Genomic DNA, 116,801 nt, shown 5'->3' on the forward strand with positions numbered 1-116,801 from the left:
GAGAGAGAGGAGAGAGAGGAGAGAGAGAGAGGAGGCGAGAGAGAGGAGAGACGAGGAGGAGAGAGAGAGAGGAGTGGAGGAGATGGAGCATGAGAGAGAGGAGAGAGAGACCGAGAGGAGAGATGAGAGGAGGAGTGGAGAGAGAGAGAGATAAGGCGAGAGAGGAGAGAGAGAGGATGAGAGAGAGAGCGAGAGATATATATATATATATATATATATTATATATATATATCTATATATATACACACACCACACACCACACACATATATATATATATATATATATATATATATATATATATATATATATATATATATATATATATATATATATATATATGTGTGTGTGTGTGTGTGTTACAATGGAGTTTCAAAAATGAGATGAGATGGCTGTCCAATACAAAAGTATGAGAACTATCCCCCAAATACGCCAGCAAACTGGTTTCTTCCCGCATCTGGCGCACTTTCTTTTCGGAGTTGTGCGACTGGAGACTAAACCTTTGGTATACATATACCTCATCTCAATCTTTATTTCTCATCAACCCGATAGGTGTTTCGCTTGAACGCGTCATGCCAGTCCACCGATTCCAGCACTCAATCAACGGCACAGAGAAAAGCTTACGCCGGTGTCGCCTGGTCTTCAGACTGATTTTGGCGAGCTTCTTGGGCAGGGAGGGCCAGTCGAAGGCTCCGCCGACCCGGTCTGTGCGGTCCAGCGGTCTGGTGAGATGCGGATGGCCCGGCTGCAACAGCAGCACTGTCAGACCCTGGTCGCCCGACCGGCGGCGCTGCACGGCCACGCTGTCCCCGTCCGCGTCGTCCACCCCTCCCCCCCCCCCCTCCCGCGCACACACATGACACATGGCGGCGGTAGATTGCAGTTGGTAGGAGAGCGGGCAAAGTCGCCAGGTTTTGATGGGACCAACAGACGATCTGGGGACAGAATGATGCTTTCGATGTCCAATCGATTGTTCTGTTGGCTAAATTGTGGAAGCAGTAGGATCATCGCAGCCGCCAGAGGATGGAGTGCAACAGCACGGGGATGGCCCCGTGCGATCCCAATTGTCCCCCGCGCCATCTTCAATGCTTCTGGACAGGAACGACGGGAAGCTGCTGTTGAGCTTCGGCAAACATTTAACATCGGTTCTTGATTTGTATAAAAAATTCCAAGTCGCGCTGCAGACACGCATCAACACACTCACGGAAAGGGCCGCCACCACTGCCTCAATTCATGGTCACAGGCCTTCAACTCGTCCACGGGCTCGATAGCCGAAAGGCGTACAGCGATGTCTTGTGCTTTCGAGTGTTGTGGGGACAGCAACTTTCCCGCAGTCTTGGACCTTTTTTTCGTAGTAGGTGATGATGCCAACGTTCTGTGGCGTAACGAGACACTGCTTCCCCAGTGCTAATATTTGTTGGGATTTTCTTTGAATGGTTGCAGTTGGACCATAACCAATCGGTCTTCCACTACAAACATGCGATGATTACGTTTTTATTATCAGTGTCAAAATTTGTAGCGCGTGGGTCCGGCCGGTTCTTGCAAACAGGTGTGCAATGATTTTTTATTAGCGGTGTCAAAATTTGTACGCGCTTTGACTCGGCCCAGTTGTTTCGCTGATTTGAGTACCGAAGGCTGTCCCCACGTCGCACCGGTAACCACAGGTCCCACTGTGGATGCGATGCCCATTGAAGGCTGTCCCCACGTCGCACCGGTAACCACAGGTCCCACTGTGGATGCTATGCCCATTGCTGCTCCTGAAGGGGAACATCCAACGCTCTTAAAGGGGGTGAGGGAATGTACCACAGTTGAAGATATTGCAGGAAGCATCAAATGTGATGAAACAATCTCATTTTTAATTATTGACATGCCTTTTAAGTGCAAAAACTGCTCTAGACAGTATAATTCTCTGCTTAGTAAGTATGGTCCCCAATGCGTTATTGTTTGATTACGTCATCGTACGTTGTACAACAGCGATTGAGAGCCTAATGACGGCCGTTTTATCTGGAAATCCTGCTCACAAACGCCAGATATGAACGACTCGACCATTATATATAGTACTGGCCTTGATCGTCGCATGGCTCATGGAAGGGCAGGATTGTAATAAAGTTATTATGACGCCCTGAATGCCAAGGGGCCTTGAAATACTCTCCCAAAATTGTCTCCTCGTCTTCGCAGCCGTGTAGCTCAGAAAGTAAAGGGGTTCAGGTCTTAAGAAGGACGGGGCTGTGAACTGCACCAAATAATGTTCGAGGAGGTTATTTCAGTTAAGAACCCGATGGAAATGTGAAGCACTACCTTTGAAGGGAATGTTTCACATTTGTGAGCGGTTTTGAGCTGAGACAGCCATATTGAAGATCAGGCTGGGCAGTTGACAGCCGTGCCCTTCTTGAGACTAGTTTCTGACAAAGCTAGTTTAAGATTAGTTCCTTCTAGTTTCTGAGCTAGACACCAAAAAAACTGTGCAAACCATTTCGTGGGCAGAATGTTTCAATGTCACCTAGACATGCATGACACATTGGAATCGTTACTTAAATGCTACCACCCCCATGGCTATGCGGCGTTCAGGGCGCAGACAAATATGATCATCGAGTTAATCGCATCTGAAGTCCGTGAGCACGATTTCTGAAGCCAACAGACTTCGATCGACTCTTAACTGATGTCATGCATTCAGAGCGCGTATCACAAACATCACGTTCTCTGCTACATAATGCAGCCGTGTTCGATTGGGGTACTGGCTGTAACGGAAATAGGACTTGTAATGAAATCGGTTGGCGTGATGACCGAGTATGTGATGCAGGTAAACAATGTAAATTCCGAATTAATATGAAAGAAGACCTCTGGAAAGGTCTAACCCATTAATTATCACGACTTCTCTGGCGAGGAACTACAAGTGAGTCAGCCCGTCCGCTAGGGTGGCAATTTCACGCGGCCAGTTTGGTAGTCACCCTGACGTCATACAAACGGTCCATGATGCAACCAAATGATAACGTGCTGAGGAGTGTATTTATTAAATAGTGAAACTGTGTTGTCTACAGCAGTCTTTTGTGCTTAAAAACATGCCAATAGCCACAAATGAGCTTATCTTACAACATCTGATGCTTGCCTCAATATCCTCAAATGTGGATCATTCCTGTTAAGAGCCGCCATAACGTTCCTAGATGGTAAACTGACAAACTGTGGGTACTAGTGGTAGCTCCTGGTGTTCGCTGTGACGACCGCACCAAAGCGTTTGTACAACGCACTAAGCATTTGCAGTTTAAAACCATTTGTGTGGAAAGCAGCAGAACTAACGTTAAAAGCAGTTCAAACTTACTCGTATGGTATCGCTTACAGTTCCGTAAGGTTGCATTGTAGCTTTTTCGTATTGCGTGTGTTTTAAGTAGTTTTACACATCTTCGTGCGAAAACTAGTTCAGAACGAAAGCTCTCCTAACACAGTGAAAATTCAAGCGCATTCTTCTCACCTCATCAAGTTCCGCACAGTCGTTCGCAAACCAAGCCCAGCCGCTGGCACAGTCAGTCTTGAGGGAGCTGTCAGCCAGTTGCGTCAAGTTTCCATGTCCTGGAAGATAGCAAGTTCTGCTTTTTCTAACAGTGGATCCAGGGGAACGAACGTACGTTGTCAGGGGAAGGGAGGGGAACGCAAGCGGAAAAACACAAGTTTAACTTTGCTCATTTCCATGAAACGTCACAGGGATGCCAAAGTTTCCAAAGGTGGGTCACCCTGCAACCTGCCCCTAATAGGTCACCATTGGGTTCTGTTCACCGTTTTCAGAAAGACAGAGATGTTGAAAGGCTAACACAGATGCAAAATGCAAAGAAGCACTTACTTTTGACGACTGGCCGAACATATAGCTTGTACAGCGGGCGGAAAGCACAGCGCCATTTAAGCCATTTAGTCATCTAGCGATAAGCACATTAGAAGCAGTTTAAACATGCGTATCATTGAGTTTTTGACATGTTGCTGGTAGAAATCTACTTTCCATCTGCCACGTTGCCATGACACAAAGTTTCAAACAATCATACGGTGCGTTGCATAAACCTTCTTGACCAATTAGTGTGCTACGAACATAACTAAAAATGAACATTTTTCACTTTTAGTAAAAAGTACAAGACATGTGGTGTATTCCCCGTCAGCATTGCGTTAAGATAATTGACGATTTGCCTGGGCACGTAGAATAAAAAGCGGTCATGGGGAAACCTAAGCATAAGCAGCCACAAATGCTCACAAATGTTCACCGTAGCCGTCTTCGGGTGGTGGAAAGAGTTGGTTTAGGGGGGGGGGGGGAGGACGAACTAACTCAAAATACCAAAGAGGAAAGAGGCCGCGCCTTTTTCTACATTTGAGCGGGAGTTTCTTACTTTGAGTGCTGAGTTTCTTTGAGTGCTGAGTCTCTTACCCGCTTCAGCGCTTTGTGGAGGCTTGCTTTTTATTCTCCATTGACCAAAATTTGCCTTCCAGCTAAAGAATCCATCATTTGTCTTCGCCGCTTCGTTCCTATGTCTACGTCGGCCATCCATCATACGCTGGGGTTAATAGTCATTCTGAACTGAACTGCTCGCTTGATTGATGTTCACTAGTTCACCACGTGTGTGGATATATTCGATATTCAGCAGTTCGATATTCACATGCAACAAAAAACGATAACCCCTTCCACTTTCCAAAAGCTTGCATCACAGATTGCCCAACGTGCGCTGAGTCATACGTAACGGCTTTTTGTTGGGCATCCAGCCGGTTTGACCTCCAGAGGTCATAACGGATCAGCCGATATATGTCAACAAACAAAATGCATCTTTCACTCTCTTCGATGTGGAATATTACACAGATTTCATAGAGACCCTTAAAAAATCCTCAACTAAATTGATCGTAAAAAGTGCTGATTTTCTTACAAACTAACAAGTTTTTGGCACAATGCATTACATCGCATTGGCGTCAGCCCGAGATCCAACAAACTGAAACATTCCGAACTCTAAAAGTGTGGGATATCGCGGAAAACGAGGGTATTTCTCAGACTTTTGCGATGTTTTAAAATGCATGACTTCTGGACGTCACCGGATCTCTGATCGATCTTCTTCATATAGTAATTATAACGCGAGATGACGAATAAACAACGGTAACCTAACATGTTGGAACCGATATAAGTGAGGTTTAGTTGAATGCACACGCAAAGTGAATCAAAGTTTGTATATAAAAAGGCGACTGAACTGGAGCTCAGGTTGTGTTAGGCCAAGTGATGACCTTCCATAAACAAAGCTAAATGACACGTTTTCAGACAGTAAGCGTGATGCCCAGGCGAATAGTCCCGCTTGATCGAATGAAGCTTAGTTCACAAGATAAAGTCGTACATGTCTGGAATAAACAGCTTCTCGCGGATGCATCATTTCTTGTTGACTTTGACATTGGAGTCCATCACCTCGAAAACTCCGACCTCTTTGATCAAAAAAGCGCTTCGAGTGAGAAATAACCGAGCTGAGGGCGCATCTTGGCTTTCCACGGGGCATCAAAGACTGTGACCGCTAGACGCCACCGCACGTCAATGACTGAACCTTGCACTGGGGCTTATCCTACTGCCACTCTCGGGCGACATCTTGCAAAATGTTGAAACAATTTTCATCGAAAATGTTGACAAGTATAGTTTATTAAACGAGATAAATGCTTCTATTTGCTCCTTAGTAATGCTTTCATGAGGACTGAGTTCTGCTATGATTTTGCTCAACGTTACTAAAGAATTATCGACACACCGTCGACGTTCCCAACCACGCTCACAAAATATGCTGCTGGGAGTGGATACTCATTGGCTCTGTACTTTTTTGGTGGATTTAGCGCATCAGGTATCAGCTGGTACCGCTGGTGCCGGACTTGATCTCGCAGCTGTCATGTTGTTGCCGTATCATAAGAGGTGCTGCGACGGGCGGCATACATCAACGTTGCGCGAAGCCCTCCGAATACCCTCGGGTTACACATGCTTATAGATCAGACACGACTTGATACTGTGTCTGGTGGATGTAGCGCATCCGGTATCCACTGGTATCGAATTGTAGAGGAATAAGAGTGCATGAATAAGAGTCGCATGACAATTCGTAGAAAAACTTCCCATTTCGGCAACGTCCGAATGCCAAAATGGGAGAAAAGAGCCATGTCTAGGGCCATGGGAGCGTCATTTAGACACTTGTACCCTCAGATATGATTTTTGTCTTGGAAAAAACAATATGCGATAGGCATTACTTGCAGAATAAAAAGTCAAGAACAGCGATCATGTAAAAGTAGAAACGATGAACTTTGACCTGTGTCATGATATCCCTTTTACTCCAAATTGATCTTGGTATATGCTGTTTAAGTTGCATTTAATGAATTTTCACAATCTTGAAAATCCATACAACGATGATATTGCGTGTTTATATGATTGTTTGGGCGCTGAGAGGCTACCAATGTCAACTGAAGTTATGAGATCGCCTCGGGGCACAGCTCGTGACCCATAAGTCAGAGGGACCCGATGTTGAGCCAGGTGGATTCTTCACATAACATAACCTCTGAAACCAATTTTCAGTAAAATCCAAAATATGAAAGTGTCGGTTGTGCTGCGCTGGGTGGGAGACCACACCAGTTTCCATTCACGCAGCGGAGCATGCGTCACGATTTTGGGCACTTTCCATGGCTGTAATTCTGTGGGAAACTTGCTTTCAACACGTTGGACCGGGCAACGCAAGTGTTTAGAATAGTCTGCTGGTCAAACACCCAGTGCAGCATGATTCAGCCACGAGAAGTGGTCCTTCATTGTTCTCATGAAGCTTTGTTATAACTGTTTGTTGAAGGATCGCCAGTTGGTATTCAGATGGCCAAAAAAGTCACTATTTGCTCCTGAGTATCAGTGTGGTATTTTAATCCGAAACTCAAGTTTAGAATATCTGAAGAAATTTGAGACATATCGATATCACTGAAAATGAATTGTACTGCTATCTTATCACCATCTCACCTGCTTACGCCGTGTTGACTAGCATCCGACTATCTCCGAAGGATCTTACACGAGTGGTAAATGCGTGGTCCAGCTTATATCAGGGTTGTATCGGTAGTTATCGGTACCATACCCAGACGACCTCGACGATGCGTGTACGATGCCGGTGTAATGCTCAGCCGGTAAGATTATCATGCGATGGTGATCCTAGCCATGGTCCTGGATTCTATGCCTTCTATTATCCTTCACAAGTCGCGTTCCCGGCAGGATGTCTATTTCCGCCATTCACCTGGCCCAACCGGCCAACGATGCAATGTTCAGACACAGTGAGCGCGCAGATCACCTTTGATACGTGTCACGTCAACAGATGACCAGTTACAAATGCTTACAACCTTTATACACTTGCTATTTGGGCAGAAGTGCATCAGGCACAAATGGGCTCAACAAATGCGGTGACCCAAAAACCTTAGTTGTTGTGGAACCTCGCATGCTCATTATGGTCGACTGAGCGTTGAGCTTCATTTCCAGTGCCATAGAGCTGTTGAAGAACGCCAATTTGTAACCAACAAAAGTGGCAAAATTTCCTGTAAGTGTACATATTCAAGAAGTGGTCATATGGGATGCGATTTTAGCATAAGAGTGGGCTGTGAATGTGTGGTAAATGCTGCATTGTGAAATGGCGCCTATGGCGTTATTGGCTCGTCACAACAGAGCGCTCTTTATCTTGCGGAGCCCTCTTCAGGGTTGGCATCTCTTTTTGGAGCGTTAAGGTTCCGTTTTGGGTTTCTAAAAGCCGTACAGGCGCCTCAGAACAGCCAAGCACTTCAGGATCCTCCGCACCTCCGGAGGTGGGGGGGGGGGGGGGGGGGGGGGCATGGTCCTAAAAGTATGTGGCTATGCCAATGGCAGTTACTAAGAGTTAAGTTATTGTCGCACTTTGAAATGTAGGCCGTTCCCCAGGCCACCAAAAGCGCCATGTTTGCGCCATCTCTGCTTCATTTTGGTGACGTTGACTCAAAATTTGTGAATCCATTAAACAGACTTTGGCCCCCGCCACGTCCCAGTGTTGTACCCATCCTGGCTAATTAAGAGTTGCGCCGGTCCAGCTAATATTCTCTCAGGTCCGCGAAATATATGCCAGCAAGACGAACGGAATATTAGAACCACTTGTTCTTCGGCTTCCAGAACCTCACCTGCAGTTCCCATCACATAGGGTCCAACCTTGAATCCTGCACCGACAAAGTCGTGAAAAATTGAGAAGTACGAGATGCCGTCGACATCTTCTAGTTCCACGAGCAGCTCGGCTTCGGAGGTTTCCAGCACTCGATCGAGCTTAGTTGTTCCTAAAAGTCATCAGAACATGTTAATCCATCTCCACCATTATTGCTGCTGTTTCAATGCTACCCCGGATGCAGTAATGTCGGTTTTTAGATATTTTTATGCACGTTTGAAGAACATAAAAATGTCCGAAAGAGGATAGCTTATGTTCTTTTAGTAGCTTCTTCTATTCATCATTATGATGATGTCGCTAGCGAAGACAAGTACGCAATGATGACGCATACCTCACCGCATGGTGGACATCAGCCAAAATATCGATGGCACGTGTTGCGCGCGTTTGCTGCGTGGGCCTCAGCAGTGTTTGGCCCACCAGGGAGACACGATAAGGCCCTGAGAGTTAAGCGATATCTTCGAAGGGGGGGGGGACCATTGAAACGTTAAGATCACCATTGCTGCCACGGGCGCGCAATGACCAGAACATGCATTCCTATCCACCTTCCCTCCGTCCCCCTCTGTGTCACATTGGTCCTTTCTCTGGTTGTATGTACTTTGGGACTATACGTGACCTCAATAGAAACTACCATATTTCTCTCAACTCTTGTGAAATCAAATCCGATTCTGAACGAATTCTATTGTAACTAGGAATCAGATTCGGGCTTGGTTCGCTCCTTTATTTATTGCAGTCTAATTCAGAATTGTTTCCCTTAGTTTGCGCCGGGGTAGAGTACAAAATCTGTTAAACGTCACTTTGAAAACACTATACTTAAAGAGCGCTTCAGTCACAATCTCTAGGGCACGTACAAAGTTGATTTAGGTTTAATTTTTGATCGATAGGTTGAAAATTTTGTTATATATATATAAATATATATATATATATATATATATATATATATATATATGCTTGAACTTTGAGAGCAGATTCTCTTTTAAGCAAAAGTTGTTGCAACTGCCAGCATATTTGTTGCGCAAGATCTTCTTAGCGACAGAAATGGGAAACTCTAACTGAGCAGGTAACTTGTGATAGATAACACTACCATCCTCGCCCGTTCTCTTGGCAGGCGAAAGCTCCTAGTGCTGGAAGTATTACTCCTCGACGACGATCCAGGGATCAACCACCAGGTGAGCGCGAGAGGCACACTCGCTTGTTTAAGGGCCTACCACTCGCAACCAGAATGCCACGAGTTTCCGTGCAAAGGGTTTCTTCGAAAATTTTGAACGAGTTCCTTATAATTTTGTCCGAACACAATTATTCGTTCATGGCCAACTTTCTCTGCGATCAATCTTTACCGAATTAATGCTACATGGTGATTTCTCTGAGGATTGTGTGAATCAACCATTTTGTAGTAGTATTCAAATACTATGCTTTTTGTAATCTCCTGATGATATCCCATGTCGGACGAAACGCTGCAAGCATTTGGAGCTTTAATGCATCTCATGTAATCATAAAAGAGAAAGTGTGTTTGAACGATCGATAATTTAAAGGAGAAGATATTGCACAACAAATATGCTCCTATTTACAACAGGCTTTTCATTTATGCATATGCATATATACATACATATATATATATATATATATATATATATATATATATATATATATATATATATATGCGTGTATTGGCCATACATAAGTCAAAAACTTATGCAAACTCGGAACGCGATGCCAAGTTAAATTTGTCAATTATTGCTAAGCTGCGGTCAAATTTGGATTAAATCCCAATAATCAACGGTTGCTTTGATTCGTATTCGAAATCGAGTCCACCTAAGTGGAATTAAGCTCAAGTCTGATAAAGCCAAAACCCTTGTCACCATATTCTTACCAACGAAAAACTCGCTGTTTAGATCTCCGAGCTGGGCGCCTGGCGCGATTTGATTGAACCGATCGTTTTCAAATGACAGTTCTTCTCCGGCTACGATTGGGTCGCCTTGGGCGTCGCTGCCGCGGCGCAGCAGCACGGTCCAGCGGCCACCCGTCATATCGCAGTACACCTGCAGTTCATGGCGAGGGTGAGGGTATCTGCAGCGCACGGCACGGGTCAGAAGAGCACCTGCCAGCCCTCGGTACGGGTCAGTAGAGCACCTGCCAGCCCTCGGCACGGGTCATCAGAGCATCTGTCAGCCCTCGGTACGGGTCAGCACAGCACCTGTCAGCCCTCGGTGCGGGTCAGTAGAGCACCTGCCAGCCCTCGGCACGGGTCATCAGAGCACCTGTCAGCCCTCGGTGCGGGTCAGCAGAGCACCTGTCAGCTCACGGCACGGGTCAGCAGAGCACCTGTCAGCCCTCGGTGCGGGTCAGCAGAGCATCTGTCAGCCCACGGCACGGGTCAGCACAGCACCTGTCAGTCCTCGCCACGGGTAAGAAGAGCACCTGTCAGCCCTCGGTGCGGGTCAGCAGAGCGCCTGTCAGCCCTCGGTGCGGGTCAGCACAGCACCTGTCAGCCCTCGGCACGGGTCAGCAGAGCATCTGTCAGCCCTCGGTGCGGGTCAGCAGAGCATCTGTCAGCCCACGGCACGGGTCAGCACAGCACCTGTCAGCCCTCGGCACGGGTCAGCAGAGCACCTGTCAGCCCTCGGCACGGGTCAGGACACCCATAGCCAACAGCACAGGTCAGAACACCTGTAAGCACGCGGCGCAAATAAGAACACATGCCGACACGCGGCACGGGTTAGAACACCTATCAGCGCGCGACACGGGTGAGAACATCGAGGGCCCTCGGCATGGTCCAAAACCGGAGCCTTAGCCGTAAAATGACCGTAGCGAGCGGCAGGATTTCACCACAGCAGCCTGACAGTGGCACTTCAACCCCCCAGCAACATCTCAACAGCTCCTCTTTCGCCTGGGGGAGCGACTGACAAACCGCCGTTTCCTCACCTCTTGCACTGTGCTATCCGACTGGAGGAGGTGGTAAATGCCGTTATTGCGGAACTGGTGTGGCAGCCCGCTGCAGAAGAGGCCATCGTGTCCGACGCTACTGTAGGGACAGGCATCCAGCGGGTAGAGATGCACCTCAGTCTGCGCGACTGCCAAGCTGGACCACCCCACTGCAAGACCATGCGTGCTGCTGCTGTCTCGGTTCACCTTGGTCAGCACACTGCGTACATCGTAAACACGAATGCGGAAGCAGTGGCACCTGCGATTTTGAAGCACGGACATTCTCGGCACATTTTCCCTGAAATTCGGTTTACCAACATCCCCGCCTGTAGCAGTCTGAGCGGCATTTAACAGAAGCACTATCTGTGCGTACGTTCGCGCTGCGCCGACCGGTAGGCGCCTCAGCGCAGCTGAGCATGCACTAGCGCACAACACGTTATGCACGCTTTTCCATGATTAGTGATCTTGGGTATTTGCCGGTCAATCAGATCATTGCATCCTCAATTTTTTTCGAGGCTTGATTCACGTACCCGAAGCCCAAAAAACGGGTACACTGTTCTTCACTTCAGGGGGTGTCAGTGTGAAACAAAACAGAAAAGCGCCCACGTATCCAGACCAACAGTTCAGGTGTATTTTGTTGGGCACCGCTTTCACTCACGTGCCACTACGCACCCGTGCAGGACAGGCGTGAAAGACAAGCTAGTGCAGCTCCGCTGAAATAAATAATTATGGTGCGCAGTGAAAGGTCCGGCGCTATTCATAACCCGGGAAACAGCATCAAGGAGGGAAATTTTGAATCCTGCATCCAGTGCACAAGTGCATCATCACCGAAAGCTTATAAAATGTACGACATAAAAAGTGAAGAGCACGCACGAAACGGTCATGGAGTGTCTGCTGTGCAGCCCCAGGAACGCAGCCTCCAGCCCGCACAGCGCTTGTGGTGGTGGAGCCAAGAGCTCGGCTACAGATCACATCCCAGAGGTTGGCAAGAATTGACGGAAAACTCTCCCTGACAAACATCCGTCTACCACACAGTGACAGAGGCTGATCAACAGGCACACACGTTTTACAGCGAGGTGGTTAGATTTTGAGGAGGTGCGAGACATAGCCTGCATTTGTGCATCACATCTGGCCCAGTGATGATGCCATTTCCATCTTGACAGGCAACTTGATGTCCAGAACTACGTATTTTGTTTCATCAAACGGCCTGACGTATTCACTGAAGCCCTCTTACTAGTGGCGGATCCAGATGGAGAGGCCATGGGGCCATCGCAGCCCCCTTCGGTCGAACGGACACCTATATCTGACGGTGAATGGGCGCCAAAATTATCATTTCGAATCCACATAACTCTTATTTTCATGAGGCACCAAATTCCAGGGGCATCACAAATGGCCTCACATATTAATTTTCGAGAGGCACCGAAGTCTAGGGGCACCACAATGGGCCACAAATCGCCATCCTTAAGTAGCACCAAATTCCAGGGACACAACACTACTGTGCCTCCTACGCTCGTGAAATCCTGCATTGACCTATTGGGCTACGGCGCACCAAAAACTTTATTTGGAGACACCAGCACTTTTACATTAAAGGGACCCTTTATCCAAGTGTGCCATTCAAGGATCCCAAAACTTTGATTTGAAACAGAGACCAAAATTCAGTCACCACAATTTCTGCGCCCTTTACCCTGACAACATTCTGATCGAGCCGTTCCACAAAGGATACCAAAAATCTTCATTCCGCATCGTAATCTTTATTTTACGGACATACACAATGCCAGGGGCACCAAGGAGCACAGGTGGATCCAGAGGGGAGCGGGAGGGGGGGGGGGGCTTTACATGAGGTCACGTCCCTCACTCTTGGAGCCCATAAGCTTTCGGTGCCCCGAAGAGGCCCAAAAATCTTATGATAAAAGGGCACGAAAACTTTAATTACGGGACCATATAACTTGCACTTTCAGAGACACCAAATGCCAGTGGCACCTCAAAAGAGCCCAAAATTTTCGATTTTGAGCGATCAGATTCCGGGGACAACATGATTCTGTGTCGTGTCCCTTGACAAAAGTTTTAGATGGGCCTATTCAGCAAGGAAACATCAAATCCATCATCTCGGAGGACCATAACATTTATTTTTAAGAGGAGCACAATTCCAGGGGCACCAAAAGGAACCACAAAGCCTTAATGTTCAGGAAACAACACATTCCAACGGACACCACGATGCCCGTGCCCTTCACAGACGAACGAAATCCTGGATCGGCCCCTTCGGTGACTTCGACGACTTCTTTGCCAAAGAACTTCCTTTCGGGGCAGCATAGCCTTTATTTTCAAGAAGCACCCAATGACAAGGGACCACGACGAATGGTCCCAAACCTTCATTTTAAAGTGATGTTAAATTACAGGGGCACTTACAATTACAACGTCCTCAAAATTCACAAGTTACCGAATTCTAAGGGCGTCACCATAACGGCGCAGGTACCGGGGGACGGAAGTATTTACCCCGCCCCTTAGGTCCCGAGGTTCCCGAAAGGCCTTTGGGCCGTTGGGACGACGATCAAGGGCCCAGTTGGAGGGACCTTAAGGACAGACCGTAGCCCCTACGTAGCCCCGGGTCCCTACTAAAGACCGTAGCCCGAAGGCCGAACTTCCAAATGTCAGAAGACTTTTTGCATCGAACGGAGGCACCCTGGGACAGTGAATGCCTCTATTTCAGTCAGCTGACTAAGATTATTAATACCAAGCAGTCGGTTCGGTGCTAGTGTGCGCCCTAGTGAACCTCTTTCCCAAGCAGAGGTATTGCCGGGCCTGCAAATGCCGATCAGAAGGCTGCCTACATTGATCAGGGCCCTGTGCTGGTTAGGGTCCACAGTGTCTTACAGACGACCATGTGTCAGCAATGAGCTCAAGGTCGACCAAAGGCGCATTTGCTGAATATCGACAGGGGCCCCGAATGTCAAAGGGCCTCTAGAGCTGGCCCTCTTGACAATGAAAGAAGATTTGGGAAATGACGATGCAAGTATTCGCGTTCACAATGAGACGGTGGAAAGGCCCTGTGGCCCTATGTGAAAGGCCCGTGCCAGAGACCCAGGTACCGAAGTGGTGTCCTCCGCGCCGCTTCAGCCAGGATTTGATAAGATGACTTGGTGTCTCGGCACCAACCACTGAACTCCCCACGCTGTGGTGTATGCCTCTGAGGGTCTCTGTACCTACCAGGAGGCCACTGTCTCCGTATTACCTGAATGGCAGCCGCTAGGAGCACGGGGATGGGACAGAATGCCCTTCAGCTCCTAACCAGAGCATTTTCTCCGTGCCAACTCAACTTTGATTCTCTGAACAGAATTAGCAGTCACAACAACACGAGCGAGAGAGATCATGCCATTGTGTGAGGAGTTCGTGGTGCCGTGCGTGGTCCCCAATATCAATCTGACAATCGCACGGGTGAAACTGACGACACGGATTGCCTTCTACACGTACATAAACTGATTTCATAAAGCTTTGGAAAGTATCGCTTTCCAACACGTGGTCATTTTTGCCAACCATTTGACCACCGCCAGATACAGCCGCGGGGCCGACGCCGCGCGACGCGTGGAGGCTGCAGTGTCATGCGTCGGTGCTCTTGTTCCTAGACGACCAACGCACGTTCTTCACGCTATTTTGAAATGTTTTTCGCTGATGGATCCTAAGCAAAGAACAAACTTCCTCAAGCAAACAAAGGTTGAATGTATCAATGCAAAATTTCGAACCTTGTCTTGACCCACGCTGTCTTTTAATCCACGAGCTCCTCCACAGGTTTTGAAAATCCCGAGGAAATCGGGCAACGCCCCGAATTGTTATTGTATCGTAAAAAGACTTAAATGGAACATTGTTGTGTATAAAACGCCCACTGTTCTTTTGATACAGGGAATTAACTCCCTCATAATTTCGTTTAATTTCCTTCTAAATGCATAAGTCGCATTACCTAACGACCATTCCGGGGGAAAAAAGTTTGCCGATTAAAAAATACTTTTCTTAATTGTGGTTGGGGGAACCAAGCTTCAGGGAATGGGGGGACCACAATGAAGTGTGGCCCCTCCCTTGAGAAAATCCTGGACACGCCGCTGCCCCTTACTGGTGCGTCATGAACGGCAAGAGCATGGTGGGATCTCGTTGATTCAAGAATCAGAATAGCACGCTAGTGACAGCCAACACCAAACGGTTCCTGTATGTGCTCACAAAGTTCCGGAGGGGTCTGCAGCGCAGGACTGGCGGCAACATTGACAGCTGGACCAGTAGTAGTCGCCCCCAGGTGGAGCCACAGCCCACACAGCCGGCACGGCCAGAGAGGCGGGCTCCAAAAGCGCTTCGAAGAACGCCTTGTTTCCTTCACTGAAGTACAAGACCGGCTTGCTCACTCGGCTCACATGAATCCCTTAGAATTTTTCCCTTTAGGTGCCAGCAAGCCTCAGGTCAACAGACCAAACCCCCAGCGTCACTGGGCAACTGAGGAGGGCTGCGGAAGATTCATGGCATGCGGCTGTGCAAGCGGCGCCGCACCACGCTTCGGTGTGTCCCAATCACAGCGCCGACTACATACACGCTTCGGTGTGTCCCAATCACAGCGCCGACTACATACACGCTTCGGTGTGTCCCAGTCACAGCGCCGACTACATACACGCTTCGGTGTGTCCCAATCACAGCGCCGACTACATACACGCTTCGGTGTGTCCCAGTCACAGCGCCGACTACATACACGCTTCGGTGTGTCCCAACCACAGCGCCGACTACATACACGCTTCGGTGTGTCCCAGTCTTTATTATCTATGTGTCCCAGTCTGTATTATGTATTCACATGAAATGCCACCCGCTAAATATTAACACGTTATCACAAATTAAACGCTGTTCAGAAGAGGCATCGGTCAAAGACTAAGTGCCAACAGCACAACCCTGAACCACCTCAGTAAGAGATCATCTCGACAGGTATCACTGTCTCCTCTCAACAAGCGTCTCTCTCAGATACCCGACGGGCCAGGGACGGGTGTCAGCCTGTGTCAACGCGCCCCCACACGGTGCGTGACACAGACGGCGGGCTCCGACACGGCGCGTGGTCCCGCCGGCGGGCCGGCCTGCTTACCGAGGGCGAGCAGCACCACCCAGTGGTGTGCCATGGTGGCTGGCGGCGACTGCGAGGGGTCCGACCGGCGCGCGGCCGCGGCCACCCTCCGCCTGTTGACCCGTCGCTCCGGCGACCAGCCGTGGGCGGACGAAAGGTCAGGACTGGAGAGGGCCGGCAGTCACGCCAGCCGGACTCCTGCGGGAGGACTGAAGAGGGCCGGCAGTCACGTCAGTCGGACTCCAGCAGGAGGACAGGGAGGACCAACAGCCACGCTTACGCCTCTTAAATATTTTGTGAAAGAAATTTGACACAATATACCTTTTAATAAATGCGAAAACGAGCTATTCTTATTGGTCACTCTACTAGCCTACCTGAAAACATGCTTGACAAACAAACACCAAGGGTGAGGGTGGGAGACACCTTTCTTCGACGAAGACCATGGGTTCTGGCTACCCCTGGGGATCGGTCCTTGCAACCTTGTTGGCCCCAAGACAGGCTTCTTGATAGGCTTTCTTACAAAGCGACCTATGCCATACTCCTTAACACCGATGACACTTCTCGTTACTAATGCCATACTCTTTTACGCCGAGGACACCTCTCATTTCGCCTCTCTTAACCAGACGATATTGGCGTGGTTCAAGGCTCTCTTTAACGCCGATGACACTTCTCGTTACGCCTCTCTCACACCAGACGATGTCGATGTGTTGCAGGGTTCTCTTTGACGCGACTTGGATACTTTTGACGAGTACTGCAGACAGTGGACAGGAAACTCAATACCTCTAAAACGATACAATTGACTTTAAGCCACAAAACGCAATACACATAACTTATGCTAGAATTCTCAGATCAATATATTCACCCTAGCACCGAAGCACACAAACACCTAAGACTTACTCTAGCTGCAAACTTAAAATATCATACACAGAAAGCCAAAATCATCAAAAGGGCGAGCATGGCCCTAAGCCCGCTGAACCGCCTTGCCAAGCACATACATCGCAGTACACTGGGTAGCATATGAAAAACCTACATACGACCTCATTTTGACAATTGTGACATTTTTTCGACGCATGCATTAAGGCAGAGAACGAACAACGATTAGGAAAAGCACGAAACCGAGCGGCGGGACTGGTGGCAGGAACATCACTCAGGACATCGACTGATGAGCTAAGACAAGACTTGAGGTGGGACGCACTCGTGACACGTCGAAGGTTGCACCCGCTGTCATTTCGTCACATGCTGATAAACACAAAACATCAACAACCCTACTATATTAGACAGGTACTCACTCCCCCACACGCGCAGCGCAAACACTGGCGGAACACTCCGAAACACCTGAACCGAGAAGCTACCCGAGAACAGAACTACATCTTTTCAAAGATCACTTAAACCAAACACAACTCGCATGTGGAAGAAATTACCCGAAGCACTTCGCACACAAACATCACGCAAAACATTACAAAATGTGTAGCATATCTGATCGGCACCGACAAACCTCCTCCATACTTATCATACGGGTCAAAATCGGAAATATCTACCACATCCAAATAAGGACCAGGAGCCTCCATTTTAGCGCACATCTTTGTCAGATTCGAAGGCCTCCTGGTCCTCATTGTGTCTGTGGCTATAGGAGTGAAACAATAATAATTTCAGCCCGTTTTACTCACTTTTTCGACACCTCAGACGTAACCTTTCCCAGCATGTCACACTTTGTTTGAACCAAGTTTCGAGCACCGACACCATGTACGAATTAATGTACGGAATAAACGTGAACAACGAAGCCAGCCGGGTGGCCGCCGCGTGCTTCCAGGGCTACACTATTAGAGCGTTATAACTGTGGCACGAGGCGGAAGCGGTGGCGATGGCGGCGGCTGGCGCTGTGGCGGAGCTTCGGTATTAGAATTTCATGTCCACCGTCTAATTTTGCTTTGTTCTTCTTTTGGGAGAGTTACCCAGACTTGAATCTTGTCTTCTGCGCCAATCCTTTGTTTATATTTATATCATCATGCAATTTGTCGCATCTTAAATACAATAAAACACAAAACAAACAAAACAAAAGCCAGCCTGACCCCTACAGAAGGACTGGAAGGGACCAGTAGTCACGCGTCGTTAGCCCGCTCCAGGAGCACTGGGGAACGGTGGGTAAGAGCATTGCCTTTTATCGCCAGATTCAAGACGTACGGCTCACGATACCCTCAACACTGCAGGCAGCGGCTTATCTTCACTGCAAGTCCCGTTGCGCCCATGGACACTTGTGTTGAACTACTGCTTTCTTCTTCAACATCTCTGTCTGCTAAGACGACACAAAAAAAAAAAAACAGAAAAAAACACTGGGTTCCACTGCCACGATATTGGCCGCGTGCCGCGTGCGGGCATGGAATTAGCATGCAGGCCTCGTTGGCGCCGGAGCCGTGACGAAATTCAGCATTTCGCGTGGCAATGCTCCACATCCTGGATCTAGGAAGGCTACCTTTGCCTCTGCAGGGCGTAGAAACACGACAAGCGGCGCTGTACCCGGTGAAACACAGCCGTGCGGAGGTACGGCTGTACTAAGGGCGAGCGACCATCAACATTTCACTGAGCGCATTCTAAGCGTGAGGCAAACGGTGCCACCGTCCTCCAGTATGCTGGAGAAGCTCATCAACCCGTTCGCCCTTTTTACCGCGTGCACCAGCCACCCACACAGGAAGACAGGGCCCCCAGCGATGCGCCAACGACCATGGTCGCTCTGTGCACAGTGCACCACGACGAGCTGACAAAGTAAGCAAGGCGATGCTGGAACGGCAGAAAAATTTCTCTGTAACGCTGTAACATCACGTAACGTGCGCCTGGAAGGGGGAGGGGAAACGTTCTCGTGTAATGTGTGTGTGTGGGGGGGGGGGGGCTGTTAGCGTACCATGTTTTCAGACGGCTGTACCAGTGGCTAGAAATGTGTGTGTGGGGGGGATGGGCTGTTAGCGTAGCATGTTTTTAGATGGCTGTACCAGCGGCTAGTAATGTGTGTGTGTGCGTGTGGGGGGGGGGGGGGGATGGGCTGTTAGCGTAGCATGTTTTTAGACGGCTGTACCAGCGGCTAGTAATGAATCGACGCTTGAATCTAATTTACCCTCGATAAATGATCGGCGACGGCCGTTTTTCCTTCATGCAGTATGGTTGATGAAGTGAATCTACGATGGGACAGTGCTCGTGCATTGTAATGTACGGTAATCATCAAAGAGAATTAAGATAAACTCCTAGCAATGATTCATGCCAATATTGTAAGATCATCTTGCTCTTGGATGTTACTTTACGAATATCACGCATGTGATTATGGTAAGGAGGTCATTGTAATTCGCTTTAATATGTTCGTGCGAGCTGTGCCACAGATTAGGTAACCAACTAAAGGCTTGCTTTGCAACATTGGTGCATTTCGGGGTCCAGCCTGACCAACAAAGAGGTCTAGATTTTTGATCGGTGGATAATGTTTGCGTGTACGTGAATGCACATAATCTGTTTAGTACAGCACGAGCAGAAAATCGAGAAATACTTAAAAGATATGACTTTACACTCCCACCGCAAACGTTGTTTATACAGTCCTTCATACAACAAACCGTTGTTCGTGCCACAAACCGTGTTCATATCACAAACTATGCTCATACCGTCGTTCATAACACAAACCGTGCTCATACTGCTGTTTATACCACAAACCGTGTCCATCTTCGGCCGTGAGGAGTGCCGGGCCAACGGGCCGCCGTCATGGCTGCTAGAACCCGACCGTGGCGGGGCGTCATGGTCACGTGGGGCCGTACGACATCCGCCGTGAGTATCGCCGCCGTCATGACTGCTGGACCCCGACCGTGGCGGGGCGTCATGGTCACGTGGGGCCGTACGACATCCGCCGCGAGTACCGCCGCCGTCATGACTGCTGGACCCCGACCGTGGCGGGGCGTCATGGTCACGTGGGGCCGTACGACATCCGCCGTGAGTATCGCCGCCGTCATGACTGCTGGACCCCGACCGTGGCGGGGCGTCATGGTCACGTGGGGCCGTACGACATCCGCCGCGAGTACCGCCGCCGTCATGACTGCTGGACCCCGACCGTGGCGGGGCGTCATGGTCACGTGGGGCCGTACGACATCCGCCGTGAGTATCGCCGCCGTCATGACTGCTGGACCCAGATTGTGATACCGTAGACGCTTACTGACAGAACTACAGCTACAGCACGTTTCATATAACCCTGGCTTAGTTCTTGAAAAGGTGAACGTAGGCATGGGTCCAATGCCAGCCGCTTTTATGGAGCTGGATTCATCGGTCTGAAGTCAAATTCCGACATGCACATTGCTGCTTCTGCGTATTTTCTGCGGAATGGACAGACACAATGTTCCTCATCTCTAGGATGTCAGCAATGCAGCTCATCTGTAGCGTCCTACAAGACCTGTACTATCTTGATAGAGGGTCAGCATTACAACATGAGCGATTTATTTGCAGATACAGATTTTGGAGAATGTCACGTTCACAACTTCTCACATGAGCTTCTGAATACACTCGTGTGCTCTAATTGCGGAAAATTGTGGCGTGAACTCTACACAGCTTACTATCTGTACTAGCTTACCTACCGTAATTGTATTGTTAGTCATACTGCTCGAGTTTCAGAGAGTCAATTACGGCCCGTACTGCACTAGCCCATGCGTGTATTGAGCTTAAAAGCAAGGAGCCACCCGCACACCAAACCGGACATGCGCACAGATGCGGCCACATGCTCGGTGGCGGTGCTTTGGTTCGTGTCTTTATGGCCTAGGGATGTCAGATGTTCCATGGAGACGCGCCTAAAAGATGCGCATCATGGATATGCGATGCAAATGATGCAAGACAAGATTGACCAATCCAGCTAGTGCGGTCGATAGCGCATGGCCAGCTACGTACCAGAGCGGCCATGAGCACCAGTGTCATGATGTGGTTATTCAAGTCTTACGTGTTCTATCTGCCCAGACCAGACACGAGCGCTGCGAGACGGCAACTGTATTAACCGGCGAGGCGAGCAGGCGGCGCCGACCCCGGCGGGCGGCGCCCCAGGCAGTACACTGCCGGTCGGGGCAGCGGCGTACCAAGGTGCAGCAGCACTGGCGGCGCGAGCAGGGGCGGCCCCAGGCGCACGCCAGTAACATCACGATACAATGGTCTAGATTCAGCAGCGTCGTTTTCGTCACGTTTAGCTGCGATCTCTTTACCTTTGTTCCGCCCCGACGGGACTAGTCATATCCGGGGCTGGGAATTGGCATTCTGCCTTAAGGCCATAGAAAACGCTCTTTTAGCTTGCTTTTGTTATCTGGCACACGGACAGGACTATCCTTAAGCAACGTCTTGCTAACCTGTCTAAGGCTGCCCGGCAGCAATGCGAGAAATGCGCCCGGAGTCCTTTAATTCGGCGATTCTCATGCGGTGGCAAACGCAGAGCAAACACGAAAGGCATGCACATTTGACTCATCACGAGCAGTGCACTTGAATGGCAGGATGGCACGATCACATATTCTCGGCAGGGTTAGCCCGCAGCGCACCCGGTTCCGCGGCCGGCTCTGCTGGAGACTGGAGTCGGCTTACTCCTCGATCGTAAAGGGGAAGCAGCCCGGCAACACTCTGTCGTGTTGTGCAAATGCAGCTGGAGAGTGTTCTGACCAGAAAACAAATGCTTAGGTTCTCAAGCCTACGGAGCATCCAGCACAGTTTTTCCGAATCGTGCTTGGAAAGCCCTTCTTGGTAAAATAAAGAACAGTACGTTTCTTGTCAACTTGTGAGTTGTGATATAGAAAAATCTCTTGGCGATGAGGAAAACCAGCACGCTCGTATTTATGCTGGAAAATGCCCTGTAATATTGAGTATTCGATTCTAATTATAGAGCCGTGTTTCGTGTAGATAGTCGAAGAGGTGCGTCCGTAGTTCCGCATGTGAATCACCGTGAGCGTGAATGAGAGCCTGTGTCGTGTGTATGCTCGTGTACTGGGCCAGTTGCGTGCGCGTCTGTGTGAAGCAGGTGAGGACACCATACACCTCGTCCAGTTGGCGTGTGGTTGCGACAGCAGTGTCAAAACGAAGGGATGTGCGTTCGAAAAGTTATTGGTGTGTGTGAGCTTGGTGTGGCGCACGAGCAACATGCATTGCGGGGTGGACGTCCCTCATGCATGCGCTTTGGTTGGATGGCGGCCGGTGATAAGGTGTCGTTTTGATGCGGTGCACGCCACAACTCGTGCCGCACCGCCCTCGCTCGGCCTCCCCGTCCACCTCCGGCCCCGGTAGCTCAAGACAGCGTGAGTTTTATTTCAACTACCAGCCTGTCACGTTTCCATCCATTCGGTGCTCGTGCTACACTCCGGGGCCGGCGGCGGGTCAGGGCTAGGAAAACACGGGTCACGTAGCAACCGTCGCCGGCCACACGTGGCCACGCCAGGCCAGTGCCGGTAACCATGCAGCCAGGCACCGCGCTGTAACCAGCCCCTGGCTACACTCGTGTGGTGCGCCCTGTTGCAGTTGACGTTGGAGGAGGGATTTACGTGATCTATCACATACACGTAGAAATGCAAAAAGGCTATTTTCAATAAGCCTGTTTGCATTGAACGGGGTCTTACGGGATAATCGTCTTTCATTCCTCAACCTTTGTAAGACATTGGTGCTTTCGGGCCTTGGGCAATTCTGTGAAGACAAATCCAGGTACTCATTGGGAAAACCTAAGGCAACTTTTAAAGAAATGAAATACAATTTAAGATAACCATTCCCCTGATGCAACGACAGTAGATAACATCAGAGGTTTTACATTTCAGCCGCAAACAAATAATGCAAACCGTTTTTTTTTCGCTCATTGCCCGAGCCAACTGCTCTTTTTCCTGATCTATGCATTTCATCTCACAATTCGACATACAATCGCTACCGATACCCCAACGTGTATTAAAAGTTTGCCGCTGGTCGTTCTTAAAAAGCAAATACCCTCCTCAGTCTTACTGCTCCCCCAGTTCTCCAGTTCGGGCAATGTGTAATGCAGGGCGCGATAGCAGGCTTCAGGTCAGGTCATAACACATGAACACGCATGCCTTATCTGGCTTAGATGACGCGATGTGCCATATGCGACGCTGCTGCATCGATGCCGAAATGTGAAATAATTATGCATATGATCAAGATGCGCGGTGACGGTTACAAGATAAAAAGTGACAAAACAAAAAATCAAGGGACAAAAGGTGAGGAAACAAAACGTCAAGAAATAAAAAGTCAAATGGCCAAAGGCAAATGGCGAAAAGTCAGACAGAGTAAAAGTCAAATGCAAAAAACAAACCTTAAAAGTCAACAAATCAAAAGAACAAAAAGTCACTGGCAAACAGACCAAGGACAAAGTCAAATGTAAAAAATCAAATAGTCCAAGAGTAAAAGCGATAAAAGTAAAAAAGATAAAAGTAAAAAGACAAAAATTCTAACGGGCAAAAAGCCAAACAAATAAAAGTAAGGAGGGATAAAAGTGAAAAGCCAAAAGTCAAATAACAAGAAGGCAAAAGGGATAACCTTAAAATGAATAACGGGAGAACAGGATATAAAAATCCCTTCCCTGGCTTGCACAAGGTTTCAAAACATACTGAGGGCCTTTGGACAGGTGTTCAGGGAAAAGGATAATTGGGGGGAGGAGATGAAGCCTGCCCCGCCCAGCCATTTGGAATAAGCCATTTATCGGCTCTGTGACTGCGCGAAAGAAGCATAGGCCGGGTCCCAACTTTGGGTAAAAGGCCTCTCGCGTGATAGTAAGTGCGGGAGCGTAAGTTCTCAAAATGGGTAACGGGAGGGCTGAACTGTGAAAATGACCCAACTTACCACAAAATATGCCAACACAAATGTCGTTCCCAAATTTGGCCCCCCTCATTCCGAAAGTTTGGGGGACTGAAGCCCCCTTATCAGTAAATAGGAAACCACACTGCTCGGTCAGTGTTTTAACTCACGATTCTCTTTCGCGATATTATACCTTTAAGCTTACCTGCTTTAGATCCATTCAGCCGTGGCAAACCATAACCATAAAAGAACGTTTCAACGACGAGCGGTGCCACAGATTTTGAGCTGAGGAAGAGCTTTTCAAGCGGTTTTAAACCCTCTAGATAAAATGGAGCTTCCTCGCAGAGGAACTTTACAGAGGAAGAGAAAGCAGAAAGGCTCCTGCAGGCATACAAGGGGCCTTGCCGACATTAAAGAAGGCCGAGCCTGAAAATAAATGAGACGCACAGCCTCCTGGCTGTGCAGAGGCCATGGGGGCCCGGTATTTGACCTGAGAGTGCCCCGCGCAATGGTTGAGGGCTTGTGAAGCTTGTTTGCTTCAGGACTCCCGGGCGGCTCTTTATTTTGACTTAAATTTCTTGAACACGTCTTTTCCCTTTTTGCATACAAGTGGGTTAGGTTACAAGGGGAAGAAGTGGACAAATGGGAAGACTGTTATTCACGCGGTCTTTGCCCCTTTTGACTTTCATCTCTGTGACATCTTACATTTGACTTTCATGTTTTGACTTTTTACAGTTGACCTTCATCTTTTGACTTGCTACATTTTGTTTTCATCTTTTGATTTTTTAGCACTCAATTTTGAGCATTTGGTTTGTCTCATTCTGACTTTTCATGTATAACTTTTATCCAGTTGACTTTTATTTGTTTCACTTTTCTTTTGGACTTCTGCCCATTCACTTAAGCTTTGGCCCTGTGTACGTTGACTGGAAATAAACAAGCCAAACGGCTTTCATCTCCTTTTCCTTCCAATAATATGGATACCAAATACGCCAGAACGTTGGCAAGTACGGACCGAGCCCGGTCGGCCCCAAAGACAGATACAGACCGAGCACGGCGGAATGAAGTCAGGCACGAATCGAACACGGCGTCTGTGCGTACAGTCGCGGGCCGAGTACTGCGGTATGTGGATATAAGACACGGCTCGAGCATGGCAGATACGTGGATAGGTACGGAACGAGTACGGTCGGCCCACAGACAGGTACAGACTGAGAGCAGCGGTCTGTGCTGCAGCAGATAACAGACTTGCCACGCTCCAGGCACGCTGTTTGGCTGCAGCAGACAACAGCCTCGCCACGCTGCGGTCAGGGTGCTAACTGCAGCAGACAGCAGACTAGCCACGCTCGCTACTACGCTCAACACCGGCGTTGACACGACCACGGATCGTGCGAGGTCGTATAATATCAAAGAGCAAATGTAATGGCTTGCCGCATAAGGTCGTCACGCACATCATGTACTCGTCGTGTCGTTAAATTCTACGGAATGGACTCACGGTCACATACATCTGCCACTTACAGTTTGCTCGTCATGGGTATGAAGACGTCTCGATGTTCCTGCCACCTTATTACGAAAAAGTCTCTGGAAATATCTTTACTTGTTGTGCTACTGGGTTTTCATAGTTTGCCTCTTAGGCTTGCAAAGGCCATCATCATATTTGCCACGGAATTCTACGTAATCGGCTCGCTGGTCAAATGCATATTCCAATAGCAGCCCTTTTATTATCTGCACGAATATTTCGATATTCTGGTTGCTTCTCAGCATCATGTCCGGCGTCCGCATGAGGCAGCTGCGTATTAAAGCCTTGGCACCAGTGACGTCATGCTAACGTAAAGCAGATGAAGAGAGAATCATCAGGCAGATCTACCTCCCTTGTACCACCTTAATCCTAAGAAGGTGCATTGCGCGGGCCACGGTGTGTAGTTTGGTGGGAGGGTTATGTAAGTATAAAACGGTGTGTTTATGTGTCATAGCTTATTCAAAATATGAATGCAATCAGCAAACCAATAAAATTGCACAACACTCCCTCGAAGAAGTAAGCTACGTGGGGATCGGGTCGCAAGGCGTTGATGGCGGAAATGCATATCTGAAGCCTGTAAAAAATCGGGTAAGATCAGCATGCAGGAGCGCGGGAACTAGAACGACAGGGGACTGAGCCATCCAAGCTTCCTGAAAGTTTAACATGGGCACTACGTGTGTTTAATGGAAGGAGGTCAGGCTTGAACGATAACCCTACGAGCTATATTTGCGAGAATGGCTGTTCGATGTTTTACAGTCTGTAAGGTGTCACGCCCCATGCAATGCGTGATTTCCAAAATATTCCGCAATAGTTGTGACACGACAGTACTTACACGCCCCACGAATCGACGAACTGTCCCTTAGCTTGGCCGATTGCGTCGTCAAAAAACCAACATATGAAGGGAGGGACTTAAGTGCGGGAGGGACTGAACGGCCGGACTAAACGTGTTGACAGCGCTATGCTCCGAGCCTATCGCACCGACTGACATGATATCTTCGCCATTCGATGCCGTTTGGTGGATAACTGATTCTTTCCAGAACATGGTGACCTAGGTCAGGTCAAAGATAACTAAAAGTATAAAAAACGGAGAAATTGGCTTGCAGTCGTCCCAGCTCCGAGCTTAGACACCAATCACGGCGAAACCTTCGCGAATCAATGCTCTATAGTTAATATCCTATCCTTTTCAGAACATGTTGCCCTTGAGTGAGGTCAGAGGTCACCAAAAACGGCCAGATCCACCAAAGTTGGCTGCAGACAACCCCCATGCCTCCCTCACCATGTTTTCAAGGACTCACCAGATTTAAATTGACCGTGCTCTGGAAAGCATAAAGCATCGACTGTGGCGCATCGCTTCGTGAAGGTTTCGTGGTGATCATTGCCATAGGTCCGGAGCGTGGAGTTGTCTGCAGGCAATTTTGGTGGTTTTGGCCGTTTTTAGTGACCTTTGACTTAAGGCCACCGTGTTCTGGGAAGTATGGAGTATCAGCTATGGCGCATCGATTGGTGAAGGTTTCGTGGTTACTGGTGCCACAGGTTCGCAGCATGGGGCTGTCTGCAGCCGCTTTTAGTGGTTTTGACGGTTTTCGGTGACCAGACTCAAGACCACCATGTTCTGAAAAGGTATCGACTATGGCACATTGATTGGTGAAGATTTCATCGTGATTGGTGCCATAGGCTCAGAGCATGGGGTTGTCTGCAAACTTATTTTTCCGTTTTTTGTGCATTTTAGTGACCTTTGGCCTGATCTAAGGTCACCATGTTCTGGACAGGATATGTCATCGACCAGGCGGTATTGAATGGCTGCGGTTTTATGTCAATCGGTGCAATAACCTCGAAGCACGGGACTGTCAACAGGTTTGGTCGGCCGTTTCGTCCCTCCCCATATCAAGCAGACATACTCGTTCTCCAAAAAGGCTCGTCGGATTGCCTTCAAATCTTCACCAACCGATTCCGTGCAAGGAGGTAAGTAATGGGGTGGCAATATCGAGACCTGACCTGGAGCCAAGTGCCTCACAAAAGGTGAAGGGGAAAAATTCATGCCAAAGCAGGCAACTCAGACTTCGGAACCTGCTGTACCGATCGCTGCAAAGCCCTCACCATTGAATACGTCATGCCTGGTTCCCTGGTGAAGCTGCACATTTGCCATGATGCCTTTCCCTCTTGTGTTCAATCCCAAGAAAACGTTTAACTCGTTAAGGCTGGCCTTATGAGGATAGTAATGCTATTTGTTATTCGAATTTATCCTTAACGGATTTGTTCTACTAAAAGCCACTCGGCGCATTGTGCATTGTGTTGCCGCGATTAAAAGAAGGCAGGGTCTAAAAAAGCAGCATATGAAGCAGACAGGTTTGTTTTCCGGAAGGGCTCGTCCGATCGCCTTGAAACCCTCGCCAATCGGTTCCGTGCGGTGAAGTGAGCCATGGGGAGGCATTATCGAGACCTGACATAAGGTCGAACAACTCAGAAACGCGGAGGAAAACTTTGACATGCAAAAGCACATCTCAGATCTGAGCCGATTGCAACGATTGCTGTGAAACTTGCATCATTGAATGCACCATATCTGATCCCTTCTTGCAGGTAGAAATTCGTTTATCCTAGGGCAGGTCAAATGTGGTCATATTTCACAAATTTCAAAATTCTTGCTTGAAGAGAATTCCGTTTTCAGAACCTACCGAACTGACCGCTGCAAAACCGTCACCATTAGATGCGCCATGCCTGATTCCTGCTTGCAGTGGAAGGTTCGGCGACCCTAGGACAGGTCAAAAGTCGTTAAATTTCTCAAATTCCAAAATGCAGTTGCATTGTATGCCACGAAGGGATACGTTATTTTTTGCAGTGCCCAAGTGTGCGGGTCTTTTATATCTATTTTAGGTCAGGTACATTGCAAAAATAACATTTCTACATCTTTTTCGCAAATGCAAATGTGTCGTCTGTTTTTGTCGAGTAAAGACACAAAGTACGCCATTTTTACCACTATTTACTTTTGGGGCTTGTACCTCGGTGACAAGTCAAACACAGAGTACCGAAAGCATGTCCCCAAGAAGGATGCCGGGGTCATGGATCTGTCACAGCAGGACCCTGACCAAACCGGTCCTTTTCGGTGAGGCCCATCGACCTTTCTCACAGCCGGGTACGTCACATCTGCAGCATCCGTCCCGGCCGTGGCCTAGGCTCCGTTCGCTTCTGCCGACTTCTGAACGACTTGGAGCCAGCAACCAACAAATGAATGCTGACGATTCATGTGCGTCATAACGACAGAACCGTATTCGCACACCGCACATGCTGGCTAGTCACGCATCGCTATGTGGGTCATGGTCACGGTTCTGTTAATGGCGGCGGCATCATACACAATTCATTGCGTGGCTTTCAGTACAACACCTCCGCTAATGAGAACTCCAAGTGACAAATGACATCACCAACCTCATGACGTCAGCCGCACCAAGCTGCACGTTTTCTTGTGATTAAACATAAAAGGAAAAGGCATGATTGTTAATGGCACCAGTGCAGTTTCAACAGGAAATCAGAGTACACGGCGTACTGAATGATAAGCTTTCACAGCAATCGGCGTGGTAGGTTTTGAAAACTGAAATGTCTGCCCGCAAGAATTTTGCAAGTTGTCAAATTTCACGACTTTTTACCTGACCTGGGGTCACCGAATTTTCACCCAGACGCGGGAATTAGGTATGGCACATGCAATAGTGAAGGCTTCACAGCAATTGACGCAGTAGACTAAAAGACATGAGTTGTCTGTTTTTGCACGTAAATTTTCCCTTCGCGTTTTTGAGGTGTTGATCTCAGGTCAGGTTTTGATATTTCCTCCCATGACTCATCTCATTGCACGGAACCGATTGGTGAACATTTCAAGGCTGTCGGACGAGCTGTTTCGGAGAACTAGTAGATCTGCTTCATATGTCAGGTTTTTAGACCCTGCCGCTTAGGTAGGGCTGCAAGTGAGGCTGAAAGCCCTAAAAAGAAATCTTCAATCATAAAACCGTATAGCGTTACCCAAAGCAGGCAACCGTTATGCGTATGCGGCACACCGTTGCTCATTTCATATGAGGCAACACGCCCGTTCTTGTTTTTCGCATCTTTGGCCCAATTTGGAGTCAGATGGACCCCAGCTTTTTGGAACGTGGCGTTTAACGCAATGCAACCAGACGGAAGAGGATGTGCACCCGGCGTACTCAGTGCGTAAACAGGAAGAAGGCTTTAAAAATGGCAAAAAACAAGCTTAACGTAACCTATGCACGACCGCTATAGCATTCAGTGATAGGTCAGGCTAACATATCGGCGTTTGGTAAGTTGAGATTCTGTCTTGCCACGGTTTCGATGTCAGGGTCACCATGCGAACTAAACGCAGGGGAGAGGCATGCTGCAATGGCGGTTCTATTGGCCGTTCAGACACCATTGATACCTTGTGTTTTGGACTGCCCTCAAATACTCTGCAAAGATTTGGGACCCTGGTCTTTCGGACATGATCTTGCTGGGTCCTACAACAGCCCTTGCAGAGACTCGCAAGAACCCTGACAGCCTGTGTCATCTCAGTGCACGGCCCTCCTTGTTTATTATTGTTTCGGCTTCACCAGCTATTTCCATGCGCTGGCTATTCAGATGTATGTTATCGTCATCCAGGGTTCCATGGAATATGCCATAAGATTGAACAGTCCGCCGCGGCTCTGTTAATGACGACGGTGGCCTTTGGTCCCTGCCGGATGCGGAGCACTATATCTACAGCCCGTTTGGGGCACGAAAATTCGGGTCGCCTCAAGGTCGTGGCACGCTGCGATAAATCACGCTGCGCGCGTGCTTTAACGTTGCACTGAATCAACACAGCTGCATTTCCCTGGTAGGATGGCAATTAATCACTGACTGCGACCGGCTGCCCCCGAAGCACGTGACTCCGTGATGCAATTCTTGCAAGCGTTGACGTTAGCACTGTTTACATTCTGTCGACCTGGCCCGTCTTGACGCGTGCAGTACGTGCTATGCGCTGCACTATGCTTTGTGTCTGTTGCCAGCAATACGCTGCTGCAAACTGACGTGCGGCGCCGTCAGGTCGAGGCGTGGCTGGGCGCCCTGGCGGAATAAGCGCCGATGGCAATCACAACAGGCGTGTAAAAAACGCGTAATCCAGACATTTAATCACGTCAAAATTAGTTGTGCTCAATATTAAGATTCTCAATGAAAAGGTGCATTCCAACCGATGGTGACTGGGGCGTTCAGTCACACGACACTTGATTGGGAGAGGGTGTTTTTACTCACCTGTATATTTAATGGTTATGTCAATTTGATTTCGTCTACAGAGCATCCCGGTCTGAGCCAGCAAGACTAAGTTGGCCGTTGCCGACCGTTTTTCACATTTTGCGCCATATCTCGGCACCTAGGCCACCTGGAGACGCCAGTCCACTAAAAATGAAAACGCCCTGAGGGTCAGCAGTGCCTAATGTGTGTATTGAGGCTGTCGTCGTTGACGCCTGCATGTAAAAACAAAACATGACGGCCTTGCAGCGGGACGGCGGGCGTGCCAGTGGCCGACCCACAGCTCGGTTTCGGTGCCTACGCAGTGGTTGTTGGTGGCTTTAGAATTAGTGGTCCGCTTATGGAGTAAGCATTCCGAGTTTTTACAACGAACTCAGCCGATATTGTATTTGAAGTCAAGTCATCCCCAGCATAAGGGCGGAAGGTATCACGGTGTGGAGGGACGAGGTTTGAGCCCCTCCCAAAATTTGTGCGAATTTAGCACTAAGCTTATGCCGATGCCTGGGCAGAAACGAACCGAGGCGCTTGTGAGCCCTCCCCCTCCCTATCTTGAACCTCTGCTTGACAGCGATAGAAGCATCTCTTATGATGATGGATAACGGGAATGGGGGTTAAGTGGCGTGGAAATTGCCTAGGCTACAACTGCCTTTACATAAAGGCCAACTGCGTCAACATGAGCAGCAAACAGCTGGAGGTCAAGCTGGCGGAGCGACTTGATGCCAGCAGGCGGGACGGCCGAGTCACATCTGAGGACATCTGGAATCAGACCCCATGCCACGGTCTTATGCGATGCGTCATACCCACTTCACCCAACCATTCGTGGGTGTAATCGCTGCAGGAGGCTGGGGAATGCATTTCCGAAGCCCAATTTTACCCCTAGAATGCACGCTTGTCAAGCGATGTCATGCGATATGTCATTTTGCGGTTAGTCCGTTCTCTCTCAGATTCAACTGTAGCTGCCCAATCCTGACATGTCGCACAATCCAGTGACGTGGCTACTCCCACGCATCCGTTACTAATATTTCCCTGATAAGAACCTGGCGCGAACCAAAGTCGAAACAATGCAGAAGTTAGCCAAAGCCAGGGCGTACAGACGGCGCCAACACCAAGACACTCGCCACTTGTTCGGCGCAGGATGCCCACTTCTTTGCATCTGGATTCCACGGGATGCATGTTACTCTTGTTTAAACATGCTTCATTGGATAGGACCAGAGCAGGACGGAACCAGATAGAACCGAACAGACCCCGCTCCGCCCGGTGCCATCTGGTTTCGTCTGGTCCCGTCTGGTCCCGTCTGGTCCCGTCTAGTTACGTCTGGTCCTGCCTGGTCCCGTCCGGTCCCGTCTGATCCCGGCCGGTCCCGTCTAGTTCCGTCTGGTCCCGTCCGGTCCCGTCTGGTCCCGTCTGGTCCCGTGCGATCCTTTCCGGCCCCATTTGGTCCCGTCCGATCCGCTCTGGTCCGGTCTGGTCCCATCTGGTCCTTTCCGGTCCCGTCTGGTTCCGTCTGATCCCGCGCCTCGCAGCCCGCCAGAGCCGAGGAGCCGGCCATGCTCACACCGGCGCTGGAGTTCGGCGGCCACTGCTGGTTCGCCGAAGGGCGTCGCCGCCGGCGGGAGTGGTTGTCGTCCCTGCTGCTGGCCGTGCCGCCGCCGCCGCCCCCGGCTGCGGCACCACCCACCAGCGCCGGTGACGACGTCAGCAGGTGGGCAGCGCTGGCGCGCGCGCGCGAGCCGCGGCTGCCCTCAGCAGAAATGTACAGTTCAGCGCCACAAAGGCATACTGTCATCAGCTGGTCATGGCTGATGAAGTGCAGCTGTTGGAAGCCGCGCTGCCCGGCTCCTTGCACCGCTGACGTGTCTGTCATAAGCTCCGGGCTGATATGGGGCTGTACTCCGTCGGTGAGCAGCGCCGCTCGCGATTGACTAGGTCACCGGCCGGCGGTACGTTGGCGGTCGGGACGCGGACTCCACCAGGGCGTCTGCATCTAGTGTGCGTGACGTCGCCTGGTGCGCGGTGGAAGTCGCTGCCCTGCCGCGATGCCGCAGCGGTGTGACGGTGCGCGCCCGTCGACAGGCGGCCGTGGCTGTGCGGCCGGCGGCTGGGCTCGGACCTGCGCTCGGAGCTGAGCCGGCTGCGTGCCTCGTGTCCGGCGGAGCCCGCCGCCGCTGCCGATGCCGCCGATGCCGATGCCGCCACCTCACTGGCCGATTGGCTGGAGGAGCCGCCCGGGTGAGTACAGGGTGCGGTCGGCCGTCGGCGCCAGCGTCGCGAGCGCGGAACGGTCCGGTGACCAGCCTACACACGGGCCTGGTGACGCCGAGACGCGGTCCGGTGACCAGCCTACACACGGGCCTGGTGACGCTGAGACGCTGTCGCTGTCGGGACGGCTGCGGATCACCGCCATGGGGTGCCGCTCGCGCTCGCTCTGGTCGTCCAAACAGGCGCTATCGTAGTTTGACGTGCCTCGCCACCAAACCCATGCGGAGTGAGGCCGTTAACTGTGGTGGAACACTGTCAGCAGCTGAACTAGGCTCTCGTAGAAGGCGCATGTGCGTGGCCATAGCAATCATGCATGGAAGCCTCGCAGATTACATCTGCTTCTGATGAAGACACCTGTTTTGTAAGGCGGAAGGGATGCAGTTGCAATTCTCTCTTGCATACTGGAAAATGAAATTGGTGTATAATTTACCACTATGAGAATCATCCGGTGTCCACGGTATACGTGGCTATCATAACTCGTTTATAAGCAGGTTCTCGATTCACCAAGATTTCATCCATAATGCATATGCATCTTAGTGAATGTCATTGCTAACGAATTCATGTAAAATACTGCAAATGTTCATTTCACGCATAAGTTAAAAACATGGTTTTCAACCAATTCGCAAATACACTTAGGCAGATGCCCTCCTGTTGAGAATCCCTTTTCCCCACTTTTCAATAAACACGAAATGCGAGCCAGCTACGCGTTTGGGGGGGCGCTGTTCCAAGCTCCTGTGCCTCTGAAAGGAAAGCAAACCTCAACCGTTTCATTTCGAGCGTGTGAAAAATGACATGCCCGTCATAGCAATGTCATGCGTAATGCAGGTTGATTGCAAAATCGTTGCTAGTTGAGCCAGCTTTTCCGTTATCATGGGATGATATTTACACGCGCATACTCGGTGCTCAATGAGCGTACCGACGCAGGGACGCAGCCAGAGTCTCGGTAACTGTGGAGTGGGACACAGGGTTGACCAAGCCCTCCCGCTGGGGTAAGGCCCCCGCCCCAAAAGAAGAAGCCATCGGATATGGCCCACTTGATTTCATGGGGCCCTCCCCTTCTTAAAAGCCCAGAGTCACCAATAGATGCAATGCTGTTTGTGTTTTAAAGTTGATAAACTGAACACACTGGTGCTATTCATTTTACAATGTTTCAGTGGGCTCTTCCTGATCCGGTAGCACTCAGGGGCTGCATCGGAATTTTTCTGGGGGGAATGAGCTCCAAGCCCCAGACCTGACCCTGGAGTATAATCTGGTGACGAATCTTTTGCAGGTCACGGTCGCTAAGCCATAGTAGTGAGTTTCGCAAAATAGGATTGGTGGGGCCGAGCGGAAAAAAACTGATGCCAAATACACCAAAAAAAGAAGAAGCAAACTCTCAGATCTAACCCAATCTTCTCTCAGTGACGTGACGGAATTGGAGACCCCCTCAAACAGAATAGAAGGCACCATTATAATTTTGGTTAGCGCCGATCGTCGAAACCAGGTTCCGGTAATCGACATAGAGTCGATATTATATGGCTTCAGACGTTGTTGGACGTGTACGGCTTCGGGAGCAAAGAGTGTTAGTTGAGTTGCGCGGCTGATAATGCCTGCCATGGAAATTCCCGCTGATTGCCACAAGGCGGGGTGCAGGCGCATTACTCCCATTAGGTATGATGTTCGATACGGCTAGTGTTAGTTGTCATGGTCGAACGATTACCGCCATCGGTTTGGTCGGCTGGTGTTGATCGTCAGGCTTTTGCAACTGTTTCGTCCAATATTCTTGTTGAAGTGGAGGTCCACACATTTCAGGGGTTCCTCGGAATGCAGACGGCTAATAACTTTATAACGCTTTGTTTTTATTTTCCGATAGGACGTCAAAGAAAAAGAACGCAACTTGCTGCGGTCGGTACAACTTAAATATCGCTGAGTAATGCCAAAACAACCCCACATTAGTACAAAACTAGACTACAGTCAACCTCAGATATAAATCGTGGCTAAAAACATGCAGCATACAGAAGAAAAAAAAGAAGAAAAAACCCGAGTAAACACGAAACGACCGCGGAGCTTTAAAAGTGTGATTGACCCAGTCAGGTGCACTAAACTGGGCATGATAACGCAGTTTTTATTTTCTTTGGTTATTTTGCCTGTGAAACAATTAGTAGAAGCCTTCTTTAAATTTGACGTAATTTCAAGCTCCTATTAATAATGTCGTACATGAACTTGGGCTCCACAAGGTTTGGGAGACTAAACTCGCAGTTGGGGGGGGGGGGGGGGGGGGCAGTGACCCACTCAAAAGAAAACAAATCGACACCCGTGCACCAAGCCAAGTGCAAACCTTAGAAGTTACATAGTTCGGCAATGGTTACCAGTCCAAAGGCAAGTTGAAAACGGACCAGAAGACGGGAAGAACTTACCGATACACATGTGAACGTCGAAAGGTTTCTGTGGCGAGTCATGCAAAAACTTCAAAACCAGAAGGAGTGAACACTAGCAAGCGAATCGGGCTTATCGAAACACATTTGGGACACCGGTCATTACATGGCGTGGGCGGAGGGAAAATTTTAGATGATGAGAAAAGTTGGAGAAACAGAAATATTAAGTAGGGTATTTTAATTTCTAGAACGACACTTGCCAAACTTCTGAGTACAGATGGGGAGGAAGTATCTATGGCGATTGCTTATCGAATTTTGAAATGATAGGCCAAGATAGTAAAACGAGCAATCGGTTTGGGGCAATGCCTAATACGAAACGCGATGGTGGACTTCGAGTCAGGTCAATGGCGCGTGAGTACGTCAACGATATCTGATTTAAGTGCCGCGATGTGCCGTGTGCGCTCTTGTATGGATGCCGAATTGTGGACTAACTATGCACACGTTTAAGGGGTATGCGGGGAGACGCTTAGTTGCCATGTGACATGGTAGCATTCAGAAGAAACGCATTGAAGTCGTATGGAAACCGTCGGTGCATTGCATGTGTTCTTTGTCAAAGGTTTGCATTACTTATCGGCAGCTGAAATGAAGAACCGTTCATCTTTTCTACTTTGTCATCACTATAAGTATCAAGTTAACTTTGCACCATATATTACCCTGTAAAAACCCCAAGCCCCCATAATACGACGAATGTTTTTGTCGTGCCAGCTCCTTCATATCTTAAGCCAGTATGCAGATGTTTTTCTCTGAAATACATCCAATTCTAAGCTTTTCAGAAAATGCAGCTCCATTGAATTGAAATGGAAAGTCACTTATCTGCAGGAAAGCGATTTTGGTTCAACGGAATATCAAAAAGTGTTGTTTATATTTCAGTATCGAGGACGCCAATTCAAGTAACCAAAAGCCGGGGGTGAAGTCGGGTTTTGGGGTACGTCAGGCCAACCTTTTCGGCAGTGCCCTCCCCCAACTTATTTTAGAAAGTGACACCCCTGTTTCCGAGGTGTCAGGTGTGCACCTGGTCATTAAAGTCCGAGCTCTGGATCGGACGGAAGCTTGCGTTCGCACCAGGATGCCGTTGGCACACTATGCACAGCTCAGTTATTGCTCACGCATTCATCGCGACAAGGTCTCTTGTGCTGCGGGAACCTTCGACAACGCATCCAAACGGCTTGCGTCGCACTAAACACGCCTCTTTAGCACATGCCGCTGCCTTTAAGACACCTCTCAGCGTTCCGTATTCTGTAAGCGCGATGCGGGTCGATACGGGTCGAAGCCTTTCATTATTCCTGCTCTGGGATATTGGCAAGAGCCCCCACCCCCACCTCACCTTACTAGCCACCTCCACCACCCTCAGAAACTTCCACAGCTCACTAGACACCTTTCCCAAACACCTGCATAGGCCCCTAGAATTTGCATATCCCCTAGACATCCGCGTAGCCCTCTAGACATTGCATAGCCCGCTAGAAACCGCATGGCCACGTAGACATTTGCACAGGCCCTAGACACCTATGCAGCCCTCTAAACGTCTGAACAGTCCCATAGACGCTCGCAAAGCGCTATCAGAAACGTCAACAACGCCTGGCAGGGCAAGCGGTGAAAGCTGTAGGCTCGATTAATCGCCCTCGCTTTTATTGCGGCCCCGGAATTCAAGCAGCAGGGCTTGCGTGCTCGCAGCCTGCCACCATTTGTGACGGAGCCGGACCGTGCTGGGGGCGTCCCGTTTCCGGGTGGGCCCCGGTGCCCGGGGACAGGCGGCGGCCGTTTCCACGGCGCGACGCGGACCAGTCGATACGCGGCGCGGAAGCCGTGCCGCGGGGTCGGCGACAGCTGCCGCAGGGTGGTCCGTCGGCCTGGCCGTGCCCTGTATAGCAGCTAGCAGCCGCTGTGGACATTGTGGTTGCAACGTGTTCCGAGGGCCTGCGACCGTTGGTGTCCCAATGCACGCGGCTTTTTTCCTAGTAGCGAAATATTTCTGGAGCCTCACTCGCATGTGGGCCATGCGTGGTATACCGATACCGCCTCAGGCACTGCAAATGTGCTGCAAATGCCTCGCTTTGTAAGCATCAGATGTGTTGAGATAAGCTCAATTGTGACTTTTGGTATACTTGTAAGTGGAAAAGACTGCTCAAGGCCAAAAATATATCCATTTTGTAAATATGCTCCTCAATGCGCCATTGCTGGAATTGCGTCATGGAATGTTTGTATAACAGCTCTCACTTGTAGTTTTTCGGTCCCATGAGAGGTCACATACGGCGGTGCTGGGTGTGTGCCGAACCAAATATCGTTAGGTGCTCGTGTTTTGACCATTCGCGGTGTTCTTGCATGTTTTTTTTGCGATTTTGAAGGGAGTGTTCCACATTTATACCGGGTTCTGAGCTGAAATAGCCACCTTGACGACCTTTTGATGCTGTTAACAAGTCTGCCTTTCTTAGCACATAGGACCCTCCAGTTTCTGAGCTACACGCCCGCGAAAATAGGGAAACGTATATCGGGGAGAGCATGTCAAAGTCACTTTGGCAATCATGATGTCATAATGACGTCATTCAAATCCCCCATTTTATAAGCCTTGCGACGATCAAGGCCAAGAAAAATATGATTGTCGAGGCGTATATATCTGGCGTTTGTGAGCGCGATGTCCAGAAATGACGGGCATTAATTGGTTCTCAGTCAATAATGTGCAAGGTACGATGGCACAATGCAGCCATTACTCATTGAGGAACATATTTACTAAACGGAAAATTGTGCTGTCTAGAGCAGTCTTTTCCACTAAAAAGGCATATCAATAGTTAAAAGTGAGCTTGTTTCATCATATCTGATGCTTGCCTTGATATCTTCAAATGTGAAACACCCCCTTTAAGGTGCTTGTTGCATTCACGTATTCGGTTACGGCGTTATTAGTTATTATATATTGGCTACATATTAGCTTTAGTATAGCTATTTGACGAGAAGTCTCATTCCCGTGATAACTAGGAAGAATGTCTAACTTCTTGTGTAGCACAAAACGTAATTCGTGATCTTGCATAGCTTATACAACCTGGATTGAGACTGTAAACTGACAGCCGTTATATCTGGAAATCGTTCTCACGAGTGCCAGATATAAACAGCCCGATAATGATGCTTTTCTTAGCCTTGAACGCCGCATGGCCAGTAGAATGTGGAATGACAGGATTTGAATGGCGTTGAATACCTCCACGAGTGCTTGGGTACCCTTGGAATAGACAAAACGCAATAGATCTTCTAGTTAATCTAGACATATCTTCGTGGGCTCGTAGCTTGGAAACTAGGGAGTTTCAGGTTTTAAGAATGACATGGCTGTGAACTGCACCGAGTAATCTTTAAGATGGATGTTTCGGTTTCAAGTCCCCATACAAACGTGGAGCCCTTCCTTTACCGGTTTAATACATTTATGGGCTACGTGGCAGAACACATCCCCGCTGAATCGGCGTACCCCAATAATGAAGTGGCTTCATGACCAACATCTAATGACCACGTTGAACTCGGAGTAGATCGCACCGACGCATTTCTCGAATGATTCGTGCTCGAAGTCCGATAAACTTTTTGGAGGGAACGGTGAACTATGACTCAGGGTCAGTAGACGCGGAACGCCAGGACTTGTGCTTGGGGTCGTCTTCCGGGGTTCTGGACGCCGAGGACCATGACTTGGTATTGGCAATCGTTCAACTATCCTCCATGTTCTTAGGCTATAATTAGGCCGTAACCTCGCGTTGCCAGAGCGATCGGATTAGATCGGGATATGGAGCACGGAAGTCGGCGGAACATCACGAAAGGGTTCGGTGTGCAGAGCATAAAGGTAGGTATTACGGTGCTCGTTGAGCTTGCTTTGGATCTTTGGGGCTAAATGTGTTTCGCTTTAGATTTGGCTAGATTCACTTGTGAGCTGAGCTGTACAAGATGTAGCGAATGCCTGCACAACTTTGCAAAGGCTGCCGGTGCATGCGACGACAACTTCACACGCGGCACGTGCACATGCTCGGGCGCACGCGTTAACCACCACAGAGCTGTAGGTATGCATGCCTATGCCTTGCTATAGGTAAGCATGCATTCCCACAATCTGACAACGACTCCATTGCCGACTCGGCAAGATAAGGAAGGTGACGGTTGGTGTGGTTGGATGACGTGCAGACTTACCCCGTTACACTGTTTAGGCTTTGCGATCGACACCCCCGAAAGCTTAATATGAAGCTGTCTTTATCTTACGCCAATTCGTAAGACACTGACGGTCTCGGACCCAACGCTACAGGGCCCAGCCACAGACCCAGACCCGATTCGGCTGTGGTCTCTAAGGACCCGGACCCATGAACTGGGAACATGATCGGACTCGGGCTCATGCAACGTCACAAGGGAGGACTCGGGCCTGGGACACCGACTCAATACACCAGGGCTCGGACTCGGGCACAGATCGTTGGGATGGGTCGGACGCTCGCCTGGGGTGCCGGCCTGCCTTCTGCGGGCGTGACGCCGGGCCCCGCAGGAGACAGACGTGCCGTCGCCGCGCCACCAGCGAGCCCGCTCTCGGAGCTGGACGGCCTCAGCGATGCAGCGAGCCGCCGCCGTCCCGTGCTGATGGAGTGGACGCTCGCACGCACGCTCGCCGTCAGCTGCCATCGGGCCGGGCTCTGTAGGAGCCCGCCGGCTTTTGTGACGCTCTGACAGACGCGGATTGAGAGAATTGATGTGGGTGGCTGCAATGTGTTCGGCTGCCGGATGTTGGTCACACACGGTCCGATCAATGAGGTTGACAACGCTCAGAAAGAGTGTCTTGGGTATTGTTTAGACCAGCATGTAGCCGCCGTATGTGCTGCGCTGCAACGGAATGGTGGTATATGGGTGATGTTTTCCTTTACTTGTAGTTACTGCCATGTGCGCGGGACGCACCATAATATGGGGGGGGGGAGGGGTGGGAAAGATATTTCAGAAAATGATAGTAGACCTAAGATGGAGCGTGACCAGCGGCGAATGGAAACGTCAGAGGCTACCGTAATACCAGACGAGCTATCACGTTTATAACCAGCACGCTTCACGGTAACAAATCCTCCAACTACAAAACATGCCCAAACCTCGCATTTCACTGATCTTACCTACTTACGATAGGTAACATCGAAGTTGTTATTTTATTATCGTTACTAATTCCAACGGCTATTAAATACCGCCCTTGGATTATTCTTCTGATGCTATCGGAACCTATTCATATCGGCCGTATGCGCCTAGGCAGATCTGGGTCGGGCCGGGTCGAGCTCTAGTCCGGTCTCACCACCTTTTGTGACCCGAACGTAACTTCACCGGCTCATTTTACAGAAGAATCAGGCTCGGGCTCACACCAATCATGTCATAGGAATACTTGATCTTTAAGATACAAAATTTAAGCGCTTGGTCTTTGCCTCCATGTGTTGGTTGCCTCCGCTGGCTGTCCGGCGCCGTCAGCGCACTGTCAGCCTGTAACCTCGGGCCGGTTGTGCCGCGGCCCCAGGGCGCTGGAGCCGGAGCCGGGCTGCGCGCCGGGGCTGCCGGGCGACGAGCTGCTGGCGGCCGCCGCGCCCGACGGGGACGTGCTGCTCGGCTGCCGGCTGCTGCTGCCGGCGCCGCTGCTGCCCCCGACCGCCCGGCCGTCGCCACCGCTGCCGCCGCCGCAGGGCATGCGTGACCTGCAGGTCAGGGGGAGCGCGACCCCTCGGAAGGGCCGCACCGGCGGCCGGCTCCCGAGTGCCAGGTCTGGAGGGTGATGCGGGCTGGGCTGGGCGACTGGGCGTGGCGCGCTGAACGCTGCACGGTGTCGGCCGTCGGGCCAGGCCGTGCTCCTCGACCCTGTTCGTGACCCTGCGAACGCTGCTGTTGTGAATTCTGTCGCCGGTGTCGACCGCTGCGGTGCGATAGCGTGCGTGGCTGCCGTGACTGCCGATCCATTTTGGCGTCATGCCAATTTTGCCAGTCGTAGTCGTGATTATGTCGCACTCTGGGGAATAGCTGGCCGCCCCAATTAAATGCATTATGTTGTATTGTGTATTCTGGTATCCATGGGCTGATATGCAATCGCGCCGCCGAATGTTCATGTGACTCGTCTAGTAATTTAACCAACTGCACCGTCGTCTCACGGGTGTACGGCGGCACGACCGGACAACGTTGTGCCCCCCCCCCCCCCGAACGGCTCATCTTCCCCCTCACCCTCGTCCGCTCTCGCAGGACCCGTTGCTGAACGAGCATGACGAGCCGCTGCCCGATGACGAGTTCACCGACTGGGAGCCGACGCCGACGGCGGCCAACTCGCCGACGGCGCCCGAGGTCATGGTGCCGGAGCCGGATCTGCGGCCGGTCGAGCTGCCGGCGCCGCTGCGGCCGGTCGAGCTACCGGCGCCGCTGCGGCTCGCCGAGCTGAGCGCGCCTCCAGAGGACGTCGGCCAGCCGCTGGGGACCGGCGCCGCGCGGCGGGGCACGGAGGCGGAGGGCAGGAGCCGGCCGAGAGACCCTGCGGTCCGGCTGGCTGGTAGTCGGTCCCGTGCAGGCGGGCCGAGAGACTCTCCTCCGGTCCAGCTGGCCGATGGTCGGTCCCCTGCAGGCCGGCCGAGAGACCCTGCGGTCCGGCTGGCTGGTGGTCGGGTGCCAGCACCAACGGTCACCACCAGTGGTACTGTGATTGCGGCTGGAGTCGCCACTGCTGCTGATAGGGCCTCGGCACTAGCGACCAGCAAATGTGGTGATACCCCTGCACTGACCGATACCGGTGGTGGTAGGACCACTGCGTTAACTGTCACCGGTGGTGATAGGACCACTGCGTTAACCGTCACCGGTGGTGATAGGACCACCGCGTTAACCGTCACCGGTGGCAGTGGTGGCGAGAGATCTCCACCAGCCAATGCCAGTGGGATCAAAGCCTCCGTTCCAGCCGCACTTTCTGGCCTTGGTCTTTGCGCTGCCGGCAGCTCAGCGTCAGCGCGGATCAATGAGGACCTGCTGTCAGGTCATTCTGCGGGAAGTCAGGTGCCAGCTCCCTCTGGCTCGGCATTTGTCGGAACGGATACGTTTTCGGGCTTCAGCATGGCACCAGCAAGGTCCGAAGGTCCCAGGGGCAGTGGTGGATCTGCAAACCTGACAGCAGCAAGCTCCGCTGACGAAGTCGTTAAACTGGCCAGGTGCGCTGCGGCTACAGCTCCGCCACGCACCTCCACCGACGGAGGAGTCACCCGGGCTGCCGGCCCGTCTGCTGACGATGGCTGTCCGACACCTGTGTCCAGCGAGACTGTCCTCGCCGCTTCCTCTCCGAGTCCCCGCCGTTCCGTTCTCCCGGCCGAGACCGAGATGGTCCTGCCTGCTGCCGCCGCTCCCCCTGCCATCACCGACCCCCGCCAGACCGGCGCGTCCCCTGCGGACGGCCCGGACGAGGAGGCGCTGGATCGTGACCCGGCTGGGGAGGGCCGGCGGGCAGCCGCCGACGGTCGGCAGGAGCAGGGCGGCGCTCGAGACGGGTCGGCGCACCAGCGGCTGATGGGTGGCGAGAACGGCGGCCGCTGGACTGGAGTAGGAAGTGCTCAGGTAGAGCTCGGTGGCGGTTCGTCACCGGAAGGCGACGGCCGCCAGACGACGTTAAACCTTCAGAGGACGCCGGACGGCAGCGATGATGGTCGGTGTGGACATGTCCCGCACGAGATGCAAGCGTTGGGCCCCTCTAGCACCGGACACGTCGGGGGCTGCCCAGACGATCCGCTCCCAGCACATGGCCAACCTCGGCGGCCGGCGTCCGATGAGACTAACTTGGGCCGACCAGGCATGGGTGCGGCCGGCGCACCGACCGCCGTCATGGCAGGGTGTCGAGTGGCGGCTGACATCAGTCGGGGTGCTGTTGTGGAAACAGCGGCAGTCACTGCGATCGCCAGGCGCAGCCCGGTGGCGGCGAGGCAGCTGGACGCGGCGAGGCGACGGCTGGGCTGGAGCGCCCCGCTGGCGGCGGAGGACGTGACGCCGGACGCTCGGCGGGCTCCTGGAGCGAGCCAGTCAGCCGCCGTCGGCGCCGCGGGCACGGCGCTGAGAGCGGCGTCGCCCGCCACGGCAGTCTGCCCGGCAGAGGTGGGATACACTCCATCAGACGTGTTGTCTCCCGGCCCGCCGCTGGCGGAGCGGGCGCAGAGGGCCGACTGGGATCGCCTGACCGTCATCTCGCCGTCTCACGGTGCGCTGCCGCCGCCTCCGCCCGCGCGGCCAGACCGGAGCGCGGCCGGCGCGGCCGGGCCGTCTCCCCGGCTGCTCTGCTCTCGCGGCCCTGCGCCGGAGCTCCCTCCGCGGGGCGAGGCGTCTCCGGGTCAGGCGGCGTGCCGCTCCCGCACGCCGCCGGCGGACCGTTCGTCGCCAAGCGTTGGCATCGAGCCGGACCAAGCAGCGGCGGGGCACGGCCAGCGGCGCCCGACCAGCATCTTCAGCCCCTCGTGCCGGCTGATCTGGGACGGCGGGCCGCTGGCGACGTCCGGGGGAACCTCGTTGCCGCCCACAGAAGGCTCCGGTTGGCCAGCATCACCTGCCGCGCCAGAGGCGTGTTCGCTGCAGGAGGGACCGGCGTCTCGGCGACGGCCGCGCGGAGAGGAGCGCTCAGAGTCGCCGCGACGGGCCCAGGTGAAGAGCGCGGTGGACGACGCTCCGTGTCAGGCCACCCGCCCGCAGCAGCCGCCGCAGCGGCGCGGCTTAGACACGGTACCGCCAGTGGCATTGAGCCCGCCCGCCGAAGCGCAGCAGGTACGGCTGCAGAGTCCAGCAGGCCCCTCGGATGCCAACGCCGGCCTCCGAAAGCATGGTGATCTCGCACCGCCAGAGCTACGGCCCAGTCGGGCAACAGATACATGCGAACTGTCGCTGATGACTGGCATCGAGCCACACTGGCCTGGTCCCCATCAGCTCCCGCCGCCAAGAGCCGAGCGCACGGCGTCTGTGAGCGCTGTTGTCCGGCCTCCCGGCTCATCGCTGCGTCCCGGCCGCCAGCCGGACGCTGCCGGGCCACCTCCGAAGGCTCCTCACCTCTCTTGGTCGCCGCAGCGCCCCGTATTGGCGGGCGACACGGGACGAATGACACTAGAGAGCTCCGCAGGTGATACGGCCACCGCTGACCGGAGCGTCCTAGCCAGCGCCGGTGGACCGGCTCCAGAGCAGTGCGTGCCGGCGTCGACGCCTCAAACCGGCGCTGGCGGCTTCTTGGCGGCGCTGGCCGCCCGGGTGAAAAGCAGGGCCGAGCGTGCGCGGCCGTCGCCGCGGCTGCGCGAGCTGCTGCTGACGGGGCGCGCGGCGCGCCGCGGCCAGCCTCGGACCGCCGGACGCTCCCTGCTGGACCGCGCGCTCAAGGCCGGCCCGGCCGTCGGCGCCGAGCGCGCCCGCACCGCCCTACACGGCGCGCTATCGAGAAGCGCGCCCTGGGAGCGTGGCCGAACTAACTGCGTGCCGGTCGGCGCGGCCGCCGACCACCCGTCGGGGGCGGGCGCCGAGCGAGGTCGCCCAGCACTGGACGCGTCACTCCGCGGTGGCGGACCGGACGGCGGCCGCCAGACCTTCTCCGAGGGCGACCCTCTCGCTGGGTCTGCGGCGGGAGGCGCCAGCCACACGGAGGTGGCCGTCACTCTGGACGGTGAGTGGTCGCGGTCCTCCCCCGTCCGGCAGTGTTCCAATATTCGGCCAACTTGAGTGGCAGGGATGTCATTATTTTTCATGCTATCATACCCCGGATTCGGGCTCACTGCCTGTAGCCCCTCCCTTTGCTCAAAATCGTTCAATCAGCATCGAACCGGGCGGCCGTCAAACCAGGATCTACGAGCCTCAGGGTTGACAAATGGGCTCAGTAGGTCAGATGTCTAGTTCGGAGTGAAAGGGCAACGGATTAGCGCCAACGAATTGCGTGCGGGAACCGCCGGAGAGCCAGGTAGCATGAATTTGTATTTACATCCTGCACACCCTACTGGGTGAACTTTGGAACGCTGCCGTCCGGTTCAGGTCAGGCATGCGGCCTGTGCTTCGAGGTCGTTTGGGTTAGTCGAATACCAGCGCCGGAAGATATGATTTAAGCGCCGCTGAAAATGATATTGAAGCATTCCGTAGTCATTACGACCGAGGCTTTTACAGGTGTCCGGTCGCGCAGAACTTGATGGAGCATTGCATTGGTCGTCAGCGGGATGTGCCTGTTGGTAAGCAGCTGGTAACAGGTAGCGCCAAGTCCTCCATGTTTGCAGCAAACACTACGCGCTGCCTGGCGGTTCTGGTCGATTTCGGAGAGGGGCTGATGGAACCGCTCCAGATGAACCAACGCTTCATCGACGTGATGCCAGACACAACCCGCCTAGTCCTCAAGCAGATGTGCGATGAGGTCAAGGACTCCCTTCCGTCTGCAGGTAACGCCCTCACCCCAGCCTCGAATGTCGGCCGGAGGCTGTCAACAGCAGTCCACTCGGCTGTGATCAGGCCAGCCATGAGTGACCTCTGTTCGTCAGGCACGCCTGAGGGCTGCCGGCGAGACGCACGCGTGGCTCCATCAACCCCGGACGCGCTGTGTTGCCGCCGGTGCGCGTGCGTTTGTGTTCCGCGACTCCTGTGTGCTCGGCAGACAAACCCACCTCCGCGTGTATTGTCTTGATGTGTGCGTGCGGCTTGTGGTCATGGCTGTCTGGTCCGTGCGGTCGCGATGTGGAGCATGTCTCCTTCGGTACATGCTTTGTGCTCATGCAAGGTGTTCCACCTCACTCCGTGCTCTAGTCAGAACCTACCGCTGCAATGGTTCACCAAGGTGGCCATTTAGAGCGTCCCACCGACGTTGCTTTACTAGGAGGCCTCGCCAGGCTGTTCAGCCGGGGTGTCCTCTTTGTGTGACGTGGTCTCGTCAGTTAAGATGACCCGGCACGCGGCCGCCAGAGCGAGCCGGCCTGCTGCGACGGTACCGACACACGCTGGCCGTCCACGGCCTGGCCAAGGCCCGCCAGCTGACTGCCCACCTGTCCGCCGGCGCAGCCGCCGAACAACTGCGACAGTTCTCACGCACACACGCCGACATCCTGCAGGGTAAGCGGACCTCGGCTGCGACAGTTCTCCCGCACACACGCTGTCATGGAGGGTAAGCAGACCCCGGCTGCGACAGTTCTCCCGCACACACGCTGTCATGGAGGGTAAGCAGACCCCGGCTGCGACAGTTCTCCCGCACACACGCCGTCACCCAGCAGGGTAGGCGGCGCCAGGCTACGACAGTTCTCCCGCACACACGTCGTCGTCCAGCAGGGGTTAGCAGACCCCGGCTGCGACAGTTCTCCCGCACACACGCCGTCATCCAGCAGGGTAGGCGGCGCCAGGCTGCAACAGTTCTCCCGCACATACATTAACGTGCTGCATGGTAAGCGACCCCGGCTGCCATTGTTTTTCCTTATCTCAAAGTGGTTAACAGCTTGATGCTTAAGTGCAAATGAATGACCGTTTCGGAGCGACCTGATGTTTGCCGTGCATAAGCAAATACTGGGATTGACGCAAACGTTCTTTCAGATGAAAGCTTTGGTGTGTTGCATCATGGTGGAAAGACAATCCGAATGGTCGAAGTAAATAAAACAATGACTCGCAGAGAAAGGAGTGAATGGGCTCTGATATTTCCAAATGACAATGGCTTTGTTTTCGGCCTGCATGTGCAAGCGATAGTAGGCATCATCATCGTGACTTTCATGGTCTAGTTATTGTCTCCAGTGAAAATAATCGGTGCATTTCCAGCGTTTTTTTTTTAAGCTATTTCATCATGAACAGAGCTCGCATGAGGTCATTCTATGCGATGATTACCACGACATTGCAGTGTAATGGCCACCGTCAACAAAGGCCTTCGACCATGGCTGCTGTAAGCTGGAACCCGTGCATATTTTAGTTTTTAATCGATGCACCCCGTGCCTCCAATGACCCCTACTTTTCGTTCTGTCCAGCTCCACCTCAAAACGGATGGGCCGCCGGTATGCAGGGGCAACGACACCCCTGGGCATCGTAAGGTGCTCTGCCGCCGGTCGGCTGGCCCCCGGGCACGGCAGTCGTATGGACGTCCCCCCTCCCCCGGGCACGACAGTCGTACAGACGTCCCCCCTCCCCCGGGCACGGCAGTCGTATGGACGTCCCCCCTCCCCCGGGCACGACAGTCGTATGGACGTCCCCCCTCCCCCGGGCACGACAGTCGTATGGACGTTCCCGCCCCCCCCCCCCCCTTCAGGCCGGCAGTAGCCACTCGGCCCTTTCCTTCCCTGGAGAGGCTACTGCCACACAGCGTAAGGCCGTGCTCTGGTCGGTCTGGCTGGGGAGAGGGGGGGGGGGGGGGGGCAGGGCTTCTGGCAGTAACTCGGCCTCAGACGTGTCACGCGGCCGCGCAGCCCGCCAGACGTGACTCTCGCCCCTCAGCACGCCCCGCGCCACTGCCGCACGGCCGCCGCCCGCCTCCCGTGTCTCGGTCCTGCCGCCTGACCGGTCGCCGCGTTCGGCCAGGGGCGCTGGAGGGGACGGTCGCCGCCCTGGAGGCGGCACTGGCGGCCGCGCCGTGCCGACACCCTCGGCTGACGGCTCTCGTCTCGGCGCTGGTCCGGGCCGGCGACACCCAATGTCACACGCCGACGGTAGGACCGGCATGCCGTCATGTGATGTTGTTAGGCTGGGAATTATGTCACTGACTGACAGCGAGCTAGGAGTGAAGTTGCAGGCCTGAGGTAGGCTGTAGATGACGTCACAGACTATTGGCAGGGTACAAACGGTGTCACATGCTGTGTGTAGGTCGTAGACGATGTTGCCGGCCAAAAATACGAGAGAAAGGGGTGTTGGGACATTACTTTTTGACATGGAAATCCTTGCAGTTGAGTCACTATGTTGTTCCGGCTCTTTGCCAGCGGAACTGCAAATTGCAATTTTCGCCACTCAAGACCGTCGGGGTGACCCACACTGCTGGGCTGAATGCATGTTCTTCGTGACCTGCTCGGTTTTCTCACTTTGGCAATGGTAAGCCAAAAAGCCGCAAATGTTTTCCAGCACCAATGCTGTTCAAATATGTTATTCCTGACCTGCATTTTCTTTGGTTTTGACGAAGATGGCGCTTACTGGATGCCCCGCGGCTCGACGTCAGGTCACTAGCTCAGCCGGCCGGCGTTCCAGGTGCTGGTGGTAGCGGAGCCGGGCTCGGACGTGCTGCTGGACGAGTTGCGGACCGCGCTGGGCGAGTTACCCTGGACGAGGCTCGTCCACCTGGCGCCGGACGAGTCTGACGAACGAGTGCGCGCAGCGTGAGCGACTGTACTGGCCGCGGATGCTGCCGGCTCGGGGGGCCCAAACGCGTGGCAGGGTGGTGACGCACGCGTGCGGTGGAGCGGCGAAAATTTTGGGATGTCCGGCAGGAGATGTCCGATATTCCCACTCAGACTCGGACCGGCTCTACACCTCCCCGCCAATACGTGCTTACCTCGCTCTCCGGGTTCCTCCCGCCTGCAGCCATGTCCCTGCTACCCCGACCTTTGTCCCCGCCACCCTGACCTGCGCTCCTTCCGTCTCAACCGCCCGCAGACTGAAGCAGCACAGCGTGGCGGTGGTGGCCGGCGCCGGGCCGGCCTGGTCTTTGGCACCGTTTTCGCTGGTGGTGCCACTGCTGACAGGCGCGGCCGCCTCCCTGCTGGAGCGCTGCCGCAGGGCCGGGGTCGCTTCGCTGGCGCTGCCCGTGCGCCTGGACTGGACGGCCGTGCAGCGACACGCGCCGTCCAGCAGAGGTCAGCCGGCATCGCTCGGCCCCGCCGGGTCACGGCCCGGGGCCGGTGGGTGTAGAGGTCAGCCGGCACCGCTCGGCCCGCCAGGTCAGGGCCCTGGGCCGGTGGGTGTTGAGGTCAGCCGGCACCGCTCGGCCCCGCCAGGTCAGGGCCCGGGGCCGGTGAGTGTAGAGGTCAGCGGGCACCGCTCGGCCCCGCCGGGTCAGGGCCTGGGGCCGGTGAGTGTAGAGGTCAGCCGGCACCGCTCGGCCCCGCCGGGTCCGGGCCCTGGGCCGGTGAGTGTAGAGGTCAGCCGGCACCGCTCGGCCCCGCCGGGTCAGGGCCCTGGGCCGGTGAGGGTAGAGGTCAGCCGGCACCGCTCAGCCCCGCCAGGTCAGGGCCTGGGGCCGGTGGGTGTTGAGGTCAGCCGGCACCGCTCGGCCCCGCCAGGTCAGGGCCCTGGGCCGGTGGGGGTAGAGGTCAGCCGGCACCGCTCGGCCCCGCCAGGTCAGGGCCCGGGGCCGGTGGGGGTAGAGGTCAGCGGGCACCGCTCGGCCCCGCCAGGTCAGGGCCCTGGGCCGGTGGGTGTTGAGGTCAGCCGGCACCGCTCGGCCCCGCCAGGTCAGGGCCTGGGGCCGGTGGGTGTAGAGGTCAGCGGGCACCGCTCGGCCCCGCCAGGTCCGGGCCCGGGGCCGGTGGGGGTAGAGGTCAGCCGGCACCGCTCGGCCCCGCCAGGTCAGGGCCTGGGGCCGGTGGGTGTTGAGGTCAGCCGGCACCGCTCGGCCCCGCCAGGTCAGGGCCTGGGGCCGGTGGGTGAAGAGGTCAGCCGGCACCGCTCGGCCCCGCCGGGTCAGGGCCTGGGGCCGGTGGGTGCCGTAGCGGCTCTGGCGCGCCGCTCAACTCGCTTCCTCATATGCACTGTCGGGAATTAGGGAAAAAAGGGCTGAATTTTTCGATGTCAAATGCAGTCTCCTCGGTAACCTCTTGTCCGCCCCTCCCCCCCCCCCCCCCCAGCCACCGCTCGCACTCGCCCGCGCGCCAATGTTCTGTGATTATGCTCGTTGTTCAGGCACAGACACTGCGCTTGCAATGCAGATGGTTCGCGTCGGGCGTAGAGGCCGGCAGCCCTGTTGATCGGGCTTGTTGCCGGCTGAACGGCACCAGTAACGGTTCGATTGGGCTAGAATCATGATGCCCTCTGGAATTTTCATGTTCTACATGCTAATTTGTTGTTTAGACAGCCAGCGCTAATAGCCTCATTTCTTTACTGATATTCGTTTCGATAATGGCGTGTTGCCGAAATATCAGTGTATCCATCTTTCCATTTGCGGGCTATTTTATGAGAAATTTGGATATTAGTACTGTCTTTTCTACATGCATAATGTTCCGCGTAAGTGCAATTGACATCTTACGTGGTTTGTGGTTACTTTGTGTGTCATATGCAACAACAAATATTGGTCCATTGGTCATTATACGCCCTTTGTGTCTAAAATCTCCAAATGTAATATTTAAAACGTGAATCCCGAGCACACCTTGCAACGTTTCTACCCGCCCATCGGTTTTAACCTTGCTGAAATTTGAGGTGAAGCGGTAGTCAGGCGTCAGATTATTCCGATATCTGTAATAAGGGCCATCCTGGCGAGACCATGCCCGTTATCTTCCTTTGATCGTTTTGGACAATGTTTGCCGAATCGGAGGGAGGGGGGGGGGGGGGGAGATTCATTGTCGACCTGGTCAGAGCGTGGCGCACATTCAGTTTTCTTCACTACTACCGCATGTTAAAGCGACCGAGTCATCACGTAGGCCTTTATTGTTTGTTCCTTCGGTATGTTCGGCAAACGTAACATGATTGTATAATCGGCGTTGTGCCCGATATCACCTATCAGCACATTATCCCCAAAAAATTTGCTTGGTATTAAGCATTTTGAAACGGGAACTTATAAGGCTTATAAACGGCCCTAAAGAGACTATCAGATTATAAAGGCGGCTTGAAGCGGGGACTAAAAAGATATATGTGAACAGATTTCTTCCACACAGAGGGCTTCAGCTGTGAACCTCGTACGGCTCCGCTGTGGTGTTTGACAACCCAGTGGCATGGGTTTAACGAGGCGGCATGGGTCGGTTTTGCGGTAGAGTAGGACAGGTCTTCTCGCGTACTTGAGCCACCATTGCGCCGGACATATCTCCCTAGCGTGCAACGAGGTCATGGTGGAAAAACGGCGTCACTTCACCGTGATTTGTAATGCGCAACTCATGCATACCAGTTTCGCCATTTTAGGCGAAACCAGCACCATGTCGAAAATTATGTGCCCATGCAAACGTGCTTGAATTTATCCCTCTCCAAAACAGCAGCTGTAGCGCAGCTAACTCACTCCAACTGTATTCAGCCGCGGGGGATCAAAGCAATGAACCGGCCGTCAGACGCTGCTGCCGGCCTGTGGCCGGCGGCGGCGGCGGCGGCGGCGCCGGTCCGCCAACCATCTGCGTGGTGGCCTGCTCGGAGGCGGCGCACCGCTGGCACCTGCGCCGGCTCGAGGTCCTCTCTGGGCACACCGTCACTGTGCACACCCGGCACTACCGGTACGGAGCGGCCGCAAGAGCCGGGTCGGGCCGGACGGCCGGACGGCCGGCCAGCCGGCCAGGGCAGCCGTGGACGCTCGAGGATCGGTGATAGCCGGCATATATATATATATATATATATATATATATATATATATATATATATATGCGTGCGTGTGTCGCGTATGCCTGTGTGTGCATGTCTAACTGTAGCACAATGGCCTTGCTGGTGGGAAGGGGGGGGGGGGGGGCAGCAACGTGTCGTGGTTGGCCGCGGCCACTGCCGGTAGTCGTATATTTTGTCGGGAGTTTTGCTAGTGCGGCGAATTGTACAATAGGCGACTGACTACCGGCGGTCACGACGGGCTTGCTCACGCCAGTTGACTTCAGCCGGGGCGCTGTCAAGTGTTACGACTCGCTGCTGCTCGTGTGTTGCATTGCCACGACTCCCGTTACCCTCCCCGTGTCGCCCCCTCCCCTTCCCGTGTCACCACAGCTCCCCTGTGCGCCCGTCAGGGGGGTGCTCGGGCCGGCGGCGGCTGACCGGTCGTGGCCGGACCTGGTGCTGGCCGCTGACACCTGCCTGATGGTGCGGCCGCTTGTGGAGCTCGCCATGCCGGCCGCCGCCGACCGGCTGGCGGCGCATGTGCGCGCACTTCGCGAGCAGAGCGCCCTCTGCTGGCTGCTGGTGGTGGGCCGCAACAGAGCCGCCGCCGTCGCCACCGCCGAGTCACGGTCAGAACACATCGCACCAGGTGTGATGACTCTGTGTGAATGGGACACACGGCATGGGACGGATACGCTCAGTCTTTTTTCCTTTAACCTCGAATGTGAGACATAGGTGGGCGCATAATAGACGTGGGTGGGCATTGGATACGTCATCATCGGTGCTGGAGGGGGAGGGCGATGCCTACCCCACCCTTTCTTAAGCAGCATAAAAACTAGAGCTTACCACCAACCTGCGTTGCATCTACCAAAAATATAATGTGTCGATGAAACCAGCAGCCTGCCAGAGTGTCCAGCACCTTGTTGAGCAGCAGCCGGGCGAAGTCCGGCCGCCGGTCCACTGCAGTCGCCGTCGTGCTTCATCGCACTGGGCGCTCGCGGCACGGCTGGGCCAGCTTCGAGGGGCACAGATACAGATACAGATGCAGGTGCAGATACAGATGCAGCCCTGTCGTGAGGCTCATCTGCAGCAGGCTGCGACTGTTACAGCCGCTCGACTAAACACAAATATTGTTATTCTGAGAGGCTACACCCACCCGCAGTCACCTTGTAACATACAGGCCACAGCCATATGAAATTCGGCACGGTCTGGACATCGATGGGGAAAAGGCTCTATACTTCTCCCATCGCGAAGTATGGAGGGTGTGGAGGTGCGCCTTCGTGCATTCGTATAATTTGTTTTCGCTTAGCAGGTCCCTACATTGTTCAAGCTCGGGCCGTAGCCCAGCCAACATAACAATAGCCCATTCAGCGGAGGGGCGCCGCCGCGCACGGAAGGACACGAAGCATGAAATGTCGTGAAAGGAACCGGACCGGGGACATTCCGCACGTCTGCAGCTTGACATGTGTGCCCGGCGATCCGACGAACTTTGCGATATTAAATTGAGTTATGTCAGGAAGCTAGCGTCATCGATTAGCGTAACTTGTCGCGCGTCCAACGCTTCGGCGACCTTCCAGTCCTGTCATCGTGGTCGTAAATACGCTGCAATGCTCGTGCTTCAAATGGTGCCTCGTAAATTTTTTATCGTTCCCGCATGAGAAAGTTGATGGCCTTCATACTGGACGTTTTCATTTGTGCATGCTCCTCATGCATCTTCCATTGTTGACCTTGTTTCACCCTAGACTGCTTTCCTTACGGCACCTTGAACCGACTTGCAAGACACCATCACTCAGGCGTCATTCTCTGAAACTTCCGTAGCTCCGTAGCTTCCGTCGCGTCACTGAGAGCAGGCAGCGTGGGGCAGATCTGTCCATCGGCTTCCAGAGCGAGCCGGCCAACGAGCGGTGCCCAGCCGCCGCCGGCTTATACTGGGGATAAGAGTGGGGATAAATACTCGGAAAACCTGCAGCATTGTAAGCCTGCTACCTACAGCATTTCGGTTGTCATGCTATCGTGAACGTGGAAGGTCATAACGTCCACGAGCTGTGTGACATCAAGATGAAGATATTCGGTCGATCATCATGACGGTATTCTTTACATCATGTCTTGTGTTGTCACGGACCACAACGCATTATTCATGATGACATTTTTACCCTTGACGTAAATGCCACCCCAGGGAAGAGCGTTGAACATCCACGCACGCCGACAGTTGTTTGGTTTTGCGGCCTTGCCAGGCTCGGCCTGGCTCAGCGAGAGTTCTGTTGCGCTGCTGCCGTGCGCCGCGCCGTGGTGAACTGCGGCATTGGTCGTGACCGCTTCCGGCGCGGCCAGCGTGTTCACTGTTTGGCTGGGCGAAACAGGCGCCTGGCGTGCGTGACGCCCGGCCCTTGCAACGCGCAATGACTGGCGATGTTGCTACGGTGACGGCGACCGCCGGCCCCGTGTCCAGGGAACGTCACTGATAGCGACCGTCGCGCCGCTCAAATAGCCTCAGGTCGTTGCGGTCTTGATGAGCGAGCGGGGATCGAGGGTCGTCGGCGATGCTGTCGCCGTCTGGTGCGGCCGGCCGCCGTCTGTTCCGGTCCGGTCCGGTCCGGTCGGGTTCGGTCCGGTCCGGTCAGGTCCGGTCCGGTCGGGTCCGGTCCGGTCCGGTCGGGTCGGGTCGGGTCGGGTCGGGTCGGGTCGGGTCGGGTCGGGTCGGGTCGGGTCGGTTCGGTTTGGTTCGGTTTGGTCCAGTTCGGTCCGGTCCGGTCCGGTCCGGTCCGGTCCGGTCCGGTCCGGTTCCTCACCGCACCGCTCCGGCGTCTGACGGGGTGGTGTGTTCCAGACGGGAGGAGACGGCGCTGGCTCGGCTCCGGTCTCTGCTGGCGCCCGCCTGCCAGCTGCCGGAGTACACGGTCCGGATGGTGTACGCCGACCCGGACAGCGCGATTCACATCATCCTGGATATCCTGCTGGCGCCGGCCGGGGTGAGCCATTCAGATTCACCACTCCTCCGCTCGTGCCCGTGATGTTCGGGCCTTTCTCGGCGAGCGGTGTTGTGGCCGTCAGCCATGAGTGCGCCTCGCCTCTGGCTGAGAGGCCCGTCCTGGCCCCCTGCCGCGTCAGGAGTCCCAACCACAGCGTGAAGACTCGTTGGTGGCTGGTGACCGCGATGGCCGCGGTGTTACCCCAGCCCGTGCCCCTGCTCTTCATGCGGGCCTGTAATGGGACAAATTCGCCGCTAGCACAGGTGAACCCTGGTCTGCCCGCACGGACACTACCGATGGCCAGTCGCGCCAGTCACGGAATCAATCTGCCACTAGCACAGGTGAACCCTGGTCTGCCCGCACGGACACTACCGATGGCCAGTCACGGAATCAGCTAAACCCCGCCGCTGGCGCTGCCGTGATCCAACTGACTGCATTCGTCCTCGGGCTGTGTAGGCTTGTGGACGTGCACGGCTCTTAATTCAACAGGCACGGAGATCAGTCGTTCCCATAGCTTCATAGCAGCTGGGCTCGCTCCCTTTCTGTTTCGTCCATGTAAAAGTGACGGGGCCCAGCCCTTTGAACGCCGATATCAGCGGCCGTTGCGCCCAGCTCCGACACTGTCCGTCTGCGGCGATAGCGCCGTCATAAGCTCCATGCGGCGGCGGCGATGTGTTGTCACCGCGCTGCTGTCCCGTCCCGCGTGACGTTGCGACGCTCCGTGCCCGGCTCAGGAGGCCGCCGCCGGCGCCCGGCTCGCACCAGCGCGGCCGGCCGCCGTCTGCGGCGCGGAGGAGCGCCAGCTGCTGCGACTGCCGCAGCTGAACGCGCTGTCTGCTGCGCTGCTGCTGCGCCGCTGTGGCGGTTTGGCGGCGCTGCGCGGCCGGCCGCTCGCCCGCCTGGTGCAGGAGCTGCCCGAGCTGCCCGTGCGGATCCTGGCGCGACTGCAGCGCCACCTGCAGACGCCGCGGGACAGGTCAGCGCCGTCCGCAGACCATGGTTGGCCGCACTGAGTTGGCTTCGCGCAGCTCGTGTTGTTGACGGTCCCTGCCATTCCCAGGCGTGCGTAAAGCGCTGCTTAAGCTAGGATTACTTTTGATGCGCAGGATAGTGCTAGATATGATAGGAACCTTCGGAGCTTTATCGGATATTGTCACGTTGTTCCATCCAAATAAAATTATGCCGTTCGCTTAGTCCAGTCAGGCACTGTTACGTTGGCTCACTACTAAGCACGTTGTACGTTGTTTCTTTAAGAGTGGCCTTCGGGGTGATCTTATGCGACATCTTATCATGGAAGACAGCTCAGAACAACTTAACCTGTCGCAGTATTGTATGATCAGAGTTTTCGACTGCACCCTGCCACCGAGGTCTGGCCGTCAAAATTATTACCGGACTTGTTTTCGACTACGATGCCACATTAACCCAGTCCAAGCGCCCGGAGGCGATGCGGCAGTCTCCTTCCGCGTGTGACAGACCACCTGCTGCACCACAGCACGGCTGCTCCGGACGTCACGCCAGGAGACGCCGAGGCGGCGCTGTCAGGAGGAGCTGCCCCCTGCAGCCGGCCGTACGGTGGTGGTGGCGACGGCGGTGGCCGGTGCGACACCTCTGACGCGGCCGATGCCCCGGGCTGGAGTCGGAGGGACGGCGCCGGGGAGACGCCAGACCAGCGTCGTAGGAGCGCCCCTGACGCCGCTGACGACGACGACCGCCGGCCGACCGGACTGCTTCACCCGGCGCCGTCCAGCCCGTACCACCTCCCCGGCCCGGACACCGGCCTCGGGACGACTGGTGCCGGCCTGACGGCCTGGAGACCGTGTGGGGAGACCTCAGAGGCCTGGAGACCGGGCGGGGGGACCTCAGGTGCCTGGAGACCGGGCGGAGAAGCTCAGGAAACCTGGGAGACCTGACGGGGAGACCTCAGATTCCTGGGAACCGGACGGGGAGGCTCGGGAGGCCTGGAGACCGGGTGGGGAGACCTCAGGTGCCTGGAGACCGGGCGGGGAAACTCAGGAGACCTGGGAACCGGACGTGCACGACGCCCCTGACGGTTGGCTGCCGGACGGGGAGGCGTCTGATGATTGGCTGCGAGCTCCCATCACGGCCGACGAGCTGCTGGAGGAGGCGCGCAGGAACGGCCGGCGCGCGTGGGGCCTGAACGAAGACGTGGCCGACTGCTACGACGGTACGCACCGTCAACCGGCCACTGCCGCCATCGCTGTATGCATAGCAATCTGCTTCCACGGAGTACGACTGTAACGCCGCGAACGCTCTGTACACGGCTTCCATTCTCGAGTGAAAGACTGCGGTTCGTCAATGTTACGTTCGCCACACAGGCACGGTACAGAGGCCTCTCTCATGCGACCTTTGCACCTCGGTGGATCCGCGGGCGGACCGGCCGGCCTATACGCCGGACCCGCCGCCCAGCGGCACCGCCGACTATCCACACAGCCTCAGGGACGCTTGGCGTGGAAGTCGGAGCCGACCCCTGGGACCGTGCCCCTGCCGCGCCTGATCCCCGCGTCAGCCGCCTGTGAGCGACCGGCGCGATCCCAGGCGACCCCCAAATAATCCCAGATTAGCCGGCGTCGCTCACGCCGCAGAGCGATCACCGCCATCGGCTGTTGGCGCCTGCACGATACAGGTCCTAGTGCCAGTCATCCGTAGTCCTGTCGACCCCTCCACATAGCCACGTGGCGAGAGTTCAGTTCGCAGCGTCGGAAGTCCAGCCGCGACGGCCAGACGCTTGGGCCCACGCCGGAGAATCGAGTGGCCTGATAGGCGGCGCTCTGCGCCCGGCCGACCGAACATACGAGGCGCACGTACCGCGGCCGGATGTCGCGCAGGAGGCCGGACCGCCGTCCGGAATACGCAGACCCGGCACCGACTGGTCGGGCCGAGCGCTGCCCGACGCCGATCGCCCGTGCCGAGCACAGCCCGGCGTCGGCCGGCCGAATCGACACGCAGCGCTACTCCGTGCGCCGGGCGGGTCAGCGACCGGCTCGACTGTAACAACACCCCTCTGCTGTGGCGACGCTGTGCCACGTCTCATGCGCTAAACAGTGAACCGAGCGTTTAGCGAGAGAATCTCACGATTGCGCTTCGTTCGACGCCACGCGCCCCGTTCCGCAGGCTGATGGCGGCTTACCGCTGTTCCAGACTCGCCTCCGATAGAGACCAGCCAGTGACGCCGCCGGCCCCAGGCACCGGCACTCGGTTGAGACCCGGTGCATTCCCGAGTGCTGCCGCCACAGCGCCTTCTGCCGAACTACACAGGACAGATGACCTTTGTTATCTGCGTATTGCTCAGTACTGACGTTCGAGCTTACTCGAGTTGAACGAAGTTGACTCGTTTTTCTTAAATACAGTTCCTTAAAAATACCGCATGTCTTTTCCAACATGGTAAATGTGGACTCAGGAATACAGAGGCATTGCAAAGATTGGTTTGCCAAGACCAGGGAATGGAGGCGCTTCCCGCAGTTGAGGAGGCCGGTAGCTGTTTTTGGTTATTCCTTTCCAGATCATAGGGTTAAGCTTTCGAAAAAAGGCTCAGAAACCTGCCTTCCTACCTCCGTTCCCGTGCCCCCGTTTGGCTCCCGTGACTACGTCCACGGGTGGTGGGCCGCTTATGTCATCACGGTCGCCGCTAGATGTTACGCGCCCGGCTCGCTGGTCATATTCATTTGCCACTAGCAGTTTAGTTGTCGGTACGAAGACAGCTCGATGTTTCTGCCGGCCTGTTGTGAAAAAGCCTCGTATGTGCGCGTATGTGCTGTTTGGCGTATAGGCTTCCACAGCATATCATCATATTCGTCATAAAATTATGAGCAGTCGGCTCGTTGGCCATATGCACCTTCAACTGGCAGATTTTTTCATTGTCTGCACGAATATTTCGATGTTCCGTTTGTCACTCAGCATAAAGTGCGGCGCCTCGCGGCCCGCCGCGCGTTGAAGTCTTGACACCAGTGACGTCATACTAAGGTCAAAACGAAGATGAAATGAGAATTACTGGACGGTTTTATCCAGGGCAATACAACACCGTTTTATCCATCTTACCAAGGCGGTAGAACATTCTCGCAGGGTTTCCATCGGAGCGTGGTTCTCCGAGGCCCTACTCCAAGTTGGGCGGCTTTAAGAGGTTTTAGGTAAATTTAGGATCGTTGTTGTTAGAGGAAGACAACATCGAACGTCTAACTTGCTATGGAGTTGTGACATGCTCGATGCGTGATGGAACTCGCCAAAATGTGTTTGAGTTGGCGCCTAGGAATTGTCGCGCTGTTACGGGAGAGTCCCACTACTTGTCTGGAGTACACGGTGAAATTACTTGTGTGGATTGATTCTATGTATGCTTTGAGAATTTCAGGGCTATATTTTCTTTTAAGCCTGGGGGTGGCACATCTCCAAGTCTGTAAGAGCATTTGGTTAACTGGAGAGTAGCCTGTAGCCCTTTTTCTCAGCGCTGCCACTCCAAAAGTATTTTTATTTTGTGTTACACCTATGAATGCCTTTTTAAAGGTCTTAGCATTATCAGGCTGAGTGAGTCTATCTCTATCTCTGTGTTTCTTCTCTCTCCCTCCCTCTCTGTCAGTGGTACAGCACATGTCAACTGCCTTGAAGCTGCTGTCAGCCACATTCAGTAATAGATGTGAAATTATTTCATGATAGCATTTCAGAATACAGCTGTTTATTTAAAGTTACTCCTTATGATCTCATGTCAGTAATGCATGATCAAAGGCAGTAGGAGTTCTGCCCAGGTAGATAGGAAGGCAGATGGATATGGGGTTATTTCATGCACAGGTATCACAGGGCAGGCCTAAGATGCCAGCTTTGGGGAGGATTTATGAAGCTTTTGTGATAGGAGCATTGCCTGCTGGGGGTCACCAAATTCTTAAGTGATGCTTTGGTATACAAATCATATTTTGCTCACTTCAATCTTGAGTGTTCTCAGATTTTGCTTTGTAAAAGTGATTAAATTTTCTTGAAAGTCTAGAACTATATCATTTTTGCCCAGTTCAAAGTCTAGAAATGTATCATTTTTGCCCAATTTGGTCATCTAGAAGTGGGGCAGTTATGTCTTGGTTCCCTCTAGTGGTTCCACCTTTTAAGGTAACCCACCTTTGCTTCTGATTAGGGCTGTATGGGGGACATCTTTAAGGTTAGGCCATCAGCTGTTAAGAAGACAAGAAAAAGGATGCTGTTCAAGTGCTTATAAAGGGCTGTCAGGATCAAATTGATTGCACTTTCTTGTGTTTCTTAAAACTCCATCTCTGTTCTGAGCCCTGCTCAATGGCAAATGTCCTTCTAATCCCACCTTTCATGCATAATCACAATCATTTCTCTGCTATAAGGAAATCTGTTATACTTACTGCATGCTCCTTACCCTTATCTTAGGATACCAGGGATTCTGGCAGCATGTATCAGACCTTAAAATCTTAAACCCATCATATGATATGTTACATGAGTTGGATGCTTTTGGAAAGCTTCTTTACAAGTCTTACCCAGGTTATCAGAAAAGTCTGTGGATGATGTAAACAATTAGTGCATGTATGATTGTGCAGACATGAATGGGAAGATGGGCATGGTTAATGGGTGTAGTTAAGGTGAATGAATGTTCTCTGCAAGCCTTCTAGCATAGTTGAAATTGCTGTGTGATAATTTACATTGGTACACTTAACATGGCCATTGTGTGGTAATCAAGTGTTTGAGGGGCACCAAGCTATATGTGCTAACTGGGGTCATTTTTCCAGGGAGCCAGCCAATTTTGTGCTGTAGCTTCTAATATTTACAGTGAGTCTCCTAGGAAGGGAGGCATGATGCCTTTAATGAATAAGCATGATCTGAAGTTGCATTGAACACCCTAGAAATACAGAAGTTCATGAAGTGTGTATTTATAGGCAAATTTCATATATCAAATGTAGGCCAGTGTCAGTGAAAAGTGCCATTAAATAGATGCACCAAATATATATCCAATGGTACCATGGGTGCTAAAATTAACTTTTCAAGTGTGTGTGTGTGTCTAAAGACAAAAGGACAAAAGCTTGTGGAACCATTGAGCCTTTGAAACACATCCAGTTTTGAAAGCACTGTATGTATTAAATACTGTGAGCTTTTAAGCTCTTGAGCCCCTGAAATCATTAAACTCCTAAAGCCTAGAGATTGATCAACTTCACAAATAATTGAACTGGCATAAAAGTTGTGGTTTTGATCAGCATTTCACAGTCACAATTGCTCATGACTTAAAGAACAGGCCGGCTTTCTTAAGGGAACATGACACATGTAGTCACATCTCTGTTATTGGGTGCCAGGTGATTGAATTGGTCATGAGCAGGCAGGGGTCATGGTCCAACCAGCATTCAAATCCCCCCCCCCCCCCCAACATGGGAGTCCGAGGTGCTAACCATTCGGATATTATGCCTTCAAGAGCAGACTGTGTGCTGGGTCAAGATACCACTGCAATTTTGCTGCATTACATGCAATCAGATACACATGCTTCCATTCGCTCACATCGTGCTCCGTCACCCCACAGAAACGGGCTGCAGCGTCACAATGCCGATCCACGGCTATGACTTCAGGGTCATGGAAAAGAAGTTGACATGCCCATTCAATCCAGCACATCAGGTCACCGACATGCAGAAGCATCTGACCCGCTGCTCCTCTGTAAGTGGTCCGCGAATGCCCCTCGTCCTTCCATGTGACAGCGTCGGGCGCTGCGTAATGTCGGAAAGGAAATAGCTGAGACGTGGGCGTTCCCGCGCTCGTATTAACTGTGCCCGACTCCGCGTGGCTAGCTGGCTGATAGTTTGGTACTGGAAGTACTTTTGTAAGCTTGCCCACCACTAAGCCCGGCGGGACGTACGAGAGTATCCGCGTGGCAAAACGTCCCAGATGTTCTGCTGTCCTGCTCCCGTTGTCCCCCGATGCTCTGTGTGGTATGGCCCGTAAACGGCGTCCAGCAGCAGCCGCGAGCGTCAGCCGGCGCTTCTGTTGCCGACAGTACAACAAGGACGTCTCAATCAAGAAGTGCCCCTTCAACGCGACGCACTGGGTGCGCGAGCCCGAGTTCCGTCACCACCTGGACCGGTGTCCGGACAAGGCGCCTGTGGACCGGCACGTGCTGGCGCAGCGAGCGGGTGAGTGATCCAGCTTAGCTCGGCCGCGGCCGGGATCTCGCGCCCTTCGGGTCGTCTACGGTCCTGGAACCCGGCACAGGCTGGATTGTACTCGCCCCCGGTGGAAGTAGGGTTGATATGTGGTGCTGTTGGTGTTTCAGCTGTCTGCTGATTATGTGACAGCTATCGCTGACATCTTAGACTGAAGGGAGTCAAATGTTGCTGTTCACATTTGCGCGGCGCCCCGACTGACCGAGCGCCCGTCGGCCAGCGCAGGCAGCTCAGACGGCTCCTCGGGAGACCTGACAATGCCCGTCACCTGGGCGGCACGCAACGACCCCGTGCAGAACAACGTCGACGGTTGGGGCGACCAGCTGGACGACGACTGGGACGTGGAAGTCAGCAACCTACCGCGTCACATGCGCACCAAATACGACCCGCAGACCGCCACGGAGAACCGCGAGATCTTCCGCATGCCGACCGAGCACCGCGGCAAGTCGGCGCGCAACAAGTTCCGGCAGGAGAACGTCAGCAGGGCGCGTGCCATCCAGAGCGGCAGGTGAGTGCGAGGAGCGCGCTCCGTCTGCCGTCAGTGCCGGTGCGCTGACCAGGGTCGCGGTGGTGAGCCGGTCGGCTCGCCCGGACAGAACGCGACCTGTGACGAGGGACGGTAGCTGCGGGGCTCGTGGCAGACTCCGGAGGTTTGGTTAGCGATGTGAAAACTCGCTCAAAAATGTGGTTCTTACAAGCTGTTATTTGAATATAAGCGGTAACAGAAGTATGCTGACTTGTTAGGACGGCGCCAAGTACGTAGGTACAAATAACCAGTGCAGTTGACGCGCCTGTGAAACCCAATAACCAACGGGCTTAATAACGAGGACAGTGCCGAAGTGACGACGGCCCGCAACACAAATTCTAATGGACGTTCTGGTGGAAAATCGATGGATCGCACAGCACGGAAGTGGGTTGCCATGTGATTTTTACCGCACATGTCACGCAGGGACAGCTGGCAGACCTTGGACTGCTAAAGGTAGTAACCGCAGTCTGGAGAGAACGAACGAGCCATGACCCGGATGTCGGTCACCCAACCATGAATGCTCGCCGACACTGAAATGCTTTAGTGTGAGAGGAGCTGAGGGGAGCAAGATATCGAAGGTGACGGAGCACTGGAGTCGAGGGTTTGCGTCGGGGGATCGCCATATAACACGATAGACGATGCCTGTAATCGGACAAGGTTCCACCCACGGTGTCATTACAGTAACTAAATGACTGTGACGCGGCGGTCCATGATGACCTTGTACCGCCACAGGGGCTGGTGCAAACGTGCCGCCGGCGCCTGCCCACGGGCCCGGTGCTTCTGACCACCGGTGCCCGGCCCGGTGTTTCCGACCGCGTTCCACCTGCGTCCACAGCGTGGTGGACGCGTCCGAGGCGAGCTCGACGGTGGCGCCCTCCACGTCGTCGGTTGGCGCACGTCGGCGGCCCACCACCAACCCGCTCTGCTGCCCCACGGCCACGGTCAACATCAACCCGAGCCTGGGCATGGGGCGCTCGCGGCGACCGGCCGCCGCGCCGCTGCCGGTCGGCGTCGACGGCGGCGAGGTGCGCCCCCCGCGGCCGCCGATGGTCGGCCGCGGCCGCGGCGCTGCCTCGGCCCTGCTCCAGCTCCAGACGCCAGGCGTACGCGTCGGCGGCGCCATCGGCGGTGATGGCGGCGATGGCGACGGCGGCGACGGCGACCGACACTAGCGGCCCCGGCGCGCCGCCGCTGCCGCCGCGGGTCACGAGGTGAGCTCGCGGGAGGGGGGCACCGGCTATTAGTGACGTCACTCGGCTGTGGGGGTCGGGACGGCGGGTCGTAGAATGCCCGGTCCGGATCCTGTCGTTGGTGGCTGCTGTGCGAACTGGGACGAGCGTCTGGAATCTGTGCGCGGGCCTGGTGAGTGCGGGGAGGTTATAGCTCGCAGTGCCGACGAGCTTTGATTTCGCCGCGCGCAGGTGACGGCATGTAGCGGTCCGCGACAAGCGGTTATAGCCAAACCCCATTGCCGCGCGTATCGACTACCATGAGCCGTTCACGTAACAACACCTGCGTGCAATCCACATGCATGCCATTTGGCCGGCTGGCTCCAGCGGCACGGCTCCGACCCACGGGCCAAGGAGCTCCGCTTTCTCGCAGCACGCCCGGCCACCGCACATGCCTATGCTCGGGGGAGGGGGCCACCCTGTCCGTGACCGCCGCGCCTGACGTCGCCCTGTCGCCGCCAGGTGGCTCGTGTCGGAGGTGCTCGGCGCGCCGGCCAGGCAGCCTGGGAGAGATGCTCGGCCCAGTCAAGCGCTGCGATCACCGTCGTCTTTCATTAGCTCGTTATCCCCCGGCCTGCGTGGCGGCACGGTGCTTTGTGTGACGGACGGAGGGCGCGGATTGGTTCTGCTCTCCGAAGCCAGTGTGCTGCGCCCAGACAGCCTGCCTGCCGGCGCACGATCGTAGTCATAGCCAGTGGATATGTTTTGTAAGACCCAGATGACGCCATGTTTGTACGTCGTGACATCGCCCGAAAGCGCGTAAGGTTTGGAAACGGGAAGGGGGGGGTGGGTGGATAGTGTTAGATGTGAGTACGGTAGATGCAGCAGATCTACGGAAAATGAGGGCGCGGTAGATGTAGCAAAAGCACTGAAGACGGGAGTCACAGAAGACGTTAGAAGCACAGAGGACGTCTAACATAGTAGAGGCACAGAAGACGTCCAACATAGTAGAAGCACAGAAGACGTCTAACATAGTAGAAGCACAGAGGACGTCTAGCATAGTAGAGGCACAGAAGACGTCCAACATAGTAGAAGCACAGAAGACGTCTAACATAGTAGAGGCACAGAAGACGTCTAACGTCTAATCCGAGTACGAAGGTCTGAAGGAACAAAAACCACCAGGAAGTCCACGGAGCGCTTCTGAGTGATTATGTTACACACTCGCTGTCATAGCACAGCTTGAAACTCCGAGTGTTGGCAATGTAATGCATGTTTTCTCTATGACGTCATTTAACCGCGCCTCTCGGTATATTGAGGGTCGATAGCTCGGCACGTGAACTCGGAGCCCGGCGCCGAACACAGGGCTGAAGTTTCCTACCCAGTTGGGGGAGGAGGCTGAAGTACAAGTCGAATTTCTGCCCCCCCCCCCCTCCCCACCCCCAGCTTTGGGAAGATAATTGGTTGAATCTGGAGAGTAATCTATTGGCGTGTTGGAGGTAGGTTGCATCATTTTCCCCTGACCGGCCCCAAGCTCATTGTGCGGAACTACACCACTGGCAGCATAACCAGAAGGTTATGGACTCCCTCGTTGATATCAAGCATCGTAGTTTCGTGGCTGGCACGGGTTCACGGAATGAGGGCATTTGGGGGGGGGGGGGGTTCCACAATGCTTACGCAGGTTCAGTGTCGACACAGTTGCGCAACAGACACTGACCGCTGTCATGCTGCCGCCCTGCGTAACATCCCCCCCCCCCATTCCCAACGCAAGGCACCGGGGATGCTGGGCCCGCGCGCCGTCGTGCAGCCGACGAGGGCCGGGTAATGTTGCGAAACAGTTTATGCCTTTATTTTGTCGTCATATTTAGGCTCTTATGTAGCAGCTCTCCCCGAAGGCTTCCAGAGAATATTTTGGTTCCGTCCTGCCCCGTCTGATAGCATCATGAGCTGTCTAGCATCACGCTCCGTCTAGTCCCGTCTGATAGCATCATGCTCAGCCCTGCCCCGTCTGATAGCATCATGCTCCGTCCTGCCCCGTCTGATAGCATCATGCTCCGCCCTGCCCCGTCTGACTAGCATCATACTCCGTCCTGTCCCGTCCGATAGCATCATGTTCCGTCTAGTCCCGTCTGATAGCATCATGCTCCGGCCTGTCCCGTCCGATAGCATCATGCTCAGTCCTGCCCCATCTGATAGCATCATGCTCAGTCCTGCCCCGTCTGATAGCATCAATAGCATCATGCTCCGTCTAGTCCCGTCTGATAGCGTCATTCTCCGTCTAGTCCCGTCTGATAGCATCATGCTCCGTCCTGTCCCGTCCGATAGCATCATGCTATGTCCTGCCCCGTCTGATAGCATCATGCTCCGTCCTTTCACGTCCGATAGCATCATGTTCCGTCTAGTCCCGTCTGATAGCATCATGCTCCGGCCTGTCCCGTCCGATAGCATCATGCTCAGTCCTGCCCCATCTGATAGCATCATGCTCAGTCCTGCCCCGTCTGATGGCATCATGCTCCGTCCTGTCCCGTCCGATAGCATCATGCTCCGTCTAGTCCCGTCTGATAGCATCACGCTCCGTCCTGTCCCGTCTGATAGCATCATGCTCCGTCCTGTCCCGTCTGATAGCATCACGCTCCGTCCTGTCCCATCTGATAGCATCATGCTCCGTCCTGTCCCGTCCGAAAGCATCATGCTCCGTCTAGTCCCGTCTGATAGCATCACGCTCCGTCTAGTCCCGTCTGATCTCGTCTGGATTTGGCACTGTTCTGTCCCGTCCAGTTTCTTCCGATGCTGTCTGTTTGCATTCCTTCACACGTGGCTCTGTCTGGTGCTGCCCGGTCCGGACGGTCCCACGTGGTCCCATGTGGTCTCGCCCGGTTCCAACCGATCCGGTCCGATGTCACCCGTTCTCGTCTGGTCCATTCTGATGTGGTCTGATCCCATGCGGTTCCTCCCACTCCCGTCCCGTCCCACCTACTCCCATCCAGTTTAATGGATATGACCACAGCCTGAGCCGCCTTCATGCCAGGCGCCAATCCTGATGACTTTTGTTATAAATGACATGGTTAACTGGTACTTTCCGCTCATCCGCGCTGGCTTTATCCCTGGCGATGCTTTCTTTCGACGTATTCGGTTTATATCTGACTGTCAACTGCATTTCTATGCCCCGGCAGTTATCACTTGTCTCGTATTGGACTTGCAACCCTGTCGATTTCCATCCCCGTCGATTTTTACCATTCGACTTTCTGTCCGGGAACCCATCTTGCCGTTCCATCCGCGAACATTCGATACCGTTCCATACACACACATTCGGCACCGTTCCATCCGGGCAGATTCGGTACCGCCCCATGTCCGCCCAAAGGCGGCTGCCGAAACTGTTCGCACCTAGGGCTGCCTGGGGTTAAACGCCATCGGATAAATGGGCTGCCGCGGGAGGAACATTACACCTGCGACTGCACACGCAGTTATCATGCATACATCCGCGCCCAAGGTCAGCGCAGGCAAGAAGGTATCCAAGAGTTCGAAAACGTGACAGCTGGCAGGAAGCCATGAACCCACAAACACGCGTGTCTCTGCATGAAAGACCGGCTTGTGATCATTTTTATTGGGTCGCGGGTGGCTCGCGAATGTTGATGCCGATGATGATGCCGAATGCCATTCGTGAGCCGCAGGTGGCTCGCGAATGTTGATGCCGAAGTCGGCCGCGGCACGGTTCCTCGCAAGGTACGTAAAAAATGATTAAATACTGTTCTCAAGAATGTTTTGTTTATTAAATTCGAAATACGAGCAGACGAACACAGCGGGTCACTCCTACTCAGCGCCACGCTCTCAAGCGACGTCGTGAGAGGCCTGTTAAAATCACCCTGAGGTAACTAGCGCTTCTCCAAACGCCAAGCACTGCGGACTCTCATCAAAACCGTCTGCGTCACACGCCCACCCAAGGGCCGTTTCGAGATCCTCCGGGCGCCAGATCGCCGCCTCTCCAGCCTGCCCAATATCCTATCTAACGGCGGCGGCAACGGCGGTGGTATCCGTCCGGCGCGAGACCCGCCGGCGTCGGTGTCAGTGCGCCGCCGCCGGCCCGGCCGCAGCCGCTGGCGGCGCCGTGCCGCCCTCCACCACCATCATCACGGAGTCTGGGTCGTCTGGATCGTCCATCTCCTGGGAGGCGTCGGTCAGCGCCAGCAGCTGCACCTGCGGCCGTATGCCCGGGGGTGAGGCCCGGCGCGCTTCGCGGCCGGTCGGCCCGCGTGGGACCGCGACCCTCGAGGCGGCGCTGGGCGGCTGGCAGCGAGCTTACAAACGGCGCTCCGCCGGCGCCGCATGCCACACATTCGTTGTGCCTGAACGTTTGGGCGGTGGCGCGCATTGTGCTGCTCTGGTACTTACTAGATGTCTAAAGGACGGGGTGAGGTCGAAACCAGCCAGCCGAGTAACCATCATGACAGCAAGGTCTAGCAACTGGGACGGAAGGGCCATGTCATCACATTTCATGGCGCTAGGGCAGGCATCTCGGAAAAGTCTTCAACTACACGCCATAATGTGTCCAATGTTATAAGTGTCAACCTGAAACGGCATTCATTGAGCGATGCATTCGGTGCACGCGAAGACCGTCCAGCTCGTCCATCAGCACGGGGGTCTCCCCAAGCCGCGCGCCGACCCGCGGCGGACCGTTCCCACCTGTTCGCCAGTGACGCAAACGAGCACGCGCGCGCCGGTGCCGAGCGCGACGCGTACGCGCTCAGGCAGGCGCAATTCGCGGCCGTCGTCGGTGGTGATTGTGTCGGGCACCTCTCCCTCGCCGCACGTCAGCGCCAGCACGTCCGGCTCGGCGGAGGCCGCGCCGGCGCCGGCTGGCTCGGCCGGCCCGCCCAGCACCTGTTCGGCCACGTCTAGCGACTCGTAGCGCAGCGTCTGCAGCCGGTACTGGCCGTCCTTGTCGCGCTTGTAGCTGAGAAGGGGGCGGAGGTCAGCGCGGCGGCGGCGAGAGGAGCGGTGGCAGGCAGTGGACCCGGACTGTCCCGGTTCAGGTGGGCATCCCACCGCGGGACCAGTCGCATTCAGAGGTTGGCAATTATAGCTAGATGAAACGGCAGCTGTTCGCATGTGGTATGCGTCATATTTTTGAAAATTAATTTCCTCAAATGCACACGTCTAAATGAATTAATGATGAGAAGCCCAGATCCTGACCAGAAATAGCAGAAACGAAATGTTAATCGCTGCCGTATCATCAAATGCAATCAATCCCGCAGCAGGCAGCCAATGCAGTCACATATATAGAAACCCCGTCCGACACCTCCAACGCCGCGACCTTCACATCAGACATTCAGTTCCCCCGCAGCGGACGTTCGACCGGGCGGACCACGGGCGGCGGGCGGCGGGCGGGCGGCGGACCTACTTGAAGCGGACGTGGCCCTGCGGCACGGCCAGGTGGTGGCGTCGCTTCAGGTGCTGGGTCAGCGTCAGGCCCTTGCCGTACTTGGCGTCGCACAGGTGGCAGCGGTACCAGGAGCGAGGCACGCCGGTGTGCTTCGTCTGAGGCGGAGACGATCAGGCGGGGACGTCAGCAGGGAGCGTTGGAGGCAGCCAGACAAGTCGACGGAGACGAGCAGACAGACACAGTAGCCGCGACAGCGTAACCAGACGGAAAGGGCAACAGCAACGGACGGCATATAATATTCAGAGATCTGGAGGGGCATGCACAACCTGGCGCGGAGGCCATTCGGGTGATCCAGACAACTAGCACGACTGCGACGACGCTAGCGCGGTGGTCAATCTGCGCGTCTGGACAACCAGAGATGTGGGGTTTGATTCCCGCGGTACCCGTCCTTTCTGCCAGGGTGAAAGGAAGCTGACGCCATACAGCCGCAGCTGCTGAGCGCGCCATAAAGCCCCACAAACTGACGCCGCTTTTCGATCGCGTGGCTATAAATGCCAGATGAGGAGGCCGATGAAACCCGCTGGTAACATGGTTCCAGTAAGTGACCGTCAGCCAGCCACACGGAAACAGTCTTGGAAAGCAAGTAGCAATGGGAGCGAAACAAGCCCGCAGGTGGTTCAGAGCACAGGGACAATGGCTGGCATGGTCGCAGGCGACAGGGACACGACCTAAGTACAGAGAACCACGGTACGGATATGAATCACAGAGCACGCATGGCAACCCACCACACCTACCTTCATGTGGATCTTGAGCCTACTGGGCTCGACGGTGCTGTATGGGCAGGTCGGACAGTAGGTGCGCCGGCTGGGGTCGTGCGTGAGCTCGTGCTTGTTTCTATCCCAGTCCGTTTTGAACCTGTCGGATCAGAAGGCAGTCGGCGGTGGGGTTTGTGTGGTCCGCTGGTTGACCTCGGGTCAGTGGTGCTACATGACGGTCCACGATGTGGCGTGTAGATACTTTACGTAGCGCGATTCCCGTTATGGGAGAGACCCTGGAAGCGCGGTGCGATTCTGAGCACTTGAAAACCCGAGGTCAGGTTCGAACAACGCTTTGGATTAAGAAAATTCTGAGCGGGGCCGATCGAGCATAACTTATCCCTGCAGCAAGACACGACACATGACCACCGCCGTAAGACCAGCTCGAGGGACCGGCTGGGGCGGGCGGACGCTGCCGGCACGCCAGCGCACCCACCCGCGCGAGCAGATGGAGCACGCGAAAGACGCTGCCTCAGAGTGTCTGAAGGCAATGTGCTTGTTGAGGCTGCCCGGGCTGGGACACGTCATGCCGCACACGGTGCAGCGGTAGTTGTTGATGTGGTTGCGGATGTGGTTCCGCAGCAGCCGCTCCGTCGCAAACCGCTTCAGACAGTGGCTGCACTGGTACTGCATATCTGGCGGACAGGCAGGCAGCTGGTACGAGTTCGATACCCCCCAGCTCTGTACAGGTTCTGACCCGGGGTTTCCATCGTTCTATAGCCACCCCTGTGCACAGAAGCCTGAAGCAGTGCGTGGAGCGTTCCGATAGGTCAACTGAGAAGCTGACACCCGGCTGTTGGCGCGTTTTCGCTCGCATTTTCGTCTGCCTTGGATCCATTTGTCATCAGGCGCTGTGCCCACGACGGGGCAAAGACACCATTTGACACATGATGCGGTAAGCAAGGTCTCAGGCTGGTGGGCGATGTTCTGCACGTTGCCTCTTGTGGCATGTATGGCCTTATACCTAACTATGGCTGGCCAAGCGCTGGACATTGTCATCCGGATAGTCACTCCTTGGGGAACTCCGGCGCCTCACACAACTACAATAGCGCAGGTGCGACATTTTCGTGGATTTCTGTGCATGTACTCATTTTTGTTCCCAATTATGCACTCGCAAATTATTTGCAGCATCCATCGTCCGTGTTAAAGACATTTTCGCATCGATTCTACAGGCATTGCACCACGGGCTTGCCATTCTGAACTGCAGTGGTTCCAGACAGCTCCATGTGACGTCATCACAACTTTTTTTTAGGGGGGGGGCTGACGTCAGCTGCTACGGACATAAGGTGAGTGTAGCTGATTGTAGCGATTGTCCCGATTGTAGCTGAGCGCCAATAGATTCGAGCATATCCATCAGTAACCCATGTAATTTCTAACCCACAAGACCCGCAGACACCGACACCGACGACACCGACACATGGACACTGACAGCGACACCGGCACATCGACATCGATACCGATAGCGACATCCGCGCACGGGCACGGGCACGGACACGGACACAAACACGGACACGGACAAACCAGCGCCCAGCCCTGGTGCCGCCGCACGGGGCGCTGCCGTACCTTCGACCGGCACCTGTCGGATGCAGTGGTCGAAGAACTTCTGGTTGCAGGAGAATAAGTTGCCGCACTTGGGACAAGCGGCCCATTTCTCCTGAGAGTGGGTGCGCACGTGCTCCTTCAGCCGGTACTGTATGGCCACTGTCAGGCTGCAGTCTGCCCGACAGAGGGAGCCAAGTTCGCGGTGGTGATCACGCCATGCATGCAGGCTCTGTCACACCTCCACGAGTCGCCACTTCGTCAGTCTTAATATCCTAAATCGATATTTAGGCACTGACCACTACTGACCCAAATGATCAACGGCCCAAAATGCACCACGTGCAAAACCATGGAAACGACTTTCTCTTTTTAGTTCCTATTGTGTATAGCTCAGAATTGGCATGCTCAGAACGTTAGAGCCAATATATCAGGAGTTACCCATAGAATTTCAGCTGACCATAGACAATTTCCTTAGTCAACACAACACCAGTGTGTACCTTACCACCAGATCTCCAAATTAAGTCTGCTGCCCTCAAAGACCAATTTTAGCACTAGCTTGCAGGCCAACCGTTGAAAACTGCGACACGACGGCCCCATCACCTCCGTCTTCTCCGACACGACTATCGCCACTACGGCACTGGTAAACCACCTTGCCAGAGGCACTTCAGGCTGGCTTGCGAGTTATCCTTGGCACTACGCTCGTAGTAGCAGTCGATGTGGTGCTCCACGTGCCAATAGTAGGCCTGCGGGTCGTCAAACTCTGTGTCGCAGCCATCCCACAGACACCTGCCGGCGTACGGGCGGGGCTCAGTACCACGCTCGTGTCTGACTCGGAGCTTCTGCCCGCCGGCGCGCGGCGAGCGCCGCCCTACAGACACCTCCCACTCGTGCCCAGTCGGGGTCCACCCGTAACCACTCTACAGCTGGAGGCCAAACACTCCAAGTACCACCGGTCAAACTCCCTGGACGGGACCCACCACATCATCACATCCCTCTCCACCTCTGGACTCTCCCCCGTCACCACAACCCTCTCCCTCTCTGGACTCTCCATCGTCATCACAACCCTCTCCCTCTCTGGACTCTCCCCCGTCACCACATCCCTCTCCCTCTCTGGACTCTCCCCCGTCACCACATCCCTCTCCTTCTCTGCACTCTCCCCCGTCATCACACCCCTCTCTGGACCCTCCTTCGTCACCACAACCCTCTCCTTCTCTGCACTCTCCCCCGTCACCACACCCCTCTCCCTCTCTGGACTCCCCTCCGTCATCACGATCCCTCCCTCTCTGGACTCTCCTCCGTCATCGCACCCCCTCCCTCTCTAGACTCCCCGTCACCACACCCCTCTTCCTCTCTGGACTCTCCCCCGTCACCACAACCCTCTCCCTCTCTGGACTCTCCCCCGTCACCACACCCTTCTCCCTCTCTGGACTCTCCCCGTCATCACGCCCCCCTCCCTCTCTGGATTCTCTCCCGCCACCATATCCCTCTCCCTCTCTGGACTTCCCCCCCCCCCCCCCGTCATCACATCCCTCTCCTTCTCTGAGCTTTCCCCGTCACCACATCCCTCTCCCTCTCTGGACTCTCCCCCGTCACCACAACCCTCTCCCTCTCTGGACTCTCCCCCGTCACCACATCCCTCTCCCTCTCTCGACTCTCCCCCGTCACCACATCCCTCTCCCTCTCAGGACTCTCCCCCGTCACCACACCCCTCTCCCTCTCTGGACTTCCCCCCCCCCCCCGTCATCACATCCCTCTCCTTCTCTGAGCTTCCCCCGTCACCACATCCCTCTCCCTCTCTGGACTCTCCCCCGTCATCACACCCCTCTCCTTCTCTGCACTCTCCCCCGTCATCACACCCCTCTCTGGACCCTCCTTCGTCACCACAACCCTCTCCTTCTCTGCACTCTCCCCCGTCACCACACCCCTCTCCCTCTCTGGACTCCCCTCCGTCATCACGCTCCTCCCTCTCTGGACTCTCCTCCGTCATCGCACCCCTCCCTCTCAGACCCCCCCCGTCACCACACCCCTCTTCCTCTCTGGACTCTCCCCCGTCACCAAACCCTCTCCCTCTCTGGACTCTCCCCGTCACCACATCCCTCTCCCTCTCTCGACTCTCCCCCGTCACCACATCCCTCCCCTCTCAGGACTCTCCCCCGTCACCACACCCCTCTCCCTCTCTGGACTCTTCCCCGTCACCACAACCCTCTCCCTCTCTGGACTCTCCTCCGTCATCACGCCCCCCTCCCTCTCTGGACTCTTCCCCGTTACCGCACCTCCCTCCCTCTCTGGACTCTCTCCCGCCACCCACATCCCTCTCCCTCTCTGGACTCCCCCCCCCCCGTCATCACATCCCTCTCCTTCTCTGAGCTTCCCCCGTCACCACATCCCTCTCCCTCCCTGGACTATACCCCGTCATCACACCCCTCTCCTTCTCTGCACTCTCCCCCGTCATCAAACCCCTCTCTGGACCCTCCTTCGTCACCACAACCCTCTCCTTCTCTGCACTCTCCCCCGTCACCACACCCCTCTCCCTCTCTGGACTCCCCTCCGTCATCACGCTCCCTCCCTCTCTGGACTCTCCTCCGTCATCGCACCCCCTCCCTCTCTAGACTCCCCGTCACCACACCCCTCTTCCTCTCTGGACTCTCCCCCGTCACCACAACCCTCTCCCTCTCTGGACTCTCCCCCGTCACCACACCCTTCTCCCTCTCTGGACTCTCCCCCGTCATCACGTCCCCTCCCTCTCTGGATTCTCTCCCGCCACCATATCCCCCTCCCTCTCTGGACTCCCCCCCCCCCGTCATCACATCCCTCTCCTTCTCTGAGCTTTCCCCGTCACCACATCCCTCTCCCTCCCTGGACTTCCAACCCCCCCCCCCTCCCTTGTCATCACATCCCTCTCCTTCTCTCAGATTCCCCCGTCAGCACACACCTCCCCCTGCCTGGACTCTCCCCCATCACCACACCCCTCTCCTTCTCTGCACTCTCCCCCGTCACCACACCCCTCTCTGAACTCTCCCCGTCACCACACCCCTCTCCTTCTCTGCACTCTCCCCCGTCACCACACCCCTCTCTGGACTCTCCTCCGTCACCATACCCCCTCCCTCTCTAGACTCCCCCCGTCACCGCACCCCTCTCCCTCTCTGGACTCTCCCTCGTCACCACACCCCTCTCCCTCTCTGGACTCTCCTCCGTCATCACGCCCCCGCCCCCTCTCTCTGGACTCTTCCCCTTCACCGCACCTCTCTCCCTCTTTGGACTTCTCCCGCTACCGCATCCCTCCCCCTCTCTGGACTTCCCCTTCCCCGCCACCACATTCTCTCCCTCTCTGGACTTCCACCCCCCCCCCCCCGTCATCACATCCCTCTCCTTCTCGGGCTTCCCCCGTCAGCACACCCCTCTCCCTGTCTGGACTCTCCCCCCATCACCACACCCCTCTCCTTCTCTGCACTCTCCCCCGTCACCACACCCCTCTCTGGACTCCCCTCCGTCATCACACCCCCCCTCTCTAGACTCTCCCGTCACCACACCCCTCTCCCTCTCTGGACTCTCCCCGGCCACCGCACCCCTCTCCTTCTCTGGACTCTCCTCCGTCGCCACATCCCTCTCCCTCTCTGAGCTCTTCCCGGTCAGCACACGACTCTCCCCTGTCGCCACATCCCCCTCCCTCTCTGGACTCTACTCCGTCCCCCACCACTTCCCCCTCCCGAGGCCAGACCCATCCCGTACCCGCTACACCTCTCTCTCATTGGAACAGACCAGACCAGACCAGACCAGACAAGACCAGACCAGACCAGAGCGGGCCAGACCAGACCGGACCGGACCAGGCCTGATCAGACCAGACTCGAGCAGCCCCGCCCGGCGACGCCCCACTACCGGTCTGCCTCTCGGAGCCGTGCCCGGCGGGCGGTCGGTGACTGACCTGAACGGGTCGGACAGCTCCGGCATCACATGCAGCTCGCCGCTGGCCAGCTGGCATGGCAGCATGTCATTGCGGCGCTGCACGTTGCGCGCGATGGCCGTCACCTTGCGGTGAAAGGCGTGGTATAGGATGTGACGCCGCAGCTCGCGCTGGTCGCTGGAGTAGTGGTCACAGTCCTCCCAGCGGCAGCGCACGTAGTCCGAGCCGTCGGCGCCTGCCGCATGGCGCCCAGTCCGGTCAGCATAGGTCAGGTCACACGGCCAAGTTGGGTCACATGGCTACATCATGTCATATGACCACGTCAACTCACAAGGCCAGGCCAGGCCAGGCCACACCAACAGTTCAGGTCAAATTATCAGGCCAGGTTACATAGCCACGTCAGGTCACACGGTCAGGTCATAAACCAGGTCAGGTCACAGGGCCACATCAGGGTCACATTACCAGGTCAGGTCACACAGCTAAGTCAGATTACATGACTAGGTCACATGGTCAGGTCAGGTCACATGCCACATTGGCTCACATGGTCACGTCAGGTCACACGGCCAGGTCGGGCCACCCAGCCAGGCAGTCAGCACGGATTACATGACCCAGTCCAGTCAGCGCAGGCCATAGGGCAAGAGGTCAGCACAGATCACATGGCTCTGCTCATTCAGCACAGGTCATGGGCAAAATGTCAGCATAAGTCATGGACACCAGGTCGGCGCGGGTCACGTGTGCCCGATCCTGCCAGCGAAAGTCACATGGCACTGCACAGATGACACGGCCTATGCAACCGCCCTTTCAGCAACGGCAACGTACGCTTTCTTTAACCATCGCCCTAATTCGACGCTTTTCATAACACGAATTGATCAGAATAGGGGGCTGCATCGACGCCCTTTCCCTTACAAGGGCGAGGGTTAAGCCATGCTCGACGGGGAGCTTCAACGGCCATTAAGATAGCTCCGTGGCTGCTGCTCACTTCCGTAGTCGACAGCGTGATTGTGCCACGCTGCAACACGTAAGGAAAGCAGCATAAAATGCCTTGGTGGGGCACATTCTGGGACTGTTCGGAGTAAAAACAACATGGAGAGAGAGCCCTGTCCGTGGGCACAACCACTGTTTCAACTTTTTGGCAGAGCATTTCAGGCATGGCCAGGGTCAACAAAGAACTTAGGTGCAACAGAAGAACAGAAAAGCATCGCATCCCAGCTACAGATAACGCACCGAGACGCTCATTCGGTCACAAACAGCACGCAGTACACGTTATCAAACCGACGTACCAATCCACGCCAGGGAGCACTTACTGAGCACTGGCACGTGTTCTCCAACATGACTGTTAAACAATTCCATTTTCTTTGAGGAGTACTTGCAGCCGTCCCAGCCACACTTCAAGTGAAGTTTTTCTTTGGTGCGTCTGGAGATCGTACGCAAAAAATACAAGTTACATTTGGACACTTGCATCTATGGGTGATAAAAGGACGCGGGGAGACACCTCCGATTTCCCTCAGTTGGCTGTGGTCTGCAGTATGCTGAACCGGCTCTACCTACTGGACCGGATCTCCCTACTGGATTGGCTTTACCTACCGGATCGGATCTCCCCACTGGATCGGACCTCCCTACTGGTCCGGATCCCCTACTTTCTACTGGATCGGACCCCCGATTGGATCGGATCTTCCTGCTGGATTGAACCCCCGATTGGATCGGATCTCCCTACTGGAAAAAGACATCCCCACTGGATCGGATCTCCCTACTGGATCGAACCCCCGATTGGATCGGATCTCCCTACTGAATCAGACATCCCACTGGATCGGATCTCCCAACTGGATCGAACCCCCGATTGGATCGGACCTCCCAGCGGGATCGAACCCCCAATTGGATCGGATCTTCCTGCTGGATAGAACCCCCGATTGGATCGGATCTCCCCACTGGATCAGACATCCCCACTGGATCTGATTATCCTCCTTAATCGGATCCCCCTACTGGATCGAATCTCCCAACTGAATCGGATCTCTCTTATGGATCGGATCTCCCCATCTTCCCACTAATTCCGAGAGAGCTTCATCCACTATGCCACAAAGGACCTTGAACCTATATAATTCAATGTACATCGCAAGTATTGGACACTAACACAAGGAAATAAAGCAGCACAGTATGAAACGTGCATGGTAAAGATATTTGTCCTTCTTACACCAACAGATACACTACAACTGTTTCGTGATTGAGTTAACAGACATGGAAAGCTCTTGACATGATGCAGTTATGATCAAATGGGTTTTGTCTTGCCCGATTGGTGTTATGAAAACAGATCCATCATTCAACATATCACGGGAACCAGTGCCACCTCACATTACACGACACATGTACTCACCTGATGCCAATCAGTTTGTGGGGCCTTGGCCTCCGGGACTCCGCGGATGGAGGCTTCTCTTCATCATCCGCCCCTGGGGGCGCACGTTTCCGGATTCGAAAGGGCATCTGTGCCTGGCTGGTTGACCCCTGCGAGCCAAGGACAATATTATCTTAATAAGCCCAACGGGATTCAACTCAGTGGGATGCGCGCATGCCCGGAATCACACGAACCAGTGGCGTCTTTTTGTCGCGTTTATAGCACGTTTCTTCCCGACAGCCACTCGCCCTTTTCGGTCCACGTTCTCCTCAGTGTTGTGTTCAACATAGGGAGAACAGGGGATAGACTATGCCTTTGTGGTAAAACTTCATATTGACCTTTGTACACGCAACACTTCTCGGACTGAATCGGGGTCGAATTCGGCTCTATTGGCTGACTGGATTCTGAATTGATTCACATGGTTCCCGACAGAACCGACACTGGTTTGATTCCATCTGGAAGATACCTGGTTCACACAATGATTCATCAAACTTCTGGGGCCTACGATGTGTTCTTCCCGGTGCAAAGTGAGCTACCCAGTTACTATGAACTAACCTTACATGTGACTTGGAAATCTGCGAACCTCTTGTCTTGTTATTAGAAATGCAAGGAATTGTACAGCAGGCTGAAGTTGCCAAGATGCCAAAACATTGAAGTTTGAAGGGCAAGTAAGTTTGTGTCCTATTACCCTAAACTTGCTGTTGTTTTGAAGACATCTTTAAAAAACATATGCTCTGTTCTGTTCTGTTCAAGCTATCATCCTTGTCTGGCATTTACACGATGTTTCGGCCAGTCAGGTGTTACTGAGCCTTAAGTGCTGGAAGGCACTTCACTTTCAGCCATGCACACTTAACGGGTTTCGTCGAGGGAATTCCCGGAATTCAAACCGAGGCCTTCTAATTTTTAGTGTATGGCACTCCCAATCACTGGGCTGCTCTCAGAGGACTCATAGTACAAAGTTATTAATTTTGTAAGTAATCTTCCTCCTGCTTTGCACAAACCTATCATAATAAGTGGGCATAATCCTTTGTTTACAATTGACCAAAGCGCACGCACGCACGCACGCACGCACGCACGCACGCACGCACGCACGCACGCACGCACGCACGCACGCACGCACGCACGCACGCACGCACGCACGCACGCACGCACGCACGCACGCACGCACGCACGCACGCACGCACGCACGCACGCACGCACGCACGCACGCACGCACGCACGCACGCAGAGAGAGATGAGAGAAGAGAGAGAGAGAGAGAGAGAGAGAGAGAGAGAGAGAGAGAGAGAGAGAGAGAGAGAGAGAGAGAGAGGAGAGAGAGAGATAGAGAGAGAGAGAGAGAGAGAGGAGAGAGTAGAGAGAGAGAGAGAGAGAGAGAGAGAGAGAGATATATATATATATATATATATATATATATATATATATATATATATATATATATATATATATATATGCATATGAACTGTGATATTCATTCCATTTCTAATAAAACTCAACCAAAAATCAACAAAAGTTTTGGTTGAAAATCTTACTTATTTGCACCAACTTTTCTTGAACCAAACTCACACCTGACACTAATTTCTAACAGTAATCTGTGAATCAGATTAAGCTCAGCTCTATTTGCCTTCATTTGTATATGTTTTTGCATCCACCCAACTGCAACCAAGCATAAGTCTGGCTGGAGTATGGCATGATAATGCTCCCCCAACTATTGAAGTTCATCCAACTGACAAGCTATGACAGGGCTAACTCCTCAATATTGGCATTGCACTTTAAAAAAAAAACAACAAAACATGAATCAATAGTGACAACTGGTGGCCTTGCCAATATGAAGCTGTGCATGTTGCCTATTACCAATAGAAAGGAAATTCAATGCAGTTCTAATCACTGGTTTGACAGGTCAGAGGAAATTTCCACTTGGGATGGTTAAATAGACTTCAGTTCTGAAAATATCTTCTGTTCTTGACAAAGCAAGGTAATGTTATAGTTCGATAAAATGGGTCATGCTTGATAAATGCAGCTAAAATGCCTCTTAGACCCAAAACAAAATATATCCCTGGCTGAGGCAATTCTTGAAAACCCCAAACCCCTTATATTCAAGTGATGCTCTTTTGCCCACTGTAGGTCAGTAGGTTACAACAGACTCAAACCCAGTTCACTTATCATACAATGAAAAAATGTAAATCTCATCTTACTCTTAGCATCAGTCTAAGGGCAATCAGTTCAAGTAATAGCATCATTTCAGTTTCAAGCTGAACAAAACTTCATTTGTTAGAGTTCCTTGCAAAGGGTAGCATGTAGCATGATGAGGAAACTATGCCATAGCTTGACACATCAAGATATATTCCTTGCTACCTGACACTAATGTGGACAAAGGATTAGGCATCATTAAGTTGGTAGTGCTACTGAAGCTGATGGATTCTGACAACTCATCAATATATATATATATATATATATATATATATATATATATATATATGTATGTATGTATTTCAATATTGTCCCAAGTAGCATATTTTATGGGTTCAGCATATAAATTCTTGACAGATGACAACAAAAAGCAAAAACCAAATCCACAATGTTTACTTTTAAACATCAATGCCTACTTATATCAGCTACAATACTTGGCATGGAGACAGTATCAACTCTTCAGGTTGTAATGGCATTCACCTCAATACTTAAAATGGCCACCTGTTCGCATATACTGCATATAGCAGGACATTTATTGCATGCATGCTGAACATTTTCCTTGACTTCAAAAAAGGGTGACCCTGTTTGAACACCATATTTTAATGCTTGGAATTTAGCCTAGTAATGTATCTTTCTATAGTCACCATTCTGAATATGACACTATCACAGCTACTCCAGGAAAATTCAGGTTATCATGTTAACTATCTATTTTTCTCCTTGTTTCTTCCACCTATGACACAAGAATTGTTATTCTAATTTACAATGTCAGAGTGATAGTGGAATATAGAATAGGTTTTCCTTGAGCCATGAAATGCCAGCACAGCAGTAACATGTCTTACAATGTCTGCATGTTGTTTATTGGTTGCTTGTGTATGAACACTTCAGATATATTTTACCTTTGCTTCCATAAGTTGATTGATATTATATTGAAAATATGTCCTGAGCAGTCACACTGACAAATACATTCACAACTTTTCATATTTACTGGTCATCATCCACATTTGTGCCTCATGCTACAAGATTATTTTGTTTATCAACTGACATTTTGTCACCAAAAATCATAATCCTACAACATGAATATTTTAGACACCTTCTCATCTTAGCTAAAAAATACAATAGTCATGATGCCAAAAGAATCAGTCAGCATTGGCCTGTCACACTGATGGCATGATACTGATACATTAATATCATCCAACAGGTCAACCAGCACCGGATTTTTCAAGACTGACTTTTTGCATGCTGTTTGCTGAGCTAACATGGCAGCAACACATGATGTATTCATGTGGAAGGAGTGTGAACATGACATGTGACATTAGGTTCCATCTGGACTATAGGCTGCAGATGGGACTGGGTAGGGAGGTCAGTCAGGGTGGTTATGCTAGGTTACATTACATTAGGCTAGGAATTTGGATTAAATCAGGTTAAGTTAATCAGATTAGATGAGGTTAGCTTGTATTCTGGTCCTCTGCCCTACTTTTTGGAGATAAGCAGGAAAATGCCCCAGGTACTCCCAAAGTACCCAACATATGGGTGCCTTTCCCTGATTTGACCCACTTTCTCATCCAGCTCTGAGTTTTTTGAAACATCTCAAATGAGAAGACATTTTTTAACCATCCTGGTCTCACTATGTATGCGCTTTTTGATGTAAATGTAGGATCATTAAAACCATTGCCTTCCACCAACTTAAAAAATTAAGTTCCAACACCGATAATATACGAAATAGGACTAATGCTGGAACAGCTTTATCCGAATCAGCTACATAAATCCTCTACATATAATTGCAAGATACGTCTGAAATAAATGAGCATGTTATGCATCAACACACCCCTTACCTGCTACGCGCGAGCCGAAGGCCGCTATGCGCGCCCAAACACGCTCAAAGAACTCGGTAACTGCCGAACGTCTGTCAGTGTAACCGCCGAACCGAAATCACGCGCGTTGGTAGGTTATGCGCATTATTTGCCTCATTGGCCGAAATTCTCTTTGGACACAGCGCAACTAAAATATCAAGCCATGGGTATTTGATGATGAATGTGCCGAAGCAGAGGTGTGGTTTTCTACCCATCGGGGCGAGGAGGGGGACTTTAGATCCAACTTGGACTCCAGCCCCCCAACTTTGAGAAGAAAGGCGGCGAAATACAGAGAGAAATACGTTTGTTGGCATGTTTGGGGCAATTTGTTATTTTTGCACTGTTACTGCCCCAACTCATAATTCGAAACAACGTCCATGTGCTCAAGTCGCCAAGCGTGTCGCTGGGGTGTCTGCTTAGTCTCATCTAGAGGCCCGGCTCCTGGTCAGGAGATACGCCCGCCCCGTGGCTTAACCAGTCTAAGCGCCTACGTGCCAACATTGAACATAACCGTGGCGGAGTGCGTGGGTTCGATTTGCTGTAACGCTCGTTATTTACCCCTGGCTGGAATGGCCTGCGCCTGGTGGCAGCGGCCAATCACGTCAGATCAGGCCATGGGGCGGGGTGGAGCGGGCCGGGCATTGCGGCACGTCTGTCCTTTGCTCCACCAGTTACGCCGTTGGACTGGAATCGCGCAGTCGGAAGGTAGTTTCGTATCTCCGATTGCATCCGTTCAGGGTCATCACAAATCCATAAAGACAAAGCCTTTCTTTAGTACGTCACCTACAAACCATTCGGTTCCTGCCGGATGGCATCGAGAGGGAATCGTCAACATAAAACATAACCTACGCGATGTGACTATATTTATGGAATAGAAGAATTAAAGCCCTGCATGTTCATCAGCGTGGTGGCACTCCTCACTGAAGTCAAGTGAATATAGCAGTGACTTTCTGAGGCGCAGCGAAAAAGTTGCAGACAGAAAACGGGAGATCCGTGGAGGTTCCCTATATTGACGAGGGTACCTGTTACCCTTTCCTGGGAGTTAATGACCATCTCACCAGCTTTGATAGCAAAATCAGTAAAATTCAAGTGTCCGTCCGGTTCTGAGGCAGGTTTGGCCACACCATCTCTTATCAGCCTCCCTCCCACAATGTGAAGTAAATACAACCCCATGGTCTGTTTCAGGTTGTCATATTATGACAAGCTGCAAGAACGTATTCACTGTAAAGACGGAAGTACCGTCAATGATGTGGTCTCAACCATGCCGTCACAGACCCAGATCACACGCCGTACACAGACGTCACGTACCAAACACACGACCTCGCAGCAGAAAGAACCCATCGGCCGACACAGCCACGAGCTCTGCCGGGGGCAGAAGCCGGCCCAGCTGCAACAATGCCTCTCACGGGACACACAGTACCACTACCCGACCGCAGCGGTCGGCCGCCGCTCCACCATCACGTCTCTCCACACACGGCGACGACGCGGTCCACCAGCTCGGCCTCCTCGAGCAGCACGCGCTGCTCGGCGTACAACAGCTCGGCGCGCGGCAACCGGCCTGGTGCCGGCGCCGGCGCCGCCTCCCGTCCGAACACGAGCGCAGCCGGGTAGCCGGCGCGCCGCGCCTCACGAACACGCTGCCCGATGGTCAAGTGGTCGCGGTCGTCCAGCACCACGTCACCGGCGAGGCGCGGGTGTCGGCAGAGTCGCTCGAGCGAGCGCAGCGCCCAGTCGGCGGCTGCCGCCTCCCGGCTGCCCCTCTGGAGCGAGAGAGCATGCTGAGGCCCCTGGCCGGGGGAATATCGACAGGGCGGGGGAGACGCGAACACGAGCGGTGGTGGTGGTGACAGCGTCCGTGAGACGCGCGTCTCAAATGTAATCAGTAGAGCCGAGTGAGCAAAGCAGCGTCTCATGCCCGCCTGCGAGGGCGGCTTCATGCCTTTCACTGGAATTGAGCGCAACAACGAAAGACCTTTCACGAATACCATTTTCAAGCACCAGTTGCGCTCATTTCATGCGTGGAAACATGCCACTACCACAGTCCCAACACTCCTCCCAGCTCCTCCTCCCCAACTGTTTTTTTTACCCATGAGAACAAACCAGCAAAATTCGGACATAAGCCCACCACGAATTAAGAAACACGACGGTCCAATGAGGCGGTACACTACGGCGCCTGATTACCCCCCGCCCTCGGCCGGGCCGCTGGCCGCGGACCTTGGGCGTGACGACGCACAACTTGTAGGGCGCCAACCCCCCGCCCTCGGCCGGGCCGCTGGCCGCGGACCTTGGGCGTGACGACGCACAACTTGTAGGGCGCCAGCTGCGCGGGCCAGCTGAGGCCGGCGCCGTCGGCGGAGCGAGCCTCGACCACGGCGGCCAGCAGCCGGCTCAGACCGATACCGTAGCAGCCCATGTGGAGCGGCACGCGGGCCTCGCCCGGGCCGCTACAGCAGGCGCCGAACACCTCCGAGTACAGCTGGCCCAGCAGGAACGTATGCGCCACCTGTCCGGCAAACGGAGTAGGGCGGATCAGAGAGCGGCTTCGAAAGCATCTCTTTATCGGCAAATACTTGTTTGCTTGGGCTAGTTGCATTATGCGTAGCCAACATCCACGTCACAAGCACACCACAGACCGGGCCACAAGGCGGGTGATCCGCCGCCGCGTGCCCGCCGTCGACGTCACAACTATCACCCTCAAGATATCTGCCGCACGTCTCCACGCCGCCGGCGCGCGTACCTCAATGCCCGTGCGATCGTGGAGTTCCCGGCCGCACGCCTGGCAGAGCTCGGCGCGCGCGCCGGGCGCCGTCTCGCGCTGGTCGCGCAACACCTCCAGGTTGACGGACGCCGGGCAGTCGGGCTGCTCGCACTCGGGCTGCACGAGCACGCGGTCCTCGCCGACCGGCGCCAGCACGTGGAACTCGTGCGACAGACGGCCGCCCATCAGTCCCGAGTCGCCGCGGACTGTGCAACGGCAGGGCCGGCCGTCAGACGGAGCAGAGTCACACGGGACAGTCGGCCGTACAGACGGGGCGGAGTCACACGGGACAGTCGGCCGTCCGACGGGGCGGAGTCACACTGGACAGTCGGCCGTCAGACGGGACAGAGTCACACGGGACAGCCGGCCGTACAGACGGGGCGGAGTCACACGGGACAGTCGGCCGTCAGACGGGACAGAGTCACACGGGACAGCCGGCCGTCAGACGGGACAGACTCACACGGGACAGCCGGCCGTACAGACGGGGCGGAGTCACACGGGACAGTCGGCCGTCAGACGGGGTGGAGTCACACGGGACAGCCGGCCGTCAGACGGGACAGAGTCACACGGGACAGCCGGCCGTCAGACGGGGCGGAGTCACACGGGACAGCCGGCCGTCAGACGGGGTGGAGTCACACGGGACAGCCGGCCGTCAGACGGGACAGAGTCACACGGGACAGCCGGCCGTACAGACGGGGCGGAGTCACACGGGACAGTCGGCCGTCAGACGGGGTGGAGTCGCACGGGACAGCCGGCCGTCAGACGGGGCGGAGTCACACGGGACAGCTGGCCGTACAGACGGGGTGGAGTCACACGGGACAGTCGGCCGTCAGACGGGACAGAGTCACACGGGACAGCCGGCCGTACAGACGGGGCGGAGTCACACGGGACAGTCGGCCGTCAGACGGGACAGCCGGCCGTACAGACGGGGCGGAGTCACACGGGACAGCCGGCCGTCAGACGGGGCGGAGTCACACGGGACAGCCGGCCGTCAGACGGGACGGTGTCATATGAGGGGGTCAGCCTTCAGACAGGGAGGTCACCACAGCAACGACCGTCAAAGGTGCGTGATGTACATACTTCTAATAAAACACAGGCAGGACCAGACAACGTTGCAACAGAACATAGCCGCTTTGTAAATGGGGGGGGGGGGGGGCGTCGGCGGGAGCGCCACCTGTGTCACACCTCGGACGGCGGGGATTCCGAGGCGGAGGAACAGCGCCGTGTACGCCTGCACCACCTCTCGGTAGCTGGCGCGCGCAGCCTCCTCGGTCGCGTCGAACGTGTACAGGTCTTTCATCAGGAACTCCTTACACCTGGCGGCGGGTGGCAGACGCGACTGTCTGGGGTTACCCGGGTCGTGCGGTGGAGGTGGGCGTGCTGTGTCGGGTTATCATTCTCATGGCGGCCGGGAAACGCCACAGCTCGGTTCGCGATGCTGAATCTTTACACTCCTTTATAGGAAATAGCATTGGATGCATCTGCGGGCGGTGAATGAACTTGGGATGCAGAATTCATGCAGACATTACGACGAGCGTCCTTCTTCGCGTTAATGACACGTGTCCGAATCCCAGTCTACCGAGTACGAGGCAGCATCGCCATCCGCCCGGCGCGCACAGAAGAGGCCTCGTCGGGCGCCGGCGCCCGCCTCCTCACCGCAGCAGACCGAAGCGCGCCCTCTTCTCGTCACGGAACTTTGCCGTCACTTGGTAGAGGCGCAGTGGCAGCTGCCTGCTCGAGACGGGCGACACGGCCCCCACCAGCTGGGTCACCGCCTCCTCGTGCGTCTGGGACAGCGCACGGCGGCGGGTTACGACAGGAGCGGCTAACGGTCACGGCAGGGGCGGCTAACGGTCACGACAGGAGCGGCTAACGGTCACGACAGGAGCGGCTAACGGTCACGACAGGAGCGGCTAACGGTCACGGCAGGAGCGGCTAACGGTCACGACAGGAGCGGCTAACGGTCACGACAGGGGCGGCTAACGGTCGCGACAGGAGCAGCTAACGGTCACGGCAGGAGCGAATAACGGCCACGGTAGGGGCAGCCAGCGACTACGACAGGGGCGGCGTACGGGCTACGGCAGGAGCAGCGTGCGGGCTACGGCAGGAGCAGCAAACGGTCAAAGCAGGAGCGGCTAACGGCTGCGACAGGGGCAGCTAACGGCTACGACAGGGGCGGCCAGCGGCTACAACGGAGGCGGCCAGCGGCCACGCCAGGGGTGGCTGACGGTCACGGCAGTGGCGGCCAATGTACCTTGGACCGTTCACTAGATGTCAACTTTCCCAACATTACGCCGTCAACAAAAACAGCAGCAAAAACTCAATGTTTTCTCCATGGACCTACAGGACGCTCCAAGTCCACAGAAAATAGATAAACATCATTGAAGACCGTAGGACCCTTGGCCCGAAAACATAGCACCTGTTTAGAAGGGCATTATCTGATCAAGAAAACATGACCTGATCAGCGTTCGCTGCCTGGACCAATGGACGCCAAATAACGACAGGTAGTAAGGGGCAGGCATTTATGAGGTTACGATAGAGCTTTTGGTGCCGCATCATGTAGCAAGCATGTATCCGAACGAAATTTGATGCGAACTTTAGGACCAAAAATATACTTCACTGCATCACACCTACAAAATTAACAAGAAGTACATCATTGTACAAAGGCCCATTACTCTCACTTTGAGACGAGGATTTCATGAAACTGGATCAGTACACAATCGTTCACTCGGATGCAAATGACAAAGTGTTTGACTTAAAAAAACAACTATCCTTGAAAAGGTAGGAAGCACCAAAGAAAATCCAGCAGCAGCCGATGGTCTAAAAGGAAGCTGAAGGCAGCTTAATCATCCTTTCCACGAGTGAGTTACCACTGGTTCCCTCCTGAAGGCAGAGTACGTGTCCCTTTACGTCGCCCTGTGCACCTGGCCAGCACTGGTCTGGGCGGGAGGGGACTGAGCGTCATGCCACGCGGCCGGCGCGGGTCAGTACCGGGCTGAGAACGAACCGGTGGCCACTCCTGTCCTCCACCGTCATCAGCTCGGCACCCATCTGTTCCGCCCTGCCTGTCGAGGAGCGCGCGGTCAGGACAGGAGGTCCCATGAATCCCACGGCTCGGAGTGTACTAGTCAGTGAATCACCACAACGACAATTGATCGATTATTGCCACGTGGGCCAACTGATCGAAAGGAGCGAAGAATGTTCACTGGTGAGTCGCATGCATATATTGAGCCTGCTGCCGCACGATTGCACAAGTGCAAGCCAAGCAAGAGAAAATATTGCAGCACAATGGATGGTCAGCTTACCCTCCTCCCTGGTATCATCAACTAATTCATGACATCAACATGGCATCATGGCATGGCATCAACTAATTCATGAGTACTCCATAATCCGCAGCACATCACACATATCACATATCATCGCACCAGTCTTTGTACAAAGATTCCGTAGAAAAAGCCACAGATCTCCCTCCAGTGAACATCCAACGGGTTCTCAGCCAGTTTGTCAGTCTCTGCCTTCTTCTTGCGAGCGACACATCCACACAAATATCTCCCCTCAACCTCAGTCCGTCTCTGTGGGGCATCATACACCATACATTTGAGCATTCAGGGTGCCAGAAACCCACGTCACCCAGCACCCACCATTCCGCTGTCAGACTGTGTCACACAACCCACCCGTCTGTTTCCAGAGAGTGTCGCGCACCAGGGTCGGCATGGTCAGCTGGCCGGCGCCAATAGCCGCCATCTCCTGGTGGACAGCGCTCACCATCTTGTCCAGCACGCGCTGACAGAGCGGCAGGATGTGGAACACGCCGCCGGACGACTGGTGGATGTATCCTGCCGCCGTCAGCAGCTGCCCGGGACATCAGGGAACGCTGGTCATCACACAGGGGACACCAGCGGATGGCAGTCACCACACAAGGGCTACCAGGGGACAACAGCCACCAGACAGGGGATACCAGGGGACGGCGGTCACCACACACAGGACACCAGCGGACGTCGGTCACCACACCGCGAACAGCAGAGGACGCCAGTCACCACACACAGGACACCAGCGGACGCCGGCCATCGCACAGGGGGTCACCACGGGGGGTACACCAGCGGACTCCGGTCATTACACAGGTCACCACGCGGGGTACACCAGCGGACGCCGGTCATCACACAGGGGGTCACCACGGGGGGTACACCAGCGGACGCCGGTCATCACACAGGGGGTCACCACGGGGGGTACACCAGCAGACACCAGTCATCTCACAGGGGATACCAGCGGACGCCAGTCATCTCACAGAGGACACCAGCAGACGCCAGTCACCACACAGAGGGTCACCACAGGTGGTAAACCAGTGGACGCTGGTCACCACACAGGGGACGCCAGCGGACGCCAGTCATCACACAGGGGACACCAGCAGATGCCAGTCATCTCACAGGGGACACGAGCGGACGCCGGTCATCTCACAGGGGACGCAAGCAGATGCCAGTCACCACACATGGGACACCAGCAGACGCCAGTCACCACACAGGGGACACCAGCGGACGTCAGTCACCAGACAGGGGACACCAGCAGACGCCAGTCATCTCACAGGGGACACCAGCGGACGTCAGTCACCAGACAGGGGACACCAGCGGACGTCAGTCACCAGACAGGGGACACCAGCGGACGTCAGTCACCAGACAGGGGACACCAGCGGACGCCGGTCACCACACAGGGGACACGAGCAGACGCCATTCACCACACAGGGGACACCAGCAGATGCCAGTCACCACATAGGGGACACCAGCAGACGCCAGTCACCACACAGGGTACACCAGCGGACGCCGGTCATCTCACAGGGGACACCAGCGGATGCTAGTCACCACACAGGGTACACCATCGGACACCGGTCATCTCACAGGGTACACCAGCAGACGTCAGTCACCAGACAGCTCACACCACTCTCGGGGTTGGACAGACCTGTGTGGTCCCACCCTGCCACAGGCTGTATATGCCTAATGCCGGGACCACAGTGCACAGCACCATGCACAAACAACTGCGAGCATTATATGTGATAAAGCCTGTTCATAGTCCAAGGACAACCAATGCTGTGCTGAGATTAGCATCAATTTTTGCTGTAGAGGTGATGCCATATTGCTGCAGAACATACTGTGTGCTGGAAAATGTCCAATTGCAATTACTTTTCATATAGTACCAATCTTGGATATGATAGAATGTCTTGAAGTACTGTACCACAAAATCAATGCAACATGCTGGGCAAACACACAGGAGCATCCAGACAGTTTTTGGGTGCTGAACACAACAGAAAAACTCACATAATGCAACATACCTCAAAGCTCCTGGAGACAACTTCATCACCTCTTCCTGATAGTTTTTTAGTGGCCTGGATGGGTTGGAAGATTTGGCTTACTCTACTAAACGGTTCAGCCCTTGCATGCAGACTTCTTCTGAGCAGCATGTGTGGCAATCTTTGCCATGCCATGTGATGTGCATTGGGAAGAAAAAGGAACATCTTCTGCAGATCTTCAGTGGGACTGTTCCCATCCACAGCACATCTGTAACAGCCACAAGGATAGTAATGCCACAGAAACAATTTTTGTCATCAAAATACCAAGGATTGAAAAGCAAGCTTGTCTACCAGCTTATACATCTGTTGGGAACAAATGCAGCACTTTGCAAAAACAAGTGGTGTGCTGTCACAAAAATAATGAAGTACTCAGTATTGTGGCATGGTGATTACTCATATAATTCAGTGGTGTGATAATCTATTCAATCATGAACACAAAGTTATTCTTATTTTGCTCCTCTTACATCATCATGTTGCTCATCCAGTCACTTTGCTCATGTTGCTCATGCTTGTGTTGATCTAATATTTGCTGTCACAAATTCAAATAAATACCCACCCACTTACATCAAACATCAAGTCCAGTTGTAACGACACAGCAAATGCACTTTAACCTCTCACTTTTCTTTTGGCCTCACCCCAGGCACTACAAGATCCCAAGCATGGAAGAAAGCTCTGATTCTGGCTTTGAGGACTAGGGTACTAAGGGCCCCAAAGAGCACTGGTATTTCAACTAGTTTCAACTAAACAACTGTTAAGGTGCTGTTCATAAGTCATCAGGCCATGTGGTAAGGACAGGTCAAAATATTAAATGAGGGCCGGGCCCACTATAGAAAAATCATACTGCTCCTTGTCCTTACTAGGTTATAGTGTCATCAGCCCCCTTTGCCAGTGGGAGTTGCATGCTTAAATAAATTCCTTAACAGTTACTTAATGGTTAATAAGCATTAAGGTCATGAACAGCCATACCTTCACAGTTGGTATTTCATCATGTTTTGAATCTAAGACTTATAATATATATATATATATATATATATATATATATAACACTTGCCTTATCTTATCTACAGGTTTTTGCAATTTTAAAACTTTTAAGGGGGATCCCAAACTGATTCAGTATGCTGGGGGGTGAGAATTAAGTTCACAGTAGGAAAGACTCTAGTTGCCCATCCTCATAGCTCAGCTGGCTGGAGCTTTTCATTCACCCATCAGAGGTGGAGTGAATTTAAGTTGCTCAAGGCATTCATTTATTGCCTCAACCCACTCTTATTTGCCACCCCCCAAAATGTCAGATGATCTCAGAGGGTGGGACTGACTGTGCTGTGCTGCAGCACATTACACATTCACCTCAAAATTTCTCTGTTGACCTGGAATGGCATGATGCCATAGTGGGGTCCGGACTCATACAACAAGCACTGCCTAGCATACAGGCTGATCTCAGAAGTTGAACCAATCAAAAGCTTGAACTGCATAAATGCACTTATCAAAAGTGCACTTTCTAAATTTAGCCCCATCTGCTTTTTGCTAGGGACTGGCCAATACTGGTTTCCTTAGACATCAACAGTGACCACAAAACAGCAGATTTTTAGAAGGAGAAAAAGAGTCATAATTCTACTCTACTTTCTGGGCAATAAGCAAACAATGGTAAGCTCCAACCTTTCCTCCTGTGTGGCCTTGATAAACCAGCCTGGCCCTCATTATGCATGAACTGAGCAGTGAGACAGTTATATTCTTATTTCTGGTGCAACATGACAATCCCATTGTTTTCTGACATATTGCTGTCAGTAAGGTGTGCTCTAAGGTGGTCAACTGACTTTGACAGATATTTTCTGGGAGGATGTAGGTAGATCAAACTACACCTATATATTTCGCACAGTTGATCAAGAAAAAATACCAAAACCTCTATGAGCAGCCAGCAATACAACACAGGGCCATGCAACCCTAGTGGGCACCAACTGATGTCAGTGTTACACACTGGGAAGCAACTGCCTTTGATGCCATATAGTAATGCTTGAAAAACATAGTCATGTTCATGTCATGCAAAGTATCTAATTTTTTCTCCACTGCATGTTCTATCTGCATCATGTACTTTGTAGTTGATGTTTTGCCTTCACTGTATAAATATAATGCTTGGCTGTCCAATGTGACAAACAGCCTAGATGCCCTTATGTCTTATGTGTATCCCTTGCCCTTTGACGTGAAACATTAAAAATGATTTAGTGGATCTTTTCAAATAAACTGAACTGATACTGGGCATATACTGTCGCTGCTGTCTGGCACCATTTCTAATAGCACCACAGTAAAGCTGGCAGACAATGAAGAACAAGCTGAAGAAGCTTAAAGCACAGTCAAACATATTCTTTACAAAAAAATCGTTACGGCAGAGTATACCAGCTCATGGCTCTTACATTCGGCCCAACCACTCTGAACTTTACCCTTGTAGTTTGAAATCCGAAAAACAAGGAACGCGAAATATTATCCAAGACCATATAGTTCGCCAAGAGCTAACTATCGTATCAGTTGCGTCGATATGACCTAAAAACTGGAATATGGTGGCACAATCAAGCATCCATATTTACAAACTTTTATCTGCTTATCTTCTGTAGCACTCCTTGGACCTTCACTGCACAGTGTAAGTTACAGCCCTATCGAGCCAGTGATATTTTACTGAACAGACTGAAGAGTCTAGGCAATGATACTTAATAGGCTGAAGAGTTAGGTTTTTACCTTTGTAGCTACAGAGTCCTGAGAGTATGTATTTGCAAATGGTTATGTTAAAGGACAGCTGATCTACCCTACGGTTACGACAGCGCCTCGATTACGACTAATGAACGAGGCCACTTGCTGGGAGCAGGAGCGGATCCAGAGAAAGGGGCACAGAGGGCAAATTCCCTCCTCCCCCTCCCCCCCCCCACACTTAGGTTCCGAGGGGCACAAAGGGTTCCGCGGGACATACAATTTAAGGCTTGATTTTAGCTCCCGAAGGACCCGAAAGGCCCATCGGAGGTCCCCTTTAGAGCCGAATCCGCAGGGCCGAGCACTTCAGTGCCATCCAGAGGTCTCTGCGTGCTAATGAGTCGATAGGGGCCTATATGGCGGTCAGACACAACCAATTTCTCACCGTCTGCTCCGTGACGGGATGGGTCTTAGAGCCCATCCCCTAAGCAGGGACAAAGCAGGAGCCAGCGATTTACATTGTTCAGAGCCCCAGCGTCCTTCAGGGACCCCACAGTGCCTAAAAGGGGGCTCTGTATTGGTAAGGGGCCGAGTCAGCCACAGGCAGTGTTCGAGGAGGCCAAAAGAGCCTGCAGGACCCACCGGACCAAGGGTCCGATTGAAGGGATTACGGGCCCAAAGCGCTGGTCGAGTCTTATTCAGGGTCTCCATCCTGCAGAAACAGACCCTCAAATGACATTCAGAGATCCCATTGTGCCGATCGGGGGCCTCGTGAGTCGATATGGGCTTGTATGTCGGTCAGGCACCACTAGTGCCACGCGACTAGTTCCATGTCTATATCGGCCTAAGGGTCCACTTCCCAGTCAGCTATCAAGCCGGGGACCGCGATTTGCACTGGTCGGGGCACCTGTATCTGTCAGGGGCCCGCAGTGCCTAACAGGGAGTCCTGTGTTCACAAGGGGCCCGAGCCGACAAAGGGCAATATTCGATGAGACCTGAAAAGGGGGCCGGGCTGTCCAGCCGAACCTATGATCAAGGGCTCGGATGGAGTACATAGGGGTCCGAAGGACAGGACGTAGGTTACATCAGTCAGATGCACTGTTCGAGGACCCCTGAGACAATGCGGGTATCTCGGTCGGCCAGAGACCACAAGCACCGAACGATGGCTCCCTGCCAGGCTGAACCCTGGGGGCCCGTTTATCAAGCAGGAGCAAGGGCGGGGGGCACGAATTGCATTGGTTTGAGTCCCCGAAACAATGGTTGGGGCTCCTGCGTCGGTCAGGGGCCTACAGTGCCCAGCAGGGGGTCATGTGTTAGCTGATGGTCCCGAGTCGGTCGGCTTTGTTTGATGAGGCCAAAGAGGGGACGAAGGGCCCCTCGTGACCAAAGATCAAGCGCCCAGTTGGGAGGCTGAAGGGCATGAAGGGCTGGCTGCAGGTCACATTTAATGCCCCCACCCGTAGGACCTCAAAAGTCAGTGGGAGGGTATGTTGTACCATCTGGGGACCTCTGAGACATAGCGTTCCTCTATTTCGGCCAGAGATCACTAGCACCGGACAGTCGGCTCCATGGCGATTCGATATTTTGGGGCCGATTACGCATGCAAGGACAAGGCCGGCCCACGATTTGCATTGGTCGGTGCCCCTACAACAATGCGTGGTCCCCGTATCGGCCAAGGGTCCAGTACCTAGCAGGGTATTATGTGTCAATAAGGGGCCCCGGGACTATCAGGGAAGCATTTGCTCAACAGGGACGGCGACGGGCCCCCAAGTGACAGAGGACGTCTTGCGTTGGGCAGACCTCCGGATCGACCGGGGGGATCCGCCCCGTGTCGCCAGAGTTGCAACCGGAAAACACCCCGCGGTGGAACGGAATGGCCCTTCAGCTCCCGACCGGGAGCTACAATGTGCCTCCTAGCGTTCTACTCAATAGGCCCCTTGCCCGGAAGTAAGCGGTTTCAACGGCGTTTAAAAAGAGGGTCAAAATGAGTTCAAAAACAAACGAGGCCATCCCACGGTGGCTTGAGAACGTTCATTCTTCTCCAGAACCGATTAGCGAAACAATAGAAATCAAAAGGTTTGAGCCTGCGCTCCTGAAACCACAGGAGCCGGGACAGCAATGGCCTGGGCTGCAGTTCCCGGAGAACAAAGGTTTGAGCTTGCGCACCTGAAACCACAGGAGCCGGGACAGCAACGGCCTGGGCTGCAGTTTCCGGAGAACAAAGGTTTGAGCCTGCGCTCCTGAAACCACAGGAGCCGGGACAGCAACGGCCTGGGCTGCAATTCCCGGAGAACCAAATGGCGTTGGCTACTGCAAGTGCCAACGCGGGCCCCGCGCGAAAGTGACCGTCCTGAAATGATGGTTCCGAATGTAATGCCAATGTTCTGGCTGCGCGAATGCACAGAGCCCTACCTCCTTTGGGCCCTGAAGGGACCTATAAGTTCCGAAGGGGTCCGTAGCTGGTTACACAGACACAGTTTTTAATGCACAAAATTAGTCCGTACCGTTCAAAGATAAGACTGGATGTATATCTTTTTCACAACTTTTAGGCTGTCCTCTGGACAGACAAACAGCTACATCAACATAAAAATGGAGATTCTACTTTTACCACCAGATTCCAGCTAGCACCACTTGCCGGTACTGTAAATGCTAATTCGTTCTTAACATCGATCTAAAAATCTCATCGGTGAAATATACGTCCGAACTACCCTCTAGGTATACAATTTGATGTTCTAAAGGGTTCAGAGGTGCTTCTTTCAGAAGCGTCATCATTTTCGTCCGCCCGTTGGCCACAGTTCAGTGTTAGCAACGGGACCAACACCACGCGGCCTACGGAGACTGCAACGTTTGGAGTGGATATTTTCGCTACTATCGATTCTGACTGAATGTTGAACGTTTCCAGTAAAACGTGGCTTGTTCAAGTTAATACAACTCGTTGACCCATTTTTACCGGCGATATACGCTCACCCTGTCCCTAATATTCCTGTAGAACCCAGATAGAAATGTGGCGAAGCGCCTGAGTTTTATCGCCTGTAGTCAATCGCCGACCTGCAGTCAATCCGATCGTCAGGAAGCCCTTCACGTTGCCTTTGACCCTTTTGCATTTGCTCCCAGAGCCCTGTGCTGTTGCTGGAGCCCTTTTCGCTAGCATGTCGGGACACTCTGGTCAATCAGCGGCCTTCCACAGATTCTTTCCATCCGTCCAAAAGGCTCTATACGCAACAGCCGATGGCCCAGATGTTAACCTGCCGGCGTATTCACGGTATGCTCATCGGCCCTCTCCATTGGTTTAGGGCCATTCTAATTCTCTATCACTTGATTAGAGCCATTCGCTCTTGTCGGGGCGCATGTCTTAGCCTGCTTGGGCACACCCCGTCGTTCGGGGCCCTCCAAATTGGGTCCTGGGTACTTTTTATTGGAACAGAGGGCCCTTCACACGTGTCGGGGACCCAGCCGTTAACCTGCTCGGGTACACTGGATTGCTCGGGGCCCTACACATAGGGTTCTGGTATTTGAATGTAGGGACCTGCGCCCGTCAGGGGCGATCCGATTGCCTGCTTGGGTACACTCGATCGGTCTTGGGTACTTCTCATTTGAATGGAGGACCTTACTCTGTTGTCGGGGGCCCTATCTGCTCACGTGCATTGGCGCGCTCGATCGTTCGGGGCCCCCTACATTTTGTAGTGGGTCTTCTTACTTAAAGCAGGGTCCTATACTCTTATCGGGCCCCCATTTTTTTAACCAGCACATTCGATCATTCCTGCGCTTTCCACATCGTGCCTTAGGTGTTTCTTATTTTAATGGTTGGTCCTATGTTCTTGTTGGCGCCCCATCCATCTGTCAAACTCCTCGGTCCCGTGCCGGATCCAGAGGAGGGGGGGGGGGGGAGGGGGGATCTCGGAACCTTGCTCCCTTGTGACCCAAGGGGACCAGGAGGCTCCGAAGGAGCCCATAATCGGATGAACGGACGCAGTTTTCTAATACATAGCACAACAAAACTTGACGTATGTTGGCCTCCAGACGACCAAGAACAGTTGCGAGGGAAGGGGAGGAGCCTGTGAGCAGGCAGCTTGACACGCGCTCGGGTGGGAGCAAATTGACTCGCTCCCCCACAAAGGGCTTTCCGGAATGTTTTCTGAATGGCGCGGCGTAGCCGAGCGAAATGTAGGCAATTAAATAACGGATCGTTTGGCATCAAACATTTAGATATAGTTTGTCAGGTTGCTGACCTACGGCAGGTCAAAGTCAGGCCATGGATTCAGCGAAGTTGATTTCTTGAGTGTTACACGAAAGCACATATATCTGAGACATTTTCTAAGGCAACACAGCTATTGAATCGCCAAATTCCATTGACCTAGGGTCGGGTATGAAGGTCAGCTCAAGGTCAAAACCAGCCTCTTTTATTATTCTAAAGCTTGCTGTGTTGGGGGATTTCTGGTGCTCATTTCGAATCTATTGATAGCAAAAACCGCTTTATACATCGGCGACAAACTTCTAACAGGTCAAAACAAGTCACTGATCTATAGTGACCCGGGTCAACATTTTGGGCTCAGGAACACACATAGCGTAATTAGCGTAATTAACACACACACACACACACACACACATAGCGAAAACATAGCGTAATTTTGCCGTTTATTCAATTCCAAAACTCAAAGCAACGTAGTCTAATTTTTGGCCGCCACGACCTTATAAAGGTCAAACAAGGTCCCCGGCATTAAAGGGGTACGTGACCTGTCGATTGAAACAGATATATAGGTTCTGGAGATACTTTGGGGACCAACTTGGAGTTTGACCTTGTTTGACCTTGTTTGATCACAGGGTCATGACCTAGGCTGCTCAAACTTTAACCCAAGTGAGTTTACGTACAACCCAACACACCCTGTGAATTTGGTATTTCTAGCTTTCTTAGTTGCTGAAAGCCCAGTGTGGTCAATTTGATCTCCGCCCGAGCGAAGGGCATCCAACCGGCCACCCGGGAGCGTGTTAATTCTTTGCTGATTGGAAGGGTAGTGATTGTGGGAAACCTTGAGGCTCGTCGCGTTGTCTAGAGGCGTTTCGCTGTTGCCAGAGTCCTATATGTCCAATGCCGGGTAAATCCGATCGCTGCGGAGCCTTCCACGTTGCCCTTCATCTCTTTGCGTTTTCTCGTAAGGTCCTAAGCTGCTGTTGGTGTCACTATGTGCTGACATACCTAGACACTCTTGATCGATCAGGCGCCATCCTCGAAAATCTCCACATGCAATGCCGGGCCCAATATGCTGGGATGCACTCCGTTGCTCAAGGGCTGTTCACGTTGATCTCGGGATCTTTCCGCTTGTTCGGAGGGCCCATATAAGGTAAGGCACTGAACCACTCAATGCTCAGGGCCCTCTTCCATAACATGCGACCGGGTAGCCGACTGAATACCCTCCGCTAGGGTAAGCGGTCAATATGACCCCACTGAGGTATCAAAAACGAAGATAGCTAGAGGCGCCAAATTCGCAGAGTGGATTAACCTTTACGTGGACTCATTTTTGTCAAAATTTGAGGCTCCTAAGCTATGACCTTAGGATCAGATAAGGTAAAATATATCAAACTCCAGATTGGTGTCTTAAGTGTCTTCGGACCTGCTTATGCAACTAACTGCCCGGAAGAAAGATTCCGACTCTAAGCAAAAGGCCAATGAGATCAGTGACCTTGTTTGACCTTTACTAGGTCAAGGTGGCAAAGCATGTGCGATATTGCTCTTATTTTGCCATTCGTATAAGCGTCAGGGATTACGCTTGGTGGTATGTTTCTAAACATAAAACGTTGGCATGGGTCATTTTAGGTCAGTGACCTACTCCGTTCTCAAACATGTCCGTGGTACATTTCTGTTGCGGCTCCTTTCAGTGATAAATTCGAAATGAGCACCAGAAGCTAAAAAAAAAACTAAGCCCTCAAGTAAAAAGGGTTAGTTTCGAGCTCTTTCTGACCTTTGTGTATGACCCTAGGCCCACGTCATTGGTTGTAATTCTAACTTCAATTGCTTTATTACCCACAGACCTATCAACTATCTTAGATATGTATGGCTTTATCTAGCACTACGTTGTTGTATCACATTAAACGGCTCTCTCGAAGTGCCCTCGGTGACAGTCATGGCCTGACATTGACTTGCCATAGGTCAGTGACCTTACAAGGTGCAAAATTTGGCGAGAATGCGAACCACCTTTCAGAAATCATTTGGAAATCCTTCCAGGGAGTCCGTTTGCCCCACAATGACACAATCACAGCGGCAATGAACACAATAAATTCGTTCCAAGGAATTTGGGAGAGGTTCACATGTTCAGGTGTACATCGATTGGGTACGCCGCCCCTTAGAATCTTGATATATTGGACCTACCGGATCATGACACGATGAAGTAAATTTTTCATTGTGGAGTGGCCATTGGGGTAACTGCTGGTATGTCTATTGAACCTTGAAACCCGCTCGCGTGTGCCGTGCTGCCGCGCCTTTCTCATGTGCTGACAACGATCCAGCTGTCCTGATCCTGTACCGGCCACGGGTCCTGGTGCTGATCCAGTCACTAGACGGATCCACTTCAGCATGGCTCAACAGTTAACGATGCGTCGGCTGCTAAAACCGCCACTCCACGCGCGCTCGAGACAAAGCGTGTGCGTTTCCGCGCGCCGCCGACCGCGGCTGCTGCTGAGGTCCGTGCCGACACTGCACTGGCTCTGACCCATGGAGGGGACCGACTGCGGCGCCGCGAGGTCGCGCCTCAGAGGACGAGACCGAAGTGATGGGGCTGGCGGCTGAACTCAGCTGTCGGCCTACTCCAACGGCAGAAGCAGGTGGCATGGTCACTTCGCATTGCATGTTTGAATTAACCGTGATCTGTAATGCCTTGAGTTCGTTTGCATGTACACGTGTTTTTTCGCGTGCTTTGATTTTTGATGAGGTATGCACCATATTGCAGTAGTGGTTGACAACTGCTTACTGTTTAATCCCTGAACGTTGGTGACCTGTAAAAACTATTGCTCACTATTTAAAAAAACAGAAAAATTGAATGAGAAGGACAGGCAATTCTGAATTTACTAGTGATGTTCGTTTCGATAAAGGCATGTGGCCAAAATATTAATGCATTTATATCTCCATTGTCCTGGGTTTCTACGTTAAGTAACACTATAAGTTATAGCTACTGTTATAATCTTTCTTTCTTCCTTTTTGGAATTTTCTACTTACCTGTAGAAGGCTGTCACCACTGTTATATATATATATATATATATATATATATATATATATATATATTATATATTTGCGCAACGCTCTTCGCAAATGCTCCTAACTTACGTTATTTATATCCTGTCCATGTTCTGTGCTATTGAAAACAAATGTACGGGTTTACTCGAATATTCCATGTGTCAATTTTGCCAGGCCCCTGCTCGTAAACGGCAAAGGTTGCACCCATGAATTTTGACACCAGTCAAAACTGTGCGAACTTAGGCCCTTGTGACAGTCTCGGCACGTGCGGCAATGGACGAAACTACACCTTGAACGTTGCCTGGGTCCAGTTCTTTTTTGTGCCATTCTATATTCGCAAAGCACAAAAATTAACCAATCTGTCCTAAGGCCACTGGGGTCGGGGCCCCGCCGATCCCAGTGCAGGCACGTGGTTAGATTTTCCTGAGGAGGTTCCAAATGTCAAATCTTCTTCGAGCTCCTGCGAATTTTCTAAAACTCATGACTCGGGCTGAGCACTGACCTCGTGTCCCTATCCCCTCGGCTATGTCCCCGCTCCAGTGATGGCCACGCCTACGCTGATAACTGTTATCTGTTACCAACCATGTGTCCTATGCTAATGCTACATATTCTGCAAGCAGGTAGAAGGGACAGCGAGGTTCGCTCCAGGGAAAGGCAATGCCGCACGGGGATTATATGCTTCTCCATAAAGAGGTAGATCAAGATGGCAGATGCTGAAATGTAGCAGCATTTTTGTTTGGGTCTGGACATGGTTGCATCCGCATGAAGAAGCCTTCCCAAATGCGTGTTGGTGCCGCCGAGTACCGTCTACAAACTCATCCAATACATTGTTGTCCACCTATACAGGCCAACACAATAAGGTCATTTATAGCTGTTAACGTGCGTATATATTTTTTATATCGCATCATAGTTGAATTCTACTATAACAGAATATGACAGATCGTCAATGGACCGTTGCGGACGTGACTACCTATCTTTCTCTCAAGGTGGTGACGAAGTCAAGTGGTTGGGACTCGAGTATTAGACAATGGCCTTGTTCAGGTTCTTATCAGCCCTTTCCACGCCAGTTTTTTTCGACCGGTGCCTAATTTGGTCCCACAGTACGTCACAGGAACCCAATTCTGATACGCACGGAAAATGTCATAAACGCGGGCGACACTCATCACTTTTCATCAGGACGTAAAAATAGTCCATATAATTTAATATCTTGGCATAAGTGTCGTGGCCGGAGCTGACAGGTGGATTATTCAGCCATGGCAGCCACCGTTAAAAACGTATAGTTGTGAGAGAGGCCTTTTAGATTTAACTTCAGATTTAGCTTCCAGATTTTGTGCTCCTGCTCGGCCTCTGTAGGAAGATAAAAGCTCAGTACTGCACTGGGTACCATATCATACATTTACTCAGGTGTAATTTAATTCCATTAGTATGGTGATGGCTGCATAGCCCATGCGAATGTACTCAGTCTCTGCTATACAAAAAATGCCACAGATATGCGCAATGCCGTCGAACCGTATAACGTAACGTAATAAACAAGCCAACGATTTTTGTTTCGGGATGCCAAGGATTCAGCGGGCTCTGTCGGCGCGATTGTCGCCCCTGAGGAAGGATCTCAAAGGGCTAAGCAGGCACAATGAACTGGAGCGGTTCAATATTGATAGCTGAAGGATAATAAGCTCCCGGAAGACCGCATTTGTGTCCTTATGGAAGGCAATTTGACCCTTAGTGCATCACGAGCATCATTTAAACCCTGATAATTGAGTCCGTAAGGTCGAAATCGATGATGTCCGTCGCAGTTGCGTCGACGTTAGCGATAACAAAGCCATTTGGTGCGCTGAGCTTGAGCGTGGCCCGAGAACGGCGGCTTATGGAGCAAAAGAATATTGGAGTCCGTGAGATGAAAGGCCACGTTTAGGCGAGATAATGTCTGGTGAACTTGCAACGCATGATGCAGATGGGTGAATAAGGGCTGATGCTACGACAACCGCAGGTTGGAGCAGTATGACAATGCTATGGAACTAAGAAGGCCTAACCTAGCCTTGGTTTTGGAACGTTGTGAGTATTTATGTAGGAGATGATTGTCATTCAGTATGCCGTTCAGCATTGGCCAGACGAAGATAAGCGATCATTGTGATATATTATGAAAAGCTCGACCATTCCAGCTTTGCTCGTTGTGGCGAGTTACTTATGAGCACCTGTGAACCTTGTGGCTTGTCTTATGCCGACTGGCCTTTTTAAATGGATGTGGTAACCACCTGGCGGGGAATTCCTCGCTAGGTGGCTACCACATCGTGAGGTGTGTAGGAACGTGCGGTCGGCGCCGAACGCCACGCGTTTTCTGCCCTACCAATCCAGCTGGCTGGCGAAATGCTGGTTAGGTTTCGGATCCCGTCTGATTCATTTCCGAGATAATTGTTGGTTTTTGTTTTACTTTTTGGCTTAATTTTAACATGGTGTTCCGCCTAACGTGTTTGTGTTCTTTTAACGTTACACATTCCTAATTTTGGGTGGGTCGGTTCGAATGTCATTGTGAAATCAAGTATATTGTGCATTATTTCACAAGAAAACAAAATCAACACAAAACCCTAACACAGACAGCTTCGCCTGCATGTTCGCGCGTTGGGTCCGCGGATGCCATGAGGACAATAGGGACACCTTAATGATCATGTACTTGAACAAGGCAGTTTTTCGTGATGCGACAGGGCATGAGAATCTCATTCGGAGTAAGACGAATGTTTCGGCGAACATGAAAGCGGTATCATTTCAGCGCACCAGGCATCATGATAGTGTTGGACGCTTTTGCAGAATGTTACACCGTCTTAAGATGTTCGAGAGTTTCCGCGTTTGCGACGCCTTAAAATGCGGGAGGGAGCTGGCACCCTTCACATGACTAACACGCACCACAAAGGTGCTTAAGTTTTCTTCTGAAAACACATATTCCTCATGCATCGGCATCTTTAGAATATTTCTCTTATTAGTTTTACCCTTCTTTGAGTTGGCAAATATTCAATGGAAGAAATGTTCAAAGGTTTTTGTATATAACTACTTGCACCGTCATTAGCTGCACAAGTGTCGGAAAGTTTCAAAGAGTGGGAGGGCCAACATGGGGGTGTCATTCGGCAAATAATGCTCTTCAGCTTCCCACGACTGTAACTCCACTTTAACATTGTCTTGTCTGGGGAGGCGAAATTCCACGAGCGGGTAGGTAATTTGGGTCATCAAGAAAGCATCTCCCTCCACGGGGTAGATGCCAACATACGGCCTGGACATAGGCTGGTGAGAATTTCGAAAGTGAATCGATGGCTCACAATGCGGCAGATTTTTCACGCGCCTTCATTTCGCTGGCTGCTTGTCAAGAGATAAGACTTGTCGCAGCATTTTAGGCGGAAACCAATTCGGAAGCTTACAATTGCCGAAAAAAAACGTGACAAAAGCCGTAAAACCGGAGATTCTCCTTTAAAACCAGGCCACATAATAAAGGCTCGTCTGTCATATGTTTCTCATCTGGGCCCTGCTACCGTCCGCCATCGGTGGACACTGCCCTGGCCCGGCTGTCTTCCGCATGACTGACTGTGAACTGATAGTATGGCTGCTATGTTGCGTATTTCTGGATCAGCATTACTACTAATTGGTGCGTGAAACATATTTTGGACATTTGCAACATTATCTCCGTTCCGAATTATCTTCCCTTACACCATACCGCCGCAAAAAATTAGCCCCTGGGAAGCTGCCTGCCTTAGGTATGAATTGACCCAACAGACATTTGATTGGCCATCATTCAACATAGACGAATTTCTAAACCGATAGAGTTCAGAAACTTTGTCAGGACTTTTTATCTGGGTTCTACGGACATTATGGACATCTCGAAGGTAGATTAGATCGATAAGTTTGATCAAAATTTGAAGATGCAAATTTGATTGCAGATCGAGTGGTCAACAGTGTGCATGAACATCGCCGATCCATGCTTGCCTGGAAATGTTCACCATTCAATCAGAATCGATTAGTGATGCAATTTATGCAACGTGGTTTTAACATGTGCACTGGCAAATTTTAGCAACAAAACCTCGACACCATGCGTTGCAGTCTCCATAGTCCGCGGAGCGGGAACTCAATGGCTAATTTTTAGCTTTGGTCCACCAGTGGGCGAAAATGATGATGTTTCTGAAATACTTGCGCTTAAACACTTCAATCGATTAGCGATACAGGTTATCTAACGTAATTTTGAGCATGTGCCCTCGAAAATCTTAGAAACAAAAACCTTGACTCCAGGCGTTGCAGTCTCCGCAGGCCACACAGCACGGGCCCAGCGGCTAATACTGAGCTGTTGCCAACGTGTGGATGAAAATGATGACACTTCTAAAAAAAAAGCACCTTTGAACGTTGTATTATATCAAATCTTACATTTAGAAGGCAATCTGGGCACATATTTCACGTGTACAGTTTTTACACTGATGATAGGAACGGATTGGCCCTTGAAGCACCGCGAAGTGGAGCTGGTATCTGGTGATTGAACTGGAAGAGTTAAGGTAGAATATCTATTTTTCATGTTTTTGTAACTGTCTATTTGTCCAGAAGATAGATTAGCACGGCGGCCGCCGTCCCGTGGCACTTGCAGTGGCCGAAGCCGTTCGGTTTCGCGGAAGCTGCATTCCAGGCCATCCTTGTCCTTGCTCTCGAGGTTGCGAATGGGCATGTTCAAACCTTTTTATGTAATTTTTTCACTAATCCATTCTGAAAGAAGAATGAACATTCTGGCCTTGATCGTTTTAAGCTCACTTCGGCCTATTTTATTCATCAATAATGATATCTCTTATCTCCTTCTGGGCGAGGGGGCCCTTGAGGAGGACACCAGGGGTACATTACTGTTTCCGGTCGAGGGCTGAAGGACCATTCCGTCCCATCACGAGGTTTCTTCTGGCTGTCATTCTGGCGACAAGGGGCAAGACCTCCTGGTCTATCCGGAGGCCATAAGAGGGATATATCATATCGCATTGTTCCCTTCCCTGACACAGGAGGCCTTCCGGCCCGTGCAGTTGACCCCAGATCAGCACAGGAACCCTCATTGAGGCAACAACATGCCTGATCGCCGCAGGGGGTCCATCAATTGTCACATAGAGCGCAGCTCCATGTTTTCTGTGTTCTTCAGAAGTATTAAGGACCCCCTGAACGTAGATTGTAGATGAGAGGATCCCAAACTTGTATTAACATGCATAATTCATGCTCATCTTGGAATGTTCAAGATTCAGTCAGAACTGATCACCGATAAAAACTATATAATATGGTTTCGAACATACGCGTTCGCAGGTCGTAGCAACAACGGTCTCGACGCCCGGCGTTGCAGTCTCTATAGGCCGCGCGGCGTCGGCTTTGCGGTTGACGCCAAGCGGTTGCCAGTGAACAGACGAAAAAATGACACACCTTGGGGAAGATTGCTGGTGAAATATGCAAGTCGCCATGTATGTTTAATGTAGTTCAAAAGTATACTAAACGCAACCTTCCCCTGAAAAGTGGAGGGGGGAGGGGCAGTTACACTACTGGCTCCCCACCTTAAAAAGTGGAGAGCTATGGGCCCCCTGCCCCCCCCCCCCCCCCCCGCCCGGTTCCTACACCCATGGTCAATGCAAAAGGACCTCTGACGTCCGGAATTCCTTCCCTGCCCCTGTTCAGCAAATGTGTCCCTGGCCGACTTGGGGACCCTAGCCGACACAGGATACCCTGTTAGGTACTGTGGACCAATAACCAACACAGGGTGTCCCTCATGTCTCAGAGGCCTGGACCATTGTATATGGCTTTCAGTGATGATCGTGGTCCCCGGCCTTGCCCCTGCTTGGAGGAGCCCAGACCGCCACGGTGCCAAGCCTTTTATATTGGTTGTCTCTGACCGAGGTAGGAGCTGTCATCGTCCCAGGAGGCCCCCGATCGGCGCAAGAGGCCCTGACTGATATTTGAGGGCCTTCTTTGGCGGGCCGAAGTCCTTTAACATAATCTCCAGCGGCCTTCAGTCCCTCCAATCGGGCCGCTGATCGTTGGTCCAGAGGGGCTCGAAGGGTCTCTCAGATACTAAGGGGTGGAAGTCAAGTTCTCGGGAAGCGGGGGGAGGGGGCAGTGGGAGCAGCTCACTCTCCTTACCTGGAAGCTGGGGGCGGTGCCCCTCCCCCAGCTTGGAGGGAAATCCTGTGGAGGGCCCATTTTGGTATGTTAAGGGCCGATTGTAAACTGTAAAGCGATTATGTAAGCTGCAAAAGATCCTTATAACCTGGCGAGGTCTCGTTTTGGCCTGTTAAGCATGCGTGTTGGCCAAAAGCAGGCATTTCTGAGCCTGTAGAGGCCCATTCTGATCTGTTAAGATGTGTTATTGACCGCAGGGCTCATTCTGGTCCGTAGAGGGCCCATTCTGGCCTTTAGGTGGCCAATTCTTACGTAGTGAGGGCCCGCTATAAGCTATAGAGGGTCCATTATTGACTGTCAATGGCCCATTCTGGCCTGTGCATGGCTCATTCCGGTCTGAAGAATGATCCATTCAGGCCCGTATAGGGCCCATTATGGACTTAAATTTCCGTCAGAGCACCCATGCTGGCCTGTGGAATTGCCAACTTTGCCAAACTGCCAAATTGCCTATTGCCAACTGTGAAGGGTCCCTTCTGGCATGAACGGGGGCCCATTCAGGCCCATTAATCGGCCCAGAGGGCGCACTATCGACTGTAGAGAAGCCATTATTGACTGCAGAGGAGTCATTATTGGCTGTAGGAGGCCAATCATGGCCTGTAGAGGGTGCATTCTGGCCTGTAGAGGGCCCATTCTGACATGCAGAGGGCGTATTATCGGGTATGGAGACCCTGTGCTGGCCTGTAGGAGGGCTCATTCAGTTCTGTAGAGGGACTATCCTGGCCTGCCAAAAGCCATTCTGGACTAACGAGAGCCCATTCTGACCTGTAGATGTGCAATTTTTATATGTAGTGGGCCATTCTAACCCGTAGAGGCCTATTATTGACAATCGGCTCCTAAGAGGCTCATTTTGACCTGTAGAGGATACGTTATTAACTGTAAGGGTCCGTTCGGCTTGTAGAGGGCACACTATCTAGTCTTCGGGGTCACATTTTTACATTTTTGAGTTTACTATGCATCAATGCATCATTTCACCACGGGTAGCCTGTAGCTATAGATACGCAGCTGTCAGATATTGAAAAGGTCAGCCCAAAATATGTTATCCTAAACAAAATAAAGAACTTTTATTCAAACACTGTAATGCGTTTTCGAAAATTTGTCTCTCCCACCCTCAAATGAAATAACTTGCGCCATATCTCCAGGACCTCCAGCCTTTCTTGATAAATCTTGTCGGGATTTAGTTGACCTTTGACGTCATCAGTCACATAACCGGATTCAGCCTCGTGTTTTACGGGTAAGGAATGCCAGGGCTACCGAACAGCGTTTGCATTTTTGAGATCGATGATTAGATCCAAAGATAGCCAGGGGGGTACTTTAAAGCTCTCCAGGGATCACACAGGGGGCACACCAGGGAGCGGCGGGTCTGCTGAAAACAACGTTGAAAGGAAGCAAGATGAGATATTTCAAGGTCTGTTTTTGCATAAAAGCTCTCAGTGACCTTCAGGAATCCCCACATAAGTCAGGACCAGACTTTTGTACCGGGTGGAAAGAAACACATGTCCTGACGGAGTCAGCCACGGTCAGCCGAAGTGGGTCAAGTGCGTCGGAACGAGTCAAAGCTAATTGGACCGAGTGACGCATGAGTGAGCGCTGTCATGCAAAATGAAAGGATTTTCCGCACCATCATGCAGAGAAAGTGATGAATACAGCTAGCATTTCCGGATAACAGGGAACGACCTCCTTCGGTAACTCATGCGTAGCTCGATTTACAGGACGTGGAAGCGACGTTTCATCAAGCCGAATGCGTTTTTCACCACTATTCTGTTGCGAGAGTGTGCCTGGTTACACATGCCAACAGAAAAGCACATGTGAAACAGCCTATGCTCGCCAACCACATTGGTTGGCGAGCATGAGCGGGACGTGGAGCATGCCAACCACAATGTTGACATACGCCACGAATAACGCCAAGCAATATTTTGCGAATGATATAACTTGTCATTGACGCATTGAGTATATTCTGAGATTCCAGACACAAACACGCACAGTTGTTCTTGAATGTCCAATGCAGCATGACCTGATGCTAGACAGACGCATATTCAATCCGTAAAGGATCCTTGCCAATCCAGCATTACCTTCAACAAATTAGGCACAGTAAAGTGATGTAATTTTCTGTCAAAAATTTTAACCATCCGTTTAATCTCAACTTAGCTCATCAATACTTACGTGGCTTCTTCCTGCTGCTATCGTCTTTTTATTACTATTTATGCTGACATCAGGAGGATTCACGCATTCACTCAAACGTCTGCAGAGATTGAGGAGACACCGCTCGTGGCACCCAGAAACATTTTCCACGGACACAGACATGACTGTAAGCACAGGCGCATAATCGTCTTGTCGCCGTCTAACGCCTGCTCCTCCGGAGGTGTAGGCGCCACCAGGGGGCGGGGGGGGGGGGGGGGGCAAGAAACCACAACATCAGCGACTCGCGCCGAACAAGACCCAATGCCATGCTGGTCCTTGACTTGCTCTGAAGTTGGACAATGCCAGTTCCTCTACTAAACTAACTGCTTTGAAACATATCTGTAATTTCTGAGCGGAGCAAGTTGTGCCAGTCCACTAGCGGTTTACTGCGGTTCTGTACACACGTACACGTTGCTTGATGTTTGATATGCCGTTCAATTTTAGTTGTGTTTGCTTGCTCACAAATATGCTACATTTGAAGCATGTTCTCGTATTTGTGCAATTTAGTCGGATCGACCAACATATCTGCGAGACCAGATGACCGCAACGCTCGTGCGTCGTAAAGCCGATCCTTGCAGTGCATCGCGGCCGCGCAGATGATCCGGCCGAGTCCAGCAGCTGGCACGCAGCCCCCAGACGTGCAGCGTTTGCGGCTCACGGACAGCGCCTTTCGGGACTTGAGCGCTACAATCGGATGTGTCCATGCAGCCTGGAAGCCAGGCCCGTCCGCCGAGCACCTTTTCGCATTACCTGTCGATGCAAGTGCGAGTGTACAAATCTGCGACAACTGGAGATGTGCACAAACCTACCACGTTGGGAGTGGAGACGAAATTTTTCAACCGGCCAATCCGCCAATATCTGGCCCGCAAGAAATCGCGGGCTTTTGGCTGGCTTCTGGGTCAGACTTGGCGGGCTTTTGCTGTGCTGATAAACACAAAACAATCATGAAACAGTCATATCGTTACTTTTTACAGCAAAAGCGCGAGTGACAGAAAATCCATAACAGCATGACTACTAGTAAACCAGGATTCACAAATTGAACAACGTGAAACAAGCATCTCACAAAAATTTAAGAATAACGACTCAAGTTTTCAAAACTATGGCTTGAGCTCATTGGGCAACAGTTAGATGGATCCCTATTATAGATACAGTTGCACACTGCAATTGGCTGTTATTGTGAGGGTGTGGTGTGTTCAACCTCTTTTGGATTGCGCACAAACGATGCCTCACAAGTCACCATCAATGCCCATGATCAATGAAATGCAGGGGAAACTGCGAGCCTTCTCCCGCGCCTAGCTTCACTCACTTGTCAATGCAGCCCGCACTCACTGGTACATCAAATGCAGGGGAAACTGCGAGCCTTCTCCCGCCCTAGCTTCACTCACTTGTCAATGCAGCCCGCACTCACTGGTACATCAAATGCAGGGGAAACTGCGAGCCTTCTCCAGCCCTAGCTTCACATAACTTGTCAATGCGCCAGCAACTCACTGCGTACATCAAAATGCAGGGGAAACTGCGAGCCTTCTCCCGGCCCTACTTCACTCACTTGTCAATGCAGACCGCACTCCTGGTACATCAAATGCAGGGAAACGCGAGCCTTCTACCGCGCTAGCTTCATCACTTGTCAATGCAGCCCCCCGCACTCACTGTAGTACATCAATGCAGGGAAATGCGAGCCTTCTCCCGCGCTGCTTCACTCACTTGTCCAATGCAGCGACTCACTGGTACATCAAATGCATGGGAAATGCGAGCCTTCTCCCGCCCTAGCTTCACTCACTTGTCAAGCCAGCCCGCACTCATGGTACATCAAATGCAGGGGAAACTGCGAGCCTTCTCCCGCCCTAGCTTCACTCACTTGTCAATGCAGCCCGCACTCACTGGTACATCAAATGCAGGGGAAACTGCGAGCCTTCTCCCGCCCTAGCTTCACTCACTTGTCAATGCAGCCCGCACTCACTGGTACATCAAATGCAGGGGAAACTGCGAGCCTTCTCCCGCCCTAGCTTCACTCACTTGTCAATGCAGCCCGCACTCACTGGTACATCAAATGCAGGGGAAACTGCGAGCCTTCTCCCGCCCTAGCTTCACTCACTTGTCAATGCAGCCCGCACTCACTGGTACATCAAATGCAGGGGAAACTGCGAGCCTTCTCCCGCCCTAGCTTCACTCACTTGTCAATGCAGCCCGCACTCACTGGTACATCAAATGCAGGGGAAACTGCGAGCCTTCTCCCGCCCTAGCTTCACTCACTTGTCAATGCAGCCCGCACTCACTGGTACATCAAATGCAGGGGAAACTGCGAGCCTTCTCCCGCCCTAGCTTCACTCACTTGTCAATGCAGCCCGCACTCACTGGTACATCAAATGCAGGGGAAACTGCGAGCCTTCTCCCGCCCTAGCTTCACTCACTTGTCAATGCAGCCCGCACTCACTGGTACATCAAATGCAGGGGAAACTGCGAGCCTTCTCCCGCCCTAGCTTCACTCACTTGTCAATGCAGCCCGCACTCACTGGTACATCAAATGCAGGGGAAACTGCGAGCCTTCTCCCGCCCTAGCTTCACTCACTTGTCAATGCAGCCCGCACTCACTGGTACATCAAATGCAGGGGAAACTGCGAGCCTTCTCCCGCCCTAGCTTCACTCACTTGTCAATGCAGCCCGCACTCACTGGTACATCAAATGCAGGGGAAACTGCGAGCCTTCTCCCGCCCCTAGCTTCACTCACTTGTCAATGCAGCCCGCACTCACTGGTACATCAAATGCAGGGGAAACTGCGAGCCTTCTCCCGCCCTAGCTTCACTCACTTGTCAATGCAGCCCGCACTCACTGGTACATCAAATGCAGGGGAAACTGCGAGCCTTCTCCCGCGCTAGCTTCACTCACTTGTCAATGCAGCCCGCACTCACTGGTACATCAAATGCAGGGGAAACTGCGAGCCTTCTCCCGCCCTAGCTTCACTCACTTGTCAATGCAGCCCGCACTCACTGGTACATCAAATGCAGGGGAAACTGCGAGCCTTCTCCCGCCCTAGCTTCACTCACTTGTCAATGCAGCCCGCACTCACTGGTACATCAAATGCAGGGGAAACTGCGAGCCTTCTCCCGCCCTAGCTTCACTCACTTGTCAATGCAGCCCGCACTCACTGGTACATCAAATGCAGGGGAAACTGCGAGCCTTCTCCCGCCCTAGCTTCACTCACTTGTCAATGCAGCCCGCACTCACTGGTACATCAAATGCAGGGGAAACTGCGAGCCTTCTCCCGCCCTAGCTTCACTCACTTGTCAATGCAGCCCGCACTCACTGGTACATCAAATGCAGGGGAAACTGCGAGCCTTCTCCCGCCCTAGCTTCACTCACTTGTCAATGCAGCCCGCACTCACTGGTACATCAAATGCAGGGGAAACTGCGAGCCTTCTCCCGCCCTAGCTTCACTCACTTGTCAATGCAGCCCGCACTCACTGGTACATCAAATGCAGGGGAAACTGCGGGCCTTCTCCCGCCCTAGCTTCACTCACTTGTCAATGCAGCCCGCAGTCACTGGTATATCAAATGCAGGGGAAGCTGCGAGCCCTTTCCCGCCCTAGCTTCACTCACTTGTCAATGCAGCCCGCAGTCACTGGTATATGAAATGCTCAGCAGCTTTCGAAACTGAAAAAGGTAGTGGCATAGAGTTTGTCCCTCCATGTCTAAAAACCCGTAATTTACGACCACGACCACAGGACGCTTACATCTCACACGGTCTTTCCTTATTGCAACTGCTATCCTTTTCCACATGGTTTTCGTTACAGTTTTTGTCCTATCTGGCTGTCCATATATCCTAATGTTTGTATCAGTGTTCAGTTTTGTGTGAAAAATCATCTCAACATATGACGTCAATGAGACATTCGATGAATATTGAAAAATGCAGTCACCAGGGTTTGGGAAATATAGAAAGAGTTGCGGGAAATTATTGCTCCCATTTCTTACATGTTACATGTATTTCCGAGGGACATTGTGTGCGTTTGTGATTGGAGCTTTACGACGCATTCAACTGCTGAGGCTATATGGCGTTGCCTGCCTCTCACCCTGGCAGGAGGGGCGGGCACCGCGGGGAATCGAACCCCGTACCTCTGGTTTCCCAGACGCGCAGAGGTTAACGCAGACGTGTTAACCACTACACCACCGGCACCTCCAATCCCCTCCGAGAAACATCATTATTACACAGATAAGATAATAGTTATAGCCTACTACATCGGAGAAACCCCTGAGAATAGAAATATAGATATGTAGAGTAGACTAGCTAGTAGACTAACTGCGAGTAGATAAATCTCAAGTTGTAGTTAAAAACTGCACATCACGGTGTTCAAGGTCTACTTTGCTGGGAGGCGTTCATGTTGCCCAAGGTACAGAATGTCCAAATGTACAGGATGTCTGAAGTGCCGAATGACCAATGACCATACACATGATGCCCAAAGCTCCTAATGTCCAAGGTACAGAATGTCCAAAATGGGAAACAGTTTCCAAAATGGCTCGGTGCGGGGTTACTCATAATGTCCAAAGTACAGAATGATGAGGACACTTTCCACTCTGCACCATTTTGAAAGTTTTTTCTCGTCTTGGATATTGTGTACTTCGGACATGATTAGCTTTTGGCATTTTAGGAGAATTTAGGGGAAATTAGGGGAAATAATAAAATGCCTATTGCAATACCTCAGTGCTTGCGTGTTAATGGCAGATCAGCGTTGTAGCACAGCGGGCTTCTGCGGGCAGGATCAGTAGCTGGGCGGGGCGGGCAGGGCTGCGGGCTGATATGTTGGAGAAAGCGCGTCTATAGTTTGGAGTGACTTCAGTAGGCTTGGGCATGTTTGTTGAACTGTGCGCGTCGCGACGTGTTTGAACCAATCATAAGCAGTTTTTCAAAGGTTACACTGCACCACGGGACAGAACCCTCACACAAACCGAACTTTTGCACCAAACGGGTTTTACCCTTGCCTGAAATGTTGCAATTTTTGTGTGGTGAAATCCAGTGTGTGCACATAGCGGAGTGGGTAACTAGCTGGGTCGGGTACGGCTTTTTGTGAAGCTCCGGGTTTGGGTGTAGGCTTGAAGTTTGCGACAGGACAAGCGTATGCATAAAAATACTATTTAATGGTGCAGCCGAGCTTAACTTCAGATGACATCAGAGGGTTAGACGGACGCTAACAAGCATTACGACACGCCTCTAATTTGGGCACGAATTTTGGCGTTGGTTAAACATTTCAGATTCGGATAGACGCGAGCACAGAACTCATGTCGCAAGCACTGTTTGGCGTGTGCTCTGATTCCTAAAAGCCCTTCATTTGACGGTGTTCAGCCTTAATCTTGGAAACAGTGATCCGAAACCAAGCGCCAGTTCATATGGCAGAACATGTTGAAAGCACAAGTTAAGTTTTATGGTCATGAATGGACTGTGGGATCTGAAATCATGGCTGTCTGCTGGTACATGCCTCGGTCGCATTGCAACGCTTCTTTTAAAAAATAGCTTTGTCTGAACCTTTTGAGTGGATGCGTTTCTTGGATCAGAGCCCAAGCTACGTTGGGTTTATTGCGTAACTATGCCCCCCTCCATCCACTCGCGAAATTCCAGGTCAGTGGCAGGAATTGATGTTGGCAGCTCCTGACAGTAGAGGATTTTCTTGGACGAGATTTTTCGCTCCAAGTTTTACAAAACAAGAGGGGAGAATAGGCAAAATACACTCGTTGACGAAAATTTGTTTTCATAAAAATGGTTTCAGATTATATTTGTGCATGACGTAGCCTTATGCCACGCAAGCACATGTTTTCTTGTTTGGTCCAATAGCAATTGCCTGGGAGTTTTAGTTAATGTGACCCAGATTCGCCTGGCAGCAGTGTTGCTTAGCACGGAGCTAAAGGTAAAAGTTGTGAAGTTGTGTTTGTCAACGAAATGCGACATCGCAACGTAAATTAAGTTTAGGCCTCATTCAAAGCTCAGTAGTTCTCTTGTGCAAAAACAATTTTACACTATCGGAGGCGTGTTAAACGGACGGGTCAGTGTTGAACCAAAAGTCACACAAATTGGGAGGATACGTAAAAAAAAAACAGCAGAGTGCATCGGAAGGGTCACATCATCCACCACTAAGGCGCATCAAAGTTCATTCACATATCCAAATATGATCCAGGAAGTGGGTACTAGTCACTAATCATACGACCGCATCGCAGATTCTGGAAAATGACTTGGAGCTATATCCCTGTAAAGGGGCCATCGATTAGGGCCTGGCAGAGGTAGATAAACAGCAGCAAATTGCATTTGCCACCTGACGTAAGACAGAGGCTGAAGCAGATCTTGGTCTGAACTGAATCTGGTTCAATGACGAGGTCCGCGCTCATCTGCATTGGGCAGGTATCGACCGCACTGCCTTACTTGGACCTCTGAACTGCCAGACGGACATCATGCTGGAGAGCCCTCTGCACAGCCCAGTTTTGAGTGTGTCGAGAGTATTATGATAACTTGCTGTGACGTGCTGGTGGTCTCGCCGGTGCGCTGGAGGGTTCTCTCAGCATCGTTCCAGTTTTGGCCCTGCCTGGCCACAGTTGCCTTTGTTTGGCTTGCGGCCGTGATGCGGCTTGGTGGTGCGGCAGTTGTGGTGTCCGTTCCGCGGCTGGGCCGCCCGCGGCCGCGCTGTCTGCAGCCGTGCTGTCCGCGACCGTTCCGCCCGCGGTCGCGCCGCGCTGCCCGCGGCTGAGCTGCGCTGCCCGGCCGCTGCGCCACCGCGACCGGGGCTGGTGTAGCGTCGCGACGCGCTGCACGAAAAGCGATTGTTGTTACTCCTGAATGTGTATGTGCGTTTTCTTTTTCAATGGCTCCAAGGCATGATCGAGCACGGCCACGCGCCAAAACGGAAGGACGCCTTGATTCTCAGGGAGGTGGTGACCGTTGATGCCGAGTGCGCGGTATCAGTCAGGCTGACGAACACCGGCTCAGACGAGGTCCGAATCTTGAGGGAATCGGATGTCGGAACATTCTATGCCGTGAGAAAGGGCGTCAACACGACTTTTACGAGGCGTGCAGGAATGAGGAGTCCCACTGTGCTGCTAACGTAGTCGCCACAGCCCGCAGCAGACGGGTACCCGCAGCGTCGCAGACCACGGGCAAAGCCAAACTTTATCCTTTTCCGGATTTGGATTTGGAGCACTGCGACCTGAGCTCCACGGGACGATCAGGCCTGTAGGACTCAATATCTTACGACCGTAGTATATGTTCAGTCAGCATTCCGGCGACATCGAGGGGACACATCAGATCACCGCAGGAGACGCAGCTCCAAACCTACAACGTCCACGCCGAAAGCCAGTAAAAACTCGGAGGCCAGGTGGAACAGTAAAAGCAGGAAATACTGCGCGACGGCATTATCGAAGAGATCGATAGCCCGTGGTGCTCGCCTGTCTTGTTGGCACGCAGGAAAGAGGACACGCTCCCGTTTTGCGTAGACATGAGGACTGCGAACGGAATGTCCAGGGTTTTTTTTTCGGCCTTCTATCTCGCGTGGATAATGCGCTCGACACCCTTTGAGGTGCAAGGTGGTACAGTACCTTGGATATGGTGGCTGGATACTGGCATGCTGGTCTGCCACCGGAAGACTACGAGAAGGCCGCGCTCTCCGCAGCCAGTGGAGTTCATCCGTTCAGAGTTACGGCCATGGGTCTTGCGAATGACACTGGGACCTTCCAACGACTCATAAAATTGGTTCTGTTAGTTCCAGTGTCAGTTGTGTCAGTGCTAGTGTCAGTCAGTTCTGTTCTGTCACGCTTGGAACCCAAACCTATCTGTTTTACGTAGTCGATATCCTCATGTGCAACAGAACTGAAGAGAAACACATGGACCATTTGAAAGGTTTTCAAAGGCGTCCGGAGTGCTGGGCTAAAGCGGAAACCTGAGAAATGTTTGCTTGCGCGGCAGGAAGTTGCCTTCCTTGGGCACTTCATATCCGGGGGGGGGGGGGGGGGCGGGGGCGTTATGGGACCTGACCACAGTAACATCGAAAAGGTCCTCTCCTGGCCTTAGCCACCCACGGGCAAAGAGATGAGAAGCTCCTTGGACCTATGCGGGTATTACGTCCGTTTCATCAAGGATTACGTTGAGACCAACAAACCACCCAGAGAGACCGAGGTGCAAGGCCAGAAAGTTCAGTGGAACGAGGAGATGCGGGACATATTCAATCGCCGGACGATTCTGTCGTCGTCTCCCGTCTAGGCTCTTTCCACTTTCAATGGCACATTCGTTATGCACACGGATGCACGCAATTTAGCGGTCGGGGCTGTCCTCACTGAGCGCGTCGCCGAAGAAGAGATGGTAGTTGCTCACGAAAACAAGTCGTTGACGAAGCAGCAGAGAAGATGGCTCACGCACCACAAAGAGTTCTAGGTCATCGTACACGCCACACGTCCATTCAGACAATACACGGTTTGGTCCACATTTGAGGTCATTACGGACCATGGGTCCCTGACCGTCATCCCACATTCCATCCCGGCCGAGCATAACGGAACAGGTCGGCGTCGGCGGTGGCCAACAGAGCAAATCCATACGACTTCAAAAGGGACAGATCATGGAAGTGCTGACGCATTGTCAAGACGCCCGATCCAACCAGTACCAGTGATTCCGATGCTGCGTGCTGCGGCAGCAAGTCAGCGGCCAGACATCTCTGACGCATTGTCAAGACGCCCGATCCAGCCAGTACCAGTGATTCAGATGCTGCGGGCTGCGGCGGCGACAGTCAGCGGCCAGACATCTCTGACGCATTGTCAAGACGCCCGATCTAACCAG

The 116,801-nt window shown here is 53.0% G+C and overlaps 4 protein-coding genes and 1 long non-coding RNA gene across 7 annotated transcripts; 3 read left to right on the forward strand and 2 right to left on the reverse strand.

The window, feature by feature from the left end:
• The first annotated feature begins 44,933 nt into the window (after window positions 1-44,933).
• On the forward strand, window positions 44,934-55,101 carry LOC119103014 (uncharacterized). Its single transcript, XM_037226464.1, has 12 exons — window positions 44,934-45,023; window positions 45,622-45,780; window positions 46,298-46,444; window positions 47,885-48,012; window positions 48,542-48,669; window positions 48,947-49,146; window positions 49,915-49,988; window positions 51,626-51,702; window positions 52,198-52,372; window positions 53,606-53,691; window positions 54,615-54,756; window positions 55,093-55,101. Exons 2-12 carry the CDS (start codon window positions 45,672-45,674, stop codon window positions 55,099-55,101), a joined length of 1,275 nt encoding a protein of 424 aa, XP_037082359.1. The 5' UTR covers window positions 44,934-45,023; window positions 45,622-45,671.
• Window positions 55,102-55,692: 591 nt separating this feature from the next.
• On the forward strand, window positions 55,693-58,118 carry LOC119103795 (uncharacterized). Its single transcript, XR_005094813.1, has 3 exons — window positions 55,693-55,732; window positions 56,249-56,941; window positions 57,916-58,118. It is a non-coding gene; the product is annotated as an uncharacterized LOC119103795 (long non-coding RNA).
• Window positions 58,119-59,093: 975 nt separating this feature from the next.
• Window positions 59,094-63,877, forward strand: LOC119103015 (uncharacterized). Its single transcript, XM_037226465.1, has 6 exons — window positions 59,094-59,292; window positions 61,283-61,413; window positions 61,751-61,886; window positions 62,142-62,424; window positions 63,278-63,414; window positions 63,864-63,877. Exons 2-6 carry the CDS (start codon window positions 61,303-61,305, stop codon window positions 63,875-63,877), a joined length of 681 nt encoding a protein of 226 aa, XP_037082360.1. The 5' UTR covers window positions 59,094-59,292; window positions 61,283-61,302.
• A 2,719-nt stretch (window positions 63,878-66,596) lies between these two features.
• Hinfp (Histone H4 transcription factor) lies at window positions 66,597-81,727 on the reverse strand. Its single transcript, XM_037226844.1, has 11 exons — window positions 81,650-81,727; window positions 77,612-77,739; window positions 76,548-76,657; window positions 75,265-75,478; window positions 71,992-72,128; window positions 71,367-71,519; window positions 70,240-70,438; window positions 69,783-69,903; window positions 69,007-69,143; window positions 68,289-68,559; window positions 66,597-67,802 (listed from the first exon to the last, which is right to left on the reverse strand). Exons 2-11 carry the CDS (start codon window positions 77,716-77,718, stop codon window positions 67,671-67,673), a joined length of 1,581 nt encoding a protein of 526 aa, XP_037082739.1. The 5' UTR covers window positions 77,719-77,739; window positions 81,650-81,727; the 3' UTR covers window positions 66,597-67,670.
• A 1,112-nt stretch (window positions 81,728-82,839) lies between these two features.
• On the reverse strand, window positions 82,840-92,253 carry ProRS-m (prolyl-tRNA synthetase 2-like protein, mitochondrial). 3 transcript variants are annotated; one of them, XM_037227380.1, is made up of 9 exons: window positions 92,169-92,253; window positions 89,746-89,971; window positions 88,100-88,277; window positions 87,417-87,490; window positions 86,082-86,212; window positions 85,611-85,741; window positions 84,405-84,631; window positions 83,952-84,170; window positions 82,840-83,427 (listed from the first exon to the last, which is right to left on the reverse strand). In XM_037227380.1, exons 2-9 carry the CDS (start codon window positions 89,926-89,928, stop codon window positions 83,125-83,127), a joined length of 1,446 nt encoding a protein of 481 aa, XP_037083275.1. In that variant the 5' UTR covers window positions 89,929-89,971; window positions 92,169-92,253; the 3' UTR covers window positions 82,840-83,124. The 3 variants fall into 3 exon arrangements, with proteins under 3 accessions (XP_037083275.1, XP_037083276.1, XP_037083277.1); XM_037227381.1 differs by having other exon boundaries at window positions 92,196-92,228; XM_037227382.1 differs by having other exon boundaries at window positions 83,243-83,427; window positions 83,882-84,170.
• Window positions 92,254-116,801: the final 24,548 nt, after the last annotated feature.

This window comes from Pollicipes pollicipes, unplaced genomic scaffold, assembly GCF_011947565.3.
Source record: "Pollicipes pollicipes isolate AB1234 unplaced genomic scaffold, Ppol_2.1 Scaffold_5724;HRSCAF=6776_pilon_pilon_pilon, whole genome shotgun sequence".
Classification (NCBI taxonomy): domain Eukaryota; kingdom Metazoa; phylum Arthropoda; class Thecostraca; order Pollicipedomorpha; family Pollicipedidae; genus Pollicipes; species Pollicipes pollicipes.

Coding starts and splice junctions, on each gene's coding strand:
- LOC119103014 (XM_037226464.1), top strand. CDS start 45,672: ATGGAACCGCTCCAGATGAACCAACGCTTCATCGACGTGATGCCAGAC. Junction 46,445..47,884: donor ACACGCCGACATCCTGCAGG/GTAAGCGGACCT, acceptor GCGTTCGGCCAG/GGGCGCTGGAGGGGACGGTC. Junction 48,670..48,946: donor GACGAACGAGTGCGCGCAGC/GTGAGCGACTGT, acceptor AACCGCCCGCAG/ACTGAAGCAGCACAGCGTGG.
- LOC119103015 (XM_037226465.1), top strand. CDS start 61,303: ATGCCGATCCACGGCTATGACTTCAGGGTCATGGAAAAGAAGTTGACA. Junction 61,414..61,750: donor ATCTGACCCGCTGCTCCTCT/GTAAGTGGTCCG, acceptor TGTTGCCGACAG/TACAACAAGGACGTCTCAAT. Junction 62,425..63,277: donor CGTGCCATCCAGAGCGGCAG/GTGAGTGCGAGG, acceptor CTGCGTCCACAG/CGTGGTGGACGCGTCCGAGG.
- ProRS-m (XM_037227380.1), bottom strand. CDS start 89,928: ATGTTCCTTTTTCTTCCCAATGCACATCACATGGCATGGCAAAGATTG. Junction 87,491..88,099: donor CACTCTCTGGAAACAGACGG/GTGGGTTGTGTG, acceptor GCTCCTCGACAG/GCAGGGCGGAACAGATGGGT. Junction 86,213..87,416: donor ACCGGTTCGTTCTCAGCCCG/GTACTGACCCGC, acceptor GCGCTGTCCCAG/ACGCACGAGGAGGCGGTGAC.
- Hinfp (XM_037226844.1), bottom strand. CDS start 77,718: ATGCCCTTTCGAATCCGGAAACGTGCGCCCCCAGGGGCGGATGATGAA. Junction 76,658..77,611: donor CACAAACTGATTGGCATCAG/GTGAGTACATGT, acceptor TACGATCTCCAG/ACGCACCAAAGAAAAACTTC. Junction 72,129..75,264: donor GAGCTGTCCGACCCGTTCAG/GTCAGTCACCGA, acceptor GTACGCCGGCAG/GTGTCTGTGGGATGGCTGCG.